Source organism: Phodopus roborovskii, unplaced genomic scaffold (genome assembly GCF_943737965.1).
Source record: "Phodopus roborovskii unplaced genomic scaffold, PHOROB, whole genome shotgun sequence".
In the NCBI taxonomy this organism is placed as follows: domain Eukaryota; kingdom Metazoa; phylum Chordata; class Mammalia; order Rodentia; family Cricetidae; genus Phodopus; species Phodopus roborovskii.
In genome coordinates this window covers 51,921,880-52,066,058 of record NW_026126517.1, presented here as the reverse complement: position 1 = coordinate 52,066,058, position 144,179 = coordinate 51,921,880, and the positions used below count along the sequence as shown (strand labels likewise).

Below are 144,179 nucleotides of genomic sequence, written 5' to 3'. Positions count from 1 at the left end.
GATAAGAACTAAAAGGTCAGTATCAGTAAGGCTAAACTAGAGAGTGTGTGCTATTGAGAACAGGAGCACAAACCATCACATGCAGTGCTCCTCAATGGTGGTGGCTGACACTGAATTAAGATGAAGCAGGTGATATGGCCCATGAGGTAAAGATATCCATCTAGATGACAGCTGATGTCTGACATGCTAGACACTCTGCATTTTTGCTACTGGTGGGTCCAGGGCAATTCTACCTGTGGCCACTACCTAGTGATCATTGCTGCATAGACCACAATCAATGTGCATCCAATACTTCCTCAACTATCCCTTCTAGATATGAAGTCTTAGAGCTTCAGAATTTGTTCATGCTTGGTTACTTTTGCTATAACTGAATAAAGTACTAACAGATCCAAAGGCACTGAAAAGGGAATCCCTGATTGAATAAAGACAGGGCTTTCCTTCTATTTTACTGCTCTAAACTAAGTACAGTGGCATTAGAATATGCTGAGGTGTGACTCCATCTTGACTTATACATAGCACAGCCCTTCTTCTTGCTTGTCATTGCCAGAAGTTTACCATCCAGCTATCAGTATTTTTTACTAATCAAATTAAAATGATTATTTCAGGTTTTTGCAAAAAAAAAAAAGAAAAAAGAAAGAAAGAAAGAAAGAAATAAAAGAAAATATATATCAACAGATTTAGGATGAAATAAAATATATTTTGAAATGAATTCATTTTTCCCCTTTGATGAGATAGATTTCTGGCCTTATTATTCTTAGAAGGACTTATGAGAAAAGTTATAAAATGTTTTATTTACTTCAAATATTAACTTTATTGTAGAGATATGATTTAAGTGAGTGTGCCAATGAGATAGCAGATTATGGTGATCCAAAAGAAATCATCTATAGATTATATCTATGCATCAGTAGATTAAATTTATATGTGAAATAATCATGATAGACACCTAAGCCCTGTGTGCACTAACTTGGACACTGATTTTTGTTTTTCAGTTAATGGAAATAGAAGTGTATTCTCAGGCTTCATGGGTACCACAGGCTGGATCTACAAACAGGAAAAACAGATATTTGAGATGCTAAAGAAAAGAGCACCTTGGCTGGGCATAGGTAGCACACACCTTTAATCTAAGAACTCAGGAGTCGGGTGGATCTCTGTGAGTTCCAGTCCAGCCTAGTCTACAGAGCTAGTTCTGGGACAGGTTCTAAAGCAATACAAAGAAACCCTGGCTGAGAAGTTGAGAGGTGAAATCTTGGGAATAACATAACGTGGAATGTAAGGTGAGAATGATAAATGACCATAGCATATGAGCAAATGAGGAAGACAGACAGTATAGGAGGGCCAGTTATGTTTTTAAACTTATGCAATAAGGAAAATCAAATGCAACACATTAGCAGCACTTTCCTGCCAGCCTGGCCAGTCCCAAATAATACACAGAGATGCTGTATTAGTTATGAAACTGTTGGCCTGTTACTAGCATTTCATATTGGCTAGCTCTGTCTTAAATATTAACTCATTACTATCAATCTAAGTGTTTCTGTGTTTCCACGTGGTCTTATCTTACTGGAGAGAACATCCAGATCTCTTACTCCTCTTCCATCCTACATCTCCCAGAATCCTCCTTGTCTCCTAGTCCCGCCTATCTTGCTTCCCTATAGGCCAACAGTGTTTAACTCATTAACCCATAAGAGAAACATATTTAGAGTATGCCATCTCCCATCACTACACACACAGCTTGAAAAATTTCAAACAACTCTCATAATGAAATGTATCTACCTTCCTCTTACATTTAGGTTAGTTTTTGTGCGAAACTTGTTTTTAAAATTGTCTTCTTTTTGAGAGCATCATTGTTGGGATAAGAACTCACAGAAAATACAGTATCTATTCATAATGCACCCAATTGGAGTATTAGAGCTAGAGAATCTCAGGAAAGTAACATCGGTTAGGTTAAACACTAAATTTTAGATTTTTGCTAAATACTGGAAAGAAGGATCTGAAAGAAATATAACAGAGACAAATACCCTGCTTGTTTTTCAGGGAGATGATTCTCAGTCCTATGCTACAAAACATTTACAGATCTGTATACAGCAAATAAATGGTCAAAATAATATTTGTTTCTCATTGGGTTCTTAAATACTGACCTTCACTGGGCTACACCCTTCAAACTAAGGTCAGCACCCATTAACAATGGCCATAGGCTGAGTAAATAGCTGAAGGCTGGATCTTGATTCTATGGCTCACTTAATTTCTCACTAGTAATTGTCAAATTAATTTCTTAATTTCTGTGTTTTGACCATAATGCTTTTTCTATGTTGTGTGCCGATTATATCTGTGGTGTTAGACCCTGTGCCCCATTTGCAAAGGTCGGTAGCATTCTAACAAAAAATATCATTTATCATCCATAGTACTTATTTTCCCCACTTCTTTCCTACATAACTAATCAATTATATTTTGCCCAGTGGAAATTTTTCTACGTCATTATCTTAATGTCTATAAACACCATTTTTTTTTCTGCTGTTGTCTATTTCTGTTTTTTTAATAATATCCTTTAAAATTGAATTTTCCATTTCAAACATTAAATAGTTGACACTCATCCCTCTTCCTTTCTTTCCACTTCTTCATGAGATTTCTCAAGATGTTCTAAGGCAGAGCATAAGGCAGAGCAGGGACTGATACCAAGAAAACCTGGAAAATCACATAGTTCCCTTATGTACTGCCAAATCACATCATGTTTATTTAGGCTTTTTGAAAATCAAGTTAGTGATACTTACTGGCCCTTTTGTAGTATTTCCTACTTCACTGAGTAAATCTGGCAGAAAGCAAAATATCTTTGAAGAATCCTTTGCATTTTGACATATTTCATTTCTAAAAATGGCTACCCAGCTCATAACCAGGACTAGCTATTTTAATTTCATCAGCTCTTCAGTCCATTCATTCATCATCTTTGTTTTTGCATTTATGTTGCCATCAAACTCCAACTGTAGTCTTGCCTAGACCATTATAATAGCATTATAAACTAATTTTCTTACTCATTTGTTCACTCTAACTCTACTGCCCAGACCACATTCAAAATGATCTTTAAAGCTGCAATGACATTGTATTACAATTTCACTAATCCTTCTATGCTCCTGAATTTTTAAGCAGCCTCATCTTGTGGCATTCTGTCTACCCAACTCTAACTACATCAGCCTCCTTAAGATTTCTTCAAATTATCAAATGTATGTTGTATGAATTGAGTTTTTCCATGTGTACAGAATATCAAATCTGCAGCCCTGTCTCCTCCCTGAGCTCAAGTAGGCTTGCCCTCCTTTTATAGTAGATACCAACAAAGGAGTCAGGTCCTCAAAAAGACTGTGTCTTAACCACCAACACCAATTATATTTGCTTTCCAGAGGTTGTCATGACTGTATTCCAGAGTGATTCTGATGCTATGAAATTATTCTTCATTCATTGTGATTTTTTTTTTAATTTTAGTTACATTCTCTCTCTCTCTCTCTCTCTCTCTCTCTCTCTCTCTCTCTCTCTCTCTCTCTCTGTGTGTGTGTGTGTGTGTGTACATGTCTGTGGGAACTTACACATGTGGAGATCAGAAGACAACTCCCAGGAGTCAGAAATGTCCTCCACATGCAGGTGTTGTGAACTAAGGTCTACAGGCTTAACAGTAAGTACTTTTACCCATTGTCATATCTCACTGGCCCTTGTCTATTGAACTTTTAAATTAATATCTATTTTGACCCTTGAATTTGTAAGCTACATTGAAATTAAGGATCAGTTTGTTTTTCTTTACATTCCATTTTTTACATAACCAAGAGAACAGTGATGGGAGATGTCATTCTGTATATGTTTCTCATACTGGTTAATGAATAAAGCACTGTTGGCCAATAGGAAAGGAAGATAGGAGGGACTAGGAGAAGGAGGAAAGAAGAAGTAGTAAAAGAGTCAAGATGGAGAGACTGGGGAGACGAGATGCTAGCCCCTTTCCCCAGTAAGAAGACCACGTGGAAATATTAGATTAACAGAAATGGGTTACTACTTAAGACAGAGCTAGCCGATAAGAAACAAGTAACTGGCCAGCAGCCTTATATCTATACAGAGTCTGTGTGCATTATTTGGGGCTGGCGTGGTGGCGGGACCAGACCGATGGCAGGCGGATAAAACCATACTCCTTACAGAACAGTGAGCCTTCACCTTATATTTTTTTAAAAAAAAATTTAATTATTTCTTTTACTTTTTCAGCTTAATATTGTTTCATAATTTCCTTCTCCCCCAATGTTCCCACATGTTGCTCATTGCTTTCTTTCAAATTCATGCCCTATTCTCATTAATTGTTGTTAGATGTGTATATGTATATGTAAATATATATGTTCATACACAGACACACACAATACACAGACACACACACACACACACACATATATATATACATATATATATATGTGTATATATATATATATATATATATATATATATATATATATCCAGTACAGTTAATACATGACTTTTATGTTTTTATGTATGTTTTTAGGGCTGACTACTTGGTGTTGGATAACAAATTGGTGTGCTCTTCCCTAAGGAAGACTATTTCTCCCACACTCAGTGTTTATTAGTTGCTTGTAGTTATTTTTACTAAACCAGCACAATCTCTTACTGATGTCTAAATATTTGTCTCTATACCCACAGATAAATGTAGTCCTTAGGAATTTCTCTTAGTAACAGATGTAGACCATTACAGAACACCATGACCAAACAAAAGCACAGTTGTGGAACCAATCCAAGTGGATGCATCTACAAAACAACACTCTCGTTTGATTTTATTGTTTAAAACTACAGTCTGATAAATGATAAAGGTACCTCTGCCAGTTAGATATGGCAATTGTGGTCACAGGCGTGTTCATTAGTTTATGTACTGATTTTAAGTTACTGCTATAAATAAGTGTGATGTATGTACATAGCATATTTGTTAATGAATGAATGGCTAGTTAATATAAGAATCACTAGAACAAGATATTAAGAGATCCAAACTTTCCCTTACAGGAAATTCTAGCATCATACATTCAAAGAAAAAAGAAGTAAGAGACTTCTCATAACCATTCTTGGAAACTGTGCTGAAATACTATTTCTAACTTTTATACTTAGTGACTAAGTGAACTGCTTTCATTATCCTCAATTTTCCTAATATGTTAAAAGGAAAATTTTAATATTTTCCTCAATAATAGTTGTGATAATTAATGACATAATATTCATGAAATAATAGGGCTTGGAATAAAGATTAATTACAAGCAACGATTATTAACCTTATCTTCTATGAACTGACTTGTAAGGAGTAAGGATTTTCCTCTCACTGCTGGTCTTGTCCCACTGCCACACCAGTCCCAATTAACACACCCAGACTCTGTATTTGATATAATGCTGTTGGCCAGGTACTTGTTTCTTATCGGCTAATTCTGTCTTAAGTATTAACCCATTTCTGTTGATCTATGTATTTCCACGTGGTCTCATCTTACCAGGGAATATGGCAGGCATCTCATCTCCCCAGTCTCTCCATATTGACTCCTCCTTACTACTTCCTCTTTCCCCCTTGTCTCCTGGTCCCACCTGTCTTGCTTTCCTATTGACCATCAGTGCTTTATTCATTAACCAGATGAGAAACATATAAACAGAGTGGCATCTTCCATCATCTTGCATCTTATGTTGAGTTCCTAAGGCCTCCCACCTTACATTGTTACTGTAATTTTCATATACAGGTATTAAACAATAATGAAGGGTAACTGAGGTCATATGGAGTAGGCCATAATCTCATATAACCAGTGTTCATATAAGAAGAAGGAATTAATATTTAGAAATTCAAGTGGAGATCATGTGAAGAACATGGGTAGTCAGCTGTATTCATGTTGCTAATCCCATAATACAAACTGGGTCATTTCAAAAGCATTACGTTCACTTCTGACTGTCTTTCTGGGTGGCCTTCTTGGTGACAGAATTCCAAGATGGCACCGGCATTTTCTGATGAGAGACCATTGGTTTTCAGTTAGAGTACTCCATCCTAATGGCTTTCCTTTTTTTCATTTTTGGCAGTACTGAGACTTAAACCTATAGCCTTGTGGATGCTAGACAAGGTGTCTGCCATTGCCTCACACTGATGATTTTATTCAGCCCTAAACACATTATTAAAATCTCTCATCTAACCAAGATAATTGGAACAAATCTCCACTTTTAGTGACTCACAATTTAGATTAAAGCTCAGCACTTTGTTTTTTATTATTCACCTCTATCATGCACTCATGATGATGGGTCTCATTCACAGATATTCAAAGCGATAGTTTCATTGTGACATCCTCATACAAGTGTATCATACACTCAGATTGTATTTACTCCTTCACATCTCCTCCTAATTCCCCATTTGATCCTTGTTTTTCTTCCCAAATAATCTACTCCATCTTTTCAAGTCATGCAATGTTTGTTAGTATGATTTACTTTGCTTAATGTGGTGATCAAATACCACCCATTTTCATGCAAATGCCATAACTCTGTTATCAGTAGCAAAATAGGCTACTGTTATGTATATATACCATTTTCTATACTTACTCATAGGAAACTAGGCTATTTTTGTAACTTAGATGTTGTGGAAACTATTCCACAAAGTGTAGCTGTACAAGTATCTCTATAATATGTTAACACACATAGAGGGGAAACATTGTATAATAACCACGACACCAAATTAAAGAGAGGGCCTCAGAAGAATTCTATATTGCTCATGCCTTGATACTCAACTTTTCAATATCTAAGAATTTTGAGGCAAAAACTAGGTAATCACTATTTATGTCTTTGTTCGGTTCACAACTAAAATCTGATTAATTTATTTTTAAGGTTTTTTGGGTATAAGTGATCTGGTATCTGTGGCAATCAGAAAAGTATATCAAATCACCTGAAACTGGAGTTAAGAATGGTTGTGACCCACCGTCTGGGTTCTGGAAGCTGAAAGAACAAAAGTGCTCTTAACCATTGGGCCACCTATATGAATAATTTAAATATATAATAATAATAATAATTTAAGTATATAAATCATAATACCTTTTTATTATGAAGTTTGAAATCCTGAGCCAATGAAAGTAAATTTATTCAAAAGGGGACTAACCATAATATATCTTATTTTAGTATCTCGGAGTGTATAATCCACATACAGTGAGATAATTGCTACTTCTTTCTACATAATCAGCACCCAATCCTCTATTGTTAGGCCTGTGTCCTATAAGCCAAAACTACATGAGGGAAAATTATTATTATTATATGTATTATTATTATTATTTTAGCTACAGGTGAATAGAGAGAGTAGAATTCTAAGTTGCAGTGACTCAAACTATTTTTTTTTATTTCATGATCAAGAGTTGGATAGTATTTTGAGTTCATTATGATTCAGTCTATATGAATTTAATCTACAAAAAGAATCCAGTAAATGCCTAACATACAAGACATGTCCCATAAATCTTAATGATCTAAATGCCTAGCATGTATGCCACCTAAGTTGAACTTAATATTTCCCCAAATTTGTTCCTTATGATCCTTTACTTGCTTAATAGCATGACAAAAACTCCTAAGTGTCCTTCTTTGCTCTTTCTAAAAAAATGTTCAAAACCCTCTTTTCTTTTTGGAAGCAGTTACAGCCTAAGTTATAAGCTCCACCTGCCCAAAGACACTATAACTTCCTGGAATGCTTAGAGTTGTAGTTCTTGAAAATAATAACAAAGTCTCACGGGAAAGTATGGTGGCCTATGTATTTTGTTCATAAAAAAAAAAATCCCTGATAATGTTTAGTCAAAAGTCCTGACTAAATTCCATATTCTTTAGGCTTTGCCATTTCAACAAAGTTTGCTTAACTTGGCCAAAATGGTGGAACTGGTTTTTCTCAAGTGAATCTCAAGTTTGAGAAAGCAATCTATACAGTAAAATAATTTTAACAACTGTGTACAGGACCCAAATCTTATGTACATACTGAGGCCCATAAAAAATGGGGGTACAGGGAACAATCAATGACAAAAAATGCTGTGATAAAAACATGCCAAAACCTTATGCATTGTAACCAAAGGCAGTTTTATTACTCGGAACCCTGAAGGTCTCTGTGCTACTTCATGAGGACAAGGGAGGGGGAAAATACAAGAAGTATGTCAAGAGTAACATCACACTTTCTACAATGTCAATAAAACATTGCTGAGAGAAGTCTCAGGTGCATGTAAGAGAGAAACAAGTTCAAGAGGGCAAGGCCAGCACAGGCAGGGACAGGAGGACTGTGTGGCCTTTCCCACAGTGCTTTCTGCAGTGTGGTGTTTCCATTTAACAAGGCTCCTCCAAAGAAAAGTAGGGGGCACCATAAGAGTTCCCCCTTTTCTGTAAGCTGCCAGACTGCGATCACTAACACAGAACATAAAGCTGATTGTCTAGTATCGAAAGAACAAAAGCTACTTTGGGTTAGTGTACTGATGCAGACTGCCCATTATTTGTAGATCCAAAGATTGCAGGGAAAACTATTATGCCAGACTAATACAATTTATTTCTATGATGTCATCTGTGGCCTTCAGTGGGACTGACCGCACGCGTTACAGATGAAAATCACTGTAACAAACCAGACTGATATGATCTAGAGCAGTACACTACTAAGAGCTAGAAGAGGATCGATTACTCCTGTCTTGTCGGGTAAATGATCTGCTGCCTGGGGCTGCTCTATATTTTTATTCAGGAAAGCTTAATTTTTCATATGTAAAAACTTGGTTGAATTTTATAGCTTTATAGAGGAAAAACATTTAATTCGTATTGTAAAATATGAAATAATAAATGAATTAAGAAAATAAACGCAAGAAATAAGGGAGAACATATCAGGAATAAAATAAATTTCCCAGATCATTAAAGTCCTCATACAAGAAAGAACATAAATGAATTCAATTCTGGTACTAGTTTAACACATGTATACTTTATGTGATAATAAATAAAGCATATAAAAAGCTTAAAATATTCCTTTGAAGCTGGCATTTCCAATCCACTCAGAACAAATTTGTTTCAATGCCTTATTTTAATAATAATACTGTTGTGGTATGTAATATTTACTAACTCATTTATTTCTTACAATAGCCCTGTAGTGTAGGTATTGTAACACCATTGGTTTATTGACTATTGGTAACAGACAACTGTAATTACTGAGTTTCAGTATACTTTCAAGGTCTACAAGGAAATTGTGTATTTCCCCCCTATAGAGGAAAATATTTTAGAAACAAAATTTCAAAGCAATCTATAATAATGAAAATTATGACTTCGACATCATTAATTACAACAATTGAGTGCTTACTGAGATTTATCAAAATTTTTATAAAGTGTGACTAAAATGTATTTCGATGTCATGCAGAGGGGCATATCAAGCAAATCAGAGATGTCCAGCAGTGACCGAGGAAGAACAATTTTTTGGCTGAACTCATTATTTGAAGAGATAAATTGTAAGAGACTATTTCAAGAAAAAAATATTCTCTGTTCTCTAGAGACCTTTTCCATGCTGACAAGCTGACAGATGGAGGAGACTGCATCACACCGCACTGACCTGGAACTTTAAATAAGTCTCCCAGTCTTATTCTTATTTACAGATGATTGTCATCTTCTGCATAGCATGATCTTCTGGTTGAGTATTCTGTGATGTTGAGTTCTGAAACTGCCTTGTTTTTTCTAATAACATGACTCTTCTGCACTAGATATTGTCTTGCATCATAAATTCTGAAGTAATGGAATGAATGATCATCAATAGCCTTCCCTTAGGGGCTGGGGAGCATTGCCATTTCTAGAAGCCAAGTGTGTTCAAAAGCCTTTTGTTATTTAAAGTGCTCATTTATTTTGTGTGTGTGTGTGTGTGTGTGTGTGTGTGTGTGTGTGTGTGTGTGTGTGTGTGTGTAAGCGTTTGTGTTCTGCAATGTGCACATGAACGTCAGAAGACGGCTTGTGGGAGTTGATTCTCTTCTTCCACTATATGGGTCTCAGACATCATCAGGATTGAGAGTAAGTGCCTTTATCTGCTAAGTCATCTCACCAGCCCTTGCATTTCATTGTCATTGAGGAGACTCCAGGAAATAATATGTGACTAATCATTGTGTGTTTATCCCATTGTCAGGGAAAACAGTGATCTGTTTTCTTTCTTGCTTTGTTTCTGGATATTGAATTCATACTAAGCAGGCTTTGTGCTGTGGAGCTACATTCCCAGTTCCAAGGGTTTTTGTTGTTGTTGTTGTTGTTTGTTTTTATTGTGGTTTAATAAGGATCAGGATAGACAAATAGGCCGAATAGGTGTTTATTCAGGGAGAAATAACTTAGAACCTAGACAGATGAACACCAGCAAGTTCCACTGGATGCTCTCCTCTCGCGCTGGCGGAAAACTTACTCGTAACATATGGCAACTCAATGTGGCTAATAAGAACTTCCATTTAAAATTTAACAGAAGCTTAAAAAAGGGTTTTAGAAACCAAAAAAAAAAAAAAAAAAAAAAAAAAACAGAAAAGCAAGGCTTCTTGATAGCAGCATTTTTCTCGGTTGGACTATGTCTAGATTCAAATTGAGATTTGCACATATCCTTTAAGGGAGTTTTCCTGACTCAGCATACTAGGCAAAAAAAAAAAAAAAAAAAAAAACAAACAAACAACAACAACAAAAAATAACTACAAGTATTTTAAAGAGCTCTGTTAACAATTCATTGGTGAGTGTGAGAGCTGGCAATAGCAGTGACCACATCTCCAAGCCGGCAGCATGCTGCTGGATGGCAGCATAGACCAACACAGTTAGCAAAGGTCTCAGTTCTGGTGGTAAAATTACCTGCCGCCATCTTTGATAGACCACTGCTGAAACAGCTGTGGCTTTCATTTTAGCATTGTTTTTGTTTACCAGATAAAAGACTCATGGCCAGAAAGAGATGGAGATTTGCAGTAAAGACAGATTCACATTAAGAAAAACCACTAAAGGTTTACAGTGTGTTTTAAAATACACATATGCTTGAAAGAGAAAAGGAAACAGGAAAAATGGTTTAAAAAAGAATAAAAAGACAGAGAATAGCTGGGTGTGGTGGCACACGCCTTTAATCCCAGCACTTGGGAATGCAGAGTGAATTCCAGGACAGATAACAGTTACACAGAGAAACCCTGTCTCAAAAAATGAAGAAAAAAAATAGAAGTAAAAGAAACAGAGTAAGAAAAAAAGCCACATAAAGATGGAGAGAATCTGGATACCAGCGTTATATTGTCTTTGTATCTTTTGATTGCTGAGGAAATACCAACAACTGTTAAAAGAAATGCTGCTGAATTAATTCAATTTATATATTTTAAAATTGCTTTGACTCCAAAATTTAAGTCTAAGGACAGGTTATTGGTGAAAAGGATTTCTATTTTAGTTTCCACAGAAAACAAAAAGCTATGGATTGCTTCCAGACTAATGTGGTTTGATCAAACCACACCCCCTGAAACAGAGTACCAGGTGATCCAACATTTAAAACAGTTGGTACAAGCCAGCCTTGAAGACCACTACAGCCAGGATTTCTGTATCTTCTTAGGATCCCCAATGACAGCACCCCTTATCAGCAGAAAGCAGTTTGGAAAGAACAATACCCAAATTCCCAAATATTGTTTATAAATGTTTGTTTTGATTTAAATGGTGTTGGTTATAAATGGTTAATGACCACAACCAATCTCTTTTTAAAGGTAAAATGGGTATTATGGTATAGATATGAATACTATGTTTTGGAATGAATTTTCATTTATTGATCCAAATTTAAGGTCATTTTTGTGATAAGTATATTTCTCCTCTTATTTAGGTATTGTGTTTATATAGTTCATTTAAAAATGTAATGTATCATTTAGTACAGATTTTAGATAGTTACCTATAATAGTCAAAACTTATAGCTAGGTGAGTTAGGTTTTCTAGATATGTAGAGATGTATTTGAGATGAATAAGCATTCTTCAAACCTTTCAAAGACCTACAGAATATGGCATTTAAAATGGTTTAGGGTTTTTCTTAACATTGAGACATAACTGCTCCTGTCAACACCACTTGCATCAGAAAGGAAGATGGGCCTTGAAGAAACATGTTATGGAGTTTGCTTCCAAAATAGCAAGACTAGCCATTTGGACAAGATACTGCTCTTGTCTAGACCGTTTGACTTTATGCTGTATAAACTGCACATGTAGGACCCACAGAAAAGTGACTGCTGATACAAGATGGACATTGCTACAGGGTTCCTGCTTCATGGAAGAATCTGCCAAACATTCTGCAGGACACAGAGAAAAGTGACTGACAAACTGCCAACACAGGTGGACAGTTTAAAGTTTCCTGCTTTGTTGAGGAGTGTCCCAGACACACTATGGCCTATTGACTGAAGATGGAACATTACAAAAGAACTTCAGATGACTGACCAGGCAGTGAGTTGTCTCTATCATTTCTAGAGTTTATAAATTATCCTTCTATGGTCTTTGAAGGAGTTGAAGACAGATAGTTATGGTTATAGTTTTCCTTAGTTAAGATTAAAGATAAGTTACATATAGGACTTTAGACTCACAAAGATAGGATAGATGATGAAATAATTTCTTTAAATATTACTAAATGTTAATGGAATAAATATTGTTAACTGTGATTCTTACTTGATAACTGTTGTGTGATATATTTTGCTATGCTAAGGTTAAAACCCTTCATTTTATTTTAGACAGAAAAGAGGAGATGATGGGAGATGTCATTCTGTAAATATGATTTTCTTATTAGTTAATGAATAAAGCACTGTTGGCTATTGGCTTTTCTATTGAAAAGCAAGATAGGTGGGATTAGGAGACAAGGAGGAAAGAGGAAGTGGTAGGGAGAGGATCCAAGATGGAGGGTGGAGAGAGAAGAACGCCAGCCCCTCTCTCTGGTAAAATAAGTGGAAGTACTTAGATTAATAGAAGTGGGTTAATATTTAAGACAGAGCTAGCCAATAAGAAACAAGAAACTGGCCAACAGCGACTCTGTGTGTTATTTGGGGCTGGCATGGCGGTGGGACAAGACCGGCAGGAAAAACCATACTCCTAACATGTTTTCACTTTTGCTTTTGTTTCTTTTTCTTTTCACTCACTTCTTATAAAAGCAGCTTTCAAACAAACCAAGAAACTAAAACCTGTTCTCTACATTTCGCCTTTATCTTAAGTAGGGGTTCTCTTGCTGTGGCAAACACCATGACCAAATGCAACATAAGGAGGAAAGAGTAAGGGCTTCATAGTCCAACAAGTGGAAAGTTAAGCCAGGCACTGTTGCAGAAACCTTGGAGAAACACTGTTGACTGGCTTGCTCGGCCTGCTATTTAGACACCTCTACCCAGATATGGCACCACTCACTATTGGCTGCGCCCTACCATATCAGTCACTAATTGTGAAAATGCACTATAGACTTGTCCAAAGGCCAATATGGTATGTGTGTGGGAGGGGGGCATGGAATTTTCTCAACTGATATTCCCTTTTCCCAAATGACTCTAGTTTATATTAAGTTGACATAAAACTGGCCAGCACAAGTTTCTTATATAAAAAAGTTAACATAATTAAAGAAGTTTAAACAATTTTGTCAAAGAGAATAAGTAAATGTTGCAAAGTCAAGAAGGGGGTCTATTAGGACTATGTAAGACCTCATGCGATTTTGTCTAAAATAACTAGATAATAATCATTTAAACTGCTATATTGGGAGAGGACAACCTGGCAAGAGACATCAAAGAAGCTTCCGACAAGTCCTCTGGAATCCAGTGCATTCTGGTACTGGATGCACCTCAGAGTACCTAGCTCTTGTTGCAACCTTAAATCTTATAGTGTCAACTTGCATGTTGCTGTAACATGTACCAAGAATTCTTCTACACTCATATTTCCTTTGGAATATTATCACAACTATGTATGTGAATTCATTAAGGTATTTAGGATGGGGAAAAAAGGATGCCAAGCACTTCAGAACAATTACAGATGCTTAAAATTATTTCTGAGTTTAGTTTTAGAAGAAAAAAGAAAAAATGACAGGTATAAACAATGTCTGTACCTACTACAAGCATTAATGCTTCAAATGCCCTATCAGGAGTTACTTTATATTTTAAGTCAGACTAGGGGCCAGGAAGGGCAAGAAAAGAAGAGTTGGAAAGAGGTCACATAATACTTTTTTATAAGGATAAGTCTGTAGAAACTTTCTGCACTTCATACGGATGGGCAGTATGAGAGTCATTATATTGCCAATGGAATAGGCAGTTTCCTTACTCTACAAGTAAAACAAGACATAGAAGACAGCTGAGCAGAGGTAAATGAACAGCCTATGGTAGTGTGAAACTTCTTTAGCTGAACTTCATGTGTGATGTGAAAATAGCTGGAAAGTATTTGGTGCTGGGCAAAGCTAAGAAAAGTTTCCTGTAAGTCAAGGAAACTGCAAAAGGTAGCATTGGATTAGGTGTACAATTCTACTTGGTATATAGCTAAATCCTTCTGAGCCTCAATCATGGCCTGAGCATTTAACACTTTCTTTAAGATATAAAGCCTGGATGATCTCTCCTAGAGGTCCATGCTGCTATATCCATGATTTGTTGTGAAATTCTACTCACTGGATTGATTCTTTTGTCTGTCTTTGTTCTTCTTTCTTTTCAAACTTCTTCCATCCATTTTTATGCAGTACAGGTCTGATCTTCCCACTTACTTGCTTAATAACCATCATATTCTGTTTCTCAGGTCTAGGAAAGCTGTAAAACTCCCTGAAATTTTAGGTCAAATTGGGTGGATTTGTGCTTCTCCTGGGCCTTGGTTTTTTTTTTTTTTTTTTTTTTTTTTTTTTTTAGCTCCACTGAGTTGCATAGTAGAGGAAATTGCATGTGATTTATATCCAGTATTAGTTTTCATCTCTAGACTTACCTGTAGCTAATACCATGAGATGTACACTGGATACACTGTACTGTACATACTTTGCCTGACAGCTTTTCACACTACATTGAGCTCATGACTTGGATATATTCCTAACAATAAGAATTTTGATTTCACTTGATCATAATCTCCCAACTGATTATCATGATTCTGGTTGAGATATTAAAAATTCATTTTGTATTGCCCAACTTTATAGTTATTCAACCTACATACCACAGGCAATACCCTACATAGCACATGCACACATTTTAATACACTGTCATGTATAACCGGAGTGTTCTCAGGAGCCCATATATTAGACTCTGACTTAATGCTAGTGTCAATGTAGCCTAGGCATGTAGGAACACTTACCTGTTGATCATGTTTGGAATGTAGCTCAAAGGTAGATTGCTTGTCTGGCATGTACAAGAGTTATTCCCAGTAGAGCATAGCAAATTACCCAAGTCTTACATTCCATTCCATTGATATATTCATTCATTTTTGTGATGGTGCTGTTATAGTTTCTTTGCTATATCTCTGTAGTGTAATTGGAAATCAGGTATGTGGTGATACTTCTAGTGGTATTCTTTTTTATCAAGATTACTTTAGCTATCTGGTAACTCTTGTGATTCTAGATAGCATTTACAATGCCAAGCAACCATAGCCATCTGACTTTTCACAACAACAAAAAGAAATATACACTAAAAATTCAGGGCTCTATGATGGTGGATAAATTAGTCATCAATCTCATTATCAGGGAAGGGCATTTATAGTAGCCTTTCCACTGTTGCTCAAATTGTTAGTTGGGGTCAGTCTTATAAGTCTCTGGATATTTCTCTAGAGTCAATTTTCTATTCAAATCTATAATGGAGCCCTCTTTTATGACCCCCCCTCTCTCTCTCTCTCGTCTATTCCTCCCCTGACTCAATCTTCCTTGTCCCACATGCTTTCTTCTCCTCCCCTTCTCTTTCTCCTACCTCCCTCTCCACTCACTGCCCCCCTCCCAATATGCTCAGGAGATCTTGTTCCTTTCCCCTTCTGTGAGGGACCTTGCATGAATCTCTTAGATTCCTCCTTGTATCCTAGTTTCTCTGGTGGTGTGAATTATAGGCTGGTGATCCTTTGCTCTATGTCTAAAATCCTTATATGAGTGAGTACATACCATGTTCCTCTATTTGTGACTGGGTTACCTCATTCAGGATGCTTTCTTCAAGTTCCATCCTCTTGCCTGCAAATTTCAAGATCCCATTATTTTTTTTTTCTAGAGAGTAGTGTTATACTGTGTAGATGTGACACACCTTGATTATCTATTCTTCAGTTGAGGGCCATCAAGGTTGCTTCCAGGTTCTTGCTATTACAAATAATGTTGCTATGAACCTATGAACATAGCTGGGGTTTTTTGTTTGTTTTTGTTTTTTTTTGTTTGTTTTTCTTTTTTCTTTTTGGCTTTGATGTGGATCATTTGGGTATATGCCTAAGAGGAGGATTGCTGGGTCCTGTGGTAAACTAATTCCCATTTTCCTAAGGAACCGTCATAGATCTCCAAAATGGCTGCACAAGTTTGTACTCCCACTAGCAGTGGAGGAGTGTTCCCCTTTCTCCACATCCTCTCCAACATAAGTCATCATTGATGTTTCTAATTTTAGCCATTATGGCAGGAGTAAGATGGTATCTCAGAGTTGTTTTGATTTGCACTTCCCTGATAGCTAAGGATGTTGAGCACTTTCTTAAGTGTCTTTCAGTCTTTTTGATTTCCTCTGTTGAGATTTCTCTATTCAGTTCTGCACCCCATTTTTAATATGGTTATTTGGTATTTTGTTGACTAGTTTCTTGAGTTCTTTGTATATTTTAGAGATCAGCCCTCTGTGAGATGTAGGGTTGGTGAAGATCTTTTCCCAGTCTGTGGGCTGCATTTTGGTCTTGTCAACTATGTCCTTTGCCTTACAGAAGCTTCTCAGTTTGAGGAAATCCCATTTATTAATTGTCAAGACTTAGACCTCCTGAACATGGGTCTCAATTAGAAGGCCTGGGCAGTCTAAGGGATCTCTGACAATGGAACCAGTATGCATCCCTGGTGCACAAAAGGACTTTGGGAGCACATTCCCCATGGAGTGATACTCCCTTAACCTAGAGGCAGGAGAGAGGGTGTAGTCCCTACTCTAAATGACTTGACAGATTTTCTTGACCCTTCCTGGAAGACACTATCTTCCCTGTGGAATGGGGGGGGGGGTGAAATGAGAGGGTGGTCATGGGTCATGGGAGGAGGGAGGTAGAGAGAACTGGGATCAATATGTAAAATAAGAAATATGAATAGAAATAAAAGAAGGAATATTTTTAAAAATCACTACCATTAAGAGATGGTACTCAGTAAACTGGAGGTCAACATGAAAAAAAAAAAAATGAAATTAGATAACTATCTTTCATCCTTGCACAAAACTCACCTCAAAATGGATCATGACCCTCAACACAAAACATGATATTCTGAAACTGCTAGAGGAAAATGTAGGCATATACTTTAGCATACAGGCCCAGTCAAAGACTTTCTGAATATGATTCCAGTAGCATAGGAAATAAGATCAAAAACTGGGATCTCCTAAAACTAGAAACTTTCTCTACAAAATGAGTCATGATCACATGGACAGAGAAATTACAGTAGCTGGTTTGTCTACATTTGCTGCCCTGGCCTTTCTGAGAGCTGCCTGTAGGACTCCAGAAAATGGACTCATGCTTGTAAATTGATGGTGCTGTTGCTGAAAACTTAGGAGTCCGCAGATTTGGTGAGACACTTGTGAAGTCTTTAAGGACATAACATTAAAAAGAAAAATCTTTCCCATGTTAAGAATCAGAATTTTCTTATCCAATTCCCTGTGCTCAGCCCAGTGCCTGGTTGTGTATATCTGTCTCTTTCCATCAGTTACTGGACAGAGAATCTCTGATGACAATTAGGGTAGTCACCAATCTGATTACAGTAAATGGCCAATCCAGGCACTCTATTGCTAGGAGTCTTAGCTGGGGTCATCCTTATAGATTCCTTGGGGTTTTCCTGGTGCAAGGTTTCTCCCTAACCCCATAATGGCTCCCTTTATGAAGCTGTCTCTTTCATTGCTCTCCCTTTCTGTCCCTTTCCCAAATTGACCATCCAGCTCTCTGATGTTATCATACCCTTCCCTCTCCCCATGTTTACCTAGGAGATATCATCTATTTCCCCTTCCTAGGATAATCCATGCATGTCCCCCTAAAAGAATACAGTAATCTTAATATCATGATCATGATATTTTAAGTAGAAGAGATGATTGCCAAAACTTAATTTAGAAGCAAAAGGAAATGTATTAGGTAAACATATTCATAAATAATATTTTTACATAATTATTAAGATTACCATATTCTTTTATTTTAATCTTAAGTTTGGAGGTGAAAATTGATAATATGGCACATTTTTAAATAGAAGAGTAGAGAAATTTTAACAATTAAACTGATTATCTCTTTAATACCATTTTACTGTGTACTTCACATCCTCTGTACTCTTGAAATGGTCTCTTTTCTTTGTCTACTTATTTTAAAAGTGTGTGAATCTGAGTCACTGTTGTAGGCTCTGTGGTGTAGGTTAAATACAATACTTGAGAGGGCCAAAAAACGTCTTGCAATAGGAATATTTTTACCATGCCATAAATATTAGCATTCAGGTCACATCTTTGGCTGGCAAAATATCTCCAACTGACTTATACTTGAGTGTCTTGAAGTTACCATGGTTAGGAAATGGAGACATGCAGCTAGACCACTCATTAGTGTGTACTTTAATTCTGCTTTTTGAAAAGGAGCCCGGCTTGAGAACACAGGATACAGAAGAACTACAGCTGAATAGTCTGGTATAAGGAACATGACTAGATAAGACATGGTATCACAGCAAAGGATGTCTGTGGGCAACCATAATGATGTGTTGGGGCTCATATTGGAGAGAAATCATAGAGAAAAAGCCTATGAAGTAGATGGGTTATAATGCTAACTAATCCACTCCCTGTGCCAAGGTTGTATATTTCACCTGTATACAATTCCTCAACTATGATGTATATAGTTCAACTGCAGCAAAGGAAGGGGGCATGAATTAAAGAGAAGTAAGTGTGTGCCAACTTAAGATAGCAAATGTCACTGTGCTTTTAGAATTCTTTTTGCTTCCTTTGATAGCTCAGCTGGTAGAGCGGAGGACTGCTGTATTCCTTTTCAATTCTCCTGATTTTATTGCTTAAAATTCCTATGTGCTAAAACAAAATGACTTACTATATTACAAAATAAAAGTAAAGTATCTCAAACACAAAAGAAGTAGCCAAAGGAGATGCACTCAAGACCAACCAGGTCATAGTGATAAGTGAGCTGCTACCAGTCGGGATGGTAAGACAACCTAAGTCACACCTTGTTAGCTCTGTCACGGTAAGAATGTAGCTTCAATGACTTGATTTGCAGTTCCTTTCTCTGCAAAGAAGTCCAGTAACACACATATCAGAATATCAGAGTGTGTGTGTGTGTGTGTGTGTGTGTATACATACATACATACATACATACATACATACATACATACATATGCAGCTATTACTATGACTGCTGCATTTGGAGAACTTAAAGGAAGCACAAATTTTGTGGATTTCTGGCATCTAAATTAAGTACAGATTTTGTAACCCTTAGGACTAAGGGTGTTTGGATATTAAGGGGATTCCTTAGGTAGAAGGGTTTCTGTGTGTAGATGAAGGTCATATTTTGTGACACAGGATAGCAGGTAAGCATCTGGAAATAACTAATTTTTTAAAGAAAAGTAGGTGAGTGAATGTGTCTGTGTGGGTATGTCTACAGGGGAACATCAGATCTTCTAGACATGCAGCTAAAGGCAGTGTATGCCACCCAGCATAGGTGCTATGAACCACATTTGGGTCCTCTGTGAGATAAAATGTGTGCTCTCAACCTCTGAGAATTCTATCCAGCCCCAGGTCTAAATTTTAAATACAATATTTGAGATTTGTTCTCATAAATTGTCAGACTCCTTCACAGGCTTATAATTGAGATTTCTGTTCTATTCTTCACTAGCAGGCTTATTTGAAATAGGGGCCATGTCCAAAAAAGATGGGACATATAATTACTAATCTAGAAAACCTGTTGAAAGGCAAAAGGAATTGACAAAAAACAGTGCTCAGATACAGTGTTTGACAGGTGATTGAAGATTATTTTTCTTTCTTTATAATTAAACAGCCAACTTGCAAAAATAGCCTTAGGTTGCAATGAAATAGCATTTCAAAATAGGAATTTTTATAATGTTTATTGAACTTGTTCATCTGCATGATCTGAAATGCCTCAATCCTGACTCTCTCTCTCTAAACTCCACCCACTCAGAGGGTCTCAGAACAAAGGAAAAGTGCCCAAAATCCCAGTTACACGTTTGTGGCAGCTAGGGAACCTCCTCCCCTTAAACTGCCAGCTGCCTAAGTCCCCACATAAAGCATTCAACTTTTAATCATGCTTGGGCACAAACTCAGCTTGTGGAGGACATGTCATCATGCCTCACCTACAACATATATAATCGCCTTGCTTTTGTTTGTGGGTGCAGCTTCTTCAGTCTCAATCTCTGGGACTGGAGAACCTGCCTAGGGATTTCTTTGCTCAGATAAACCTGACGTTATACTTTCTTAATTCAGCTTGATATGATTTACTTAGTCAGTGGAGAAAACTATTATTTGGGGGCAGAAAACCTATTTCTATTGTGTAACATAAATATCAAATGGATTTGCTGTTGCTTGCTATACATTATATTTATGCCTCAAATATTTCCTTAAATATAACCCAATTGCATGACATTTTAGCCGACTGACTTGATCCGGTGTATCCTGAGTTTGATCATAAGGAAAAGAGATATCCTGCTTGTCAATATAAAACAAAGCAACAGATTCACCTCATGGAAAATAAGACAGTTTATTCTGAGCCAATTATGAGTGACCATGATCCAAGAACACATTTGTGTCATTCAAAATAACATGTGTAGAAATGGTTTCATTTGTGTCTATAGTTACAGAGACTAAAAAGAAAGAAAAAAATCATAAGGCGCTTACCCCAGTGACTTGGTGGAAATGTGAGGTAAGTAGGTAATTACAACAGAATAACAGAATGAGATGAATGAGATGTGTTGCCTTAGATTTCATGCATTGTCTTATACCATTCTCAACTATGGAGCAGAAAGTTTAACTGGATAGTGATGGTATGGATATTGTGCCAGACACAAGGGAGGCATAAATGATTATTTAAGTAGTTAAAGGTAGAAAGGAGACTTTGCCTTGAACCCATAGCATTCCAGTTCCCCACCATTATGGAGTTCCAAGTAACACTGCAGAATCCTTAGTTCCGGTGTAGTTTGTTTTCTGGTATTGTCAGTTCCCATTGCTTTGCCTTCTGGTGCAAATCATTATGAGTGGTTATGTTTATAGCAACATCATCGGTAAATGTAAGGAATTTATGGAGGTAAATTTTCTGAGCTGTGGAATGTGACAAGCTCCATGTCTGACCTGAGATAGGACAACCTAACAGCCAAACTTCAGGGTGTTTTCCCCTCCCTGTTTTGTTTTGCTTTGCTTTGTTTAATTTTACATGTTTAACTTAAAGAAGAAAATACTCGGTAAGACTATGTTCACTAACATCTAACATAATAAAACGACTGGCATATGGAAAATGGAAACTACTTTTTGTAGTGCCACAAGGTAGAAATAGTTCTATGAGTTAAAGAAAGACAATGGCCAGTTCAAGCTAAGAAAGCAATTTCTAGAATGAGATGAGAATAGCTTATCTTGCTTCATAATGATGGAAGACCATGGTTATAAGGCAAAAAGGAGTAATCAATGAACTACTTCAGTGATTTTTTTCCTATGATTTATATGTTAGCATCACATAGAGCTAGGCTACAACCAGAGTCCACCTCACAATGACTCAGCACCAAGTCTTGCCATAAATTCCACTTACACTGACGTCTCTGTTAGGCAGCATGATTGCAAAAGCAAGTTTAGATATGGCAAGTCTTACTGGTGCTACATCATCTTTGTTATCACTGAAGAGGAGAGAGCCACAAGATCACCCTGATAAGACCATGACATGTTAACAGTGAATAGAGGTACTCAGGTTTCAAGGTGACTCATGCCAGGAAGGATGCTGTGAATCTAGCTGCCAGACAACAGATACTTCTTTGTGATGAAAAAAAATATTTTAAAAAACTTGCAGTATTTTAGAAAATAAAGCAAATGCTCCAACCTCACCTGTAGCCACATATGCCTACCCTAGTCTCAAACTCAACACAACTTAAACACTTCCATTCTATCTATAACCATTTTCTTCAAAATTTCAAATACTATAAAATCTTATAAACTGCATTGTACCTCAATGATTTCAGCCAATGAGATCAATCTCCTAATTTCTTCCCTTTTATAGCTTTACAATCAAGATCTTGCTCAGCCAGCCTTGAGTCTAAAGTTTTTCCTGAATTCCTCAGAAATGTCTTATTATTTTGTCTATTCTTCCTCAATAATGTTTAAACATATCTGAAGAATTAAATTTCTCTAACTTATTCTAATTAACTAAATACATTTATTACTTCTTCAAGAGAAAAAGAGAGTGAGGAGGAAGTTAGAAGACATGATTGTGCACTCAATTAAATATATTGTATAAATGTCCAAAAATCCATTTCTGGAACTTTTGAAAAACCTCAAATCTAGAATCAAGGTTAGAGATCCAGGTTTAACGTTTATATGCATCCAAGAAACAATTAAACATTTACGTTCATTCCATTAGTTTGCTACCAGCCACATGGAAGGACACAGCTCTATACTAGAAGAGAAAAAGAAAATTCCAACTGGATGATTGTGTCTTCTCAGAGTTTTCATTCCAATAAAAATTGAATGAGATGGCAAGAGTAGATTCTCAGAGTCAGAGTGCTATTTTCAAAGCATATGGCCAAACATAGAGACCTTGAGGAAAGCTCAAATAGAAAAGAAGAAGGAAAGGAAAGTAAATAATGATGATGAAAAGAACAAGAAACAAAAATACTATAGCTTGTAAGTAGTTCTTTCAATTTAGATGCTTCAAAGTAGTTATATCTGTGTCATAAAGTTTGATTCTTCTTTTTCCTCTCAATTTAATTATTTAAGATTTTTCAGTTTTCCAAAATATTGTTTTTTTTGCTCCCACTTTTGTTCTGTGATTATCCTTTGTGCACATTTCAACATGCTTTTATAGAGGCTTCTTATTCTGGTACTGCTTCCCAAGCTGCCAACTTTGGATGAAGATTGAAAATGTGCTATTGAATCTGTGTGTGAGCATTTGGAAGTTTGCTTAACCAAATGCTGAAAACATTTTATGCAAAAACTACAGTCTAAACTCACAGTCCCTAGATAGAACACAAGCTACATAATTTGTGGATCTCAACCAAAACAAAAAATGTTTATCTTCTTGTTCAAAAAGAAAGCATTTCAAGAAGTCTACAGAAACGCTTGCAAGTAAGAGGCCTCCATCACTGCCAAGATAATTTGTTCAGAGCAGCAACTATGGTTTCTGTCACAGCACAGCCTGTATGTCCTTAAGTAGATGCTCACCAAAAACTCAACACATCTAGGTGTGGTGGTATGAGACTGTAATTCCAGTACTTGGGAGGCAGAGGCAGGTAGATCTCTGTGAGTTTGAGACCAGTCTGGTCTACAGAACAAGTTCCTGGACAGACATGGCTGTACAGAGAAATCCTGTCTGGAAAAACAAAACAAACTACAACAAAAGAAACAAACAAAAACACTCAACAGAAATTAATAACTAATATTAAAGATTGTCTCAAGGCCAATCAGTCCAGAAGCCAGGTCTTCAACAGTATAATAATCTATATTGAATTTGGTAAACTGGGAACTTAATGCCAATTGAGGTTCAGAGATAAAATAAAGCAAGCCCAGTTAAATTGTTTTAGGTATTTATTATATGGATTTTTGCTTTTGAGGCAATGTCTTCCTATATAAAGATTAGTTTTGAACAATCCACTTGTGTCAGCCTCTATAAGGCTATGATTGTATGTATGTGCTACAGTGACCAAATTACATGAAACATTTGGAACATAACATTTGGAACAAAGTTATAGCAAAACAAAATTTTATCTGAAATTCAAGTTAAACAGGTAGCCTAAATTTTACTAACTACAATTCTAAAATTCAGCTATAAATTTGTATGATTAAAGTTTTTATAAAGCATATTGCTCTATATTACAGTGTCTTGTAAGAGAATGGTCTTATTCAATATGATATGATAATCTTATGATGATGATAATGAAAATATTATTCTCACTACTAAGAAATACTCTCTTATAATCCACACACAAGAAAATTCCCTCAGATCATATTTTACATATGCTTATATCTCACCACTGTTGTAATGAATGAGGCATTGATCTTTCTGATATTAATCTTTGTCTTGGCTTCTTTGATGGAATCATGAAATGCATCTCCTATAAGAATATATATACACACACACATATGTATATATATATATATATTAAAATATTATGTACATATTATAAGAATTATATATATATGGATATAAATATAAAATGAGGGAAAGAGGTAATGGTTATCTAATAAAACACCCTTATTAATGTTTGTACATTTTCTATTATTTCTTATTTACTGCTTTCTGTCTGTGTCTCAACATCCTCATGAATATTTTGTTTGTTTTTTTTTCATTTCACCCAATTACTTTATACATATTTTTCTGAGCAGCCTTTTTAAATGAAGAAAATGACCAAATGTTTGTTTAATAATTATCAAATGGCTTGACAAATTTATACATCATTCATAAGGCAAAATTCCTAACTAGCACTAATGTACCATACGTTTAATAATTTAGATATATTTAGAGTACAAGTAAATAAACAAAAAATACTCTTATTCATCAAATTAAAATTTAAGGAAAGGACTTAGAATGAGAATGCATGTGAATTTTATAAAATCACTAACCAAAATAGGGTTTAAAGAATGACAGAAAGGCAAATACCATCTTTTAAAGAGGATGTTAACATGAAATCTATACACCTGTAAAGCATTTTAAGATAATAAAAATATACCTTTATACACGTATTTATTTACTAAATATTTTTATTTTATTAAAAGAAATATAAGCTGAAAGGCATATAAAATACACTATGTAATTGAAGGAAAGGTGTTCAGCATTGCAATAATTTTGTTGTTGATCATATAGAATTGTCTAAATCTAAGGGCTTTGGCTACGTTGTTATGTAAAATAAAAGTAACTCTTTGAGCCAACTGATTTATTACCTTGTATCCACAAGATTAGTCCAAGTCATTAACTTCTTTTTTTTTTTATTCTTTTTTTTAAATTTTATATAACCAAGTCCATTTAAATGAAAACAAACATTTATAGACAATATTTGGGAACTTGGGCGCCGTTCTTTCCAAACTACTTCCTGCTGGTAAGGGGCGCTGTCATGGGGGATGCTAAGAAGATACAGAAATCCTGGTTGTAGTCTGTAAGGCTGCTTTGTCCAGCTGTTTTAAATGTAGGATCACCTGGTACTCTATTTCAGGTGGTCTGGCTTGATCAAACCACATTAGTCTGGAAGGAATCCACAGCCTTTCATTTTCTATGGAAACAAAAATAGAAATCCTTTTCCCCAGTAACTTGTCCTTCAACTTAAATTTTGGAGTCAAAGCATTTTTTTATTTAATTTATTATTTTACATGTCGATCCCAGTTCCCTCTCCCTCCCTCCTTTCCTCCTTCCCTTGCTTTTTCCCTCTCTGCCCTCTCACATGCACTCTAACCACCCTCCCCTGCCATCCCCCCCACCCCAATTCCATATGTAGGGGAATGCCATCCATTTGGGGTTATGTAGATCTGACAGGTCATGTGAAGTAGTCTTCAAACTTAGAAGCTTCTGTAAGTCATTAACTTCTTAATGTGGTTTTCCTTTCTTTGACTCCCTACAAACTCCAAACATGTTGACCCACTTATAACAAATTCAGTAAATGAGAATGTTCACTCTTCAATCAAATTTTTATAATAATAAATATATTTTGTTAATTTTATTACTAAAGAATTGTTACCAACTGGAAGGATAATATTTAAAATGTTTCAAGTATAAAAATCAATCCTTCAATTCGAATGAGATAATGGATATCTCATTATAAAGTTGTAATACATTGTGAGTGTATGAAATATGTCATTAAATATTGGATTAGCAAAATTTTACCCATTAATATTTATATATTCAAATGTCCTAGAAGCAGAAAGATTTTATAGTGTCAATTCACATAGTCAGACTCTGTAAAATAAAGTTCCCTTTTTAGCCATAGTCAATCCAGGGCGATGCCTACAACACCATTTTCCAATAAACACATCAAATCTCCAGGTTTACAGCTATTCTCCAAGGAAATTTCAGGTCACCTTTGTGAAAGCTTGCTCTGTAAACATGAACTATGTCTAAAAAATGTCCTCAACCCAAAAGTCAGGATGTTTCTGTGCAAAAGTAATGTAATATTGAGACTGTGTTCCAAATAAGACATTTTGACCAACTGTATAGTATCTTTACAGATAATAAGCTAAAGTGTATTAGCAATTTTTATGTAAAATTCAATTTCTACCCATTATTTCTTGAAAAAGTTTGCGTGTGTTTTCTTATTTCTCTCCCATTCTAATGTTGCAAGGACCATATCTATAATTCAAAGTAACTGACAGATTTATATAATGCAGTTAAAATTTGAAAAGAGAGCCTATTTTATGATAGTGTGATGGGTTAGAAGTTTTGCTCTCACTGAGATGAAGGGTTCCTACTTTCACGTCTTACCCTGTGTGGTTCATGCTGTTTGACTGACATTCCTTTGCTACAGGGAATCCTCTTTCCTCACCTTGGAGTAAGCAAGAGTGTTTTGTATATCCAATTAGACCCATATCTGACATGAGAATTTAACACCACTGATTTTGTTCTTTTCTTCATGTATTAAATACATGTGCTGGTTAATTTTTTTTTTTTTTTTTTTTTTTTTTTTTTTTTTTCAACTTGGCACAAACCAGAGTCACCTGGGAAGGGAGAATTTTAATTGAGAAATTGCTTCTGTCAGATTGGCCTGTGGGTATGTCTATGAGGCATTCTTAATATAGCCAGAGGGGTAGAGGACACCAAGACAATAGGGATCTCTAATTCTACATGATCTATGCACAGATCAAATTCACAAGAGACAGGAAAAATGCACAGAGCCTGCATAGTCCTGAGCTAGACGGGATTCTAGATTGAAAAGAGAAGTAGACACAAGGCCCAATTCTTAATCAGAAGCTGTCTCCAATTGCTAACTATTTCTAAATGAAAACTTAGTTTTCTCAAAAGAAGTCTCAATGGGTAAACTACAGCTAAGAGTAGACTGCAAGCCTGGCAGTAGACAGCCAACAGACAATGAACTCAATGGCATCTTTGGAGGTTTCTTTTCTTATAATGTTGTGTTATGGCTTTTCATTTAATTTTTTAAAATTTTTGCCTTAGTTCTCATTTTTACCTTATTGATTTATATATATTTTCTTCTTTTTTATTTTAGATGTCCGTGCATGCGCGTGTGCATGCATGCATGCATGGTGCATGCGTACGTGTGTGCGTGTGTGTGTGTAGTTGTGTGTGAAATGCCTTCCAGTTTAGTGTTTTTATGGTATTCCTGAGTGTGCAAAAGAATGGGTCTCTGCCTCTATATGTTTCTTGTGCCTTTTTAGGCTCTTTTCCATTTCTGAAACTGCTAGAATAAGCTAGAATAAACAGCATTTAGGAAAGGACTTTCAAAACAGGATTCTATTTGCCCAGGAATTAAAACCAACAATTGAAAATGAGACATTTTGAAACTGAAAAGCTGTATAGCTAAAGAAACAAATAAATTAAGTGATGAAGAAACCCACAGAGGAGGAAAGAAGCTTCACTGTCTATGCATGTGACAAAGGATTACTAGCTAGACTATATAAAGAACTAAAGCAGAGTCACAAAACAAGCAATCCAACCAAAACATGGGCTGTGGACCTGAACAGAATGCTCTCAAAAGAAAAAGCAAAAGTTGACAAGGAATTTCCCAACAAGTCTTCATCATCCTTTGTAAATAGGGAAATTCAAATAAAATTGACTGAGATTTCCTCTTACTCCACCAGAATGGCTAAGATCATAAAAAGGAAAAGAGCTGACCACAAATGAAGACGTGAGAGAGACCAACCATTCTTCACTATTGGTGGTATTGCAAACTCATGCATCTCCTGCCAAAATCAGTGGGAATGGTTTCCAGAAAGCTAATAGGAAAACTACCATTTGGCCCAGCTACACCACTCCTTGGCACATGCCCAAAGGACTCACCATCCTACTCCACAAATAATTACTCACCAGTGATTATTGCTGTACTATTCGCAACAGTTAAGAAATAGAAACAACCATTCAACCCTTCTGCCATTACTGGACAATAAAAATGTGATAGAGATATACAATAATACACATACTCGTTCTGTCTTAAAGAAAAATGAGATAATACAATTTTCAAGTACTTGGAAATATAAAATAAATTGACTGGCTGAGGTAACACAGACCCAGAAGACAATGCACTGTAATCACAGACCTCGGGCATGGTACCAATGGACTGTTTATAATTTATAGGTAATTTGTGACTTTTTATAATCTATTTTAATCCCTTTGTCTTTTTTCCTCTGGTAAAATTGATATAATAATATTAACTACTGTTGATAGGACATGCTCTGATGAAAAATGTCACTTGGCATGAAAAATCTTTGACACTTTCTAATTAGATTTTCTGTTTTTCAGGTGTAACCTAGTTTCACTCTTTAGCTAGGTATCTTTACTTCTTTATTAATCTGAAAAAGAAATGATGAGGTTAAATTATGTATTGCAAGTGATAGTGTAAAAAAGGGACAATGCATCCTCTGTTGCCTGATGACTATGAAGTGTGTACAGATTCAGAGAAAGGCAGAGTCCAAGATAGGTTTCTTGGATTAAGATTGACAGATCTCTGTGCACACCTTTGGGAAGACCTCTGGGATAACTCGTGTGTAGGTTTCTGGAAATTTCTCAAATTCTTTGCCTCACAAGTTCCTCTGTCTTCAAATCCAACATAGCAGGGTTAGGCTTTCTCGAGTTGCCATTGGTTTTCTTTCTTTCTTCTTTTTTTGCTTGCTTATCTTTTTCTTTTTGTTTTGTTTTATATTGTTTTTCTTTGTTTGTTTATTTGGTCGGTTTCATTCATGCTAGATTGTGTCCTATCTGAGATAATGAACCTTACAATCCATTCCATCATTTACCATATATGGTGCCAAGAATGCAGATAAGAACACGAAAATCTCTTGGATGCATTATCTTTCTCAACGCAGAAATAACACCCCCACAAAGAAATGGAAAGTATATAAAAAATTCCAGAATTCTAATTTAGGCTAGTATGTATAACAAAGATTTTCTATCTGAAACAATCTTTCTGCATTAATGAAGATAAATAATCTTGACTCGTAATTATTGTAAATCATATAATGAACTAAATTATGTAACTGCATGCTAACAGGAATGGCAAAATACATAGGATTTACAAATCTACTTTGAGTACAAGAATGACAACTAGATGCAGGGCACTCCTTAGTCCATTGTGCAAAGCACAACCACATCACAGTGGTGAGGTACCCTGTACAGAAACTTCAGTGGCAATGTGGAAAGACAGTTTTTGCTCCTTTAGGGCTCTTGTTTCACTTTAGAAATAATCCTCTGACTTAAAGCTGGAGAAAGTTTGTGAAAGACAAAATAAGTTTAAGTATAAAAGCAATTTACATCACAAAATTTTATTTTTTCTTTTTTTTTTTGTTTATGCATATTTTGGATTCATACTCTTCTTATTTATTTATTTATTTATTTATTTACCTTCCATAGTGATCCCAGTTCCCTCTCTGTCCCTCCCTCCCTCTCTTCCACCTTCCCATACACCCCCCCATCACCCTCCTATCCCATTCTCCCACACACACTCCACATGTAGGGTGATACCTTCCTGGAGGGTCATCTAAGTCTGTCAAAGTCATTTGGAATAGGAACTAGGCCCTCCTTCCTGCCTCTAGCTTAAGGGAGTATCCCTCCATGGGGAGCAGGCTCCCAACATCATAACATTTTCAAAATGTTGTTTGAAAGAGTTTTCTAGGGAATTTGATAATGTATACATATTTTAAATATAAGATTTCTCTTTCTTCTTCATTGTTGATGCCCATTACTATGCTAGGTCTTGGCGTCATTGTTTAACTCTTTCATTTTTCTGACTGTATGTCAAATTTTCTTCTTTCAAAATATAAGTATTTATTTGGAGATAGACAGATGACTCAGCAGTAAGAACACTAACTATTCATCCAGAAAACCTGGTTTTGATGGTCAGACCTCTCATGGAATCTAATAATCACCTGTAACTCCAGCTCCAAGGGATCAGATGCTTTCTTTTTACCACTCAGGCACTAGGCATGCATGTGTTGCACAGATATACATTCAGGCAAAACATTCATACATGTAAAATATATTCTTTAAATGATTTAGTTATGTTTATTTTATGTATATTAGTATTTTGGCAGCAAGTATGTATATCCAGCATATATGTGGCTGGTACCTACAGAGGCCAGAAGAGCACAGACAATCCTCTGGAACTGGAGTCACAGATGATTGTGAGATGTTGTTTGTACCGAAAAGCCAGCCCAGGTTCTATGTAAAAGCAGCAAGTGTTGTTAACCTCTGAGCCTTCTCTCTAGCTCTGAAATTATATTTTCACCGTGGCCTACTACTGACCTTCATCAACTTACTACAGGGTTCCTGTGAGAAAACAATATAAGAATCAGCCTACATTGGTTGTCTTATTTTGAAGAAGTACTAGGATTAATTCATAGTTACTGAATATTATGCCATATGTTAAGCAACATTTCAAATATTTACAATTGGATAGTTATCTGGCTGTCATTTTGACCCTATGACTTAGAAACTACTAAAATCTTGAATTATAGAAGTTAAATAATTTCCACAAGATTAGGCAAATGCAAGTAGCAATGCTAGGACTTGCGATCAGGGTTGACTCTGTAAACGTAAGTGTCTATTGTGCTAAGTGGACAAATTAAGGAAGTCAAACACATTTGTATTTTCTGAGGTTTATGAGAATTAGCATATAAATTTCAGTATGTTTTTATGCTAACCCATCCTACAGGGAAGAGGGAAAGGGGAAGAAGAGAGGAGAGGAAAAAGGCAGAAAGGAATGGAGGAAGGGAAGGAGGGAGGGAAAAAGGGAGGAAGAAAGGGAGGGAGGGAGGAAGGGAGAAAAGGAGGAAGGGAGGGAGGGAGGAAGGGAGGGAGGGAGGGAGTAGTCCTTATATGTGGTTCCCATTATCCAGGAAGGAAGGAGATCAATCCTACACCCTAAGATAGAAACAGCAGCCTCCTGTTTTCTTAGCCTGGCTTTGTCATTTCTATCTCAGCCAAGCAACACAAAGCTGCCAGGCTGTTTGTCTAAAGCACTTCTTACATCATCTTTTTCTCCTATCCCAGAACCTAAATCACTTCGTGGTCCTTATATGAGCAAGTCCAAACTACTTAGTCTGGCATGGAAGAACTGTGTGTGTGGTTTTTTTTTTTTTTGGGGGGGGGGTTGTTTGTTTGTTTTGTTTACTCTATTATGTTTACCTGATCGTCAATTCCCTCCAAAAACACATCTCTAAAACCTTGACCTCATCTCAGACTCCCTAATTTTCCTACATCCTGTAATCCATCTCTCAGCAAACCCTAGTCCCTCTGAGATCAGATCATACAAACCCAATCAGTTCTTAACATGTTTAATACCACCCTGGAGCCAATACCTATCAAGGCTTTAAAACACTGATAGAGTTGCTTAACTGGTTCAACTGCTTCAATACCTGCCCTTCTATAGAACCTTCTGTTTGGGAGTTTGAAACCTGCCAGGGCAAAATAGTGAACTGCCATCTACAAAAACAATCAAAGAGAAAGGAGAGACACAGCAACAAATACAGTATGTAAATGTGATCACATCAACTCATCAGATTCTGGCCCATGAGATGGCTCACTGGGTAAAAGAGCTCTCCATGCAAGCTTCACAACTTGAGTGTGAGCCTCAGATCTGGTAACTGCAAGGAGAATATTAATTCCTGAGAACTGTCCTCTGACTTTCATACACACGCCCACAGGTGCATTCTAATCTCACACGCAATTTTATTTTTAGAAAAAAAGCAATCACATTCTTGTAATTGGTCAGCAGATCCAATATTGAAATTTAAGATATTTGATGGAGATGGAAGGCTTGCCCTAAATGAATAAGTAAATACACGATTTTTCAAAAGAAAAATTTTGTTATCATTTTAACTATTTAAATATAAATGCATGAACATTACATACACCCACATGGCTACTATCCAAGTTAGACATTTCATCATCTGGAGCCACTTTTCATCCCTTCATCCTCAGAAAGAAGTACAATATTACTGTGTGTGCGTACTATTATTCTTCAGAATTGAGATAATATAATATTTTTATTTCCGTGTCTAACTTACTTAGTTTTATAAAATATTTTCAAAGTTCACTCATGGTATAATATGTATTAGAATTTCTTTTCTTCTGAATGTCCAATAATACTAAATTTTACATATATACCATGTCTTGCTTGTTTTGTCAACATTTGGCTATTGTAAATGCAGGTACTATGAAAGTATGTGTGAAATGTGTAAGATTCTATCTTTAAGTCTTGTATTGCTACAAGTGGAATTGCTGGATCTCACAGTCTTTCTTTGAGGAACTCTCGTATACGGTTTCCTGTTGTAGGTTTCATATTGAACAATGGTTCCATTTTATGGCTAAATATGTGAGCTCTTGGGTTCCTGTGTTAGTCATGAGGCATGCTGCTCGCTGACATGCTTGCCTTCCAGGGTGGACTCATCCCTCTAGGACTGTAAGGTGAAATAACCTTTTGCTTCTATAAGTTGCTGTGGTCATTGTGTTTTATTACACCAATAGAAATGCAACAGTCAGAAGAAAGTAATTTGAACAACTAGATATTTCTTTGAAAGACAGAAGAATTAAAAGAATTAAATTAAAATGATCTCCAGTAGTAGTTAAGGACAATATCTCTTAATGAGATAGCATCTGGTTAGTGTGCCCAGAAAAGTGTTAAGGTAGACATAGAAACACACGTAAATACACAGGGGAGTGGCATGCGTGTTGATGGTCAATGTATATGTGTGGTGGCAGAGAAACTGATGACAAGGAAAAAGGGAGCTAATCAAAGGTAACACTGAAGATACTGTAATTATGCCTGTTGTAATGATGGCAATGTGCAATCTGGTGTGTATGGGGGGGGGGGGTGGGAAGTGAGGCACATAGAAGACAAGGACTAGGTTGAAGTGGATAGATTCCAGGTCAGCTGTGGAAGTACTAGGTGACAGATTAGTCAGAACAAATAGGAAAGAATGAAAACAGTGATTAAAAAATATAGGTTTAGATTTAATATTATGGAGAGGATTTGATATTGGTGATGATAAATTCAGTTGTGCTATCTGACTCATGTTAGAGGCTAAAATAAATAGATGAAAATAAACTTGGCATTCCCAGGATTCAGGAAGCTGAAGTGTTATGTTTTTGAAATCTGGATTAACCATACAGGCCTAAAATTGGGGGAGGGTGAAAGATAAAAGCACACAGTCTCAATTGACAGCACTGTTTGGGAGGTTTAAAAGATATGGCCTTGTTGAAGAAAGTATATAATTGGAGGTGGGCTTTGAAGTTTCAAAATATTGTGCCGTCTCCAATATGTTTTCTGTGCTTCCTGCTTGTGGTTTAAGATATGAGTCCTGGATTCACCTAGAATTAGATAGTCCTTACAATGAGTTTTCTAAACATGTAGTGGATACAGAAGTTCATAAAATTGCTCTAGCTGCCTCCACAAAGTCATTACAGACTTTAATCCTCTAGAACTATAAATACAAATAAACTTTCTTTCTTATAAGTTCCTGTGGTCAAAGTATTTTATCACAGAAACATAAAAGTAGTACAGAGTGGGTGTAATAAAAATATTGTCTGATATGCATTTAAAAGCCTAGTGGTCAAATTATTGGAAAGTTAATATGTGTAGATACTGCACTGGCCAGGAATTAAGACAGAACCTATGTATTAGAATGAATTAATTAGAAGGAATGACCTATAGGTGATAGAAAGACAGAAATGAAGGAAGGAAGGAAGAAAGAAAGAAAGGAAGAAAGGAAGAAAGAAAGAAAGAGGGAAAGAGGGAGGGAAGGAAGGAAGAAAGAAAATGGGTGCCCAAATTCTGTCTAGCTTCCTTAAAATTGAATTATTTTGTGTTACCAGATGAGAAGTTCAGAAGCAGCCTTTCTGTGGAGAGTAAGAATAATTGTATACAAAGTAGAGAAGTATCCAATTATGTGACAACCTCTGTGTAATAAAATTTTGTTTAAAGTAAAAAGAAGAATTATTTTGTATAACTGAATTAACCTTGAATAATCCTGTGTTTTTAATATTGATTCACTATATCTACATTTTTTTATCAAGTTATAATATCCTAATTAGGAAAGAAAGCTAGGTGAATAAATGTGTCATTTTTTAGATACAAAGGAAGTCAGTTCAATACATGAGACGGACAAGGGGCAAACAGTGTGACACTAAAAATCCTTGACAGAAATTCATGAAAATTAGTAACAGAAATTACCTGGTGATGAATTGGCGAAAATGAAAGTCTTTGGATCATATGAGTTGTTCCTGGATTCACATAAAAATATGTCCACCTTTTACTGATTCTTCTGAACATATCTAATGAATAGAGAGCTCATAAAACTGTTCAAAGGGCACTGGGAGTTTGGTGATACAGTGTTTTCTAATCCTGCTTGTTGACTTACGTTATTATAATTCATGTCATAGGTAAGATTCCTGTGGTTAATATTTTTCTAGGGATTCTGTTTAGATAGTCATGCGGATTCTGCTCTGCTCAGGACAAAGTGGTTCTTTCAGGTTACATCAAGGTGTCTGAGTCACAAACATGCATGTGTCTGAGTCATAAACATACATGTGCTTAAAGTTTCAAGTCATAGCTTCAGCTGGAAAAAATATTAGGAAACCAGGACCTAACACAGAACCTGGAGTATACTTTCTGTTTTCTCTTTGAATTTATTTATAAGATTTACTCTAAGAACTTCAAAGAGATCATATTGTGGTAACACTGGGTGTTTTATTGATGTTTTGAACATCATTGTCCCAGGAGAAAGCCTTAATAAAATAGTACTTGTCAGTCATAATATTTCCTATAACAACAGCCAATATCAAGAAGAAAGTGTGTTAGCATCTAGGTGCTAAGCCTCAGCTTTTAAATTAGAACTATGTACTTACATCTGAGGTTGGAGTGTACAGGAAGAAATGTGAATATTCTTTATAATTGGTCCTCCTTTTAGAATCACGTGGATAGATAGGGATAACTCCATACTGGGGAGAGCACTGATAGAATGTTCTTCCTGCCCATTGCAATATTTAAGCTCCACAGTGCCCAGTGTTTACATGGTGAGTAGTTACTAAAGGTTTCCACTGAACATTGTACTAACTACAATTATGATAAACTTAGTTCCATCCTAGAAGATAACAGATCAGCATCATGTCTAGATGACACATCTGCTCCTAAGTATCCTGTGGCCACATCTGGATATGGTTCTCTGTGATGCATTTATTCTCTCAGATACTGAGAGTCCACCATGGATTTAGGGAAGGGAAAAGGTAGCTATGATCACTCTGCTGTTTGTACAGTGGTAGAGAGGGAGAAAGCCAGAAACACATGTTTTAATCATAGCACATGTCTATAAAAAAGAAATAGTGGGAATCTCCAGCATGGCCATGAAGTAAATTCTAGGCCACATGTCTGCTCCTATTTACTCTAAAAGGAGGATTTTCAGAGTTCATTTTCCTCAGTGGATATGTTTCAAAGGGGCAAATGATAGATTTCTTCTGCAGGGCTATCTAATGTGTTACTTCATCCATTTCTGTTAATGTGGTTTTAATGTACTGGGTGTTGAATTAATAGTTGAGCAGTAACAGACATTTTTCTGACAAGGCAAATATTCATTCCTTTGTTTATCAATTTATTTCTGAGATCTTAACAGTATAATAACCTGCAATGAAACCTAACTGATATTTCTGCCAATAATTGTTCTTTGTACCCTGCTAACCACTTAAACCTCTATTGACTGGCTCCTGCTAAGCCCTCAACTTATGATAGTTAGGTAAATTCATCTCTGATCTGTTCTGTAGCATCCCAGTGGGTAGTCCTTTAAAATGCCTGGACAAAGAATCATCTCTGCTAGTCTAGGAGTAAATATTAAGATATATCTAAATAAACTCTAATGCCTAATCTACATGTACACACCAAATTTTTAATATATTTTTTATTTCAGTTAACATCTAAAATTATTATTTATGGAGTAAAATATGCTATTTTCTAAAAATATGCTAGTTTTAAATGACTATAGAACATGTACTAATCAAATGATACAATTCACATTTCTATTTCATTTATGTTGGAAGTCTTTAAGCTCTTGGGTGATAGTTGCTCTTTCTGTCCATATATATATATATATATATATATATATATATATATATATATATATCTTCCCTCCCACTCTGTGAATCTCTAGTAAGAACTGAACTTTTGATCAACCTTCTTATCTTTTGTAGGTGAGAAATAATAGACAGCACTTGTTTATCTGGGTTTCCACCAGTTATATTGATTTTTCTGTGAATGGCTTGCCTTCTATCAGCAGAGTGTTTTAGAGAGGGTTCATCCAAGGGGCCATGATAAAACTTAACTGTTGAAAAGATATACAGGAGGTAATATCTGTATAACTTTGTGAGGATCATTAAGAGACAAATTTACTTGAGGAAAACTTTTACATGAGTCTTATGTAAATTTAACATGAGGCCGAATGCAATTGTACTACTGGCTGGACCATGTACCAGAATTCTGTAGAAGGCTGATATAACAAATCAGCTAGGGTTTTGTTTGTTTGTTTTGTTTTGTTTTTACATCAGACTCCTGAATAAGGTAAGAGAACCTGATGTAAAAAAAAAAATTAATAAAAAACCCAGAGGCTGATATTGGTATTCAAACTTCAAGCTGACTATAAGAAAAGCAAAGTGGTTGGCCACTAGCTTCTTACCTCTACTTTAGGCTGATCATGCCTTTATGAGCTCTCACCAAGCCTCAGACTGTAACCTCTCCTCAGTGTGGCTGGAGAACAAATGTCTCATACTGAATACTGAAGACCCTGCTTCTATCTTTTATACCCCTCTAGTACTAGGATTAAAGACCTGTGATCTGTTACTTTTTTACAACGATTCCCTCTTCTGTAGATAAGGGTGGCCTTGAACTCAGTGAGGTCCATCTAACTCTTTACTTGAGTCCTAGGATTTAAGGTGTGTACAACTACCTCCTAGTTTCTGGTTGCTAAGATTAAAGATGTATGCCTGGATTCTGTGGTTTGCGGCTCACTTGCTTTCTGAATCCTCAGTCAAGCTTTAATAAATCATAAATAATATATCACTATAACCTGTAAGTTTTGTTAAAACAAAAGTCAGTTAAAGGCAGCATCCAAGCAATGAATCTGAACAGATCACATTTAAGTGATATTTCTTGCTTTCACATATGATTAATATGATTAATTTTGTATATTTGTTTTAACTATTACTACCACCACCTATTGTTTAATGAACAAAATAGAATATCTCAAGTAACACACTATTAATGGTTATAAACGATTTGTTAAGTTAAACATTTTTAAATTGGGACTATCTGTATATACCTATTTTTAATATTTTGAGACTACCTGATAATTTTACTATAGAGGTCTATGTCTTGCTTGCTTACTCTTATTTTATCTAATCTAATGACTTTTTGCTTTTTGTATATGAGTAAACTGTATATTTTTATATATAATTTTCAATTCTCTGATAGCCTTGCTCTCTTCCATCTCAGGATCTTGTATTGTGCTTTAGCAGCACAGTAAGATATTATTTTCTTTCTGTTTTTAGTTAGCTGGCTTCAGCATCTAAGAAAGCCTCTTTCTTGAAGTGTTTTTCTGCAGGATGCTAGAAGTGAGCAATACATTGGCATCAACATCTATTTATATATGGTCCCCAAAGTTATACCTGAAGAAGTCATGGGATCCAAGTTGTAAGATACTGTGAGGAGGAAACAACACATACATATTGTACAGATTATCTGACATCCTCATGCCTATAATGATATTAGGGTCCTGTTACCCAAGGTTTTACTTTACAAGATACCAATTTATACATCAGGTGTTATTAATGCTGTGACAACCAAAAGCAACTTGGAATGGAAAGAGTTATTTCATATACAGTTCCATATAACCAATCATCAAAAGAAGTGAAAGATGAACTCAAACATGCCAGGAACCTGGAGGAAGGAGCTCATGCAGAGGAGATGGAGGATTGCTACTCACTGGCTTGCTCATCATGGCTTGCTCAACCTTTTATCTTATAATCCAGGACCACCAGCACAGGGACAGGACTACCCACAATTGTCTGGGTCCCCACTCATCAATCAATTAAGAAAATGCCCTAAAGCCTGATCTTATGTAGGCATCTTCTCAACTGGGTTCCCTCCTTTCAGATAACCCTGTGTTCCAGCTTGTGTCGAGGTGACATAAATTAACCAGCTCATCATTAAACCTTATTTATTACACCTAAAACTCAAAATCAGTCCCTCTCTCTTCCTCTTCCTCTCTTTTCATCTCTCACCTTCACAGTTTCTTTCTCTTTATAAGTTGACTTCATTTCCTCATCTTTTACATAACATTTTTCCATGCAGTCAGAATAGTTGGAGGAGAGGCACACACTCCAGGTTACATCAACTAATCTGAGCTTAAGGGCAGCTTAAGGACACACACACAAATATTATATATATATATATATATATATATATATATATATATATATCAGGGAATAGAATCATAAAATAATCTTTTATACAGTTTGGGATATATAATAATCAAAATATTTTAATTTTATTTTACTTTATGTGTGTGAGTGTTTTGCCTGTATGTATGTGTGTGTGATCCCCAAAGAGGCCAGAAGGAGTCAATGGATCCCCTTTGATTGAAGTTATAATGGCTATGAGCCACCATAAGCATGCTAGGAATCAATGAATCCAGGACCTCTGGGAAAGTGGCCAGCATGTTTAAACTCAAAACCATCACTCCAGCACAAAATATACTTTTAAAAATTCAACAGAGACAGGAATGATCAGCTGTGGACTGAGAACAACAACCAACCCTGCAAGGACTTCATGTGGTTAATAAAGTTGGTACTGAGTTGGTAGCTGAGTTGATAACACCATCATCTTTAGTTAGAGGCTATGTGGATCCCTGTTACATTATTCCTTACAGTTTAAACATGTCCAAGACATACTTGGAGTAAAGAAAACAAAGCATTCTCAAAACAGATGGGATTTATATGTCATATGTAATCTTTGCTTGTTGTTATTGAATGGTTTAAGCATACTGAATTCCTGAAGTGTCAATCTAATTAATTTTAACAAAAAAAAAAAAAAAAATCCAGGAATCAGATATCAGGGTAAAAACCTGCAGGGTCAGAGAAACAGCAACAGCTGCCAATTTCTCTAGTCCATAGGGGCTAAGATCCTCTCTAAGCCCTGTCTTACCGCTTCCTGTTTCCTTTCTCTGTAGTCCTCCAAACCTCTATGGTAAGCAACTGGATAGCTCTACCCTCTTACCTTAAGGAAGCTTTATTTGTCAGAACACAATGAAAATATCACAAAACAGCTTCCCATGATGATGGGGGAAGTCCTTGTGTATGATGTGAATATATGTTTCTTTTATTGATTAATGAATAAAGTAGTTTCAGCAAATGGACAATCAAGAGATAGCCAGGCAGGAAGTATAGGCAAGGCTACCAGATGAGGAGAATGCTGGGAGACCAGATAGAAGAAGGAGAAAACCACAGCCATATATTACCTCCTTAACATCTCAGCAAACAAGAACTAGTGTTCCTGTTTCTCCCTGCTTATATCCTGTTTCTGCCCAGCTACCTCACTTCCTGCCTGTACAGAACTCTACAACTCTATGGTTAGCCAGTGGCACGTTTCCTTCTCTGACCTATAGACAGATTTTTATTTGTAAAAACAAGATATCACCACACCATTCCTTTTTTCCTAATAAATCATGGAAGGTTGACCCATGGTTGATGCTGTCAGTAATGCAAGAAAATTCTATGATTTCCACCTGCATTGCCTGCAGGAGAGATTGGAAAATGTTGGCAATCTTAAGAAAGGTCTGTTAGATAAAATCAATCAAGGACCTTTGCATTCTGAGTTAGATTTCCCCCCGTGAAAGTTATTCTGCCTCTACTTTATTCTTAATCTGTTGGTGTAAGAATTCTCACTTGCTTGTGTACTGTAGTCACAAATTTAAGGGTTTCCATCACTAAATCAAGGATGATATCTTTATAAAATTGATTTTAATTGTTCCCTTATTCACGGCCATTCAAGGCTAACTCAATGAGAGCTTAAGGGAGATATTTCTATAAGTGTGTGTTTGTATACATGTGGAGGTATAAAGATATTTTACTTCCTTATGATGTGAAAATTTGACTTTTCAGATGATTCAAAAGGCTTCAAGGTTTAATGTTGCTCAGTTTAATGCCATCTTGAGACTCATGATTCATTTGGCTGGGAGTTTTTTCAAAAGACTCTGCTTGTAAAGACTTCCTAATCTCTATTTTTTTTTAACCAGGAAAGCTCCTCTACCTGTGATGATGATCTATTTCCAAAGCTCAATCATTCTATTTTTTTTCTGCTGATTGAACTTGGCCACAGACTGAGGATGGGTAACAATGAAATGGGGAAGGATATTTTACTGTCATGAACAACCCCTCCCCTTCCTCCTGCTAATTGAGTGAAAGAATGTTCTTCACAACGCAGTAAAGAGATTATTTGGGGGATTGTCTTAGTTAAAGTTCTATTGATGTGATGAAGCCCTAGACAAAAGCAACTTGGAGAGGAAAGGGTTTCTTCAGCTTACACTTCCACATCACTGCTCATCATCAAATGAAGTCAGGACAGGAACTAAACAGGTCAGAAACCTGTAGGCAGGTGCTGACGCAGAGATTGTACAGGAGTGTCTCCTACTGGCTTTCTTCCCCCAGCTTCTCAGCCCACTCTTTTATAGAACTCAGGACCACCAGCCCAGGGGTGGTGCTGCCCACAATAGGCTGAGCTGTCATCCATCAATCACTAATTAAGAAAATGCTCTAGAGGTTTGCTTGCAGCCTAATCTTATGGAGACATTTTCTCAGTCTCAGTTCCTCATCTCAGATGACAACAGCTTGTATCAAGTGGACATAAAAGTAACCAGCACAGGGAATAAATATCAGATGGCTGTTTGATTACTGGAGTTAGGGAGAAGGACTGAGTCTGATAGATGTGCAGTATTTGGATTCTCTATTAGGATTCTGTGTCAGTTTCACAGTGCCTGCTGAATCTGCCTATGACAACTCATTTGATTCCTAGTTAATTCTTCTAAATAGACCAGAGATATTTTAAATTAGTGACCTAGGTTTTCTTATGTACTCAAAATTTGAGTTCAGAGCAGGAACCTGGATTACTGTAAAGCATCATGCTCCCAGGACATGCATTCCTACCACGCTTGCTCCTGCCACATATGCAGGTGTTTGGTGCTTTTCTCACTACAATATCAATATTGGTGATCAGTCATCCTAAGTCTCAAAATCCAACAGCAGGTTCATCAAATACTTGTGTGGTGGCAAAGACTATCATTTTCTCCCTCTGGATTTGGTCCTCACCTGGTGTAGCTAGTCTCTCATTCAATGAAGTCCTCTTACTTTCAGCTCATTTATCACCTTATAGTAAAGTAAGTTATAAGTTAATGATTTTGTTTGAATCTGAGGCTTTCCTCCTCTTGAATGACTTTTTCTGAATACATGTGAACAAACATCTAGTTATTCCAGATAGGGCTTCAACAGAAGACAAGAAATGATTTTGAGGCTTCAGGTAGGAGCACATCTGAAGCTTCCTACCCAGCTTGTAGGCAACTCCACCAAAAGATCTCCTCTTGTGTCAGGCACTCTAGTGCAGGCCTCTAATCTCAGCACTCAAGAGGCATAGGCAGGTGGATCTCTGTGAGATTAAGGCCAGCCTGGTCTACATGGTAAGATTCATCCAGACCACCCAAGCCTACATAATGGGACCGTGTCTAAGAAGGGGAGGATCACCTCTTTCTCTCAGTTTGAGATTTCTAAGTTTTATCTTAAACTCACAATTTTCCATTAGCTTTCCAAGCCATAAGAATTTTCTTCCTTGTGTTGTCTATGAATTCCATGTAAAATTTTGATTGACTTATTTTAAATCAGATGCCTTCCCTCAGTTCAAATGTGATATTTTGTGCAAACTTAAACTTAAACTGTGTTTTTGCCTCATGCCATCCTAGAACTTGTCCTTTTTTTTTTTTTTTTTTTTTTTTTTTTTTAGATGTCTGGAGCAATGTTGAATATCTACTGTGATGATACCTATAGTAACATTGAACCTTTTCAGATTTGTAAAGCTCAGTGGAATTTGTGTTTCTGTGCTAAGGAGTCACAGCCAATGCAGGATAAAACCAGAATTTTTATTAAAATAAACTGTCTTGGAATATAAGCCCACACTTAGTAATGGTGCTACATATCAAGTATTACTATATCTGTGATTTGTTTAGAGTCTTTCTCAGTCCTGCCAGCTAGCTCCCATGTCACAGCACAGAGACTTATTATTAATTATGAAAGCTCAGCCTATAGATTAGGCTTGTTTTTAACTAGTTCTTAAACTTAAACTAACCCATTCCTATTAATCTACATTCTGCCATGTGGCCCATTGTTCTTACTCCTCCTGCACATCCTGCTTCCTTGGGCTGTTGGCAACCCCACCTACTTCTTCTCAGAATCCTCTGGAATGGGAGGCCTGGAAATTCTGCCTAGCTATTGCTTGTTCAAGTTTTTAAACCAGTCACAGTGACTTATCTTTATCTAGTATAATAAAATACCTTGTAATGGGAATTATGACTTCTTCCCATCACGTTCATGCTACAAATTGTTGTATTCTAACTATTGTGGGGATAAAGCTCTGAAATAATCCAAGCAGACATAGAGGTTACTCAAAGCAAGATTTATTAATGGGCACCATGGAAGAAACTGATTGGTTAGGGACAACAGTACAAACTCAGGAGTTGACTATGTCTTCGAGCATTCATTTCAGCAAGTACTTATAAACATCTGTGCCAAGTTACAGTTACATTTTCCTACCAATCAGGATTCAGGGATTAGAGTCTTTCCTAAGAACATTGCTGTGTAGAACATTTACCGTGTTCTCATTTGTTGGTTTATTCAAATGTGGAGGGATGGCTTGTCAAGTATTCATGACTCTACTTGACTACCAGGATGTTAGTTACCCAGGGAGGTCTGAGGAGGTCTTAGAACTTGAAATTTATTTGACCCCTATTCAAGATGGAAGTTTCATTCAAAATGGCTTCAGTTTGGTTCCCTCTTACACAACCACCTTTTATGGTAGACTTTTAAATTAAATAAAAATGTGGTTTTGTATAGTAACAAGTAGTTATGCATTCTGATTGTACAAGACAACAATGTCCTTCAGGCTTTTGTAATTCTTTTCCTTTGCCTAACACTGTTCTTAGTTGTATTTTTTTAACTAACAATCATACTGATTATAATTTTTTTCCTACATTTATAAGCAAATTTGGAACTTTGGGAGTTTAGTGGGTTTTTTGTTTCAAATATACTAGGAAAAAGCCTGTTTGTGGGGATGATGAAGGGAAACCTCTAAGTAATGTCACTCCATATAATTCCTTTATGATACATTATACCAATAAATAGTGACAAGATTCTGAAAGTGGTTTATCCATATTATGAAAAATGTATGTTTGGTCTACACCAGTGAAAGAAGCTAATGCTTTAACTATTAAAAAACATATTACCATTGATTTTCTGGTTTTAATTAAGTAATTTATCCTTTACCTCTCCCCTAAATTATTTGTTAATATTACTTAACCTTTTTCAGATGGTTGAAAATAAAAAAAAAATCCCCAATGCTATATGATATATTTGAAGATTGGCTGCAGCCCAAACTAAAATGTGTTTCTTATTTTTCCTAAAGGAATTTAGTGATGGGGGGAAAATTAGAAAAGGAAGAAATCCTTATTCTATGCATCTACTTTATCCTACTTTTGGTTCCACACCTCTTTTCAGAAATATTTTATATCAATTATTGGATTTTAAATGATAAAGTTGATCAGTGTTTGCACAAATATGAACAGATATAAATCAAAGACTGAGACAATGATTAAATCCTAGATGTATCATCTCCTGTTATTTTCACTGCTTTGTTAATCTTTCATCCTTACCCCAACCTGAGCCAGGTATGATGCTTTGCCTCTAGAAAATTCTTAATTCATTTGCTGAATCTATAACATGTAATAATTTATGTAACAACTTAAATGTAAAAGATACATGACATGATTGTGACATTCATTTAAATAATTTTCCCAGAAGTCTCCCATGAAGTGTAGTAACATTGTTAAACTAATGGGTGATTCATTCAGCAGTGGATTTTGCCAACACTGGTAGGAACTTTTCTCATTAATCTCCCCTAATTCCTATTGTTAAACATGACTTCTTTCTATACTAATGGCTGTATTTGTCTGCTGACAAGTCATTGTTAGCACTTTTGTGCAAAGACTGAGCTCTGATAACAAATTAGAATGGCAATTTATCATATGGAAGAAAAATTTTTAAGGGATTTATGTATATTTAATACAAAATAATTAAAGCAGAAAATGTTATTCACAACATAATATTCTTTTTCAAGAAGATTTTGCTTCCCTCTTCTATGTTTTCTCTCTCTTTTATTCTATCTGTGTTTTGTTTGCATGTTTTGCTCCCTGGATTCTTATACATTTATGTATCTACAAATTTCTCAATGAAAGAATAAGCACTTTAAAGACAGAAAAATCTTGAATACTATTTTTCACCCCCCCAGGGTACTTAGCTCAATGTAAGAAATCCATGAAGACTTACTGACTATGATAGTTTCACCGAATTATTAGACTTCAGCCTGACTTGCTTTCATTTGGAGGCCTTATCTTGGAATCCCTTTAACTGGAGCTCAGAGTTCTGAATCAAACTTTGTCATTCTGAATATAACTTGTAAAACTCCATTTTAGTTTTCTTGAATGAAAACTGATTAGAAAAGAAAACAGAGAGAACTCTTTATGTATGGTGTTTTTATGCAAAGTCATCCAAGGTGGGTTGTGTCCAGTGCCTGGTATTTCTTCTGCTTTCTGGTACTTCTTTCTCAGGATATTTTTTCCTGAGTACTTGTAGATTACAGAGGGTCCTGACACCTTGAAAACAGTTTGACACATGACCATACTTCCTTCTCTTTCCATCCCTGGGCTTCTTGTCTCCACTGTGCCCTTCTGGCAGCCTGAAAGCCTCAGCCTCTTTTCCCTGCCCTTTACTCCTATACTGAATCTGGCTCAGTTGTAGCAGTTTTCCACCTCACTGGCTGGCTGGGCATTCATCTTTCCTTCCCCCCTTTACTGCTCTCATGCTTGGCATGCTTTCCCTACTATAGATTAACATAAATTTTCATTTAATTTTTAAAATTTTTTCCGGAAGGATATTGAATGTCAGAATATTTACGTGCCCTTCAGTAGACACTAGTCCATATTTTTCGGCTTGCAATTAGGATCCCTCACAATAGGAATCCAGATACAAGAGTAGTTATGTACTTACCACATGCACGAGGCCAGGATGGGTTGCATATGCCATGCTTAATTCATAATTCTTATCACAGTTATAGGGAACAAATTATATTGTGTGTGTGAGGAAACTGTATTTCTAAACTTACATTTACATGGCCAAATTTAGTAATGGCTTGATGTTTCAGAAGTTGTTCTTTCTTTCCTGTTTTAATCTTAATTTTACCTTTTTAGGACCTGGCCATGTGCCACCTCCATTCTCCAAAGAAGTCTGCTTTCCAGCAACTGCTCAGTTTTAAAAAGTTATGTCAAGGTTTGTCAGTATTCCTTGCCTCCTGTGGTTGCTTGAAAGAGGATGGCCCCCAGAGGCTTATGTATTTGAATGCTCTGCTCGGTTCCCAGTTTGGGAAGGTTTAGGAGTTATGGCCTTGTTGGATGAGGTATATCATTCCCATGCCAGGACTCTTCCCTTTCCCCTTGTCTACTGTCTGAAGAGCTCAGATATGAGCTCTCAGCTACTGATCCACTGCTATACCTGCCTGCCTTGTTTCCATGCCCCCTGGTATGATGGACATGAACTCTAACTCTCTGGAATTTTAAGATCCCAAATTAAATGCTGTCTTTTGAAAGTGACCTTGGTCACATTGTTACATTATGGCAGTAGAAAAGTAACCAAAACAAATCCTTGTAAGTTCTGCAGTAGGTGAGACCAATTTTGTACATACCCTAATCAACTAAGGCTGGATAACACTTAAAATGGAACCATTAATGAATTCTCTCTACTTGTATTTCAGTTTTTTTTTTTCATTTGCTTTCTATAATTGTCACTCTAGCAGATTTCCTTCTGTCTTTGTAATTCTCTTGATCTATTCATGCATGCTTATTTAATAAAACTGGACTCTTCACTGGTTGATTGCTCCCATTTTAATTTTAGTCTGCATATTCTTGTTTTGAAAATAGGCTGCCCTAGTTATGTTTCTTTGCTGTGATAAACAACTTGATGAAATGCATGTGGGGCAGAAATGGCTTATGATTTATAGTCCATCATCAGGGAAAGCCAAGGCAGGAAATCAGGGTAGGAATCTGGGAGCAAGAATGAAAGCAGGGACCACAGAGAACTACTGCTTATTGATTTCCTTCTTATGTGCTAGTTAACCTGTTTTCTCATACAATCCAAGTCTACCTGCCCAGAGATGACATCACCAGAGTGGGGCTGGGCTCTCCTATATCAATCATTAATCAGGAAAATACTCATAGACATGCCTACAGATACCTACAGACAATCTGTTGAAGGCACATTGTCAGTTAAGTTTCCTTTTCCCAGATGAAACTAGCTTATGTTAAGTTGGGAAAACAAACAAAAAACAACCAAGACATGTTATGTGAATCTCTGCTAAAGCGGTTTCAGTATGCTTCTTCCATACACACGTGGCTTCCTCCCCAAACATGTAAAAGAAAATTACATTTTAAGAAGTATCTTGGAGCTGGGCATGGTGGCATAGGCTTGTATAGCCAATCATTCTTATTTTAGAGCAGAGGGGCTTAAATAAGCATGTCAAGGTTAATCTTGGCTACATAGAGAGTTCCATAAAGCTAACTTGAGTGAGCTATGTGAAACCCTGTCTCAAAACAAACAATAAAGACAGAAAATGGGGGAGGAGGAAAAGAAGAAGAGGAAGGAGGAGGAGGAGAAGAAGAACAAGAAAAAGATGAAGGTTATGATTGACATCTTGGAGCTGGGAAATAGCTAAGACCTTGGGGTCACTCCCAATATGAGAATGATAATAAAAATCTCCAGTTATATTTGAAGGCAGTGGGAGCACACTTGTCAGTGAGAACATGGCTTGACTCAAAAGGTGGTGCTATGTCAATAAGGACCAGATTGCAAAAATAATTATGAAAAAAAAAAAAAAACACAAATTGGGAGGATCAGAAGAAAAACTTCAATATGTAACACAAGGTAATTCTCTGCATCCGTTTGAAGAGTGAGATTATAGAGGTCAGATGACACAAATCCAGCCAGGAACTCAGTCTGACTTTTGGCCTAAGTTGTTCACCATTCTAGACTATGTAAGTTTTATCCTCCTGACTAATCCAGTTCATCAGTCCTGGACTAACTCAGTTCCTAACAGTTTAGTATTTTCCATAAGTCACTCAAAGGTTAATTCTATTTTGTGATAATTTAAGTGTCATGCAAGAAAATGAAACTGTGCCTGTCTTGACCCTAAGACATCATGTTCTTGTGTTTGCCTGCATTGGGAAAAAAATTTTCTGTGTATGAGTATTTGCCTGCATGTATGTACATATGTGCACCATATGTGTGCATGGTACCTGAAGAAGCCAGAATAGGGCCCTGGAATCCTGGAGCTACAGATGTTTGTGAGCTGTCCAGTGGGTGCTGGGAATTGAACCTAGGTCTTCGGAAGAGCAGCCAGTGCTCTTATGGACTGAGCCACCTCTCTAGCCCCAATAGGCTGCAATTTTAACACTGCCTGTGATGGCTTCATGACTATACACATTACTCTTAACACTCATGGCATTAAAAGGGAGGCAAGGGAATAAAACTTTACTGTTTCTGCTAAAATCAAATTGTAGTCTGTGCGTCTCCCTTGCCTCCTGGAGTGAGCTGCTTGCATAGCTTACATGATTGTTTTAGAGCCTGGTCCTTTCCTCCCAAGCTACACAATCGAAAATCCACACCCCAAATGATGTTTTTTGCTTCACCTACAGTTTCACCTCTGTCTTTTCCAAACCGGCTGCGGGTTGGGGACTGCGGGTTAGGGGCTGTGGGCTGGGGAAGCCCAAGACCCTGTTCCAAGCCTGGGGTCCCAGGGTGCATTCCGGCGTCCACGAGCCTGGCAGAAAGCACCCTTGTCCTGTTCAAAGGTCCTCCTTCTTCGTAGGTGAGCTTGACTTTTTCCGGGTCCCTGTTCGCAGCACAAAGGTGTCCGGACTTGCTCTAGCGTCCCAGCCCGGCGGGCGAGGAGGAAAAGAAAGGCTGCTGTGTGCAGGGCTGGGATTTTGAGTTCAGACAGGGCGCTCAGCCACGCGGGCTGCGCAGTGTGGAGAATCAGGACCTGTTGCAACTCGCCGCCCCCTGGTGACATGCTCGGCACCGCCCGGGAGGTGCGGCCAGCTCCCGCCCGCGCAGGTGCGCCTCCCTCCGCCCGGCTTCCTGGGCGCCACCTTTGCAGCGGCGGCGGCGGCGGTGGCAGCGGCAGCGGCGGCGGGTGAGTGGAATGCTGGGTCCGGACTTGACCCGCAGAGCTCGGGGTTGCTCTCCTGGCCTCTTCTTTCTTTCTGGACTTGGGGAGAGGGAGTTGGAAAGTTTGGAAAATGAAGTCTCTGACTTTGGAGGTGCGGTCTAGAGGACAAGCGCCGCCCACCGGGACCGCTTGTATTTCCTGCTACAGAGAACCCTTGGAGAAAACTGGGTTGAAGGAGGATCTAGGAAGACCCAGGGAATAGGGTGGAAGTCATAAGGCCAGGGGTATCAGGAAGCCCAGAACTAGATTGCAGAGAGCTCAAGGGCCACGCTGAAGTTGAAGAGAACGAGAGTTTTCTAAGATCCACTTTCTGCTGGATGGTAGACCAGTTCGTTTATGATTCCAGTTGACATGTCTTGGGTCCTCGACCTCACTGAGCTCTCCAAAATGATTTTGATACATTGGAAAACTGCTCCTGTTAAGGTTGTGATCATAAGAGGGAAGTATGACTACAAGAGATGGCTCCTGGGAGGGGTCTTGGAGACTTCAGGCCTATTTTGTCTGATTGGTTTCCTGTGATTGAGGGGGGCAGAGAGAGTGTGCTAGTTGCTCGAATTGTATGTAAAAAGACAATGGTGTTTTTTTTTAGGCCAGAGACTGGAGGTTATGGGAATGCTGGTGGCATGTTGGCTATGCTTAGTGTGATAAGGTTATAGATTATTACAAGGCCTCTGATCTAGAAGAGGTGGAGACTAAGTAAATATATATCAAGAGACCAGAACAATGACAAGAAGACACGCGGGTTGCAAGCAGTTGAAGCGAGACTATAATTTCCCACAGGCCGTTTTTAGACTCAACCTACTAAAATCATTCCAGGTTACTGGCAGGCACCTCCCTTCTTTCCCTTTCTCATCCCAACAAGCCCAAGAGCCCAAGGACATCTGACTGATGCTGAATCAGTGCTGACAAGCAGCAGGGAAAGGAGACAGGTGATGAGAGGTGCTTAGCCGCGAAAGCAGCTTGTAGTTTTCCAAAGCAAAGAATGAGGGTGCTTGCAAGGTGGGGCAGAGATCTGTCTGTCTTCTCCTGGCTTCCACTGTTAGTTCCAAGCATGGTAGCTGTCCTCACACCTTCAGATTGCTAATTCCACCCCTTTGCTTTTGGGGCTAGGACATTAGGGGTGTAGACTTCTATTAAGGGTGCTTGGTGCACCCTGTAGTGCCTGCCTGAGGGGATGGGTGTTTCTCCCTCTTTAAACCTGGCAGGTGGAGACTGCAGCTGCTGAGAATTTACTGTGGGAAGTAGCTCAGTTGAACAGTTCCTGAAAGGGATTGCATAGATGCAGAGACAAACCACACCCCTGGTGCTGACTCAGTGATCTCTTTTGCGATTATGCTCAAGTTTATTTCATAACTTGCAAAATCTTGGGGTGGAATAATTAATTTATATTACTTTCCCCCTTGCCCTTTCCTGCAGTTGCATCCCTTAAGTTTATGGTTAGGCTTGTTTATTGAGAATATTTCTTTTCAAAAATATTTTACATTATTGTGTGTGTGTATGCTCACAAATGCACTACTATTTGTGTAGAGGGGAGAGGACAGCTCTGGGAAGGGAGACCCTGAATGAACTCCAGGTAGCCCAGGCTTGCACCACAAGACTTTTTCTTTTTCTTTCTATATGGCTAAGATATCTTGTCTCATGACCCTTATGAGTATTTTCCCAAGCTGATGCCCTTACCTTGCAGCCCTCCCCTACTTACACACATTTAATTATACTAAATCATAACAAGTATATAGCATGTAACATTATTCTTCATTGACCTACAGAATACTGTGGAGAACCTGTGGCCTCATAAAGCATGGGTCTGGTCATAGGACACCTTTCAAAAAGGGCCCACTTACTTTAATTTGACTAATTATTTGCAAAGTGACAAGTTATCCTTGTCTATCTAGTTAGGTAAGTGCGTTTGTTTGCCCCTTTGCAGCTCATAAAATGTTTGTGTCTGCAAATAATATCTGTTAAATACATCATTGTTAAATGTGAAAGGTATTTCTGGTCAAATACGTTCTGCTTCATGAGTTATGTTTTAGATCTTTGTTGGTGAATTTATCATGTGCAGATCAGAATCTATCCCTCCTCCTCATCAAATAGTTCTAAACAGAAAACAAGGCTTAAGGATACTGTGGATAAAGTTTTGTACAAATATCACTTAAGTCCATTTAAAATCAAAGTCAACATGTTTTTCCTGAGAAAATATATTAGAACCAGCAGAGGCAATGCTCTGCTTTATGAGATTCATGGTCTCTGTCTTGAAGTATTCCAGGCCCCATAAGTAGAGTACAGTTCTCAGGGAGGAGGTCACTGCCAGCCATTGCCAGGCTGACTGCTGGGGCCACTATAGACAGGAGCTGGGAAAATGGACGCTCCAGTAGCAGGAGTCATGTATGGAGGCAGAGTGTAGAGAGAGAGACAAACTGGGAAGGGTTGCATTGAGGAATCAGGAAGACTAACATATGTAGAGGGAGACAAAATGGGGTTGGGAAGGAAAAGGAGTTTTCAGTGGCTGATTCTGTGGAAGGTGAATGGGGGTGAAAAGATCTTGTTTGTGTGTTTGAGCTTGTGTGCCATATTCTTGCCTGTTACATGTCCATGTTCAGGGCAGAGGTAAATGTCATGTTTCTCTCCTCTTGATCTCCAACTCAGTTTTCCAGACAATGTTTCTCATTTAACCTGAACCTCACAAAATGTGCTAGACTGTCTGGACAGAAAGTTCTGAGCATCCCATCCCCCAGCATGGGGTTTTCAAGGGCTTCTCTCTACCTGGTTATTACTTTGGTGCTGGGAATCCTAGGTCCTCACACTTGCTTGGTGGTAGGTACTTGACCATAACCACTGGACAATGTTCCTATCACCAGGTGAAAAGATAATAACAGAAGGGGTATTCATTGGACATGTCTATGCTGGGGAATTTTTTAATTACATGATCATGGGTGATTTGAGAAAAATTTTCCGTTGTGATCATCTAATTATTATGTGATTTTCATTTTGTTATACTGTCCCATTGCCCTAAAAAAAGGGAGCAAGATACTCCTTGGGGCACATGAGTTTTATCATTTGAGCTATATATTCTGTAATTTTTAGACTGCTCATCCCTGGTGAATGTGAAATAGAAATTAATGATCAACTTCCTTTGAATGCTGGCATAGTATCAAATATAGTGTTACAGTGATGATAATTTCAAATGGATAATATTTGCTCTCTTCATACTGTCCATTTTGCTCTCTTCATACTGTCCATTAATTAAAATTATTCACCGTTGTATTCCAAGTAGTTCATTCCTGCTAAGAACAGGAAACAAGACATCATTCTTGGATATCAAGACTCTCAGTTGATAGACCTGAGAGTGATGGTATATATACACAGATGAATGATTCAAGTCCTTATGGATGTTGTGTGGATTCATTAACCACTTGTTAAACTCAACATTAGCAGAGATGGGTTAGTTACAATTTAGTATAAAGTACCTGATTCTACTGACTTTCAAAGTTTTCCAAAGTTGCATAATGTTTGTACCATGGGATCACTGCTTTATTCTACTGTGCTCTGAAATTCTCTGTGACCATTTGTCACAGTGAGAACACTAAAATATTGTGGAAGTCTCCCCAAAGTATCACGAGGAAGCTCATAATTTTCCATTTTCTTGTCATATTTTCATTTCAAAAGGTTTTAGCTCTAATTAATATCAGGTTGATTTGTGGTGGTATAAACATTATTCACTGGGGAAGGGAAAAGAAATTTTGGAGCACCAAAGAGTGACATCTTCCACTCCAGTTGTTGTGATAGAATCGTTCATCATGGCATTCTTGTCTGACTGTCATCAATATGCACACAGAAGTAAGGATGACTTTAAGTTTTAGCAGCACAATGCTCTGCATAATCGCTCCACAGTCTCATTTGATTCATTTGGCAGCTGTTTCTTGATATTTTGAACAAACCATATTTTTTTCCTCAAATAAATAGAATTTCCAATTCTTTTTTTTTTTTTTTTTTTTTTTTTTTTTTTTTTTGCTGGAGAAATATGTAGCATAGCCATGCTGCTGTGTTCCCTGTGGTTTGTTCTCAGTTACTGCCGTCCCCTTCCTCTTTTCTCCTTCTATTTTTCATTTTCTTTAAAAAAAGTTCCTTGTATTTCTCATTCATTTTGTTCCCCTTTGTTCTATCTCCTTTCCCATGCTTTTCCTATTTCTTGCATTTCTTTTTTTCTATTGTATCTGATATTTTCTCCCTTGCTCCATCTGATTGCCTATTTATCTATACATTTCCTTTTTCATTCCTGACTGTCATCTCTACCAGAAGATGATACAGGCTTTCAACAAGACTACAACATTGTGCAGAAGTCAAATGCAAAGCAAATTTTAGAAAGTGATTGAATTTCAGTCCATAGTACTATAGTATATTATATAAGAAAACCCACACTTTGAATTTTAAATAAAAGTATTAAACAATGTATTTCCAGCATTGTACATATTTAAAATGACGATTCCTTTTTTTTCACAATACAAGGTATGCACAATGACTTTCTGATTAGAATTAATGCTGTTCTTCATTTGGTATTGTCAGTCAATTCTTTCTGTATTTAAACTGTATTTAACTTATGAGGTGAACATCCCTAAAATTCAGACTTTGGTTTTTCAGTTTCCACAAAACGTAGAAGATTTCTTGTATTATAATACTCAAATAATTGTGGAGATAAGACAATGAAAGCAAATGATGGTAAAGAAACAACTACACATGCCAAGAGGCAGGTGTGCATTGAGTTGAAATACTTGGCAATTGAATTATATGAAATAAAAAGTATTTGAGTCAGTGTTTATGTGAGAGTCCAGGCTGTTCAAAGGTCATTTACTTAGGAGCTATTAACTGTTGGTGGCTGCTGGGGGAGGGAGATTTATGCTTTTTTTGAATATATGATCAATGGTAGGTTTCCCATGCACCAATGTATAGCTCTGCACCAATGCACTTGTAGACAACACTAATTGGAATTAGTGGATTGTCAAAAGAAGAAAAAGAAACAACAACAAACATAAGTCAAGGAGGCAATTTTGGAGACTATTGGGAAGGGATTGGAGGTTGGAAATGATGGAGAGGGAAGATTAAATCATGTTTCACTGCATTCATTTATGAAATTCTTAAGAATAATGAAAAATTAATGTATGTATATTTTAAAACTCTGACAAAGTGTAGACAAAAATATAAGGGTAATTCATTTGTATCTACTTTTCAGCTTTCTTTTAAAAATATAGCACAGTAGTAAAACAATAATGAAGTAAATCCAAAGTTTTAAAATATATGTTCAGTTGCCTTTCAAGCAAACAGAAGAAAGAGACATCAATCCATCCACTGGCAGTGTCATGAGAAGGGCTCTGGTGGAAAGCTCTGATCTTGCAGCAGTGGGTCAGTTCTTACTCTCTGGGAAATCAGTCACCTTGATTTAAATCCAAAGCCATGACTCAGTCATGCTATTAATATTGGGTCTTCCAACTCTTGACATTCCGTACTTTGTGGAGTAGAGTCACTCCATTTCAGCATGTTAAATCTTGTGTGTCAAAGAGCTGCAATTTGAAATGCAAGAGGAAAAAAAGTGAATGTAACTTTTCCAAGGTTAAGTGCTACAAAATGAAATGCTAAAATGTGTAATGAGAGTCTTTGAGCATCTGAAATAGGTGTGCCACATGCACACGACCTTGTTGTGAAGTCAAAACTAAAGAGTAAACAGAAAAAATAATAAGCAAGATATTTGCATAAAAATGTATGCACCTAGGCACGGTATATAAAGCAAACAGCAAGGGTCCAGAACTAGAGAACTGTATGGCCATGCTGTCCCCACCATAATTGTCACTGTCCTGGGCTATAAGAACAGTTAAGTAGAAGCATCCAGGTATATTTCTAGTATGGATGGTTTAGGTCTGTGATATGAGTCTATGAACACCTGCTTTGTTTCAACATTACTTCATGGTCTCCTGGGGTAGCTCTGCTCCAAGTAACTCACAGGCCTAGACTTCCAAACCCAGTACCAGTTTACATACTTAAAGACAATAGTTTATTGACTAACACCTGTGTGTTGGAGTAGATCACAAACACATCAAAGAAGCCAATAAGGTTATTGAGAAAACAAGACAAGGCTAATTTTCAGATATTTTTTTTTCTTGTTTTGAGAGTCACTGGGGGGGGAAATTAAATGAAAACACCTTTATTTCAGTTATGGCATAGGTTCCTCGGCAAGCTTGATTAAAGGTGAGTTCTGAGATCAGTGACTAGTTGGGAACAGTAGACCCTGGGTGATGCCTCCATTGCATGTTGCGTGTTGCATGCAGGATCATTCTCTCATGTTAAATCTTACTGTGGAAGACTTTTTATTAATATTTATACTCTTCTTGGCTTTTTAGTTGCACAAATTTATCTTCACTACATAATTTCCACAAAATTATACCTGTCTCAAGCTTCTTTTTAAGAGCTGGAGGTTGGGCTACAGAAATGGCTCAGTAGCTAAGGTCACCTGGCTGCTCTTCCGGAGGACCACGACTCAGTTTCCTGCATCCACATGGTGACTCACAGTTGTGTGTAACCAGTTCCAGGAGATCCAGCACCCTCTTCTGGACTCTGCAGGCAACGGACACACACGCTGCACAGACATACATGCATGCAAATTGCTCATACATATTACATGATGCAACTTGTAAAAGAGAGCCTGCAGTTGCTTTGCCTGCCCCTGCACATTTTGACAGGTAATTTGGAGGCTTTCGCCTTTTCATAGATAAGGTGCACTACTTTTGTTAAAGTTATTTGAAACACCATTTTATGAGTTCAGCATATATTTGCTGTACCTCCGTGTATCATTTGTCTGTAAATGTCAACATGTCCCCAAAACAGCTTTTTATTTTAAGTAGATTCAAAAAATGGCACATAAGTGCTTATGACACTTGTCAAATATTTTAACACCAAGAGGTGTCTTTTGCCTGTGGTGTTTTGTCTAAATATGTTGTAAGTTTTATTAAGGTTCTAACATTTGAGGAATTGTGGAGGGTATTGTGAAGTGAGGGAGACAGCCAAGGCAAAACAATATGGGAGTACACTCGTCATTTCTCCTGTATAATTAATTGCACAGTGACTAGATTTGAAAGTTGTTATGTAAGAGAATAGGCCTTATCTAAGACAGCATTTCCAGCTCACCAATAAATTAACACACACCCCTCAGAGGCTCTTGGAGCCAATGCAGGTGACAACTATTCCACACAACAAGTGATACATATTAAATAAATTAAGATGATGAGAGTAGTCATGGGGCAAAGGTGGGCCCCCCTTTAAAATGAGATTAGGAATGGCCACTAAGAAAGCAGTATGAATAAAAACATTCCAGGCAATTGGAACTGATGATGAAGCAAAAAAAAAAGAAAAGAAAAAAGAGTGATTACCTGGGGTAGCAAATAGGAGGAATCTTTGGTGGATGTCCGGGAAAGTGCCCACCACAAGCCAATGGACATGTGGTGGGGAGCTCAGCAGCACAGACAGCAGCAAGATTTGACAGTTGTCCATGGATCTAAGCCTGGGTGAGATTGTTCTGGGGTGAGCAATGAGATGAGGGAAAACAAACATATGCAGAGCTCCTTCATCCAAACATTGGCAACTACAAAACAGGTACCTTTGATGAGCTTTCAGGGAATTCTTACCCTTTTCCAGAACCCAGCATTAGAATATGAGTCAGTGGCTTTCAGAGACCTTTGACACTCTTACTTATCACTATTTTAAAATCATTTCCCCACACCTGCAGTGTCTCAGGGGGAAAACGGTCCTTTGTCCCTTCCTTTCTTTTGCCTGTTTTCATTCTAGAGAGATATACTCCTTTTCAACCCCCCATCTGGTCTCATAACTGGAGGACTGATTTATTTGACAACTCAAAATGTCACTTTGCCATTTCCCTTTTGACAGTTTTGGTGTACTCTGATTATGTTTACTACCCAGGGCCCTCTACCATTGCCCTGTCACCCTGAACAAACTCGGTCATACCTAGTACCCCAGGGGCTACACCACTAGAGACAATGACATTCCCTTCTCCAGTAATCATCAATTGTCACATGTAACTCAGGAAAGGATGGTGCTTCGTGAGCAGCTTCTCTATCAGTAGTAGATTAGTGGGCCCAATCCTGTGCAGATATCCATAGTTGCTATGTGTTCATGGTTGACCCAGCAATGTCATTATCTTGGTGATGGCTTTTCATGTCATTCTACCCCATCCTCTGGCTCTTTAATCCTTCCTACCTTTTGTGGTATTCACTGGGCCTTAGTATGAGGTGGGAAAGGGGTGAGTGTCCATAGACCACTGAGCATTCATCAATCTCCTATTCATAGCATGTTAACCAGATTTGTGTTTCTGCATTGACCATCCTTTGCAGAAAGGGCTTCTTCAGGCTGGTAATTGTACTAGTCTGTGAGTGTAAACATGAATATTTAGAAGCCAGTTTAACAACAAAGCAGTGGTTATCTCTAAAACAATCATACCACTATTGCACCAATGGGCATACTTTCCCCAGTGAGTAGGTATTATAGCACTTGTATGCGACAGCTAGCCAAGATCCTCAATGAGTTTTCTGCCCCACCCTACCCAGTACTCTGCATAAGATCTCTGACACCACAAAAGCTAGTCAGTAGAGACTTTCCATCTCTGTTCCTTCTTCATTTCTCTGTAACCAAAGTGTGTGGTGTCAAAATAGAATCTGAATTCCAATACAGTTTCCTTCAGTTTAAGATACACCATACTACATAACTGTAATTAATTTTAATACTCACTCTGCCTCGTGAAATAAGTTTATATAGAAACAAAACCCGTATAAGAAACAAGAAAAGTCAGCCATGCTGACACATCATTGGAAACCGAATTGAAAACCGAATACAACTTTCATTTAGAACCTTCATTATGATTAACTTAAATGTGCAAAAGCTGTTTGCAGAATGACTTTAATATAATTAAGAAATGAAAATGCAAGACTCCATGAGAATGCCCCCAAATGTGCAAGATCTCTATTATTCTGACAGGGTTCAGTTTTAACTAATACTTGCCTTTTGAGACCACCCTATTGATTGCTTTCAAGTGCTCAGTGCTCTTTTGCTATACTTTTGGAGGCCTTGTATTTTGTATTACCTCAACACCTCCACTTAATAGAAACAGTTGTGTGCTTGAATCTTAAGATGTTCTGCATTGATGGTTCAATTTTTAAATTGCTGCAGGATTTTGTAATGTGTCACACTTGGGTCGCTAAGGTATTATTATCATAATTATTATTGTAGCGTAGCATTTAACAGTTATGTAGTGAGCGTTAAGAGTTTGCTAGACAGACACAATTGTTGCCCTTATAAAGCCTATTGAAGAGGACAGTTGGTATATTGCTAATATGTGAACTGGGTAGGGAGCGCTGTGGCAACTCTGTGCAGGGAGCTTCTTGTTAAGTTCCAATGCAGTGCAACCTATTCTACTCTGTTCCTTCTCTCACTCACCCCTCCCTTCCTCCCTCCCTCCTTCCCTCCCTTCCTCCCCACCTCTCCTTTTCTCTTTCCTTCCTCCTTGTCTTCCCTTCTCCCCTCCCTTCCTTTCATTCCTTGGGGTTGGAAGCTCTGTACTGTTTGCATTGCGGTGTAAGGATTATTAAACAGCATTATATGTAGAGTTCTCAATCACAGATTACGATCAGTTAAATGCCTGGGTTAGTTAAAAAGAACTTCATAGGCACCTCTTTTAAAAGTTTGTTTTCTTAATTGCCTAAATAGTGTATATTCCACCAGGCGCTGGTGGCTCATGCCTTTAACCCCAGCACTCGGGGAGGGAGAGGTAGGTGGAGGTCTATGAGTTTGAGGCCAGCCTGGTCTACAGAGCTAGTTCCAGCCTTACAGATAAGCACCAGGCTCCTTGCCAGAAATATGTCTTTCAGTCTGTGGCAGACTCCCAGGACAAAGGTACTTCAGGGGAGGAATGCTATCTCCCACAGGCCAGGTAGTTTTATCTCCCTATCTCCAGCAGCTGGCCCTTACCATTGATTCTGGGAGGGGATCTGTCCTGCTACAGGGAGAGGTAAACAGGATACCTGAGTTATAAAAGCAAACTCCTAACTCTTGGAGAATAACAGGCACTTAGGAACTTAGAGGCCTCAGATATCAAGGGCTAAGACTCATCCTTGGACTGCCCAGTGAACACACCTAAGATGGCCTTCTTTCAAACGTCCCCCCATGTGATATATTCCTTCCCTGCATGTCAAGACACCCCAACTCCTTCTCCAAATACTGTAATGTATACTCTCTCATTTTTGCAACACAGTCCCAGTAATTCTCCTTCTCCTGACCCATCCTGCCATACTCTCTCAGGTGTTAACTGATCCTTGTTGTCCTAAGGAGCCTTCTGGCTCATTGTCCTCTATCATATGTAAGAAGTTTTACATGCAACCCTTCCGCAAAAAACAAAAATAAAAACAGAAGTCCACCTTCATTTTGAGAATTATTCATTAGATTTTAAGAAAAATTCAATTACAAATTTTTCTTTCTTAAAAAAATATATACACATATACATACATACATACATACATACATACATATATATATATATATTATTCAGCTCACTAGTTGTACTACAATTAGTACCATGGCAAGCATTTCTGAGTGTTACTGAAAGGACTTCACAGAGCTTCTGGCTTCCAGTTTGTTTTTACATTCTGATGTTTAGTTAACATCCACGAAGTATCAATCAAGCCAGAAATAGAGACTTGCACTTCCTCTTTGGGAGTTATTGGCTTGCTAGGGACATACCTGGAATGAGACATGCCACCAGGGCCTGGGAGTTCCCTTTCCCCATTTTCCCTTATCTTGCCCTGTGTATCTCTTCCATTTGGATGTTCCTAAATTGCATTCTTTTCCATAATCCAGTGTGCAAATTTTCAAGTTGATGTTAAAATATTTATGAAAATGTAAAATGCCCAGAACATACTAAACAATCTTGAAGGAGAAAAAAGGTGGAGGACTTATAATACTTGACTTTAATTGATAGCACCCGAAAACTCTGAAACTGACATGTAGATCAGCAAAGACATCCATGGAAGAGAGATATACAAACTCAGAAATAGATGGCCTTTTATGCAGTATGGGATTTTCAATTGGCAGATAAGTATGCTTTGGAGAGTATAATGGGAAACATTTCTTTTCAGTAGTCTTGGGACAAGTGAATCCACATATGAAAAACAAATGCACTCTTACACTATACACATAAGTTAATTCAAGATGAACCCTAGATCTAAAATGTAGACACTAAGGCCACCATCTGCTTAGAGGAAGTGTTCCACCAAGACATAAAACCTCATTCTGTGTATTCCTTCAATTTATTGCTTTTTGGTCCACTTTCCTTGCCCTTGATTCCTTTCAGCTCATAAGGATGTCAGAGTGGCTCATGTTATGGACAATATTTACTACACATGCAATTAATATTTTATTCTTTAAATTGTACTGAAGTGTATAGAATGGGTCTTATAAAAATCAAATGTTTATAAAATTCTGGGGGAATGAAAATGCACAAAATGATCACTTGGACACTCCTGGATGTAAATATTCTGTGTGTTTGTGAACGTTGGAGGAAATGAGGCCTGCTGGGTGAAACATTTAAGGTCTACAAGCAGATGGCCTAGAATCTTATCTGAGGCCATGAGGGTTAGAGGCTGTTGGCCTAGATTACAGGAGTGCTGGGGCCTGAACATTTAGGGCAGAAGAGAAAAGAACAGCTGGAGGAGGTTATAGTCTAGCCGTGGAGCTTCAATGCACAGCACACTCAGACAACTGGAAGGATCCAGCTCCCACCATGAAGCTGGGATTGTGGGAGACCTCTAACTAGTCACTAACAGATCTGAGTTCCCATCCAGTGTGAGTCACTGAGGTACTTTGAATCATCTGTGATACCTGCCAGGTCCCATGGAAAAAGAAAGGCCTTAGTAAGGAAAAATTAAAAAACCAAAAACAAAAACAAAATAAAAGTGGAAGGTGCCCATTAAATTTTTATATAGATTAATTTTATATTTACAAATAGTCACTGTACAAAATGATGAGTCTTATGTCATTTTACTTTCTGTGTGTGTGTGTGTGTCTGTGTGCATGTGTGCATACAAATGTATTTGTATGTGTACATGCATATATCTTTCTTCAGGAAAGGTCCATCACATCACCATTATTACTGTTATTATTAGTATTGTCAAGGTCTCTCATTTGAAGCTCTCCACGAGAGCTAGGATGTCCTCCAATGAGTCCCAATGATCTGCTTGTCTTTGTCTCCTCAGTGCTGAGACCACAAGCTTTGTTGTTTTTTCTTTGCTTGTTTGTATGTTTGTTTGTTTCAGCTTAGTTTTAAAGACTGATCTGTGACCAGCCCTGACATTTAGGTGTTCTTATTACATGAAATTATTTCTGTGGTTATTACCTTACAGCTTTAAGCAGTATTTTGTGGCAGGTAAAAAGGTGAAGAGCTGTATCTTATTTAATCTTTATAGAGGCTCTTTGAGGTTAAAATTGTTAAATTTACCCATTTTCCAAGTGGCACTTTGAGCCTTTAAGCCCTTGTAACACTGACTTATGTCTTAGCAGAAGCCAGAGCTAAGCCATGTTACCCACTGTGCTGTCTCTATTTTCTCATTTGGTTCTTAAAATAATTCTGATTCTTTATTTCATATAACTGAGTGCTTTCTGCGTTGAACAATTTTATTTTTCACTTAGTCCACATTAAATAATGAGCTGTATTTGTGTAACCTTCAGGTGTTAATTCACACCTCTGAATTTACTATAGTTGACATCGGTACTGTTTTATTGGGCAATTAGGGGATTACATAAGTTATGCAAATATTCTATTACTGAATTAAACTCCACTCATGACTGGTAATATTTCTTATTTTGCCATGTTAGCACTTTAAAAAAAATGAGTATTATTATCACATCTAGTTCCAAAGTTGTACCACTGTGTTTGTACTTATCCATCCCAATGTTTGCTATACTTACTAAGGACAGACCAAGAATGGAACACATCAGCATAGTACAATGTATGATGGTATCAGGACAGCCATTCCATTCATAGTATAGCTGGTAGAGTCCTCAAAGGTTAGTAGAGAGAAATTTCAGAATAGTTTGGAAATTGGTAAAAGGTTGGTCTACCTTACTTACACTCTAAAAGTTCTGTAAACCAGGCTCGCCTCAAACTCACAGAGATCTGCCTGCCTCTGTCTCCCCATAGTTCTGGGATTAATAGTATGCATCACCACCACCTGCCTGGCTTATTGTCATCCTCATAAATTACTTTGTTAGAATTTCTTAGTATAGATTTCCAAGTAATGTGTATGATTTAAAATTATCAACATTCACTACAGTCTTCTTTCCCCCTAGTATCTGAAATTGCTATATTAGATCAGGCATGGCAAATGTATTGAGTAACAGCCAATACTAATCAACCCAGAAATTATATGGAATGTGAAAGCAATATTACTACCCCCATCTTCCAATTTAAAAATTTAAGAAAATTAAAAAATAATTAGATATTGAACAGCTAGTATTTGCCTTGGAATTAATAAAGCAAATCTGAGATGTTCTAGTTTAACCTTTCCAGGACCTCAAGAAGATAAGTAATTCTGCTCATCGAGATGTTTGCACCCAGCACTTACGGCAGAGTGGTGTCTGCTATAGTGGTCTCCTGTGTTGACTAATCTGTGCTCTTGAGCCTTTTCATCGTAAGTGTAATTATGAAGCCACTTCAAAATCATAATAACATTGGACATCAGAAGTACATATTAACTTATACTTGATGGCTTATTATAATAAATTTGTAATTTAATTGTAGAATCTTGAATGTCTTATCATTCTAAATTTCTAGTAATCAAATTTGAAAAGAAACACAGTCCTTATAAATACAATTTTAAAGGTATAAGGGATCTAATTCTTTTTATTTTCTGTTTTTAAAGTATTCTTTATTGAATAAAAGAAGATTACTGGTTTTGACCTGACAGAAAAATTGTCCCATATGAATTTTCACTCAATTTTTTGAATGGAATTACATAATGCCATGAATCATATCTTGTCTATTAATATAAACTTTATCTATAATATGAAAATAATATTCGATATCATACTTAGAATATGTTCAGTCTTATAAATTTGAAAAAATACTCAAAATAACTATTGTCATTATGTTGTCAGAGGTATAAATACTACTGATAGATTGTTGGCAGAAGCATGTATCCCTCAAGCAGCTCCAAAGTAACTTATACACAGGCTTAATATCAATTATAAATGTTCAGCTAATAGCCCAGGTTTATTACTAGCTAATTCTTACATTTTCAATTAACCCGTATTTTTATTTATGCTTTGCCATGTGGCTTGGTACCCTTCCCTAGTATGGCATGTCCATCTTGCTTCTCCCTGCATCTGCTCACTACTCCTCTGACTCTATCCTTCTTCCCAGCATTCTGTGTTTGGTTCTCCCCCTAACCTTATCCTGTCCTGCTATTGGCCAGTCAGCTTCTTAATTAAACAAAACATGGTGACACATATTCACACAGTGGAAAGGAATATTCTGCAATAGATTCATATGTATTAATGGCTTTATATATTGATTCTAGATAAACTTTAACATAAATGATTGTAAATAAAGCTAAATTTTCTTCAGTTGGGTTTATGGTTTGAATTTATTCAATAATATGAATGTATAATTTCATCTAACATTTTTAGTTCATACAGATACTTCAGTAATCTAGAACAAACTTGCGGGAGTTGAGATGAACCTTGCCATTAGTTTTAAATCTACTTTTGTACACGAGACAGACAGGTTACTGTGTTCTAGATTACAAAGCACAAGTGTTCATAGCCTTTCCATTTTAGTGACGCATTGCATTCATGAGAGCTGTACAATAAAGGGCAGGTGGAACATACCGGATTCTTTCTACGCTTTCTCATGTTGTCTTCCTTGGTTTTCCTTGGTTAACTATACAATGTTTACCTTAGTACTTCTAACTCTGAGTTCAAACTTTATTGCACTCCCCTAAACTTGCATTTCCATAAGCTGTCTTACTTTTTTGGTTTATAGATCTTCAAATGTATTACTGCATCTCAGAGCTTTAAGGTGGAAGTGCCCACAGGGCTTGCCTTTTCTTGTCTTTTCTTTCTGTCTGCATGTCTCTATAGGGATCCTTACTAGTATGCACCTGTTCATTTAGATGTCTGTGCTTTTCCTTACCCCAGCTTTCTTTATCAGTACTCCCTCCCTGCTTGAAAACCACCTCCAGACTATATACATTTCTTCACTTGGTCTTCATCAAAATGCTCTGTGCACCACAACAAAAGATAAAGCCTTGGGACCTCTAAAACATAAAGTCCAATTTCAACATTCATATTTTTCTGTATTTTTTAATTGAAAATTCATACAATGTATTTGGACCATGGTTTTCCTTCCAACTCAAAGCCTTTTCTCTTTAGGAAACACACACACACACAGTGGGAGGAACAGCATGAAAAGTACAAGAAAAACACACACACATATACAAAACATACAAACACAAAACCAAACATTATAAAATACAAGCCAATGACAAGATTTTTTAGAAATCAAAAAACAAAACAAAAGACCAAATGTCTATAGAAATCACCAAGTTCTTTTTTCATTGGCCTTCCACAATTGGACATGGGGACTACCCTTAGGTGTGGTTTATATACCCAGTAAGATGCCATTGGAAAAAACTAAGCTTTCCCTTTCCAAACAGTTGTCAGTTGGAGATAACATCTTGGTTAGAGATGGATGACCATGGCCATATCCCACCTCTCAGTGCTGGGACCCCGTCTGTCTTGAACATGTGCAGGCCTTGTGTGTACTGTCATAGTCTGTAAGGACTAAGGTATTTTTCCGCCTGCCACTGGTCTTGTCCCACCACCGCGCCAACCCCAATTAACACACCGAGACTCTGTATTTGATATAATGTTGTTGGCCAGATACTAGTTTCTTATCGGCTAGTTCTGTCTTAATTATTAACCCATTTCTATATATTTCCACGTGGTCTTACCAGGGAGAGGTGGCTGGCGGTTCTGCTTTCTCCAGACTCTCCATCTTGACTCCTTCTTCCTCCTTCCTCTTTCCTCCTTGCCTCCTAGTCCCTCCTATCTAGCTTTCCTATTGGCCAACAGTGCTTTATTCATTAACCAATATGAGAAACATATTTACAGAATGACATCTGCCATCAGTAGTCTCTGTGCATTAATGTATATGTCAGTCCTCTTGTCTGGAAGACACTGTTTGTTGGTGACTTCCACCCACTTTGGCTCTTAAAATCTTTCTGCCTCCTGTTCTGTAAAGTTCCCTGAGCCCAGAGGAAAGGGATTAAATGGAGACATGCATCTTTGAACTGGGTGTTCCAAGGTCTCTGCTTCTCTGCACGTAATCTAGCTGTAGGTCTCTGTATTACTTACTTTCCATCTACTGCAGGAGGAAGCATCTATGATGATGGCTGAGTGAGGTTTTCCAGAACAACTGTGGAATCTATTCCTCTGACTTATTATATAGCCTTTGTATTAAAAGAATTTATATGTTGAATTTCTATTTTTTTACTATAAATAACACTTCAAATTTGATATCAATGGTATTTATATTTTTTGATGCATATACTTGAAGGATATGTTTTCCTACACTAGCAGTGAATCCTAGCAATCAGTTCAGCTTTTATACCACATTGAAACTTATTTTTACCAACTCATTATTTCCATGTTAAAAGAAAACATGCTTCCTAGCTGTTTTAATCATGATTAATAAAGTACTCTTTAGTTTTTTCATTTAGAGCCACACCTAATTAATTTTATACTGTAATGAACCTTTCAAAATGTTCAGAAAAACTCTTCAGAATGGATTCCTAAGTCTGTAACTAAACACAGGTGCTCTTTTGTTTCAGTATGCATTTGGGGAAATGATGTTACTTTGTTGTTCTCTGCTAGAATTTGTAGCTGTTGCCTTTGAAATTATTCCTTGTAAACAGCTCTTGTGATAAACCAGTATTGTTAGAGTCCGTCTGGAGTGTAGCTGGTCCCAAAGAAGGATATCAAGCATGTTATTATCCCAAGTCGTGCTTTAATATCCAGACCCATTTCACATGGCTTTTGCACTTGCCCATAGTGGCCTCCCACTTGGCATTCATATTAACTGTTAGATTAACCACCTAGCATTTCATTTTCCAGCTTAGTTCATAGTACAGTTTTGTTCCATTATGACAAGCCTTCAATGTGAAGGCTAAAATTATAGCTTTCCTTTGTGGTCATCACCCTTTTAACCTCTGTGGCTTCCCAGTGTACACATAGTCCAGCAATTAATTTTGAACAATTGTAAAATTTTCATATGCATAATAAAAATAAGAAATGAATGATGCTTTTAAAGGATCTTATGCACTTTGCCTTCCTAAGGGGTAACAGGCATCTAAAAATCATGTGTTATAGAGATTCAAAAGTTAAATTTTAAGAGTTAAGGAAGACTGAACCTAGAATCAGAATTTTTTTTCATGAGCAAGTAATTATCTACCACTTTTTACAATTAAATGATAAATGGGACTTCTCATTCAACCACCAGGTGCTTCTTTTTGCATGGAGAGACCAAATGAAGACTGCAACTCAGTAAACCTTAGGAAATTATAGTTTAAACATGCATTTATTATATCATGGGGAAACAACCTTATTTCTTAGTTAAGTGCTATTTACAAAAAAAAAAAAAAAGAAAGAAAGAAAAGAAAAGAAAAGAAAAAAAATGTTAGTGAATATTGAAAAAAACAAGTTATTAGTGTGTTTTGTTTATTTTATTTATTTTTGTTGCTGTCACAAAATATCTGAACTACAGCAATGCATAAATAAATGTCTTTAGCTCACAATTCTGAAGAACCAAGAGTTTGGTTTCCCATTAGGGTCCTCAAGCCATGTCAGCTCTCAGGAAAAATATGAAAAGGGTTAGGGGATTAGAGGGTGTGATTAGAGTAGGTTGAACTGCTTTATAGCAACCCATTCTTATGGTAAAGAACTGAATTTCACAGAAACTAACTTTACCCCCGACCCTAACCTCTCTCATCATCAACTCAGTCTCTAGAGAAAGTTTACTAATTTTTTTCTTTCTTTAATTTGTTTGGTTTTTCAAGGCAACGTTTCTCTGAGTAATGCTAGCTATCCTGGAACTCACTCTGTGGCCTAGGTTGTCCTTGAACTCAGAGCTCTGACTACCTCTGCCTCCTGAGTGCTGGGTTTAAAGGTGTTTGATGACACTGATACTACCATCACATGAGAAATCTACTCTTGGTAATGTTCCTGTAACCTAGTCAATCAAGACAGGCCCATCTCTTAAAGGTCCTAACACCCTTCATAACTGCCATATTAAAGACCAAGCTTTCAACACTTGAAACTTGGAAGTGGGGGAAAAAACATTCAAAACACAGAGGATGTAAAAAGAGAGTAATGTGGAAACTTTTCAACTTCACACCATTGTGATTGTGTACTGTGTACTTCTTTATTGTGAGTTCATTCTGTGCTTTGCAGCAAGTGGAGAAGGATCCTTGATCTCTCTTCCCACTAGATGCCAGTAGCATCCCTTCCTGCATGTGGTTGTATTTAAAAGCTCTTCTAGATATTGTGCAAGATTTTGTTAAATACTGAACTTGAATGAAATGTGATCAAGAAAAAACTGATACCTACAATAATTGAGAAATGTATTAACATTTGCCATGTGTTCCTTGACCATGGCAACATAGCAAGGCAATTTTAATTAAATTATAAAAGAAACAAATTTTATTTCTCTGATATAGCCCTCATTTTGATAGTTGGGCTGAGATGGTTCCTAGTTATACCCCTTGTAGAAGGACTATCTGTAGTGATCCATCCTAATAGCATCTGAGACAGACTCCCTTCTATAGAGCTTAGATGCTGAATCATAAAGCAAGGGCCCGGGATAGCTCTGGTGGACTAGTGTTGGGTTAAGACATTATTCAAGCCAAAGAATCTCCAGGAAGCAGTGAAAAGCATGCCTTGCTTTATTCCTCACCTCTGTCCTCAAGCTGAGGATTGGACCCTTGCACATATTACTGGGTTGCATCTCCAGCACCTGCTTCTTTGAAATGGTCTAATTATGCCACCTCCTTTGACTTTAGATTCATGATCTTCTTGCCATCACCTGTTGAGCTCTAGAAATGCAGACCTAAATAAGCATGGCTAGTCTGTTGTTTTAATTCATGAGTAATATGGTATGCTTTGTAGCCAGAGTTTCTCTGAACAGTTCTGAGCCCAGGTTTGGGGACAGGTTTGCTCCAGTAAAATGAGGAAGTTAGGCATTCTCTCTCTCTCTCTCTCTCTCTCTCTCTCTCTCTCTCTCTCTCTCTCTCTCTCTCTCTCTCTCTCTCTCTCTCTCCTCACAGTGAAAAGTCTCTGCAGATGATGGATCTTCTGAGCCTTGTTCATCAGCAGACTACAGACTCTATTGCCTGTGCCCTCACAACTCCCCTGTGTGTTTGGCCGTCAGTCTTGAGTGAGTGTTGTGAGGAAGGGTAATGGCTTCCAAGTTTTCCCCTTGCAGATGGAATTTGAATTGGACTGGGAGGAAGACTGAAAAAGACCAGTTAAGTGTAGAATGTTAAAGTAGGTCACAAGCACCGCCAAAGCCTCTTTGGTCAAATCAACTTTGTAGTTGAGGATACAGCTGAGCTGTGAGCCCCACAATGGTATCAGGACTTTAAACAGCTGATAAGCTCCTAATCTGAAGGAGATGAAGGCCAGTGTCTCTTTCCAGGAAGCAGAAAGCCAAGAGTCGGATGTGGGGCATCCAGCTACAGCAGGACTGTTTTACCCTTAGTTTGGCACAGCTGCAGAAGTCTTGATTGCTTCACCTGGCTCAGTCTTTCTTATCTGCTTGGCTCTGTCTCTCACTCCAAGAAGAAACCTGTTTTCCCACATACCAAGTTTTCTTCCCTGAATCCTGAATACCCTCTTCATTTCCTCTTTGTTCTTTTGACTGTGTTTTTGGCCTTGTCTGGAATGACAGTATCTTCTGCTGCAGGAGCAGGTTCCTTTTTGTAGTGCTAGCTTCATCTGTAGTATGCCTCCTGCTCAGGTTTGCCCATAGCTCATTCATTATGTACCGATCTGAACTTGCTTTTATTCTTAAGCCAGTGACTATGATATTATTAATTAATTAGCATGAATACTGACTCATTTTTTTTCCTGCATAAGTCATGGCTTGTGGCTTAGTTTAGAATAATGGCTAATAGTTTTGAATGTATGTGTTTCTATGTACTTCACCTAAATGGTGAATTCCTGGAAGACACATTTTTGTGCTTTTTATATTTCATCAAGCATATTAATATATCTGTATTAATGGCTAGCCAGGCATTAATCATATTCCAATACTATTTTATTATCAAAACAGATGTGGCTTGTAGGAATTCCTGCCTCATCAAAGGCACTCTGCCTTCAGGTTTAAGTTGAGTACATGTTCTGTAACACCAGAAAAGTCAGGTCTATTATGTCACACGAGGCACTCTCATTTGGAATGCCTTGAATTTGTAAGAGATCCATTTAACTGACAGTGATAGATATTGAATTGTGGCTCTATTAACATCATTTTGGACATGAAGTGTGTCATCTTGCTTCAAATGGTACCTAATGTGAATGCTGTCTGTCAAAGTGACTTATGGCATATATCACAAGTATCTGCACGTAGAATTCTAACTGACCTTGATTTTATTTATTTATTTATTTATTTATTTATTTATTTATTTATTTATTTTTATCACACTCTTAGGTACCTCTTGCCTCTGCACAGATGAATATTTGAAAGTACCTTCATCAAACATCTGCAACCATGGAGACCTCATCAATGCTTTCATCACTGAATGATGAGTGCAAATCTGACAACTACATCGAGCCGCACTACAAGGAGTGGTACCGTGTGGCTATTGATGCTCTGATTGAACATGGCTTAGAAGCCTACCAAGAATTCCTTGCTAAGGAGCGAGTGTCTGACTTTCTAGCTGAGGAAGAAATTAATTATATTTTGAAAAATGTCCAGAAGTTTGCACAAAATACAGAGCGTGGTTCTGATAATTCCTGTGATGATGCCTCATCTTCTGGGACTTATTGGCCCATGCAGTCTGACGTGGAAGCTCCAAATCTTGATTTAGGCTGGCCATATGTGATGCCTGGACTCTTAGGGAGTACCCATATAGATCTCCTCTTTCATCCACCAAGAGCACATCTACTTACAATAAAGGAAACTATCCGGAAGATGATGAAAGAGGCAAGAAAGGTAGTAGTATGTCTATTTTTAAATGAAAAAAATATAAAATGTGGAGAAGTGCAATGCTGTAATATGATGGGCACGTGTTAATTTAAAAATCACTGGGTATGGTTAATGCCTGTTATTTTCTCAAATTATACATACATACAATCACACACAGACATATATACATACTACATATATATATATGCATGCATACACACATGCATATATATGTATATATATATACATTCACACACACATATATATGTATATACATATATACATATATATATATATGAAGTTCACACACTTCTCATCTCTTTAAGATTTATTTGTGTGTGTGTGTGTGTGTGTGTGTGTGTGTGTGTGTGTGTGTGTGCGCGCCAATGAATGTAGGTGCTCGTAAAGACCAAGGAAGGTATCATCTACTGAAACTAAAGTGACAGACTGTTGAGGACTTCTCAGAAAGGGTACTAAGAACTGAACTTGGGTCCTCTGAAAGAATAGCAAATGTTTTTAATTATTCAGCCATCTCCCCTGCCCCTATATCCCCCATATGTTATGTGTATCTGAGACAGTAGTAATAGGTCTCCACTAAAGGAGCTATCATGAGAAATTATTTTCTTTCATATTGGACCTAAGAAGCCTTCAGCCCTTGGAAATGAAGGTACATGAACTGAAATAAGATGATTTTTGACATATTCGTATGTTTAAAGCACTTCAAGTCTTCTTACTCTTTAGAATATATATATAAAATAAATGTATATATATGAAATTGTATATGTAATATATGTGCACACACACGTGTGTATGTGTGTGTGTGTATATATATATATATATATATATATATATATATATATATATATAATCTTTGTTTGACATAGGACTAAAAACAAATTCCTGTTCTCAGAATGGTTCATTATATTATTATATAAACTAGAGTTCTACTTAACTATTTTCTGAATTACACATTAATGTATAATGTAAAAATCAATGTTTTTCAAGCAAAGTTCTGAAGCACTTAGCAGTTTGAGACCTTGTACTCTTTGTCGAGTACTTACATTGCCTTGTAAATCTTATAAAACTTATTTTAGAGTTCAAATAAAACTTCAGAAATATCCTTTTAATCAATGAAAATTATTACAAGTTTTTTTGCATCTCTCCTTTGTTTGTTTAAATGTGATGATCACCATGGAAGATATTTTTAAGATTATTATAACATTTCTCAAGTTTGAAAGATTCGGGCCAGTCTGGGCATGGTGGCACGTGTCTGTAATCTTAGTACTCAAGAGAGAGTCAACAATGGCCATCTTTGGGGGCATTCTGATATCTGTAGTGAATTCTGGACCAGACAAATTTAGTTAAACACTGACTCAAGTTTAAAAAAAAAGCAAACAAAAAATGAACAAAAATATGATTTTTATTTATAAAGTATCTATTAGGTCCATCCGTATAATAAAGAAATTTAGGACATTGAAAGGCCTGAGGAAACACACAAACATGTCCTCTTTTTTTTTTTTTTTTTTTTTTTTTTCTATGTTGACATGACACAACAGTGCTTGAAAAAAATAGTTTGATGAAATATAAAAAAATAAGGACCTCAGTTCTCAGTGACATTACAGTTTTCAAGACAGATAACTAATATTCAAAAGTCACACCAGGGAGACTCAGTGTTCTTAAACTAGTTTTGGACATAGGTTTTGTGAAAGTAAGGCAACCCTAACCATTTGAATTCAGATAACCTCACTTCTTAAGGGTGCTGATTCCATTAGCATTACTATGTCTACAAAAAATGCTTACCTGTTTTAATTATTAAACATTAGCTATCATATGAGGACATAATAGTGGACCAAGCCACAATTCAATATCACTGCCAGTCAAACTTTCTGAACTGATATATTTTAAAAACTATCCCTTCTTTGGTGCTGGTCACAAATGATACAATTACATTTTATAAATAAAGTGAGAATTAAAAATCATAATAACAAGTGTCACTTACCAATTGTTGTTTGCTTCTATCAGGGTATATGATTTACCTTGAGTCACATTATTAAAGGTGAACTGGTGACTGCATAGGAGTAGTTGCATACAAACTGATTCCCCTCCCCCAAGCTGTGAAACCATAAACATAATGCAAGTAATAACATACATTTTTTGGCCAGCCCACCCATTGAAGCTGAGCAGTACTCATGACCTGCTCATATATAATTTTTACTAATGTAGCTCTGTGTATTTAATGAGCCTCTGCAATTATATCTTTATCTGGAAACTCCTACTTGAATTGGGACTTCCAGAGGAACTGAAAGCCCATAATATATAAAACAGGGTTATATTCTACTTCTTGTCTGTACAATCAAAATGGCATAAAATTTAAAAAAAAATAAAAGCATTTCATCATATTATAGACATGCTGGATTAAGGAAAATTATTTGATATTATAAATTGAATATATTGCAGTTGAGTATAAATCATGGAAGATAATAATTGTTGGTTCAGGAGATCAAATATTGTCATCTCTGTTCAGATGCAGTGATTATCAGCCTCTAGTTGGCTCCCTGCATAAAGAGTATTGCATCAGAAGTACTTTATCTCAAGGACTTTACACATCCCTTCAGAAACCACTCTATTTGCAGATTTTGAAAGGATACAATACTCAGGAAATTCTGTAGTATCTCTCCACCTTCCCCCCTTTTAACCTCATAACTAATCAAGGTCTTATTAAGAATTTCAATGGAAGATCAATTAATCAGCCAGATACAGGATCGGACACATGGTATCACCCAAATGCCAGATACTGAGGCAGGGGTGTTGTGAGCTAGAAATCAGCTTGGGCTCTATAGTGTGATGTTGTCTCAAATGGCCAGGTTAATTAATAATACAATGAAAAAAAAAGTACTATAAAAGCAGGCACATGGATTTTTAATTATGATCTTCGTGCCTGCCATCTCTTCAACTGGAAATCATGCCCCGTTTTTATCTTGTAGAATTCATGGGAACCTGCTAATCAGTGATAAACTTTGCTTTGGACTTTTTCAGAAGATTAATTTTCCTTATTAGTAACTCAGTATATTGTCATAATATTGCATTGGGGTGACTTTTATCATAATGGTTTCGAATAAGATAGACTTAAAGTGGTAGAAACAAACTTCTTGCTTCAGAGCTTCTAAAGAGAGTCTTCAGCCTTGTCAAAATTTATAGAAATACAATGCTAGATAAATAAGTCTGTGACCAGGGACAGAAGAGACGGATCTGGTCCCAAATTAAGTTAATTCTATGCTTATTATTCCATTTGTAACTAAGCTAAGACACTTTTTTTTTTTTCTTTTAACTCTTTGGGGCCCTGCCACCCGTCTGCCAAATAAATAGAGGGAGACTTAGTCTTACTTATGAATGTTTAGCTCCTTAGCTTGGCTTGTTTCTAGTCAGCTTTTCTAACTTAGATTAAACGATCCTGTTTTCTTCTGCAATTTTGCCTTGGGGATTTTTGGCTGTTTTTATTCTGTATGTCTTTCTTTTTTTTTCTCCATGACTGACTTGTGGTGGTTGCACCCTGGAGTCCTCCTCTTCTTCTCTTCCTCTGGCTCATTCCTCTTCTTTGGAGCCTAGATTTCTCCTCCTATTTATTCTCTGCCTGGCAGCCCCACCAGTCTGTCTCTCTTGCCTCTCTCCTGACTGTTGAGCTCTTTATTAGATCCATCAGATGTTGTAGACAGGCAAAGTAACACAACTTCACAGAGTTAAACAAATGTATCATAAAAGGATGCAACACATGTTTGCATCATTAAACAAATATTCCACAGCGTAAATGAGTGTAACACATCTTAAACTAATATTCCACAAAATAAGTGTCTTGTTATGCAAAAAAAAATCTTATATTAAGGGAAAGTATGTAAATTCTGGCTGCTGCAGTGTCTGGTAGCTGAGATCTTTATTGAACACCAAGCTCACCTTCCCATTCCTGAACAAAGGGATGATACCTCTACTGTGTCTTGTCTGTCTTTACTCAAAACAAGTGTGTGAGTCTGTGTATGTGTATGTAATGTATCTTTATATGCACCTTTTATGTTTACTTTATTTTTTCAGTTGTGTTATGCTTGGGACTGAAGCCAGTGTCTCTCACACACAGAATATACAACATCTGCCATTAAACTACTGATTCCAGCTCTTGAATGGTTTTAAATGTTACTTATTAAACTTTACTTTCTAGCTTGTTATGCATTCCATGAATTACTTTGTTTTTCTGACTATAATATTATTTTATAGCATTTAATTATCTTGGTTTTAAAATTTTATGCCTATTTATTTTTACCAGTTATTGCTTAGAAGTTGTTTTATGACCCCTCCACTTAATTTTATGTATTTGCTTACTTTATTCTCTTCTGAATTTCCAGTTTGGAAAAGCTGACTGAAGCTACTCTCATACATGTTCTCTAGTGTAATATATTTCAACTTCCTGAACTCCTTTCTATGTTTTTTTCTGTGCAGTTGGCATAGTTACATATGTATCAGCTTCATATATTCTAATAGTGTCTAACATGACTTTTCCCAGGCAATAATTAAGATCTCAAGAAGTGTTCCCAAGATTATATATGCATATATGGTAATTATTGTGAGCTCCTCTTATGAAACACTCCTACTGATTACTTTAAGCAGTTGTCTTTCAGTGGCGTACCTTTCCCAGTTATTCTGTGGTTCGCATTCAGGGAGCTCTTACTTTTGATCACACTGGATCTAAGTGTGTTCAGAATGCTGTTTTCTTGTCTGCTCCCTCCTGAGTCCTCATGCTCGCACAAACTTATTTTGCGAGACAGAAATCTTAGTCCAGGGAATATGGAATTGGGAAGACTCATGAGCACAATTGGGTGGAGTCATTCCCGAAGCACCACATCGCTGAGGCATGAGTCTCAGCTCCACCCTGAGTCACTGTTCCTGAGACTGTTTGGCCTTGCTAGCTATTAGTAAGACAGAAGAAAATTGCTCATCCCTGGGCCCCACAAATGCAAAGGTGCAGGTGAGCAGATGATGGCTGCTTTCCTTGGGAATCAGCTGTTTGTATAAAATTAGTGCTAAATTAGGTATTTGCTCACCAGGACTCTGCAATAACTAACTAACTGTGACAATGGACAAGTATTGCACCTATTTAGGATCAGTATCTTCACTTACTTTGAAAAGGATATAAAGCAAGATCTTTTTGGTGCATTTTGGAAGCCCAATATCCCCTTCTAAGCCTCTAACAGTTCTCACCAACTTAAGATTATTATAACATATAATTCTCCTGGCTAAGTTAGAGTAAGATGTGAGTGAGCATCATTGTGTCACAGTGTCACTCCCCTTTGCATCATTTTGCAAACATGTCCTGTCTAGCTAAGAGACACTTAAGTATTTATCAGCACTTTCATTATACCAGGATCATCTCCCTCCCAATGATCTCAGTCTCTGTTAAGAGTTTCCTTTCTGCCTGATCTCTGTTCTGACTCTCATTGTGAATCCTGTCATTGAATTTGGCTCAAAATTAGTTCCTTCCTGTAAGTGTATTTTGCTTCATCAGATTTAATGACATCATTATTCAGTGGCATTGCATTGAGTACCATTTCCTTGAACGAAGTACATTCTGTGGTGGTGTGTATTTATTTTTGAGAATCTATGGGAGAGGGAAAGAGAGAGAGAGAGAGAGAGAGAGAGAGAGAGAGAGAGAGAGAGAGAGAGAGAGAGAGAGAGAAAGGGAAACAAGGGAGATGTGGTTTATTTAGACAGGGTTTCTCTGTATAGGCCCTGGCTGTCCTGGAACTCACTCTATAGAAGGCTGGTCTCAAACTCAGAGATCCGCTTTTCTCTGCCTCTAGAAAGCTGGGAGTAAAGGTGTGTGCTACTATTCCAGGTTGCAACTACATTATATAGCAACATATTTTAGCAGCTTTACAAAGTTATGTGTTTTCATGATGGTGATGATGATGATGATGATAAATAAGGACAAAGTAAGGTGCAAGTGGCATTCCACCAGAAAATGAAAGAACACTGAAAAAGAGATAACAGGTGCTGATTATAGACATTTCCCTTAAAACACTATAGATTTTATAAGCTGAAGACCTTTGTATTCACTGAGGCTTCGTACTAAAGGTTAATTTTCAGGCTGGGTGTGGTAGAACATTTGTGTGATGATAAGTAGAGGCAAAATATTAGCCCTGTCTACATTGTGAATTCCAGACTAGTAAAGGCTGGTCTAACTAATGCCCAAAACCAACAACAACAACAGCAGTAGCAACAAAACAAAATGAACGTCAGAAATAACTAAGTTGGCTCTCTTGACACTACAGGGGCATGGCTTTTCTTTGCCTGCCAGTCTTCCCAATGAGACAGAGTGATGCAAGTGTGAAGGGAGCCTTTATGGGATGATCAATGTGCACCGTGACATTCTGTATTATAGGGCTCTACTATTCAGTTCCATCATTCAGTTTATACTTTCATATCAGTTACTGGGGGTCTTTTAAGTAGTCCTTCCAAATGATCTAGAAACACTTGAGCTTTTACCATCAGGCCTAGAAGTGACTTGCTGTGAAAAATCAAAGTAGAATAGTCATGATACAGCTATGTGTGATACATACATCTTTAATCCTAACACTCAGGAGACTGAGGCAAAAATACTGACAGGAGCTCAGAGATGAGTTCTTGTTGTACATAGTGAGTACCAGGCCATCCAACACTATATAGTATGTGATAAAATGCCATGAAAATAGTGTATGTTTTTAAGATTCATTTTAAAAATACTTATATCCCTTATGAAAATCAGTGAAAATGGTAAATGGAGAAAGGAAAGAAAATTCAGCCAGTTTCCAGGTAAGAAAATTTCTTCCACATTAGCTAAATAAGCAGCTATAAAAGTGTTGATGTCCCTAAGTATGTGCTCACATGTGTGTATGTGTGTTTGTGTGTATGTGTGTGTATTTTAATGCCTTCACAGATCTTTAAAAAGAATATTCATATGTTAAATACTAGATATATACATATCGTAAATAATATAAAACTACCTCTGCCTCTTTTTGTTTCTGATTTTGCTGAAATAAAATAGTAGAACTTCTGCATAGTGAGTGATGCAATAATTTAACAGTATGAAGCACCCTGGGGTTCCCTGCTGTGTGGGAATTTTCAAATTGCTGGTAATAAGGCTGCTTAGAAGGCCTCTGGCTCTTTCTTGGAGTGTAGCGTTGGTAATTGAGAGAACCATCAGTGATAAGGAGGACCTACTTCATCACTGTCCCTCCACCCATCTCTTCCTCATTAGTAACCCTCTCAGTCACAGTTCTGAGATGAGAGTTTCTCTGGCAGGATTCACTTAGGAATGAGGAAAGTCTAACTGTGCCTAAATGTTTGCTCCTAAATCATGACTCTCTCTTTGAATTTTAAACAGCAGAAAATGCGATTCCCTTATCTTCTTTCACAAAGCAGGACGTTCCTTTAAGTCTTACTAATTTCCTACTAGTAATCGTTTTGAGTTTTGCCTCTTGGATTGGAATGCAGGGAATGTCTTAAGCAAGCAAATAAATGTGAAAGGCAGAAGCATTGCCATTTGGCTAAATATCAATCCAATATTCACTCCCGAAAAATCCATAATGGAAAACATCAGTATCACAGGGGTCATATTTCTGCTGGCAGAAACTCGGGAGCAATTGATAGTAAGAGTAAACATGATGCTCCTGTTTTTACAGATAGGCAGAGAGAGGTGGACAAAGTCCAAAAGTCTGAAGTCACCCAGCTAATCATTGACCCTGAGCACTAACAGTAATCACCGTGCTCCCACTCCAGAGCTCGGGCATGGCATGCTCACCCCTTTAGAGATGGGAAAAAAAGGTGGCCTTGGTCACTGAGCCCTTCGAGTAGACTCAGACCTCTGGATCTTTTCACTCTTAAATTTTCTATTATTATTATTAGTTTTGTTCTGTGTGTATGAGTGTTTTGTTTGCATGTACACATGTGTACCGCCCACACACCTATGAGCAACTGTGTGGGTGCTAGGAACTGAACCTAGATACTTTGCAAGAACTCTCTGCATGCCTGTACTCTGGACTTTTAATGGCCATGATATAGACCATTTCAGGATGGTGCCCAAGACACCATCTGATTATGGGAGCTACCAACAGGCTATAGCTTACAAGGTTGCTCCACTAGCTGTTCATATGAAAGTTTTCATATGTATGTATTTCCATCCCATTTTTTTCCCTCTTACCTATTGGCAATTTGGTTCAGTCTTCTCACATACCCAGAAGAATGCAGTACCTTTGGGAATTTAGTATGGAAACCATGAGGGATTTAAAGAGAACTTGACACTTAAAGTTAAGATGGATCACCTTATTTCAGAAAAGTTCTGGGGTTTTATGATGTGGTCATCAGATAGTGAACTACATCCATTTCCCTTATTCTATTTAAAGTTAACCCTCTGGGCTCTCCTTAAAAAGTCTAAATGTTTGCCAGGATCTCCTTTTCCTTAGGAAAAACATGACTGCAACTTTCACCTTCCCAATATGTGTTGACAGTGTTTTAGGTTTCCTTCCTTCACTGTTAAACCTGTTAGATTTCCTTCTTGCTCACCGATCTCACGTGGATTCCCGTTTCTGTGTGGTCAGGACTCTTTAGACTTTTTTACTGTTTGATAAGCTGACATTTTGTTTCTTTTAATCTTCTGAGAATGAAGGACAGCTCTTGCCCATAGTTACTGTTTGGCCTCAATGTCTTGCCCTGTGAACGAGCAAATGAGAGCTATGGGAGGTAAAACAAGGGCACAATCTGTCCTCATCTGGATCTTGGCCCCACAAGTCTTGGATATGACCTTATTTATTTTAAGAGTTGTTTTTCCTTCTGTGAGGGACCTTGTATGAATGTCTTAGGTTCCTACTTGTATCCTAGTTTGTCTGGCAGTGTGAATTATAGGCCTGTGATCCTTTGCTCTAGGTCTAAAATCCATATATGAGTGAGTACATACCATGTTCCTCTTTTTGTGACTGGGTTACCTCATTCAGGATAGTTTCTTCAAGTTCCATTCATTTGTCTGTGAATTTCAAGATTCCATTGTAAGGAGTATGGTTTTTCCGCTTGCCGCCTGCCTGGTCTTGTCCTGCCTTGTCCCGCCGCCGCACCAGCCCCAATTAACACACCAAGACTCTGTATTTGATATTATGCTGTTGGCCAGGTGCTAGTTTCTAATCGGCTAGCTCTGTCTTAATTATTAACCCATTTCTGCTGATCTATGTATTTCTCTTACCGGGGAGCCGGTAAGTCTGCTTTCTCCAGACTCTCCATCTTGACTCCTCCTTACTACTTCCTCTTCCTCCTTGTCTTCTAATCCCTCCTATCTTCCTTTCCTATTGGCCAACAGTGCTTTATTTATTAACCAGTATGAGAAACATATACAGAATGACATCTCCCATCATTCCATTGGGTTTTTTTTTTTTTTTTTTCTACAGACAATTTTAAATGACCCCTCCAGGAAGGCATCACCCTACATGTGGAGTTTTGTGTGGGGTGGGATGGGAGGGTGGTGGTGGTGGGGCATGGGAGGGTAGAAGAGAGGGAGGGAGGAAGGGACAGAGAGGGAACTAGGATCGATATGTAAAATAAGAAAAATAAACAATAAAAAAAGCAAAAAAAAAAAAAAAAACAGAAAAAACAAAGACATATTTAGCCTGTGCTTTTGAATATTACAGAACTATCATTAAAAACAAATATATTTAAAAAAACAACAAAAAAAAGTTTTTTTCTGCCAAGACCAGTTTTTTCTATATGATGGTTGGTCTAATGAAAATCATTGTAGTTTGCACCATATGTGAATTTAATAAAAATGCTTCTATCTTAGGTGTTATTAAAGGGATTTAAAATACAAAACTAAAGTTTATTCACCAGAAAATTTTCTAAATTTATGTAATTATTAAAATTGCTCATTGGGGGAATCTTGAAGCTTGTATTTCTTTACTCTTATGTTGAGTAATTTCAACATCTGTATAGCTGATATCATTCTGCCTTCTATTTTTCCTTCTTCTGCCTTCTGTTTTTTGTTTTTTCCTGTAAGACAGGGTCTTGCTATATAACCCTGGCTGTCCTGGAATTTGCTCTGTAGACTAGGCTGACCTTGAACTTACAGAGATCTGCCAGCTGAGTGCTGGGATTAAAGGTGTGTGCCACTACCACCTGGTTTGCATGTACTTTTCTATTTTTTTTTTTAATTAGGACATATCAGGAAACATTATTTTCATTGTTGTCTTAATGAAACTCTGCGAACCAAAACTACATATTACTATGTTCTATGGTTAAGATGACCCTGCTGAAATGGGCTATTTGGATTTCTAGTCCTCGATTTTAGAAAGCCCACCATGGCTTTGTTTGAAACACACTGCAAAAGTTTAACTCTGAGGAACTTAACAGAGTCTGTGCACTTCTGAATCTAAAGATTTATTTATTAAGTTTGGCATGTATAAGTATGTGTGTGGATGGATGCATAAGCATGTGTCACAAATATGTGCAGAAGACAGTGGAGGCCAGATGAGCGTTAGATCCCACGGAACTGGAGTTACAGGTGTTTGCTAGCAGCCATATGGGTGGTCGGAACCAAAGAAACCAAACCAGGAGCAGTAAGCTCATTTAACCACTGAGCCATCTCTCCAGCCCAATGTTTCTGTATCCAAAGGCTAAAGCTTGGTTAGCTTGTTTTCATGTAACACTATAAAATTAAATGACCATGTGAAACTTAGTAGTGCATAAATTTCACATTTAATTTATTTATCTTAAATATGATTGTTAAAAACTATACACCCCCACTTTTAAAAATTGGGAATATCAAAATTTGTAGCCATACTTGAAACAAAATACAAGAGTCTTATAATATTTCATTAATTATAGTTATTTTACAAAAAATATTTTACTTATGTAAAATATATTTGAGAACGTGCCATGTTAACTTTTTTGGACTATATATGGATTATTTTTTCCATTCACTTATCACATTGAAATTAAAGATTGTCTATTAGAAGCCAATAACAATTCCTTCTTTCTAGCCACATTTTTAATATGTATTTCAACTGCTAACAACCCGATTTTAAAAATACTGCAGCTGATTCCCAGAATTAAATATTACTTTGTCTGCTGCCTTTCCATAGTTTTGTAAAACATAGACTGATTTTGATTCAGTCAGAAGGGTTTTAGGATTTATAGGATTTATTTACAAACCTTCAGAGACATAGTCCCTGGATCTCAAGCTACAGGTTTCTCCTGGTTTAGTTTCACAATAATGCATAGATCTACAGAATTTTATATTTTTTTTAGAGTGATATGAAGAATTTGAAGATACTAACAATTTAACATTGCAAGAAATGGGACCCCAGGAAGGCATTCACCAGCAATCTTTAAAAAGTGGAGCCTCCTCTTCCCCTTTTGCATGGGTTGGTCTTGGTGGTTTCTTTCCAGTAAGTAGAGCAGGGCACAGATGAGGCAAAGTTGGGGCATAAGGCAGTCTGATGTACTTCTCTCTTGCATTGCACTCTGGAGGAGTCCCGCAGCTACCTCATAAGGTCACCTAGCAGTTTACATAGTGTTCATTGGAATGAGGAGCTGAGGTCATCTACAGACTGCCATATGAATGAACCTTCTTGGAAACAAAGTTTCCTTCTCACCAACTGCAGACAGCTCCAGCTTGGAGCTGAAAGAGCTTCTTAGTGAACACCTACAGGCTTTGCCTTCGAGTCCCCATCCTCTTTAGCTATTAGATACAGATGTCACTGTTTAAGTGTTGAGAATAACCTGTTGTGCAGTAACAGATAGCAAGTACAGTATTACTTTCTAAGAAGTCTGGTCTTTCCTGCTGAGAAAATATAACTCATGAAAATGATTAGTTTTAGTCATTGATTTTTCATATAATAATGGTCTGCTCATAATGTAGTTATTTGTCAATATACTTCAGAATATGCTATATTAATACAACAATTTTACAACGGTAAACTATCTAATAAATCACGCAAATACATAAAATTTTAAAAGAGTAGCAAAATTTTAGTTACCAGCTTGGTATTTTAGTGCTTTATATAAAGTTTTACCATCACATTACACCTGAATTTCATAGTTCTTGTTCTGATATATTTTCAGCATATACGAATATATTGAAGTGTTCAGTCTTTCATTATAAGTTCTGTGCAGAACCAGTTTCTAAATTAAACTTAACGTCACAGAAAGTGCATACCTTCACTAGTATTCCACAGTACTATGTTCTGTCTTACTTTGTCATTAACATTCATTGCTGAAAGGTAATTTTTGGATAGGGAAAATTCTTCCAGGACTTCATTTTAATGATATGTTTGGTGCTTCTGTCCTGTATTAACTGGGGTCCTGTAAATGCTGCACACGGCATGGTCTCCACAGACTTAACGTGGCTTTCCCAACTGTTCAGTATCTGATATATGAATAGATGTGTCATGATTTTGTAGGCTTGGCCCCTACCTCTACTGTGATCATCTGTTGATTTTATGTAGAATGACAATCTCAAAGGTAAATTAGGGAAAGAAAATCAACTTTGTGTAATTTTAACATATGTGCATGGTGTCTGCCAAAAACTATACCTACACACATGCCATGAATGATCTAAAACTACAGTCTAGTCTGTTCAGGTGTCACATTTGAGAGGATTCACTTGAAGTGATTTTAATTAAGAACTAAGAAATAGAACTCTATAGGGGTTTGTGCTCAGCCATCTGCTGTTTAGCTTAATATTTTGTGGGTTATTTTTCTGGAGTACAATATGAAGCCCATTCCTTGGATTTTTTTTTTTTTTTTTATAAATGGCTCAGGAAAGAGTAGGAAGTCCCTAGAAATCAGGATTAAAATAAAAAAGTTGATTTGTTTGGTCAAAAGTATTAGCAATGAGCAGGTGCAAACTCATTAATATAGCTTTAGAAAGAACTTTTGGCTCATACACAGGCATGAAACCTAGATTCTGGGTAAGTTTACATGAATTTGTGTCTTAGCTCCACCCCTTGGTTTTATTATGTATGGGAGGTGAAACTAATCCTCAAAGAATATTTAAATTGCTGTTAAAATATTGTGGTGCCTGAGAATGGAAAGTAAATATCCAATTCCAAAGGTTAGGTTTTAATTCAGCTATGATTAGTGCCTTAAAAAACACAGTTCATTGTGTGGAGTGTGACAGAGAAGGAAAGTGACAGAGCACTAACATCTGTCTGGATGGTTTTATGTCGATTTAACACAAGTTATAGTTATCTAAGGAGAGAACCACAATTAACAAAAGCCTCCATAAAACCAGCCTGTGGGCAAGCCTGTAGGACATTTTCTTAATTAGTGATTGATTGGGAGAGGGCCCAGCCATAGTGGGTGGGGCCATCCCTTGGCTTATGGTCCTGGGTTTTATAAAAAAAAAAAAAAAAAAAAGCAAGACCAAGGAACAAGCCAGTAAGCAGCAACCCCCCCCCCCCATGCCATGATCTCTACATTAGCTCCTGCTATCAGCTTCCTGCCTTGTTTGAGTTTCTGTCCTGACTTCCTTCAGTAAGGAACAGTGATGTGAAAGGTTCAGCCAAATAATGCCCCCCCCCAAGTTGCTTTGGTCATGGTGTTTCATCACAGCAATAGAAACCCTAGCTAAGATAACATCCTTAAGCCTAGTAAATAAGAAGGGACTTTATAAAGAGGTAGTGAAGGAATGATTGCTTTTCAGCCTAGACATAATGAGGCTGATTAAGCTGGAACCGTTGTGAGCTGAGGACCACAGAGGGATACTCCAGTGATATCTCAAGGTCCCTTTGCTCTTAGGAAAGTTACATTATTCTCCCCGTGAGTCCTTGAAACTTGTACATTTATGTTTATAGATGAGTTTTTATACCCTTGGGTAGCTGGGCCAGTTTGGCTCTTCCTGGGTTCTACTTTAATCATTTTAAATAATGTGTGCTCAAACAAACACACTAGTTCCTGTGTGAAGTCTGAACAGCTACTCATTCTGAAAATAATCACCTGATGTTCATATTTTTCCCTTCTGTTTAGTGTGTGTGTGTGTGTGTGTGTGTGTGTGTGTGTGTTGTGTACAATGGCTGTTTCTCTAAGAAAGGCCCTAGAAAAATGCTTCTCAACCTGTGGATTATAACCTCTTTGGCAAACCTCTATCTCCAAAAATATTTGCATTATAATTCATTAACAGTAGCAAAATTACAGTTATGAATTAGCAACAAAAATAATTTTACAGTTGTGTGTCACCACATGAGGAACTGTATTAAGGGTCGCAGTATTAGGTTGATTGAGATTCACTACCTTAGAATATACTGACTGTCAGTGCTGATAGCCTTACAATTCTTGATTTATTCTGGTACATTTAAATGTCTTCTGTGTAGTAGTTTCTGGAAGTTGTGGAAGAATAGCACACATTACAGGCATTTTACATTAAAATTGGCAGAATAAAAATGGCAAAATATTTTGATACTTGAATTCTCACTTTGATTATTGTCAGGGAAATGCACTAGGTTTGAGATTATACTTGTCAGAGTACTTGGAACTTGTCTAATAAAAATTAATTTGCTGATTAAACATAACTGAGAATCATGCATTTCTAGGTTTGCAAAGTCATAGTGAAATAATAGGGTTTCAAACCAAACACATTTGACACAATTCTGACCGTATTCACCTGGAAGCCACTCTACTATTCTTCACTGGGATCCTTTGTGTCAGAGCTGTTGACACTGCCACATCCTCCCAAGGTCTTTTGTCTGAGGCCCTCTAGACAAGTCACTCTTTTCAGTAGAGATGGGATACTTTCCCAGCTAATCTTCTATTATACTGGTATTGCCATAGCCAATGAGCTAACTAAATAGGGGGAATACAGACATATTATGTGTACCCACACTCATACTAACTAGATAGTGTTGAATTCACAAGTGGAACATAACCTTGGGTACCATGAAGTCACAGTAGATATAATCTCCTTGCTGACAGTGAGCATAGTTATTTCTGTGATTGTATATTCTGGGCACTTGAAATGTTACAAGCAGGGAAGCCCAGGACAGTTATCATATGACTGCCTCTGTGTGATGCAACGTACCAGTGGTTGTTTCTTATGTTTCAGGGGCATAAGAGATGGCAATGACTGTACTTTGTAGTCATTTATCAGGTGTTAGGAATTAGGACAATGGCCAGAAAGAATGAAGTAATGTTCATGATCTGTGTTCATGTCAAGCATCTTCTATACACTTTCATTGGAGTGTTCCAAAGACCCTAAACTTAATACATCCTCAAGTGAACTGCTTACCTCTACTTCCTAACTAAAGCTTTAATTTGTTTTCTCAGTAGGATGATGTTAGCACTATCTAACCACACATTCAAATTACTAACCTAGAAGTCATTTGTTTAATGTCTTTTTCTCCCCTTTATCTTTCTATAATCTCATGTGAAATTTTCTCAGGATTAATTAATTATCTCACTCACATAGTCTATTTGATTCTGTATTCACTGCCCTTGTCTCTTGAGTTATTAGGGTCTGATCCTGGACCCTGGTACCCTTAAAAATTAGACTCAGCTCACTGTCCTCAGTATGTTGATTGAAGAGACACATTACAGTGAAAATCAGATAAAGGGGATTTATTCAAAGTACCCACACTGGGGACAGGAATAAATATAGATGCTACTCTTTATCCGTGGAAATTGAGCTCCTTGCTAGTTTGATTTCTCCCACAGCCTGAAAAAAATCTCAGGTGTTTTTGATAAGACCTGGTACCAGGGAGTGCTTAAGGTGTCTTCCCTTTGAGCCTCATGTCATCCAAGCACAAAGTGTGAGGACCATGTCACTAGTTATCCAGTGTGTACCCCATCCAGCACCAAAAGGAGCAGCCAGGGATCCTGAGATTTGTGCCTTGAACTACCCCACACCTTCAGAATGTACATCACAGGGGTAGATCACCAAGGCTGACACTTAGGGACCCAAATCACAAATTTCTGAGAATCTGATAGCTGTTACTTCAAAGTATTGTCCCCAACCAGCAGAGCTGACACCACTCAGGAACAGTGGTCTTGACCTCCTGATTCCCATGCTTCTACTTGAGTACTGTGATGTGACCTGCTGGGCAGTGTTTTAACAGGAGTGTTTTTTTGATCAGATGAAATTCGGGAACAGCTGTGGGTCCCATCACAACTGCACAGCAGGATTACCCCAGGAGCTTCTGAAATTACTAATGCCTAGCCTCACAGCCATGAGCCAGATTTCAAGGAGCCTCTTACGAAGTTCTCAAGAGAATTTGTTGTGGAGTTCAGGCTGGGAACAAGGGATCTCATGCTTCTGAACTCAGTAAGAAAGTGTTCAAAGGAAGGGGTGACTGAAAGCCAGTATACAGGAAATTCCAACTGTACCCCTACTGCCCTGGAGACAAGAGTTCTTTGGGGTGAACAATAAAGATGCTCCACAGCAAGCAGCAGGATTGGACAAGAATAGGAGATGCACTGTCATGTTTCCATGTGTCAGATGTAATGCTGGGCACGGCTTGTTGCTAGCCATCTTCTTACTGTGTCCCCTTGTAGTAGTAGGAGCCAATGAACTGCCTGGTGCCAAAAATTCAAATTAGATATGTACAAAGTAATGGCATTTATAATTTTAAAAAACACAGTTGCAACTGCAAAGGGAATAAAAGACTTTTAATTCTGAAGCCTAATATGAAAGGTCACAGTCTGGGAAAGCTGATTGATTCAGGCTGCCCCATATAAAATGTTCAACATGGTAACAGTTTTGTCAACTTTGTATAATAATAGAACAAAGAAACTCATAAATCAAAGTATTTAAAAAATACATTAATTAATGAGAAGACCAGATAAGCAGGCTATATCAAAACAGAAATGCTCCCATATAGGCCTCAGATATTATTTGATGATATTCTTAGCTTTTGGATGGTGGAAGCTAGGGATCTGTTTGTACATTCCAGAAAGGACTTTACCCAATAATAATGAGAATGTTAGGGCCAACACAAGAGGGAGACAACAAATGGGTATTTGGTGAGCTGAATATGGCACAACACAATATTTGTGAGTACAGTGCCTTTGTGTGTGTGCATCAATTGCTATTGCTTGCCTTAGGAAGACACATATTCTCAACAGACTCCACAGCTCACAGCTCAATATGAGATATTTTAAACATTCCCTTACACAGGAAAGTGAGTGATGCCAGAACTGATGGATATGATAGGCATTCCCTGTCTCCCAATCCTGTACTATTAGTAAGAAAGTGTTGGTGCTGAACTACAAGATCCATAGCCACATGTGCAGCCAGTAAATGGGTATGTGTATTTCAATGCATGTCTATGCACCATGCTCCTGTAGTACCTGCTAAGATCAGAAGATGGCATCAGATTCCCCCAGGACTGGAGTTCCACATGGTTGTGTGCTGCCATGTGGGTGCTGGCAATCAACCCTGCATCCTCTGAAGCCAGTGCTCTTAATTGCTGAGCCTTCTCTCCAGCCCCTGTAACTTTTTTTTTTTTTTTTTTTTTTTTAATAAGGGATCATAGTTAAGAGATTTCCTTCGGTCTCAGAGGAGACTTTACACCAGTTAAACTTCCTACTCCTGTGACCATTTAATATAGTTCCTCATGTTGTGTTGACCCCAAACCATAAAATTACTTTTGTTATTACTTCATACCTGTAATTTTACTACGGTTATGAATCATAATTTAAATATATGTATTTTTTTAACTCCCCACATATGTGCTGGAGATCCAAACTCAATAACCTCTTTTTAGTGTGTGAAGTACTTATCAACTAAGCCATCCTGCCAGATCTCTAAATAGGGCTTTAAATAAGTACTATTAACTTTTCATGTCTTCGAAGTAATAACCCATAAAATAAAAATAAATAACATATCAAAAAAAAGAAAAAGAGAAAAGTTACATAGTTCCAATATACAGTGATTCAGACCAAAACAAAACAAAAGCAATATGCCCATTTCCCCATGGCAAAAAAAGAAAAGAATAGGAGAATAGCTGGGAAAGCAGAATGAAGCAACAACAAATTCCAGAAGGGCAAACACCAAACTCATTCAGCTTCATATCCACCAACTGGAGATCAAAATGTTATCATCTGGACTCCAGGAGGCTTGGATAGTTCTCAGCCACTACCTCTAATTCCACACACAGCCTCTCTCTTGAGTCACTGCCAGTCCGTTTTTGTAGCTTTTCTTGGAAGACATCCCATAGTTCTGACATCTCTAACATCCAGAAGACTCAACTATAACCCAGGTTTCACCATCACAGCTTTGTGCAGTATCTTCTTAGGGTGAAGATTTTAATAGGGATCCCCTTAGATCCATACTTTTTATGGCCTGGGAGGCTTTCTGGAACCATGGCTTGATGTCTGTCTCCCCAGTCCCACAATACTGCATCTTTCATGCCTAATAAACCCAACAGCACGAGGGTGATGCTGTAAAATTCTCTTGATATCTTTGGACAGAGCCTGTCCACTTTGAGCCATAGCTGTAGTGACTCAATATGTTTGTGGGCTGAGTCAGAAAAATCAATTTCCTATATGGTTGTTTTTGATTTGATCGTGGATCTTGCCATCAGGTAACACTTCCTACTTTCCCATTGCAAATCAGATGTCTTGATAGTTGGCTAGTCTCTAAGCAATTTCAGCCTTGTTTTTAGCACCTTCTGTGTCTGCAACATCAACCTTTCTGTGCTCTTTTCCTTATCAAACTGAAACTGAACTTTTTTGTTTAAATTTTCTGACCCTCCAGTGACTCTTCTAAAATAAGTGGTAGACGTGGAGAAAAGTAGTGAGTAGTAGCCATGCTGCAACCTGAATGAGATGATCCTCCCTGTGTAGTTTTCTCACCATTTGTCTTTGAAAATCCTACTATAATAGCCCCTAAGTCTGCTTTCAGAGTTTGAGGCCTATTCTAGTCAATAGTTCCAAACTTTTGCACATTCCTCCCACAAGTCAGTTCCAGATGTTTATTAGCCTTGAGGTCAGGTTTATCACAACTGTCCTATTTCTGGTTCCAATATTCTGTCTTAGTTCCTTTTCACGCTGCCTTTGCTAAAATCTTGATAAAAAGTAGAGTAAGAGAGGAACAGTTTCTTTTGGTTCACATTTTAAAAGATACAGTGCACCATGGTAGGGAAGACATTGGGGCTGGAGTGCAGGAAGATGCTCATCGCATCCACAGCTGTGAAGTACAGCAAACAGAATGGAGCAAAACGATAAGACTCAAGGCTTCCCTCAGTGACCTACCTCCTCCATCCCTTAAAAAGGTTCCACAACCTTTCCAAATAGGGCCACTAGCTGGGGAATAATTGTCCAACTATAGGAGTTTGGTGGGGAAGTGTTTATATTCAAAGCACAACAGTGTTAATCCAAGAAGAAAAGCATTCAGATTGTAGCAGATTCCAAATGACACTGTAAGAATTCACATATTACACTGTGTTTTACTTCAAATATTTGATACATAGGTGAGAAACTGGAGATCTATGATCCAGGTAGGCAAACACTGTGTGTTTTCTCTCTAATGAAGGTAGAGAGATGACTTTGTGGTTCAGACCACTTGCAAATCTTGAAAAGGCTGAGTTTAGCTCCCAGCCTCAATCAGACCATTCATAATCTTATATAAGTCTAGTACCAGGGGATCTGACACATACAGGCAGGCACACAGACAGACAGATGAATGGACAGAAACACAAACACACAAACACAATGAAAACACAATTTTGTAAATGGAAGAAGGTCTATGTACCACGAGGACAGCAGTGGGCGCATGAAGAACAGAAAAGGCTGAAGAAGCTTTCTCCCTAATCCCAAGTAGCTATAAGGACCCCCACCTACCAGGATCATAGATGGTTGAACCTTAACCGAGCCATTTTCCCCAACATAGAATATGCATACTTCTGTCGCTGGTGATACCATTTGGTTACTCATTCCAGAAATCTGAAAGTTGTCTGGTAGTACATTCACCTCTGAACCCTTGCTGTCCCATTGACTGTCAGGATTTTATTTTACCATTATGTCCCTAAATATCACTGTTGCCTACTATGTGCTCACAATCCCTGGGGATCTTTCTCTACTCCCATCCCCAGCTTCATGGTGAGATCTATTTCCTGTCTACCATTCTCTGCCCTTCTTTGAAATTTTGAAGTCCAAACATCACTTTCCCTGGTGCTTGCCTTCCAGCTGTGATGTGACCCAGTGGGAAGTATCAGGCAGACAGGTAATCCTTTATTTCTTTGTCTTTGTTGTCTTCCTGATCAAGCACTAGAGTTCTCTCTTGCTGGCTTCCTTAATGTCTGAATTATGAAAGCTGCTAGGGAAATTTGAATTCCTTCCAGAACTCTGAATGGCAGAATTTCCTGAACCAATTAGGCTTTAATGTTCCATCCTGCATATTTGCAACAGATTTTGACTCATCTTCACCTGAGTCTTCAAATTACTTTGGGGTAATGTCTTTTCCACATGTGATCTTTCCAACAAATTTTAATGAGAAGAAAATACCCTATAATGACAAATACATATTATATAGTATTATATAAAATCATTTTTAACCATATACAATAAATGAAATACCAAAATGAAAGGAAAAATATATCAATATTTGAGAAATTAGAATTTTGTTTCTTTTTCTATATATTTTGTAATCTACATGCTCAGAAGAGGAAGGGAGGGGAAAGAACAGACTATATAGTGAATATTAGACATATTTTTAATAACATTTGTCGTGTCTTAAAAATGCCCCTAAGCACTTTCTTCCTAGAGTTGAAAGAAATGCCCAATATTTTACACAAGTAGCTTGCAGTTGATGTTAAAATTAAATAAGAGGTAATCTGACATAGCATTAGGTCTGTAACAGCAGCAAGATTCTCTCTGAGCTTTATAGTCACTTTATGAATGGTGGTGGAATCTCTTTTACCTGCTCATTAATTGTAATTTAGTTTAAAACTAAATTATTAAAAATGATACAGCCCATAAGGTGTTTAATTCACCAGAGTTTTCCAGCTCAGTAATCCAAGTTAAAGGGTAGATTTCTTACTGGAATGCTTCACATCTTAATAATTTGAATAATTTTTCTCTTCCCTGGCTTCTTAATGCTGTCAAGAATATCTGTATATTTTTGTTAAACCCTTTGATTTATTTGCCAACAAAGTCTCAAATAACCTCCAAAATTGCCTCAAAGATATTCTGCTTGACCCAATCAAGATTGCAGTTTGAATTTTGCTAGCTAGAATAGATACAGCTCTTAAAGTGTCATTTGTGCATATGTATGAAAATTGAAATTATTCACCCTTTGGAAATTCACTTAGAGGTTAAGTAAGTTTTAAAATCATATTTTATATTGCTAAAGCAACCAAATTTGATAATTTCTGCAAGGTGATTTTTATATAAAATTTCTTCCCCATTATGTCCTCATAATTTTCTCTCTTCTTCAGTAATCTGCCTGCACTACACTTGTGGCTTAACTCTGGGCCTTTGGTCATTGATATGGATCATTTGTTTGCAAATACCATGAATGTAGTATACCAATGAAAGTCAATGAATATAGGCATACGTTTTCTCTAATTGTTTTTAATAAAAAAAAAATTTGATCTAATTGAATGAGATCATTTGGAATGTGTGTTCTTATTTCAGTTTTTGTTAGTGCAGTTTCTAAATGAAGAACAAACAAAAAAGCATTTTTAACCAAAGACATACTTTATGAACTAATTGAAGGAAAGTTGTTATGTACAGTTTACAATTTTCTCGGTGTGGAAAAAAAAAACAATTTTAAGAATTGGACAGTGAGATTTTAATTATAATCTTGATGATCCAAGAGTAGATGATGTAGCAGAATACAAATCTGCAACTTTCAGCCCAAAGCATTGCTGTGTTCTGTGCCTGTGCATTGCTCACCTGTAAAGAGAGGCTGCCATTAGATATTCAACATGCTTAAGGAACTGCAAGTGGAGGTTGTGTATTAACATTCTAAGTAGCATGGATAAACTTGTTAGTTTGACGATCCCCTGAAAAGTATTCCCCATACTTCTAAATGTTGAAGATAACCTTCCTGGACCACCAGAGCCACACACTACAAATTCCAGCTACACATAATTTCAGAAAGCTGATGCTGTGAAAAAATAGTGCAAGGGATAATAAAGGAGTCGAGCAAACTACACAGAAAATTAAGTACATATAAATAGTAGTTTGATGGTAATTTTATTATAAAAATGGCATGTTCCTTTATAGTTCCATGAATTAATCCCTCACATAACAATCCAGTTTTGTAAATGAGCTATATTATTTAATCCAATATAAAGATTTACACAGTTTTATGAATTTTTAAACTTTATGCTTTTAAATGTTTTTATAAAAACCTATTCCCATATTGAAATTAATTCTAATTGTTTCTCATATTAGTGCCATGTTTATGTACATGATTAATGAAATTTTAAAAGTTTGTTATATTTTCCCCTCATTCATCACAATTTTAATAGGTTTTTCTGGTTCAAATTAATGATTTAAAGTGATATTCATTACAATATATTCATTTTCTACATAATAAGTTTCCTTCTAAAATATCATTGGTGCAATTAACAAACAAGTAAAGAAGTGTTTATTAATTTTAATGAATGGTGTAGTCTCTAAAAAAAATGGTCTATTTTAGCACATTACCTTATTATAGAGCTACTACTCTATGCCTTCTCTTCAGGCCTCATTGAAGAATTTAGTTTATAACCATGTTTATCTATTTTTATTGTAAATTTTGATCCCAGGTCATGCTATTTATCATATTATAAAATACCGGTAATAGATTATAGATTTGTTCTTTCAGTTTTTCTGTAGGTTTGACAAACTTAATAATAAAACAAAAAGCAAAGTTTACAAAGTGATATATAAATATGATATGATATTGGGGTTCTTTTTGTTAGTTTATTTCTTGGTTTTTCAAAACAAGGTTTCTCTGTGGTGTAGCTTTAAAGCCTGTCCTGGAACTTGCTCTGTAGACCAGGCTACTCTTGAACTCACGGAGATTCACTTGCCTCTGCCTCCCAAGTGCTAGGTACCACCACTACCTGCCAATTCTAGAATTCTAGAATTCTTGAACTATGTGGTTGGGTGTTGCTACAGAATGTCTATTACCTCTGCCATCCGAATACCTTGAGATGTTAAAATGCAGTAATGCGCACTGGCTTTGAAGAACCATGAGTGTGTCATGATTTCCTGTTGACACTGGTGATTTCTTTGGATTGTACAAGCAAACTCAGCTTTCCCCTTATGTCTTATGTGTTTCTAGCATTTGACTAAATGTGGCTCACATTCTTTAGCACAGCCACTGAAAAGTCAGGCTTAGCTCTGTAGTTATTTTGCAACAATCCTTACATTTTATTTCTTAAAATTATTCTTTTTAACTGGCATAGATAGACAAAAACTTGTGCATCTTAATGGAGTACTCTGTCATGTATACATTGCAATATCAAATTCAGTTTACTTAGCATTTATTACTTCATTAGTATGAAAGTATTAAAAGTCCCTTCCTCTTGAAAATGTAAAGCACATAATGATATCTTTAGTCACCCTACCATGCAATAGCATGTCAGCAATCCACACTCCATTCTAAACACAGCTTAGTACCCTCTGCTATCTTTCCCTATCCTTTTTTCCCTGTGAATTCCCTCAATGTTGGCACCTCCATAACCATCCATTTCTGTGATGCTAAACATTTTAGAGTCTGTATATATTAGCTGCTTTTTCTCTTGCTGTGATAAACTACCATGACCCAAGCAAAGTATTGAAGAGTTTATCTGTCTTACTGCTTCCAAAGCAAAGTCTCTAACGACATTACACATACAAGAAGCAGAGAGCCATACATACATGGATCAAGGATCTGAATTTCCAAGATGAGTCGCTAGTGACATACTTTCTCTAGCAAAGCTACCTATCCCCATAACCTTTCCCAGACAGTACAACCAACTATTAAAACCCTTCAGTATTTGTTATTCTGTGCAGGATTTCCAGTCCTACTTCACATATTGATCTTCATTTCGCCCATGTTTTATAAGTAGTAGGATTTCATCATCTTTGTGGCTGAATAGTATTCCAGCATATGCATGTACCACATTTTCTTTCTCCATTTATCAGTTAGGAAACAATTAATTTGTTCCCATTTCTTGGCTTTTGTAAATAATGCTGCAATAAACATGAGAGTATAGATGCCCAAGAAATTGATTTAATATCCTGTGACTATATACATGGTAGAGGGATTGTTAGGTAATGTGGTAGTTCTTTTTGATGCAATTTTATTAATTTATTATTTAACAACTTTCTACACATTCTAGTCACACTCACTCCTTTAACCTCTCTTATTCTTTTCCTACTCACCCCAATCCTCAAGTCTTCAGCACATCTTTCTGTATTTTTAAAAGGATTTATTATTATAACCTTGGGTGAGGGAGACTTTGGTGGATTCCATGGTAGGAAAGGGACAAATATGCCAGGCAGACAGAGATTGTGAGAATTTTATTAGAAAGGGAGGGAATAAGGGGAAGGAAAAGAGAGGGGGAGAACTGGGGAGAGAGTGATGGGGGGGAGGAAGGCAGGAAAAGTCCAGTCTTCTCCTTCAAAGGAACATCCAGAATGAGAGCAGAAGTGGGTGGAGTTTTTTTCTTTTAAAGGGTCCTTTGCACCTGTGTGCAGACTACATAGTGATGTAGCAGCCATGGAACACTGGACTGACCAGGGTACTGCCTGAGTGCATTCTGTCCGGTGACAGGGGGCAGACCAGCATAAAACCTGAATCCTTACATTTATTACATTTATTTGCATGTATATATGTATATGTGTGTTTGTGTGTATGCATGTGTATGTATGTATGGTGTGTTTGTGTTTGTGTGTGTGTGTGTGTGTGTGTGTGTGTGTGTATGCATGCATGTAGCCACGTATGTTCTACGGTGCATGTGTGGAGATGACAGCTGCTTTTGGGAATTTTTTTATTTTTTTATTTTTTTTTTTTTTTGTGAGTTCTGGGGAATGGACTCAGGCCATTGGGCTTGGTGGCAAGCACTTTTACCCAAAGAGCCAGCTCACAAGCTCTACTTCCATGTCTTTCATTCTTGTTGTAGTTTTGCTTTGTGACTCACTGAATCCCATCAGTTGATGAAGTGGAATCTTCTGGGAAGAATATCCATGAATTTTTTAACCTGGATGACCATGTCTTTGGGAAATATTCTACCATTTCATTGAAAATCTCATGCATTTGACATGCAATTCTTCAGTTCCCATAATTCAAAGACTTGATCCTTTCACATGGATCTAGTCTAACTCCCCTGCATTCCATTCATATATTTTAAATTTTTCCCATTGGCTGAATAACTCAGTTCCTCTTTCTTCTCTTCAAACCTGCTATTTTGTTCTCCGCTTGATATGTTCTGTTGGTCAGGCCTTTCAGGGAGATTTTCCTTTCCCATATCATATCAGCATGGCTTTTCTCCCCAGTTCTCTGTATTGAAATCTACTTTCACATATGGGACTGACCTCCTTATTTTATTCAGCTGTTAGTTTTTGTGCTATTGGAGTACTTCATGGTGTCTTTGTGTTGATTGAACACATTTGTTATTGTTCTTCTATACTCTTTTGAGGTTTCTTTAAATCACTGTCATTTGAGTCCACTCATGTGAGATTGTTGCATTTTGGAAGGTAGGTGTTGTCTTGCTTTTTGTGTTGTCTTTGTTTCTGCACTGGAACTTTCATGTCTGGAGTTAGTTTCAGCTGAGTCTTTTTTTTTTTTTTCCTTCTCTTTCTTTCTTACTTCCATCTTCTTTTAATTCTAGTTGCCAGTTTTATTCTTTATATAGGGGCTTGCAGTGTTCAGGAGAGATGTAAGATATGTTGGCCCGAAATATTGATTTCCTCTGTGGAACTGGTATTGAGGCTTTAAAGTCCATCATTAATCTCCTCCCAGGAGTCAGCTAGTATCTGCAGTAACTGTGAGTCATGGCCATGGATCAGCACACCTCTGTCTGATCCTTGCTTTTGTCATCTTGGCTCTCCATACCTGAATACCCTACCCTAAGTCCATTCCAACCCTTTCTCCATTTCCATTGCCCCTATTTAATATAGTGGTTCCTATGTACCTGAGTGCATCACCCTTGCATAGATACAGTTTTCTCTCTGTTTCCTCAGCTTCTGTCACTTGTGGGTTCCTGTCCAGTTGGACAATCCAGCCTGTACTCATTCACTCTTGGTTTCCACATCTTTTACGAAGTTTTCTAGGTCCCCACTCACCCGGAGTCCTTGGTAATTCTATAATTTAGTTCTTTTTAATAAGTAACTCTGCACTATTTTTCATAACAACTATTTTGATTTACCTTCTCATCAAAAGTATGCAGTATGCCAGGGTTTCCTTTCCTCCCTATTCTTTTTTTTTAAATAAATATTTATTTAAATCTAAACAATCTTATTTTACATACCAATCCCAATTCCCTCTCTCTCCTGTCCTCCCATGCCCCCCACCAACCCCTATTCCACCTCCATCCACTCCTAGGTGTGGAAGACCTCCCATGAAGGACCATCAAAGTCTGACACATTATTTGGGGCAGGACCCAGGCCTGCCCCTGGTTACCCATGTAACCAGGCAGAGAAAGTAACCCTCCATATCCATACTATCACTTGATATAGTTTATATTTTGATAATACTGATTTTTACTGGTATGAGGAAATATCTCATTATGATTTTAATACATATTTCTTTGACCAGTAGTAATGTTGAACAGTTTTACTACCTATTAACTATTTTGTACCTATTAAATATTTGTATTAAAATCTGGTAAATGTTGTTTTATTCTGTTGCCTATTTTCATATCAGGCTTTTATCTTTCTGCTTTTATATTTTGGAGTTTCTTACATGTCTAGATGACATCCCCTTCTTAGACATGTAGATAGCAAATATATTTTCCTTCATTTTGATTAATTCTCCAGTTTGATTTCCTTTGTTTACAAATGTTTTATGGAGATTTTTATTTTTTATGTTGTTTTAGTAATATGGTGTCCTTTGTCTATATTTGAAGAGCTTCATATTCACACATTGAAATAGGAGAACCAAGTCATATTTGGCACTTTTAAAAAGTTATTATTCAAAGTTGATTTATAGTTTAGGCTGTTGTCCAAAATCTTTTGCTCATCCCATGGTTCTGACTTATTTCTGGCATGCTTTCTTCCGCAAGTATTATATTTTGTGGCCTTGTGTTTAATAAGGCTTCTATCCCATTAGACTTGGATTTTGTGACTGGTAAGAAGACTCTATTTCTAGAACATTCCTTTGATGTTCCTAGAACTGGTGTGTACCCAGTTGGAAGCATTTTAATTGATTGAGTTTTGGTAGGACAGAATCTGCTTTGGTGCTTCCTCCTCTCCCTTTCTGCTCCTCTAGCCTTTGCTTTTCCACAGAGTCCCCTGTGAGGTTTTCTAAGGCAAAGTATGTGATAACATAGCTAGATTATCTTGGTAGAAAGTAGAGGTAGAGGTCTTGAGGTCAGTTTTTCCCCCTCCACTGCCTTCTTTGTCAAAGACCTCTGACACAATTGGTTTGAGAGCCCATGCCAAGTATACTTCCCAGTCCAAGTTTCAGAAAAAGTCAATTTGGGAGAAGTATGAAGAAATTAGAGCATGCAAAATGATTGAATTTTCTAAATCAGAGGAAGGACTATGGGTTCTTTCCAGTTTCATTTATGCCTTCTCTCTTTCCTCATGATTCATTTTCAAGTCCCCATTAAAGTTATTTTCAAAAAGTAAAGACGCTTACTTGTACAGAGATGATATAAAAATATGCTCAAGTAAAATAAAGCTAAAAGCAAAAATCTTGTATTTATTTACATTAAGCACTTTGGATCCTATATTATGCAAATAATGTGGGAAATCCTTCTCAGATTATCTCTTGAGTTGCCATATATATGTATCTGTTTTGTATTGCCATAGTGCTTCCTTTTCCTTCAGTTAGCTTTTATTACATATTCTACATCTACATTTTTCTCACTTTTGTCAATTAGTTATAGTTTAGACTTCTGTAAACAATGTACATTATATCTTCTTAGTTTTTAAAGAAAAATGAAATAATGTTTCTTTACGTACTTTAGATCATTTGAACTGTAGACATGAGGCTTGGTTTGCATTATGTAAATTAATTTTGAATCAATTCTGAAATCTCTAGGATAATTTAATTCTTACAGATGTGAGAATGGAGCTATCATATTTCAGGATAGAAGTTCTGTTTACATTAATTTAATTATCATTATCAAGAGTAGAAAAGAGTTGCTGTAACAAAGAATTTTAGAATTTAATGCACATAAGATCTCTAGTTTAGTTGATTTATTATAGAATCATTTCAGTGACTTTTCCATTTAATTTATGACAAATCTGAGTAGATGATATACAGTTACAAGCTATTACTTCTTACTTTAGCTGTTGGCCAGGGACATTTGTTCCCCATATCAGCTCTGTTTTTTTTTTTTTCTTTCTTTTTTTTTTAAACCCATTAGCTCATAATTTTTGGCAGGTTTTTACAGACTTAGAAATATATATCCCTTAGGTCATCATTTTCCTTGATTACTATTACACAATTCTTAAAAGTTTTCACTTGTGTTCAACTTTATTCTACTTTTTATAAAATATCATTAATCCTTTTATCTTTACAAATTATTCTGTTTCTTCTGCCAGAAAAAAAAATCCTCCTGCTTCACTTCAGGTGATTACCAGTAACTCAGAATACCTATAATGAGGCATTTTGAAATGGTGGTGGCAATTAAGTGACTGAAGAACATTAACCCAGGCTACAGCTGTGTGTTAGTAAGTAAATAGGCCCTAGGAAAGCATATTGCTAGCAGGCTGCACAGAAGAAACAAAATGAGACTCAAAAGAAAATCCTGGCAATCGAGAACCTAGAAACATTTTTCTGAAAAAAATTAGGAATTTGTCTTCAGCATCATAGTGGACAATTTTTTTTTTAAACAGACATTAAAAAAAAAAACTGTATCACTGATTTGCACTATGCATGTGTTAGTTTGAATTTAAAAAAAAAGTCTCCATGTTTGTTATGTTTGAATACCCCACTTAGTGAAACTATTGAAAAAGGATTGGAAGGTGGAACCTTGGCCTTGTAGGAGTAGGTGTATCCTCATTGGAGGAGGTGAATCACTGAGAGTGGGCTGAATCTTCAAAGGCCCACGGCAGGCCCAGTCTGGTTTTTCCTATGCTTGGTGCCTATGGATCCAGATGTAAAACCCCCAGCTATTGCTCCAGTGCTCTGTCTGTCTGCTTCCTACCATGATACTCCTGGAGTAACATTCTAAAGCAATAAGCATGCTGCCAATTAAATGCTTTCTTTCATAGGAGTTGCCTTGTTCACAATGTCTCTGAGTAACTGAGTAATAGAACAGTAACTGAGACAGCAAGCTTACTCTTAATATACTTATAAAGATGAACATCATGACATTATCCATAAAGGAGGTTTTACAACCCTCCTTGCACATAAATCTGTAGAATAGCCATTCTCATTATACATACCTCTATAAGACACATTTTTTTTTCCTGCTAGGCTGTAATGACTGATATTCTCTTTTCTGAATTTGTATTGTATTTCATATCAAATCTAGATGTAATATTTCTATACTTCTTTGATTAAATGTAGTCATTGTGGTCATTTTCTAAAGTACAGTGAGCATGCAATGTATTCAGGTCAAGTTGAGCATACATCACTTCTGGTCAATGTTCCATACCAAGCCTAATCCCCACACAGCACAGTTCATGTTATGTAGCCTTCTGCAGCCCAGTTAAAGCTTTGTAGAGCTCACATAACTTCCAAACACTGAGTAAGGGGACAGAAAACAGATGTCTGGGAAGCTGCCAAACTTGGCTGGACACAGATAAGCTTATTGAAGATATATAATCTACTATCTAGGTCTTGAGTTAGTCTCTTATCATCACATAAGAAAGACAGGCATTTGTTCTACTTTTGGTGTGATTGAATCATTCACTGGCTGAGGGATTTCAATTACTTTTGCAAACAAAATCCTGTGAAATGTGCTTTTGATCATTTTCAAAATCTAAAATAACTTGTTACATGAGAATTGCTGGTAAATTAAAATGGCTTCATATATACTGGTTAAAAATATTTTGTATAGTAATGTTTCCTTTTTTAAACTGTTTTCTAGCTTAAAAGTACTGTCAGACTATGTCAGAAATACATTTTAGAATTTGTTTTATAAAACATGAATTTTTAAATACTTTCTAGCATTCATATTCATCAAATAACTTATTAAAGTATAGTAAATGAATTAACACCCATGAATGTCATTTTTCCACATCATATACTTGAGATCATGAAGAATATCCTCAAGATAACAAGTGAGATGGTTTTTCCTTGCTCTCCTATTCCTCTGGACCCTCACAACCGTTGATATACAGGAAAGAAATGGTGGGGACCTAGAGCAAGAGAATCTGCATCCCTCAAGCCTGCCTGCGATGTATTTTACAGGCAATCTCAATAAAGTCACCATCTCATATAATTTCAGGATGGTCCAGTGTTCTGCCTAAATGTTATATAGGGGTAAAAAAACCAATTTTGTTCTTCCACACTTCTTCCTCAAGTTAGCAACATGGATAGCCATACTTCATTTAAAGCAAACTCTGTCTCTGGGACTCCTATGCTGAGTCTGTCACACCTCTCCTTGGTGCCAGGAAACCCTGATCTCTTATACCTGCTGCTCTATGACCCTCAGAAATGTCTTTCTCCATGTTAGTGCAAGATTTACAAGGTTGGAGATTTTGTCTTACTACCTATCACATTATAAGTTGTCACCAAGTATGTTTGGCACTGTAAATGCTAAGTCCAATTAGGCCATTTTCTTTTACTTCAAACATTTCACTCTCTGTACTTCTGGCATCTCACCTCCCTCAGCAAGGAGCCCAGATGCACTCCAATTTAGAGGCTTGGTTTTTAAGGCCATGTCTTTCTTTGTCATATGGACCTTTGACTGTTTGGTTTAGTGTTGTTGATTTTTGTTGTTTGATTTAATTTTTGCTAGTTTTGTCTATTCAGCTAATTTCAGGTGCATGGATATAATGCTCTGTTCTTCACACTCCTTTGTCTTCTTTATTTCTGTTTCCTATTCATTCATAGATAATCTTCACTTCCAGTCTTTCAACACTGTCATTCTTCAAATAGTTTCTATAATTCCACCTTTGCCTGGATACCTTCCAAGAAAAACTTAAAAACTTCCTTGCTATCTTTTTTTTATGAACAGATATGGAGACCATGTTGGGATTTGCAGATGTGACTGAGATGTAGGTTTCCATTATCCTAGACTGATACGAAGATTGCCAAGTTATAGAATTATACATGTTTTATTTTTGTTTATATTCATTGTCATGTACTTTAGAAATGACACTCACACACACATTTATGCATTTCTATGTCATGTGTTTAATTGTTTTCTATTTTATTTTATTTCTACTGAAACTAAGAATTTTTATAATATTTATTACGTTTCTAAAACTGTCTCATAATTTGTCTTTAACAGGTCATTGCTATAGTGATGGATATATTTACTGATGTGGATATTTTCAAAGAAATAGTAGAGGCATCAACACGAGGAATATCTGTATATATTTTACTTGATGAGTCAAATTTTAATCATTTTCTAACTATGACTGAGAAACAGGGTTGTCAAATTCAACGTCTCAGGGTAAGAATTCAACTTTTTTTTTTCCTCAAGGACTTTTCTTGACCATTTTCATTCCATTCAAATTTGAATTGATAAGTTAAACCAAAATTTAAAAGAAGACAAAACAATGAAGACAGAGTAATGATTGGAAGATTGGAGAACTGCTCCTTCTGGAATGTAATTCTTTATAGAGAATTCTTGGGCACTCTTTGCCAGAATTAGTTGCCACCAGGAATAATTTAGTGATTCTGTTTCACATACAGAACTCTGAAACCTCTGACAAGCGATCCTATAATTTGATGTATTGCAATGTCAAAGTAATTGAATTAGTGTTTCAGTTACATTTAACTTGCGAAAAAGTTCTCATGCTATTGTACTCAATATTTCTCACAGTGAGATCTAGTGTCATGTATGTAACTATTCTGTTTAAACAGAAAATGTGTCCATTTAAGCTGTGTAAAATATATTGTGAAATAGTTCTTTTTCCTTGAGTATTTATTTAATCAGGGAAATTTTTGCGATTTTCTGTAATGAATTTTCCTGTGTTTTAAAATTTTGTTTCAAATAAGTGTTTTTGGGCCTGGCAGTGATGATGCATACCTTTAATTGTAGCACTTGGGAGGCAGAAGCAGGTGAATCTCTGTGAGTTCAAGGCCATCCTGGTCTACAAAGTGAATTCCAAAACAGTCAGAACTGTTACACAGAGAAACCCTGCCTCAAAAATAAACAAATGTTTTTTATATGTTTTACATTGTTCTTTATTTACTTTTGAAAATGTCTCACTTATAGATATAATTTTACGTTATGTTTACATTGTAGAACATTCGAGTACGGACAGTAAAAGGCCAAGATTATCTTTCAAGAACAGGGGCAAAATTCCATGGGAAAATGGAGCAAAAATTTTTGTTAGTTGACTGCCAAAAAGTGATGTACGGTTCTTACAGGTAAGAATATTGCATATACTTTAAGCATTTCCATCAATTCAAATAAGTTATTACTTTGAGATTTTAGCATAATCTACTTAGCTGTATCTTAAAACTAAGGAAAAAAAAAGAGGCTGGGGGATGTTCAGCAGTTGTTACTCTTACAGAGGACCTGAGTTGGTTTTAAGCACCCATCTTGTAAAGCTCACAACCACTATTAACTCCAACCCTGGGGTGATCTAAGCCCTCTTCTGGCCTTTTCTAAAACTTCACTCAAATTTATAAACCCACATATATACACATAAATATACATTTTTAAAAATCCTTTTTAAAATATGAAAAATTATTCATAATCTAGAGTTTGGAGATTTGGAGACTTAGGCTTTGTTTAACATCTTCCTTATCCTTAAACTGCTCACGTGACTATGGCCAATTCTGTAACTTGGCTTCGGGTTCTTCATCAAAACAGTGAGCAGCTCACAAGTGGCATCCACATGCACACTGTGACATACATGAACACACACACATACTCACATCACACATACACATGCTCACACATACACATGCACAAAATAAAGAATCAATGAATAAAATATCAGACATCTATAGAAACAAAACAGCATTAAAAAGTATTGCTCAAAAAACAACAGGAGTTTTTTAGCACTTTGAAGAGTAGGCCTGGAAATGTTCCTGAAGGATTGTTCAATATCTGAGAAAACCAGAACTGTAACCCTATCTTGGCCAGGCTGATCTGGAGTATAGACATTGCCTAGTAATTGCTCAATAATGTCCAGTAAGGCATTATTCCTAAATGTGACACATAGTGTATTTATATAAACAAATAAAAACTGCAACAAATGCTTCTAAAGTCCAGGTCACTAAGTTGTTGTAGACCTATCTATCATAGAGACATTGGCGTGACTCCAAAAAGCTGCGGAAGTGAACAGGCTGGAACAGCAGAGCCTTTGCCCTTTGATAAATATCCATAAAGAAATAACACCTTGAACTCTTGAGCAAATGGCTCAATTTATACTTTCCTTTATTCATATAAAATCAGCATGAACTTGAAACACACTACATTGCATATAAATCATCTCCCAAACAATAATGTTAACTATTATTTTTGGACTGTCTTTTATTGTTTTTCTGCTTGAGGGATCTGCTCTCCTTTAAAGCTGTTTGGGGTTCCAAATGAAAACTTGTAAAGACCAGAAATTACAACTAGTGCTTGAAATTAATGAGTCATTTAAAAGTCTCATTATATTTGTATATATTTGCTCAGACACACTTAGTTTTAGAGGGTTTTTAATTGAGTTCTTAATTAAGATAGAGTTTACTTATACATGTTGTTTCATGTTCAAGTACATCACAATTGTTTTTTTCCATTTCTATTCTTTGGCTTGATGTTTAACAATATTTTCAAAACTGAATTTACCTCTTTGCTGCTGCCAACAAGAATTAGTAATTAAATGTTGTGATGACTGGAGCTGAGCTACTTAGGTTGATATGAGTAAATAAATGAATAAATAAATAAATTCACTTTAATTTAAAAAAAAAAAGAATAACCAAAATCAAGCTAAACCAAATCTAGAAAGCCATTGTAACCCAGCCGGTGGGGAGGAGTGGAGGAGAATATGGAGTTTCTAAGAGCAGGAAATATCATGATTCATCTAAATCTCTTCCTAGTAACTCCATTCTCTATATATTATTTCAAGATCATTTTAAGTAAATTTCTTTTAAAAATCATTAGTTGTAAGTCATTGTCACTTCTGTTTTCTATTTTCCCTGTATCATTTGTTGTACAACAGAGAACTGCTATATAGTACGCTCAAGTATATGTTGTACATGGAATGTTTCTTGTCTATACCCTCACCCTCCATTAAATCAATCTTCACCTTCCTGTTTGTTTCCTTAATTTTTTTAATTTCTTTTCATTTTTGAGATTGTAGCAAAATCACATCATCCCCTCCCCTTTCTTCCCTACACACACACACACGTATGTATTCCTAGCTACATAAAAACAACCTGCTCAGTCTATGTAATATTACTTGTATGTGTGTTTCCAGAGCTGAAACTGAGTGAACAAAGGGTGTGCTCTTCCCCAGGGAAGGCTGTTCTGCTCTCAGCATTCCTTAGTTACCTGTAATTTTTGTGTAGGTCTGAAACCTCATTGGCTTTCCCTCATCCATGTTGTTGATCTTGTTCACCTCCTGCTGAACCATGCTCAGGTCCCCTAGGTGAGCAGTAAGGGTGTTTAACTGCTAAGCCCTCTCTCCTGTACATCTTGGCTGTTTCACATCTTTAAAAACAATACTTCCGTTATAATAGTTATGAACCACTTTGGTCAAAACTTATTTCCTTCTAGTTAATGGAGCTTGAGTTCCTTATACTACAGTATATCATCTTACCATCTTCCTTGCGGGTAACCTTGTATTTATTTTTCTTGTTTTCTCCTTATCTTATTCCATTTCCTCTTTTCCTCCCTCCTTTTCTTTATTTGGTTCTTTTTATTTACTTTTTTTTATAGAAAAAGTATTACTTTATTGCCCAGGTTGCCTGTGAACTAGCTATATAGTCTCGCTTGCCCTTAAATTCCCAATTTTCTAGATTTTGCCTGGCCAATATTGAGATTCCAGGTGCATACCACCACACTCAACTGAAGATGTCGTTGTTAATTGATAACCCTCTCCCCACCGTGGAATCATTTAGGCAGAAATGCCAAGAGTCTGCAGTCATCAAGGCCACATGTGTGCAACAGCTCACATAATGGTAGCTTCACAGGAAAACACAATCATTTAATATATAAAACACATATCTTATAGAAAATGAGTATAAATAATATTTTGAATTTGGTATCCCCACCTAAAATTGTAAGGGATATTTTGAAGATATTTATAAGGTATTTTAAATAAATTAAACTCAGAAAGAGTTTTTTTGTTTCTTATAAACAGGGCTTCCAACTTATGTTCCTCCTGACTTTGTTCTGCTGACTGCAGTGGTTACAGATGTGAGCCTCTAAGCCCCATTGAAATTATTATAAGCTCCTACCTTTGAAATAGTATGATCACTGTAAAATTTACAAGAGTTTCACTAAAGTTGGTTTCTCCAAGGTGCCATTTTTAATCAGGCATGAAGCTGGTCACATCTGAGATTCATGCTACGACCAATATACTCTTCCTACTTGAATCCCATTACCTTTAGTTTTTAACCCCTTGCCAGGAGCCCAGCTTCTTAAGTCACTTTTGGTATGTGAATCAATAACTACATTCATCAGTTCATGACTGATGTACGATGTCCTGTTAGGAGGTCAGAAAGTATTTTTTAACCCAAGTAAATATAGTTGTGTTTTTAATATATAAATAATATTAAAGATATATCAAAATATCTCAAATATATCAAATATATTTGATCAAATATATCAATAGCCCTTGATCTTGGCCTCTATACTCAATTTCCTTTACTTTGTCTTTTGATAATGACTCAAATCTCTTAAATAATCTCATTAGACTGACTTTTCCAATTCCTGAATTTTTGTTACTATCTCTTCCTGTTTCATGGTACTGAAGTATAGGTCCTACCCGCCTGTGTCCACTTCCCTTCTTTGTCTCCATTCTTCCAGTATTATCACAAATTTCTAGTACATGAGAAGTCCAGGTTCACATTATTGAAACTGGGTCAAAACTGAGTTGGTGAAGTATTTCATTTTCCATCACAAATTAATAGCCATTTTATTTTTGTTTCATTTGTGTGCACATGTGTTAGCAAGTTAGGTGCAGTTACATTTGTAAGCCCAGGGACTTGGATGCCTTTCCCAGGACCATCCCTTTTAGTGGTTTTATTTTTATTTGTCTGTGTGTGTGCGCGTGCGTGTGTGCGTGTGTGCGTGCGTATGTGTGTGTGTGTGTGTGTGTGTGTGTGTGTGTGTGTTAAGCATATCTCATTGGCCCAGGAATCACCTGACTCTCACTCCCAAAGGCTTGGATTGGATTTTCTGATTGTTTGGTTGGTTGGTGGTTTTTTGTTTTGTTTTGTTTCTGTTTTTGCTTGTTTGGTTTTGCTTGCTTGCTTGTTTTCCCCATTCATCAACTTCTCTTCTATGAATTGCTCTTGTTTTACAGTTGATTGCACAGTTTTAATCACATGAATGATTTCCCCAAATGCTCAGTTACGTTACGACAATGAGTTATGCGCAACCCAGGCTATCAGGGCCTATGACAGGGGCACAAACTCAATTCCCAGCATAGTCCATGTTTCTTGTGCTTTGATGCATATTTGCCTAAATCCCATTTTCCCTTGTTTTTCTTTCTCTGTCTCTTTCTGAGTTGCTTATTTATAGCTCAGCATGAGATAGAAATTTTCTAATTTTCCGTCTACTGTTGATTTCCCTCTACTAGAATCAGAATAGATATTTTGATGATTCAAATCTTCATTTCCTTGTTAAGATCTACTTTTGGTTTAAAGATAGCCTGTCCCAGAGACATTTTTATAGACTCACAAGAATGTATATTGTACATTACTAGATGTTCTAAATGTTTCTGTTACAATCCTGTTATTCTGTAGTGTTTTTAACTGTCATTTATATCCCATTATTGAAAGTAGCTACTATGTATTATATTTTGATCGTTCTCTTTCAATTCTGTCAGAATTCGATTAATGTAGTTCTAACTCCATGATATCTTGGTAAATGTAGATGCAAAATATACAACCAACTTTTCTTTTGGCTTTCAGAAAATAGTATAAAATATATTTGAATGGACAATATCAGAGTCAAATTTTTCTGTTACTTAAGAAGATATATATGTATTTATTAGTAGTATATAATGATAAAAGTACTATCAATTATGCTAACCAAGAAAAACAAGAACAGGAATTCTTTTTTTATTTATTTGATTTAAATTAGAAACAGTCTTATTTTATATATCAATCCCAGTTACCTCTCCCTCCCATACCCCCTAACATTAATCTTTCACCAAAATTAAATTTGTTGTTTTTCTTTCGTTTTCAGCTACATGTGGTCATTTGAAAAGGCTCATCTCAGCATGGTTCAGATAATCACAGGACACCTTGTAGAGTTATTTGATGAAGAATTCCGCACACTTTATGCCAGGTCCTGTGTCCCAAGTTCTTTTGCTCAGGAAGAATCTGCAAGGGTGAAGCCAGGCAAAGCTCTGTGGGAGAATGGCATTTACCAGCGATCCATTTCTTCATTGGCTTCAGTGTCCAGCCAAAGAAACCTTTTTGGTAGACAAGACCAAATTCATAACATAGATTCTAGTTTCTTCAAAGGCAGAGGGATATATACCCTGAATGAGTATGACAAACACAGCATGAGAAATCATGGATACAAGCCTCATTTTGTTCCAAACTTCAATGGTCCAAATGCAATCCGTCACTTCCAACCCAATCAGATCAATGAAAACTGGAAAAGGCATAGTTATGCTGGGGAACAACCAGAAACAACGCCATACCTGCTGCTCAACAGAGCCCTGAATCGGACTAATAACCCTCCTGGGCACTGGAGAAGGCCTTCAGACACTCTCAGTGTGGCATCCTCATTACGCGGAGGCCAGGCAAGCCAGACAGACATACCTGCACAGAGCTTTGCTGATCGGCTTGCCCAGAGAAAAACAACAAACCTTGCAGAAAGGAACTCAAATGTGCGGAGGTCATTTAATGGGACAGATAATCATATCCGTTCTCTACAGCAACGGATGCCAACTCTGGAGAATACCACAAAGTCTTTCCTGCGAAGCTGGAGAATTGACTCCTACTTAAATGATAATTCAGAAGTCCCACCTGATTCAAATGGCTCCACTCTGGGTGACAGATTTGAAGGCTACGACAATCCCGAGAGCGTGAAAGCCAATGCGCTCTATACTCATTCGAGACTTCGTTCCTCATTTGTGTTTAAACCAACTTTACCTGAACAAAAAGAAGTCAACAGCTGTACAACCGGATCCTCAAATTCCACCATCATAGGTTCTCAAGGAAGTGCTGTGCATAGTGAGGTCCAAGAGAGCTCCACCGGTGCACCGCCCTTGACAGAAAAACCCTTGCCTGAATCAATTCCCAAGCTTCCAACACAGTCAGAGGAACCAAAAATGCAGAGCTTGCAGGTTCCCGAAAGGCAACCAGCAATCTTAAACCAAACAACAAATGGCCGAGCAGAATTAAACAACTGTATATACACAAACCTGTGTGTAAATAAGCAGAAGGAGAACACAAAAAATCAGCCAAGCGAGAACCTGCTCAAAAGGCGAAGTTTCCCGTCCTTTGACCACTCAAAAGTCAATTTAGACCATGGGAATAGCAAGAATTATGTGTATAGTACCCTTACCAGAAATCGGGTTAGACAACCGGAAAAACCCAAGGAGGACGTGCTGAAGACTTCTAAAAGTATGCACAATGTGACCCACAGCACGGATGAGGAGGAAGAGGAGGCTATCAAGAGAAACCCCCCAAGTAGCTCGGCCACCAAATCTATTTCCATTGCTGCTTTGCTTGAAATGAACAAAGAGGACCCTCATAAAGAACTTACTTCTAAGAAGGACGTTAAAGGCTCCCCAAGCTTTTTGAAAAAGGGATCTCAGAAATTAAGATCCTTACTTAGTCTCACTCCAGAAAAGAGAGAAACCCTATCTAAGAACAAGGCACCTGCGTTTTACAGGATGTGTAGTAGTTCTGACACGCTGGTTTCTGAGGGTGAAGAGAATCAGAAGCCCAAAAAATCCGAGCCCCGAATTGATTCATCTCCTAGAAGAAAGCGCTCCTCCTCATCAAACTCTCAAGGCAGCATCCACAAGAGCAAGGAGGACATAGCCGTTAGCTCATCTCCAGGGATAAATTCCCAAGCAGAGGAAAGTAGGAGAACAGCACATTCTCCAACCGTCCAAAGGAGGCTTTCAGAGAGAGCAGGAGATGCCTCTGCCCCAAGATTTAACACAGAACAGATCCAATACCGTGATTCCAAGGAGACCAATGCAGTCATTGCCCCTCAAAGACGGCCAACCTCTTCTCTAGTGCCAAAGTCTAGTGAGCTTCTAAGATCTCATTCAACAAACCAGCGAGTTTACAGTCGATTTGAGCCATTTTGTAAGATTGAGAGCTCTATCCAGACAGCAGGCAGCGTAACAAACGCACATGTCAACCGCCCAGAAGTCAAACCCACAGCTATGGGTAGCAATTACGGCAGGTCGAGCCCAATGCTGAATTACAAGACTGGTGCTTATCATTCATACTCCCCCAATGAAAACAAGTTCCGAGGATTTATGCAAAAGTTTGGAAACTTCATCCACAAAAACAAGTGAAATATTTTCATTTCAAATCACAATTGAAATATGAAATGAATGTGGCTATACATATTTACCCAAACAGCACTGCACAAATTTTTGTGCCATGCCAAGAGTGTTCTGTATTAGAAGTGGGAGAATGTGTAGTAGTATACAAAAAAGTTAATGTTTTGTGGTAAAATTAGTTGTACTTGGTTAGCCTAGAAAAGACTATCTCAGTAAATACATTAAAGTGTTGCTTTTAAATGGCAATAGCTTTTCTTTCTTTTTTTTTTTTTTTTAAAGATGGGGTTCATTGTCTTCTATCTACTAAAAATCTTAAGTGTTGCATTACAAGAAACTCCAGAGAAGAGAAACTCCAGAGAAGAGACTATATCTAGATTTTTGATTATTCTTTCTGAAGTCTTCTTTAAAAACACTTCAGATTACTTACCTCTGGTGCTTTGTGATATAACTTACAATTTATTATTTTTTTGTTTTAGTATTTTCAGAAATACAAGAAAATGGAACAAAGCCTTTTTATTGATAAATTCTATAGAATAACGAGATATTTTATTATTTTATTATCTTTCCTATGCAGCATTGCACAAAAAAGAGTATCATTTGAATTACATAGGCCAGTGAGTTTTCATGAACCTAGAGTATATTTGCACTTACAGACATCAGCCTTAAGCATTAGCCTTGCATACTACACACACACACACACACACACACACACACACACACACACACACACACACACAGTGCTTTCCACTTTTTCATCTGCTGCCCATTTTTTTGTAGTCATGCATTAATTAAAATGTAAAGGAATCCTCCCCTTCTGTCTATCAAGCCTTTGAAAACTGTAAGAGTCTGCTGAATCTTGTGTTAGGTTGGCATGCCAAATGCAGAAATGTTTTGTCTGAAAATTGTTCACTTTTTTTTAAGGTAGTTTGAATGTGGTTTGAGACATCTTCTTTCATGAGGGCTGGACAGTGGCAGTGAGAACCAGGCCTAGTCTCTCATTATCATATAGCCAGGCTGGATGGAAACATTTCCATACCTTAACTTGATAGTTATATTTAGGTCATAAAATGCCATTTGTCTTTTTTTTTTTTTAAGGAATAAAAGCTTCCTGTTTATTGAAAAAACTTTAACATGGATTTGTTTTATGTATAACATGTAGAATCCAAGAAACAAAAAGAAAGTGTGGGAAGAATATTTTGATATTTTGAGACAATGTTTCTCTGTATAATAATCCTGGCTGTCCTAAAACTTGCTTTGTAGAACATGTTGGCCTTGAACTCACAGAGTCTGCCTGCCTTTGCCTCCCAGGTGCTGGGATTGAAGGCATGTGCCACCAATGCCTTGCTTCAAATGTCTTATTTAATATTTCCAAGATTGCTAAGCAGAATACTATATTATTGTTTTTAAAATTAAATATTCAGTTGATACTATCAAACATCAATATCTGTGCTTTTGAAATTTTTCTTAGAAGAATCCTGATAGGGGAGACTATGGAATGGAATACCTAGCATTGCTTGAGCACATGACTATAACCAGATCATGCCTTACAAACATATTCCATCACGTGTTTATGATAGCATTGCCACTGTTATTTATAAATTATTGAGTTTTCAGTTGAGATAGACTTAGAGATAATGTTCCTAGCCACATAACTAATAAACGATGGCTCTAAATTATAATATTTCTGTATGACATTAGCTTTCTGTCTCAATTGGTTCAATACCTGCCCTATTAGACTTGAAGAAAAGTTTTACTCCCTAACTAGCAATCAACCAGGAAAAGTTTAATTGAATTTTGCCAGACAATGGAGAAATCTGGGATTAAATAATTATAGTAGATAAAGTTAGAAGAAGAGGAGAATCAGTTCTGATGGACTTCAGCAGGGCCAGTTTTAATTGCTTTGTGCCATTTTAGTCTCCTGGTTGGCCTGTGATAATGAAAGCAAAAGAAAGGAACCAGGGTGAGTACCATTTGGGCATTGAGGAAGAAAAAGCTGTGGAAGAGGAGGTAGGTGGGGAAAGGATCCCAATATTATATATTTAAAATAATTTTACAAAGAGCATCCATTTAGATAAGACTACAATTCACAGAAATTCAAGATGGCACTGGATGCTGTAGGCTGGATTTTACCACAGAGCCCGTGGTTTAGTCCAGCATTCTGTGCCTGGTCACTTCCTATCTGGATTGGAAGTGTTAATAATTGCCTTACCCTTTTGTTCATTCTCTCATTCTAAAATGCAGAAATATGCTGGTACCTACAGAGGAATAGTAGTTTATTAATAAGAATGCAGAATAGATACTCAATTTCAGATCATTAAAAAAGTAGCTTTAAACCTTCTACCACATTGTAATTGAAGAAATTGCCAGTTTTGTGATATTTGTCTCATTATGTCATAAATATAAGCCTGATGACCTTGAGACCAACCACACTAGTAATAATATAAAAATAGAATGCTGAGAACAACCTTTTTCCTCTTCATAGAAACTGTGACTAATATATATATATATATATATATATATATATATATATATATTTCCTTATAATCAGACCAGAAGTTCATCTACAAAATTTACTGGCACTTAATTCAACAACTTCCATTATCTCTGAAAATATGGTTAGCTTGTAAAAAATATCCTTGTAAATTGTCACTGGGCTCTTTTGGGGGAGTGGGGAGTGGAGGATACTTTATTCCATGTACCTGATGGGTAATTTAGCCTTTTGCAAGGCAGATTCATTCTCCTCAGCCTCTTTTCTTTGATTATCTCCCTTCTAATGTCTTCCTCTGGAAACACCCTTATGTCTGAATATGTATATAGTTTTCCAAAATATCCCCACTGAGAAACTTCATACTATTAAGACTGATAAAACATACAATATTTCAAAAAATATATCCATTAGCTTTCACTAAATATTGCCCAGGTTTGGTGGATATAATTTCAGACATTATATATTTCTCTTTTACTTCCCTTTCTAATTTTGGTAGAAAGATTTTACTTAGAACTATTTCAATACTAAACTTTGGCAATACACTTCTCCCTCTACATAGGGCTTTAGTTTCTAAACAGAAACACAAGGAAGTGAACGAGATTCCTAAGTGGCCCTTGGCAGGTGGCATAATAGCACAGAAGATCTTTATCCTGATATGTGTATATCCTTCCACTCTAATGGCATAGCAAGACTACCGTTCAGTGGTGTGTTAAAGTTTGGATATACATCAGTCTTTGCTTGTGAATTAATACAGACAAGGGCTGAACTTTGGGTGCATTCAGTTTCACTTTACTCAATAACTGTCTTTGTGTCACTATTGCTCCATGGATATTTTGTTTTATGAATATCTGTTGTTCCTTAATGTGCCTTTAGCTAAGGGGTTTAAAGCAGAATCATTGTTTTACATTAACTAAACTCATGATTATTGTGGGATTATGTTTAAAAAATTACAGTCTCAGTTTGGATCTAGAATATTTTTAAAATGTGATGAAATTATAACCAAATCAACTTATTAGCTTTTATATACATAGAATGTTACAAAAATCATATACCAAATTAACTTTTTGATTAACAAATGAATATTAAATAATTTTTTACAAATAGTATATTGTTGAGTTTTTTATCATCATACTCTAGATTTCTTCATTCATGTACACTCTTCTCTTTAGAACTTATAGTCACATTTTAAATTTAAAATGTTCTGCCGTCACTGTTCACATGCTATTCCTTTATCCAGGAGATGCCCTTGAACAAAGCTATACAGGACACACTGTTATACAGAAGCAAGTTCAAGTCCCTAAATCTTGATGATTGCTCAAAACATCACTAAGGATAAAAAGCAACTTCATGTCACTACCATATGTAAAACTTGTTGCTTTACATGTTAGTGCTTATATGCTTCGGCACAGCATAAATTATTTTTCTGATATTATACTTAGTATTGAAAAGCTTTTCTCATTTAATAAATCTTTAAAATAAACTATACATCACTCATCCTCTAACCATAAACCCAATAGCATCCTGCTTCATATATTGAGGTACTGCTTTTCTTCAGTTTGCTCCCAGCACATCAGTAATACCTGTTCTATGTCCACTACATTACTAGATATCAATACTACAGCAATAGATATCAATGATTTACAGAGGATATATAGAATGAAAATATTTCAAAGGATGTATTCCCGTAATGTCTGGCACCAGAATTTCTTTTATGGTAGAAGTACTTTGTTAAAAACTATCTTGGTAGGTTATTTGAGGGGCTGAAAATGTGATGATGAGTCCAAGCTGAAATAAGAAAAGTGATAGTTTCTACTGTTCACAGCACCGATAACCCTTTTAAAGTTTTGCAGAAATTAGCAACTTAATTATTATAGCTATTCTTGAGCAGTTAATTTTTTTTCTCCTTCATGTTTTAGATAATGAAACTGAGGTAGACAAAGTGATTTATACCAAGTTCTTGTCCCTGTTATTGGCAAAGGTGAGGTTTGAACCTGTACCTCCTCTCCTAGCTTCAAATAACACATAATGTTGACTATGAAAATAAGAAACCAAAAATAGTTTGTAAAAAAAAAAAAAAAAAAAGAACATATAATGAGGGATTTAGATGATAATTTTTTACAAATATTTCTCAGGGGCCAAAGTGATGGATCAGTGGATAAGCACTTAATGCATAAAAAATGTGAGGGCAGGGTTTGAATCCCTGCCACTCACATGAAAGCCAGAAGGGTGTAGTGCAGGAGGAAAAGATAATCTGGGAGGAAACCATGGATAAGGTGGATAGCTTAGTGGATGAGCTCTAGACCCAACGAAAGGCTCCACCACAGAAAATGAAGCAGAGAGTGATGTAGGAGACACAAAGTCAAATTCTGGCTTCCATGTGCACAAGCATACATCATCCCATGAGCACGTGTGCACATCTACAAGCATGAACTATACATGCAAAAGTTTCTCCTGACTTTAAAACCTCTAAAATGCATTTGGTAAACACATCTCTCATATAACGTTTTATCCATAATTGATACATCCTACTTTTCACTTTGCATCTTCATTTGGTCAAGTATGTGCCACGTGCATCAAGTCATGTATATGAATATCTATTGCACCACTCTGAATCTATAGTTTGTCTCCATTGAAAACTTAGCAGAATGAGAGGTTTTATTTTCACTTTCTTTGCTTTGTTCAGTTAATTTAGGTTTGAGGTTCCCATTAAATTGAAAGTAAATGAAAGTAAGAGTGTGATGCTCCACATTGTCATCAGTCTGAGCATCAAAAGAACTATTGTTCGCAGTTGACACCATCCCAGAAAGGCCTAATTTGTACCATAGAAAGTAAATTAGTTGTTGGCAAATATAACTATTTAGAAGTACAAAATATGATTCAATTAAAAATCAGGAAAATAGGATGACTACAAAATAAGCACAATTACAAAAGAATGTACCTAGAACAAAGGATAGGAATAATGTACATTCTAGACTCATTTATTTAAATAATACATCTTATTTATTTGAGCCACATTGTTTTTTTAATAATGTTCTGTTCAAGTATATAACTTGAAAATATATAATGTTATATATAATCTTTCTTGAGTCATACATTGTTCTTTGTCTCTTTAGACCAATTTCAGAAAACTCATCTCAGCTTGCTTTATGACGGGGGCCATATAGAAACATTCAAGCAGCATCAAGGTGACTTAAAAATCTAGGAGCATGTGAGATGGTTAGCATTTAATACAGGTTATAGGTAATTCATACTGTAGGCATTTACAGGTCAGAAACTAATATATGAATTATCCCGTTGTATAGGATAATGTTTGGGGGAAAACCTGAAACAATGTAAAATTTCATCATTAACAGGCTTTTGCAAAATTAAACAGAAAGAGAGAATGGAATGGAAAATTCCAAGCCCTCACAAATTAACCACCAATTGATGAGGCCGTCTTGCTGGGGTTTCTTTTTTACTCTAATATTTTGTGTTACTTGGGAAAATTTTCTGGGTAACATTTGTTTTTATTATGTGACTCTAAACTCAAAGGGCTTTATCCCAATGAATATAAAATATTATTATATCTTTGTGTCATCAAAATAAAAGATCTTTAATTTATTAATGATCACTATCCACAATGTGCTTAAAAGAGATGTTCTTGAAATTACATGTGGGAATTGACTTGAATTTAGCAATGAGAAATTTCTAAATAGTTTTTGAGAGACGTATAGAATAGCAGTATGGTCAGCTTTGAAATTAGAATCAATTTTTTTCTTCCCACAGCAAGCAAGTACATGGAAATAAATGTATCTTCCAAATGTCTTTAAATGTCATTTATTTACTTTTTTATAGGGGTGCTCTCCCTGCATATATGCTTGTAAATCACATACATGAAAGTATGGATCTCCTGGGACTGAATTAGAGATGGCTGTGAGCTTCTGTGTATGCTGGGAATTTAACATTTAACCTAGGTCTTCGGGAAGAGCAGCCAGTGCTCTTAATCACTGAGCCACCTTTACAGCCCACTTCCAGATCTTTAGGTCTTTGCACAACTGTGTATCTTCAATGCATTGCTGTTCACAGATTTCATATTTCTCACCTTTCCTCTAGCATCTTGATGATGATTTCCAGCTATAATTCTTCCACACATTGTATAGAATTTATTTGTTTGTTCACTGACATTAAATGTATATTATTGGTTAGACACATAAAGTATACTCAGTTCCTTCCCTCCAGAAGTCAGACAATTAGTATTCCTTGTGAAGTCACATTGAAGGGACAGTTTACAGGAAATGATACTAATGACAGATGGGAAGGATTTGCAGAGATTTAGGACCTACTAGGAAGCTATTGTGATATTGCAGTATACCAAGGCCTTTTTAATGGGTAATGAAATAAAGCATTTGTATTGTAAGATGACTATGAATGAAAGTTATAACTATTGCAGAATCAGAATAAAATTGGTATCTATATTTGTCTATTATTTTAATAGCATTGGCACATAAATGTGAATATTTATTGTGATGTTTTAATATTTTCCAATATTGCATAATGACCATGGAGAATAGGTTGATGACAGCAATAATCATGTATATTATCTTGTTGAAAAGGAGATTGATTTCAGCTAATTCAAAGACTATTAGCTTTGGAAACTGCATAATGCTTTCAATTGATGTAGAACACACCAAGTGAGGTTAGGTGTATCCCTTTGAAGGTGGCAATGGTGTCAATATATCTTGGAAGTTCAGAGACATTTCAGTTCAGTAGTTGTTAATGATATGGACTTGGAGCTTGGGTGAAAAGTAAGACAGGTGTGGAAGTTATCTCTACTGAAGCACATAAATGAAGTGGATAATAACACTGACTGTGTGTCCATGGAGAAATAGAAAAGAAAAGAATTAAAAAGCTGAGAACAGAGATAAAAGCAAATGACAGATTTTCCAGCCTTGTGTTTTCCACTTGCATGCATGTGATGTACGAATCTTCTCTGGTTGCCTTGCATGATGGGAGCTTATACTCAAAGGTGCAATTGCTTTAAAGAAGGGCTTCCTTACTTGTATTATTTTCTGATGATATTATGTATTTCACAACAGAGTCAGATTTTCAAAAAGTATCTGCAGCAGAATTAGGTAGAATGATTTAGAATGTAGAGCTAGAACTAGTAACTTCTGAAGTATTCTGGGTGTAGTAGAGTTACTCAGCTTGAGATAATAAGAAGACAGAATTTAAGGCATTGGCAATATATAGGAAGTCATAAGAAATGATCTAAATCAGAATTCAACATTTGAAAGTTTTAACAAAGAGTCCTGAATACTAGCAAGTGATTCCATGTGACCTGCTGCATTTACTCAGAACAGTGAGCCCAGAACAGGAACCTTGGAACAGAAACAGGAACCACTCTGTGAAGCATAGCTGCCTCCTGTGACCCCCTCATTAGAACACTTATGACATACTGGAACCCAGTTGCCTGCTCCGCTCAAATCTAGGATGGAAAGTACTGGTAAACTAAGAAGCAGAAGTAAGTGCTATGTACTTCCATCCTGCCCTTCTCTGCTTCACTCTCCTCTCCACTCTAGCCCTTAAAAACATCTGGTGTTCATAGCCTAGCCAGTTACTCAGCCCCTGACTTCACTAACTAGCTTAGAAGTTATCCCACTCTGTAAACAGTAGGAAGTAACCATAGGCAAATGCTTGAGTGGGCATTTGATCCCTTGTGGAAATCAAAGAAATATGAGAAAAAAAATCTTATTCTTTTCCAGGAACAAACTCATTCTCCTAACTTGATAGAGTGTATAAAACCCAGAGTAGGTGTGATCTGCAATGTGGGACATAATATTAAGACTTATGGTGTGAGATTACCTTGAGTGTATCTGGCTATGATTAAGATCACTTTCAGACACCAAAATAAGACTCAAGTAGAATCTACTGAAGCACAAAAGTAGGACAGACATGATACTGTGTAACTTACTCTCCAATTTAGTTGAAGGAAGAAAAAAATAACACAGAGAACATATCATAATTTTCCATATCTCAGCTCCCAAGGGTGAGATGTCCATTCTCAGTCAGTAGGTCTACACTGGAGTTCAAGAAACTGTGTTCTGGTAAAGTTCCTGGATGGTGCTCTCAGGTAGCATTGCCACTTCAATTTGAGAACTACAAACCACTAAATAAAATATAGGTATGATTCTGAGCACTATTTAGTGATGCTGAGAAAAGTAGCCTTAATAATCCCAGGAAAGGATGCATTACTTTAGTATCATAACATTTAACTAATACAGAATTCACAAAAGTAAAATAAAAAATGTGCCTCTTTGAAATAATGTGTTTCCTTTTCAATATCCTATAATGTCTGTACTCGCACACACCTACATACATATGCCATGAGCTTTCTTGACTTAATAAGAGGTGATATTCTCAGTGACCTCTCTCTGACCCTTCTCTTCCTGCCTTCCTTTCTCACTTCTAACACCGCCATATTAAGTAGTCCATTCTCCCACAAAAATACTTTTAAATATTGAATTATCTTGCACTGGATCAGTTGACTGTGGTTCTAAACATGACCATTACTGTCTTAACCACCAGCTCTTTCTAGGCCAGATTTATCATTATAAATTAGAGTGGAGAATCCTATTTACCCATCTACATCACCAAAATTAATTTGATGTACTTAAGATATAAAATATAGGCATGACTCCCAGCACAATGTCCTATATATGATAAGTATTTAATAAATACTAGAGATGGAGAAAAAGAATAGTGTGCTTATACACTTCAAATGCATCTGGACAGTTGAGTTCAGACAGGGCATCCCACATGTTACTTTGTTCTGATGACCACATGTTCTTCATAGACCTATCCATTCTATTCACTGAAGTTCCCTTTTCCTTATATATTTTCCTAAAGTCAACATGCAAGTGATTAAAAAAGATTTTCTTCCTAATTCATATTTATCATCTTTTTGTTTTCATGGAGAATAGATGCAAATCAGAGACTAAAAGTGAAAGGTTGTTTTAGCTCAGTACTCATGCAAACACAAATTCAGTTTTTCTGTCAAAGAAAAATCTTCATTGTCCTTTGCATTATATATTTCTACCATTAGATGCTTTATTAGATTCAAATAAATCCATTTTCATTTATCACATGTAAGTGAATGAAGTTTATTTGTTATGATTCAATGCCTGCCTTAAAATGTTTAGAGATGCATAGATATATATATAATTAATATCATAAAAGGAGCTTATGCTGTAAAATACAAAGAACACTAAACAATGAGAAGACAGATGGATAAGAATCCTATTTTAATTACCTTTAAGGATTACTCAGTTTTGAAGTGAGTTTTGTGCAGAGGTAACAAGTTGAAAATACTCCAAAGCAAAAAAGCAAAAAGAAAAAAAAAAGAAAGAAAGAAAGAAAACCTGCTTAGACCTTATAAACAAACTGGAGGCGAGTATTAAATTAAGCAATGTTCTCAACCAAGGTGAGTTATTTACCCACACTACCATGCCACAAAAATAGAAATTTTGTGCTAGTGTAATAATAATTGAAGATGAATACTTTGAAGTGGACAGCAGTGAAACAACGGAAGATGATCCATTTCTTTTCAGCCTCGTGATTTTAACATCAATGATGATTTATTGCATGTATTAATAAGTTATGAATTTTCTAACTCATAATTCCACACACAATCACAATACTAGTTAGTAGAGTTAGTAGTTTGCTCCTATGCTCTAGTCTATGCATCTGTTCAGAAAAAGACACCTGTGCCTTAGCCTTTTGTGGCCAGGTACTTTAACATACTGTAAAAGCATATCCTGGGACAACAGCACTCTCACACTTTGGGATGGGGGTGACTATATAGCTGTGCAGTTGTTTTAAACTATTATATTTGAATTTAAAAGTCAGCACAGGGAAATCTAAATCACATTATATAGCCATTTGGTACTAAACATGAAAATGAGTATCAGGTATAACATCTGAAAGCATGATTCTGACAATATAATAATTTCAATCATCTAATGGAATACATTTTTCTGCTGCAATTTCTGGCTGTGAAAACCAGGAATAAATTATTTTCTTACTGACGATTAACTGTATGTGTAATTTTGAATAATCATTTGTAATTGTTTCTTGGACATAGTCCCTATACCTTTCATCCAATTTTAGCATATGGTCTGTGCTTTTGAAGTTAGATTAGAAGTGGACATGTTTATAATATGGAACTTGGCAACCGTTCCACTTGGAACAGGACCAGAATTCTCATGTGTCACACAGATGTCTGATGGGAGATGTCATTCTGTAAGTTTCTCATACTGGTTAATAATAAAGCACTGTTGGCCAATAGGAAAGGAAGATAGGAGGGACTAGGAGACAAGGAGGAAATAGGAAGTAGTAAGGAGGAGTCAAGATGGAGAGTCTGGAGAGAGCAGTATGCCGCCGGCTCCCTGGTAAGAGAAAAACATAGATCAGCAGAAATGGGTTAATAATTAAGACAGAGCTAGCCGATAAGAAACTAGTAACTGGCCAACAGCATAATATCTAATACAGAGTCTCTGTGTGTTATTTGGGGCTGGCTTGGTGGCGGGACAAGACCGGGCAGCAGGCGGAAAAAACTGTACTCGTTACAAATGGCGCCCAACGTGGCTAAGAACTTATACTTAAAATTTAACAAAAGCTTAAAAAAAAGGATTTTAGAAACAAAAGAACAGAGACAAGTAAGGTTTCTTGGTATCAGCATTTTTCTCTGTTGGACTCTGCTTTGCAAGAGACAAGCAGATATTTGTGCGGCTCCTTTAAGGGAAGGTTCCTGACTCAGCATAGGGGAAGAAAACCTCAAGGCTTTTAAAAAGCACAGCTAACAATTTATTGGTGTGTATCAGAGTTGGCAATGGCAGTGACCACATCTCCAAGCTGGCAGCATGCTTGCTAGATGGCAGCACAGACAAAGGCAGTGAGCGCAGCTCTCAGTGCTGGCGGTAAAATAGCCGCCTCCAACTTTTATAAACCGCGGCAGAAACAACAAAGACTTTCATTTTAACAATGTTGTTTAACAGATAAAGACTCATGGCCAGACGAAGATAAAGATTTACAGTAAAGACAGATTCATATTAAGAAAAACCTCTAAAGGTTTACAGTGTGTTTTAAAATATATGTAGGCTTGGGAGAAGAAAAAAAAAATGGTTTTAAAAAGACAGGGGAGCTGGGTGTGGTGGCACACGCCTTTAATCCCAGCACTCGAGAGACAGAGGCAAGCAGATCTCTGTGATTTCAAAGTAAACCTGGTATGCAGAGTGAATTCCAGGACAGATAAGAGTTACACAGAGAAACCCTGTCTCAAAAAATAAAAAGTAAAAGAAACAGAGTAATAATAAAGCCACGTAAAGATGAAAAGCTCAGAGAGAATCTGGTTACTGTATGCTATTGTATTGTCTCTGCATTCTTTGACTACTGAGAAAATAACAACAATTGATAAAGGAAATGTTGCTGGATTAATTCAACTTATATATTTTAAAAATGCTTTGACTCCAACATTTAAGTTCAAGGACAAGTTACTGGGGAAAAGGATTTCTATTTTTGTTTCCACAGAAAATGAAAAGCTGTGGATTCCTTCCAGACAAAGGTGGTTTGATCAAGCCAGGCCCCCTGAAACAGAGTCGCTGGTGATCCAACATTCAAAACAGCTTGGACAAAGCAGCCTCACAGACTACAACCAGGATTTCTTAGGATTCCCCCATGACAGCGCCCCCTGTCAGCAGGAAGTAGTTTGGAAAGAACGACGCCCAAATTCCCAAATATTGTTTATAAATGTTTGTTTTCATTTAAATGGACTTGGTTATAAATGGTTAATGATCACAACCAATATTCTTTTTAAAGGTAAAAAGGGAATTATGGTATAGATATGGATACTTTGTATTGGAATGGATTTTCATTTATTGATAGAATTTAATGTCAATTTTGTGATATGTATATTTCTCCTCTTGTTTAGGTATCGTGTTTATTGAGCTCAGTTAGAAATGTAATGTACAATGTAGTACTATTATAGATAATTACCTATGATAGTCAAAGCTTAGAGATTAGTTAGGTTTTTCAAAATACACAGAGATGTATTTGAGATGGATAGGCATTCTTCAAACCTTTCAAAGACCTACAGAATATGGCATTTAAAATGGTTTAGGGTTTTACTTGACAATGAGACATAAATGCTCCTGGTAACACCACCTGCGTCAAAAAGGAAGATGGACATTAAAGAAACACGTTATGGAGTTTACTTCCATTATGGCAAGACTAGCCATTTGGACAAGATACTCCTCTTGTCTGGACTGTTTGACTTTGTGATGTATAATCTGGACATGCAGGACTCACAGGAAAGTGACTTCTGATACAAGATGGACATTGCTACAGAGTTCCTGCTTCATGGAAGAATCTGCCAGACAGTCTGCAGGACACAGAGAAAAGTGACTGACAAACTGCCAATACAAGACGACAGTTTAAAGTTTCCTGCTTTGCTGAAGAGTCTGCCAGACACACTATGGCCTATGGGCTGAAGATGGAAGATTACAAAAGAACTTCGGGTGACAAGGCAGTGAGTTGTTTCTGTCATTTCTAGAGTTTATATACTATCCTTCTGTGGTCTTTGATGGAGTTGAAGACAGATAGTTATGGTTATAGTTTTCATTAGTTAGGATTAAAGATAAGTTACTTAGACTTTAGACACACAAAGATAGAATAGATGATGAAATATTTTCTTCAAATCTTGCTAAATGTTAATGGACTAAATATTGTTAACTGTGATTCTTACTTGATAACTGTTGTATAATATATTTTGCTATGTTAAGGTTAAAACCCTTCTTTTTATTTAGACAGAAAAGAGGAGATGATGGGAGATGTCATTCTGTAAGTTTCTCATACTGGTTAATAATAAAGCACTGTTGGCCAATAGGAAAGGAAGATAGGAGGGACTAGGAGACAAGGAGGAAATAGGAAGTAGTAAGGAGGAGTCAAGATGGAGAGTCTGGAGAGAGCAGTATGCCGCCGGCTCCCTGGTAAGAGAAAAACATAGATCAGCAGAAATGGGTTAATAATTAAGACAGAGCTAGCCGATAAGAAACTAGTAACTGGCCAACAGCATAATATCTAATACAGAGTCTCTGTGTGTTATTTGGGGCTAGTGGCGTGGTAGCAGGACAAGACCGGGCAGCAGGCGAAAAACCGTATTCGTTACAGATGTCAACTAAAGAAAACATTGTTCTAAAGTCAACAGTACACCATTCTACAGAAGTGTGAGGCATCACCTTTCTCCTGTCTTTCTACAGTAGTGAAAACAGAAACTATGACTTGTAAATGAAATCATTTACTTTCCATTGTTATCTTCATAGATTTCATAAACAAAACTGTGAAAACAATGAATGTTTGTTGAAATACAGTCATGATACATGATAATCTGACTTGGATTTTATAGTTTACCAACTATTTGGGTGTAGCCGTGGGTAGGTTCATGAAATACCTGGGCTATGGCATCATCTATAATGAAAATCTACAATGTCTTCCGATTAGAAGTCTTTTCGTGTTGCAGTTTAAAGTCTGAAGCAACTACTCTAGTTTCAAAGGAAACAATCAATCATCAATAATATATGAACAAATTTGGCTACATCAATTAACTTTTTAACTGAAGAAATAAAACTTAATCCTTTGTGGCTTGTGAAAAGGGGAAAAGCACACACACACACACACACACACACACACACACTCAAGCACACATGCACACACACCTTCAAGATGTTTTCTTCATTTCTACCCTTACCTCCTTCCTGATATTTCTCTTTACATCTCTCCTGATGTCTTCCTTCTAACTATCTTTATTTTATTTTTTTATAATGTTTTTATTTAAATTTGAAGCAAGTTTGTTTTACATGTCAATCCCAGTTCCCATACCCTCCTGTCCTCCCCTGCTCCCACTACTAAACAACCCCCATCCCCTTTCTGGAAGGTAAGGCCTTCCATTGGGGATTCTTCAAAGTCTGTCATATCATTCGGAGCATGGCCTAGGCCGTCCCCCATGTGTCTAGGCTGAGAGTGTATCCCTCTATGTGGAATGGGCTCCCAAAGTCCATTCATATACTAAGGATCCACCACCAGAGGTCCCATAGACTGCCTTGTCCTCCCAAATAACACCACATTCAGGGAGTCTGGGTCAGTTCCATGCTGGTTTCCTAGCTATCAGACTGGAGTCCATGAGTTCCCTCTTGTTCAGGTCAGCTGTTTCTGTGAGTTTCTCCAGCCTGGTCTTGACCCCTTTGCTCATCACTCCTCCCTGTCTGCAACTGGATTCCTGTAAGGAGTTAGGTTTTTCCTCCAGCACTGGTCTGGTCGCGCCACCATGCCAGCCCCAAATAACACACTGAGACTCTGTATTTGATATAATGCTGTTAACCAGGTACTAGTTTCTTATCGGCTAGCTCTGTCTTAAGTATTAACCCATTTCTGCTAATCTATGTATTTCCATGTGGTCTCCTCTTACCCTCGGAGAGCCGGCTGGCGTCCAGCTCTCTCCAGACTCTCCATCTTGACTCCTCCTTACTACTTCCTCTTTCCTCCTTGTCCCCCTAGTCCCACCTATCTTGCTTTCCTATTGGCCAACAATGCCTTATTCATTAACCAGTATGAAAAACATATTTACAGAATGACATCTCCCATCAGATTCCAATATTTCAGTTTAGTGTTTAGCTGTGGGTGTCTGTTTCTGCTTCCATCAGCTACTGGATGAAAGCTCTAGGATGGCATATAAGGTAATTATCAATCTCATTATCAGGGAAGGGCATTTAAGGTAACCTCTCCAGTATTGCTTAGATTGTTATTTGGGGTCATCCTTGTACATCTCTGTAAATTTCCCTAGTACCAGATATCTCCTTAAACCTATAATGGCTTCCTCTATTATTGTATCTCTTTTATTGCCCTCCTCTATTCTTTCCCTTACTCAATCTTCCTACTTCCTCATGCCCACCTCTCCCATACTCTTCCTCCTAACTCCTTCTCCCCTCTCCCCTCCACCATGTTCTCATTTTGCTTGGGAGATTTTGTCCTTTTCCCCATATCCAGGGGACCACAAATGTCTCTCTTAGAGTCCTCCCTGTTTTCTAGTTTTTCTGGCAGTATGGATTGTAGGTAGGTAACCCTTTATTTTTTATCTTACAGATTATATACTCCAGCTAAATCTTTCTAGGAAAATAAAAATTACAATGTGTTTACATGCATACCATTTTTCAAGTGAATTATTACAATGAATACAAGTAAAAAACAGCAAGTTTCTTATTTCCCCTACATAATTAGACATTTTACATATTACAGGTGAAAAACAAATTATTCTCAAAGATTCAGATACATTCAACCTATGCAACACATTATACATTAACAAAGTATAAGCAAGAAGGTACTTTTCTAGCCAGTACCTTTACTGGAAGGGTGTATTTTGCAGTTACAAAGAAAGGATCAGTCATTTTATTATTTATCTCAAAAGATAATTGTCTTGAAAGATAATCTTTAAAAAAAATCTTAAAAGAATCACAAATCTGGTCTCTTTCCTGTTGTTCCTGTGAAGGGGCAAATAGGACTTTTCCTGTCTGCTTTTCTCTTTCTCTCTCTGTCCCCTCCCTCTCCCTTCTCTCCATCTACTCCCTTACCTTTCTCCCAATAAAACTTCCCAGGTTAAAAAAAATAAGAATAACAAATCTGAACTTTTATTATAAAAATCATTTCTAATTTAAATCATCAGGATACATACTTTCTCATCAACAGTTCTTTTTTTTTTTTTTTTTACTCAAATGATTTCAGTAGGCAAAGACCAGAAATGGGTACAAGCAATTAGTCATTGCCTTTGGTCATTAACGTGTCCTAACAAGAAAGGTACATAGGCCAGCAACAGCTAAGCTGTCATTACTTTTGTTCCCTGACCTCAATGAATCCCTCCTTCAGCTTAAAGCATGCCTTTCCAAACTTTAAATTATTCCTCGAGATTTTCTACGTCAAAGTCTTTAACAAAAACATCTTAACCTAACTTTACTAACATGTCTGAATTTTTTCATTAATCAGTTACAGCAGCAATGTTTGAAAAAAGTCAATCACTATTAGTGTAAGTACCAATAACACTGCCCAGGGAGTGACTGGAAGCCCCCTTAGAGTTTTCATACAACTCATAGATAATGAGGGACATAGTGACTGTGAGGGCAGGAAACAGAATTATAGTCCTGAACAGCATGACTATAGTTATGAACAGAATGAGGTTCTAAGGACACCCAGTACTTGGGTCTCTGCCTCTCCAAAGCTCACTTGGGGGATGGTTTTGCTGACCACCCAAGCCAAGTCTTCTGAGTTCTAATAGTGCCTGTTGGTCCCCTTGCATGGCTCTGGATAGCAATCCCCCTTCATACATCAAGTACTGAATAGAGGCCCAGAGTCAACATCCAAGGGTCATGTAGCAAGCTTTTAAACTTCAACCGTATTTCTCTGCAGGATTTAGTATTTGAGTCACACTATTTATGTCTCTTAAATAAAGCTCCAATGTAGAAAAAAAGTAATGTTGACTTCAAATTAAAAAGGTAGCATGTGTTTTCTAATGGCCCTAATTGTATGGAGCATTTTTTTATTTGCTAAAGGGGGGAGAAATTACAACCCCCATGTATTAGTGTGTATTTCAGAGTTAAATAGTCCTTAACCATTTTCTCCTAAATTCATAGCTTTCTGATTGACATGACTCTCTATTTCTTTACTTGTCCTCCTTGCCTCTCCACATTGACAACAGGCTTAGAATTGCTGGGATCACTGTGGAAAGCATTCCTACTAAGTCAATTCAGAGATTCAGGAGAGCACCAGCCCTCCCCAGGCAGAGATCTCTGCCTGCCCGACTGATGAACCTCTCCGCTGACACCTCAGGCTGAGATAAGAAAGAATATAAGTCTGAAACATCCTGGGCATTCAGACATCTCCCATAATAATGTTTTTCAAATATTGTAAATCAACCACTAGCTATTAAGTGATTGTTAATTAAAGTTACAAGGTTGAATGAATTACCTCGGTGAGGAAGAAGTGAAGAGAATAGAGAAGAGGCTTGCTTCCCGTAGATAGAGAAGTAGGTACTAACTAGCAAGCAGCCTTAAAGAAAATAGCAGACATTCCGAATGGACAGAGCTGAAGTCCTCTGTGCATGTTAGCCTATTTTGTAAGCCATGTTTGAAGTACATCCCCTTCTGCCAGTGGCATATAGTTAGATTGATTTCTCAGTGTGTCAGTGACTATGTGACATAGCTTGTAGAACATCAAAGTCAATGGAATTCTGATATATTATCTAATTGTGTTATTTAGTTTTCTCTGTGTCTTTCTTTATAGAGGGAGAAAAGACCAAAATGTAACAACAAAGGGAGAAATGATGAGACCAATGTGAGGCTTCTCCCTCTAATATGTATTGAAACAGATGTGCCAGGAAGATTTACAATAGAAACTGCTTCTTTGAATGAAGAAAAAGAAATTTACTCATATCTTATTCTTGACATATAAAAAGGTGCTTTTGCCAAGTCTATGTGTTGTTACTATTTTAGTTTTTTGTTTGTTATTTTGTTTAGTTTTTATTACAGCACTACTTCTTTTGAAGATTTGTTGGTTTTCATTATAGCCAAGTTGACTGGATTCCCAAAAATGTTATTTTAGAATAAATACAAGGATAAATAAAACATGGTACCCAAGCAAGGCTTAATTGTATACAGTTCCATTAAATGTGTTAGTATAATATTAATCCATTAACCCTAGTTTAGCAGATGCTGTATAAAACTGTTACAGTCCAAGCATTCAGTCTCTTCAGAGGTTTACTGAAGGGCCAGAGAGTGCACCCTCGCTGGATTTCCCACAGTTTTGTTCAGGTAACTCATCTTGTCATTTTGTATTACTCTGACAGCTGTAACTTAAAGGAGGAAACACTTATGACTCGGGGTTTTAAAGATTTTGGTTCAAAGTCAATTCATTCCATCTCTGTGCACCTATAGCAAAGTAGAAGACCAAAGCCACTCACCTCTTGGTGGATAAGAGGCAAAGAGCAAAAGAAAGGGGACTAAGGAAAAGATATCTAGGGCTTTCCCTAGTGGCTTACTGTCACCTAGGCCCACCTTGTACAGTCATACCACCTCCAAGTAGTCCACTCCCTAATGAACTCATCAATGGATTACTACATTAAAAATGTGCCCTTGTATCTAATCACCACTTAACACCATTTGCTGACAAATAGCTTGCGACACATCCACCTGTGGGGGTCACATTGTATCTAAAACAAAGCCAATATGTGATTTTCAATCATTTTTGTGGTTCAGAATGGTTCTGTGCTCCCTTTGGGGAAACAGCTTGAGTCTGCATTAAACCCTCCTCCTTGCTGTGAATGAGGAAAGTCCATCCAAAGCAAAGCATTAAGAAGAGATGACTTACCTTTACAGCCAGTCCCTTGGTGTCTCAGGATTTGGGTTTCAGAATGCCAGTGATCACACTGAAAGAAATCCAATTTAGTGTGTTGTACAAAGTGGCAAGGGTTATTCACATATAGACACTCAAGTCCAAAAATCATTCAAGCTTCTTTGTGACAAATGCATTCAGAATTAGTTTTGAGCAGAAACTTTTGCAAGGATTCAATCTACTGGGTATCAAATATGCTCTACTGGGGATCAAATATGCTAACCTTGAAAATGGAGTATCAAACATAAAGAATTGAAATTGACTTTGGCTGGGACTTGGCATAGATTTGGATTCACAGTGTTTAGCAGGGCATCCTGCTTGCCAGATTTATAACAGCAACTCTGAACTGGTGAAAAATACAGGTCTTGAGTAGTTCAAGAGAAGAGTTCTGTGTTCCATGATCCTGACATGTCATACACTGTGAAAAGGGCTTCCAGCCATTCCAGTCATGCTCTCTTAGACCTTCACAGAGCAGTCTCTTGTGATAACATATTTCATAGTTACTGTGAATGAGGAGATGATAACATCTACAGACAACAATAATAGAATGTCCCTAGCCAGATAAATAGCTTCATAGAAATTATGAAAGTCTAGGTGAATCTGAATACTAGCACTGTTTTTTGCCTTCAGAACCTGGATTCCTCCACTGAGTCCTATTGGCTAACCTTCTCCCAGCTTACCAAAACAATGTCAACACAAAGAAGCAAAAATGTTCTGTCATATCTTATGAAAAAGAATGAAATTTGACTCCAAATAGACTATATTTGATTCTAAAACTTGGTATTTTTATGAAATTGGAATGTAACATACTATGCACTATTGAGTATGTTATGAAATACAATATTTGTTAAAGACAGGACAGTGCTCAGCCTACATGGTTTACCTCTACCACATCTCCTGGGACGATAGTCCAAGAGGAAATGGTCAAGCTGGGCTGGTGATAAACAGTGGAGTTCTCGCATATACATCAAAATATCAGGAAATTGATGTTCTGATTGGCATATTTGGTTGTTGATCAATGAAAATCATGTTATTTTTCTGTAGTCTTTTATTATTTTGAACTTTTTAAAAAACTTGATCAGATTTTATTATTTTCTTATGTATAATTTTTATTAATATTTTCATTATATTTCCTTATAGAGTAGATGCTCAAATCAAACTAACCTAAGGCTGCTGTTTTAGGCCCTCTCTGGGCATATGCTGTTCTCCTGCCTCACTCCCAGGAATTATGAAGAACATGTCTTCTAATATTGACATCCCTTTATTTGTCATGCTTTCCTTATGCTCTGTATTGCTAGAGGCAGGTCTGCACCACTTACCCATGAATTCTCTGCCTGTACAGAAATGACTTGGAACTGAGCAAAGCCAAAACCGTGTGTGGAGAACATTTTAATAGATATGATCAGATATGAAATCTCTTGATGGCTCACCTAATATTTTATATGGATAATAATAATTCCCATTTTGTATATTTGCACTGATCATTAAAACAAATGCAAATAAAATGACTTGGAATAGTTTCTGGCTTAAACGAAAAGATCAATAAAATGTATATAATATTTCAGCTGAATTTCATTTTGTCCAACAACCTATGAAAGCAGGAGCTGGTTCCTTATTCTTTGAATATTGACAATGCTGACAAAATTTTCATTATAAGATTATACATATCAAATAACAGAGGAAAGAGAAACAATCAAATTAACATTGTGTGGGATGAGAGGGGACTACATTCAGTGACAAACAGTCTCAAGGTAACTCCACCATTATCAAAGACAGCTCCAACTGAACTTTGCACAGTGGGACTTCATGAGGTGATGTCCTTTCTAGTTGGTGCATTAACAAAGCTCTGCAGATACCAACCCACACTCGGATGTCTATGATTCACTGTGTCAATAAATTACTCAGAACTGTAACTCTCACCACTCTACTCCCTTGATGAGAAGGAAGAAGGGGGTGGATTCATTCAGGCACGGACATCTTATGTGTAGAACATAATAAGGCCTGGAAACCTCACAAGCATCTTGTAAGAAGAAAAGAATGTAATTTTGTGTTCCTGGGACAAAAACTACTTTATAAATTCAAGGCAGCCTTGTATCATACTTCCTTCACGGTTCTTTGTTAAAACTGAAATTGAAATATGAAAGAACAAAGAGTTCCCTGTCTTGCACTCCATTTAGAGGGAGTTATAGTTAATCATTTACATTTTGTTGAAAATTGTATGTCTGAATGTGTAGTTAATGATAAAAGCAAAACGAATTGTTTTGTCATTATTGCATGAAATACGCATAGTAGCCCCACTAAAGAAAAAGCAAATACCTTATACTGAAGATGATGTCTTATTTGTTTGAATGCTTGCTTAACCAGCAATTAAAAATGCATGTTATTATAACAATTATTGAAGCTATACTTTTAACAGGTATGAGTCTTCTAACAAATATAAAATTGCTACCTATTTTCTCTAGTAAATTAAAAACCATAGAAAGACACTGTTTTTATATATTAATATCACAAATGTACAGTCAGCAAGCAGCACATTATTCTATTGGAGAAGTACACTTGAAACATTTTACTCACTAGGCATTTTTCCATTCCAAAAAGCAATTCAATTTCCAAAGACAGATAATTGTTTCCTTAGAATACAGAATAATTTTAAATTATCTTCTACTATTAATTTTTTGTAGTTTCTTCCTGTACATAGTTTGCATTTGACTGTTGTAACCAAGCACCTAAAATAACCAAGCACCTAAAAATTAGTCAGGGAAACTATTCTCTCTCTCTCTCTCTCTCTCTCTCTCTCTCTCTCTCTCTCTCTCTCTCTCTCTCTCTCGTCTGTTTTGGTGTTTTTGAGACAGGGTTTCTCTGTATTGCTTTGGAGGTTGTCCTGGAACTTGCTTTGTAGACCAGGCTGGCCTCAAACTCACAGAGATCTGCTTGCCTCTGCCTCCCAAGCACTGGGATTAAGTTGTGAGCCACCAACGTCCACCAAGTATAGATGCTCAAACTGTGGCATGGCAGACAGACAAACAGGGCAAGTGCTTCTCCTACAAGAGTTCCAGAGAAGCTATCTTAACCATCCACTGCCTAGTGTGACCTTTTAGCAAGCATGATTTTCCCTTTCCTTTTGTATTTTATTTGACATAATTTTGTAATTTATTTGACATAATATTGAAATATTACCTGCATAGAATTTAAGCTGCATCATTTTATGAAGTTGCTCAAAAGTTGAGATAGAATTAATGTCAACAGTAACAGTGAAGTAAATACCCAGCTTGTTCACAGACACAGAAACTATGGCTTGCAGTTGCTAAATCGGATCCCTTCGGCAATGGAACATCTACAGTTCAGGCTCTTGTCCTTTTATTCTTAGGAATCACCCCCTAAACTAGGGACAGCAGACCATTTGATGATAAAGTTGGTCATTTCTTTAAGTCATTTCTTACTGAGATCCATGCAAACTTCACTAGATCCACCGCAGTTAAGCACGTGTCTCATTCCTCACCCAGGGATTGTTACAATAATCTTGTCAAGTACCTGGCTTTTATGTCCTTACTTTTTCTGTGGGAACTATGAAAAAGACACAAACTGATCTGAAACCTATTGTTAAAGCTGGCATCACTTTATACCTCCCCCTCCCCGCCCCTTAACTGCTATAGCAAAGGAGGACGGGCAGATCAGACAACTGAAGGGGAAAAAAAAAACTTTAAATCCCTAAAACCTATTTTCCACACGAAGAGACTTTTATCCAGAGGGCTCTTTAAAGAGCATTTAGACACCTCTGATAAAGCACCTAGACACAGCATGGGGATTAGAGAAGATGGAAGGGGCAGGACCAGACTCTTAATGAAAGTGATATAGCTTACTTAAGACAAGTCCAGGGTTAAAAGACCTGGTACAACACAACAGCAATCCTCTTTGTGGGAAAATTAAAGGTGAGAACATTCTTATAGCTAGAGCATAAGGCATGGGGGAGCATGCCAGAAGATTAGAAATATAGACCTGCCAAAGGCATGTATTGTCTTTAATTCTATGGTTCTAAGAAAGATCAAACTCTCACTGGTGCTGCCTCCACTTTTGGCCTGCTCCAGGATGTGTCTAGTTTGTATCCCCTCTGGGAGGAGGGATCCTGGTACTCTCATAGTAATTTAAGTGAAACAGAAATCTTTGTAGCTGTTTTATTACTAAGGCTGGTTTGTGGGAAAAGTAAATACTTTTCAAAGTATAGATGCTTCCTGACTTCTCCATTGTCTTCATTTTCCATAACCTGCATTTTCCTACTGACTTTCCTCCCTCCCTCCCTCCCTCCCCTATCTCCTTTCTCTCTTTCCTTCCCTTTCTTCCTTCATCTCTTCCTTTGTCTTTCTTCTCTCTCTTCCTCTCTATTTGTTTCTATTTTTCAATACTGGAATTGAACTTAGGCCATGGCACATGTTGGGCAAGTACTTAGCCACTAATCTGTATCCCCAACTCAGACAACTGCTGGCTTTCAATTATGGGATCCTACAGTTTACATCTGATAAATGGAATTGACTTTATGATGCTCATAAATACATAATACAATCAGCAAACATATACTGTTTAAAAATGAGAGATTAGAACAGTAGAAGTGTAGACTTAACCAACATCCTTTGTTTAAAATGCTACACAGGGTTTGAATAGGGTACAAACAGACTAGTTCTTCACTGATAAACACAAATCAGGTTTTGTTAACTTTCCATCCTATGACAAGAGAAGATAATAGCACATCAAGGGACTTGGGTCCATTGAGATAGTATGAGAAAGCCCCATAACAAATTCCTTTCCTCAAAGCTCACAGCATTTTAGGTCTCTGCTGTGCTTACTTCACATTTTTTTTTAAATCTTATTAACATCATTTAAGCAGAGTCCCTATCAGTGACAGAGTAGCTTGTGATGAAGTTTAGAATGTCAAGAGTTCAGGGGCCAGAAAGGAAGCAGGCTTCAGTTTACATGTGAGTGGAGAGCAATGAAGTCAGGAAGAGAGTCTCATCACACCAAGGCCCTAGGACCTCCCTCTTGCCACCTTTCCAGCATTCAAGATGGAAAAGTATTAGAATCTTCTCCTGATTGACGTGTTGGTCCCTTATCTGTTTACTAATAGTAAATCGTCTATTTCCCTGCGTTTTGGAAATAACGTTGGCACGGCTGTCTTTCTGTTCAGTTGTATTTGCATGCATGTGTGTATCACAAAAAACCCACAGGTGTTTTCTACATAAGCATCATTCCAATTAATGATGCTATTGTAATGGTCTGGCAGAAATGAAGGTATTTCAAACAAATACTTTTTTATTGTTTCTTTTTTATAATTATTTATTTTTTTTATTTTACATATCAATCCCAGTTCCCCCTCCCTCCCTCTTTCCCTCTCTCTCCCCTCACATGAACCCTGACTACCCTCCCCTCCCATCCCCCCCACTCGACATGTAAGGTTATGCCATCCAGGAGGGGTCATGTAAATCTTTTTATCTTTCAATCAGACTATCAGACTATTCAAATAATGTGCCCCAAAGAAATGAGAATTACTCCAAGAGTCTCAGGCTGGGAGAAGGAAATCGCACCAGTCAGATGGGGCACTTGTCTCCTGGAAAGAAATTGCAAGCCAATCTAACAACTTTTCAGACCACATTGTAAGATGAGACTGAAACCTAGATAATATTGGGTGGTAGGTGGGGACCACAGTATGACAAGAACCACTTAGATGAGCAAACCTGGGCCCACTATTTAAGTTTTGATCTCACTTTAGGACCCTAAAATAGACTTCAGGGACTTGTTGGGTCATTTTGTCTCTCTTCACAGTGTGAACACATAGCAATTTTTTTCTACTTTCCACTGTTAATTTGGCTTATTTAGGAGAGTGGACTGACCCATCTTAAGGCATAGATTCTGACCCACATATTCAGTAAAACTCTCATAAATATAAAGATGTAAATGATAGAGTTCTAGTTCTTAGGGTGGCAATAACCTGTTTAAACAACAACAAAAAATAATATAACAATACAAAAATTATCTATAAAACTACAGTGTAAAGTATTACTATTAAACTCATAACCTGTATGCTGTATTTAGTCACAGGAAAACAGCATTTACTTTCTTACATTTATTTCAAATGACAAGCATGTCAAGAAATGCTTTATGCCTAAGTTTAGACTTGGTTAGTATGCAGTTCATTTGTATATCTGTAGTTTCTAACCCCACTCCTACAGCACACCCACCTCTGTTCCATACTCTGAGCTGTCAGGACACATACATAGAGCAAGCATCTGGCTTACAGTGACTGCAACTAGACCACTTTACTGTGAGCATGGGATGGCTTCACAACACCTAGACTGTTTCTTGAGGGAGTCCTGTTCTCATGATAAGAGGCATGTCCAGTCTATTCTAAAGGTGAAACTTCTCATGTTTGCAGTAAATTTATCTTTTTGTCTTTCTTTTTTATCACTAGGCAAATTCTTGGATGAACCTTGTACAAAAAGTGAGGCATGCATTGATAGTCCATCATCACACAATACCAGAACTTAAACAAATGTCCAATTAAGACCAAAATCCACCATTTCTTTTATGATCCATTCGCTTAAAACTTGGATGACAGGGTCTAGCAAGTACTCCTTTAGGACTCAATGTCTTTGCTATATATGAAAGAAACTACCAGGAGCATTTAAAGAACATTTATTTCAAATTATTACAAAATTATCCATTCTTATTTATGCTAATAGCAATGAAGTACTGAGATATTATAGGTGTACTTTTCTTTCATACCTGACAGTTCCCAAATAACCAGCATATAGAGATTTAATATAATGGCTTTACCTGTCGTCCAGCATGTCTTGCTCCCCCCTCTCAAACTCCACTCTTCGTCTTCGCAGTGTCCTTAGTCTGATTTCCCAGCCTAATCTTATCCTGTCCAGCTATTGGCCAGTTAGATTCTTTATTAAACCAATCATAACATAATTTACAGAGTGTACTGAAGAATTATTCCACAGCACGAAATAGGAAAGAAAAATGAGAAAATAGGTAAGGCAGGGTACAGCTGACGAGAAAATCTTGAAGGATGTTTTGAATATAAATCAGAAAATGCCTAGCTGCTTTGTTAAGAAGAAATTTAGACATTGCAAGAAACCTATATTGTTGGAACCTTGCAGCATTTCTCTGAATTCAGTATCATGAAGATGAAGGGAAACAATGAATGGGCAAAAAAAAAAAAAAAAAAAAAAAAAAAAAAAAATAGAAAAGAAAAGAAACAAACAGTATCTTGTAAAAGAACTAAGAACTGCATCATTCATGATAGTTCTAATTACATTCTGTTCCTGTGATAAAACACTGGCCAAAACAACATACAAAAGGAGAGGATTTATTTGCCTTACAGGTTGAGGTCACAATCTATCATTGAGGGATGTCAAGGTAAAAATCAACGCAAGAATCTTAGAGACAAGAACCATGGAGAATGTTGCTTGCTTATCGACTCACTGGCTTGCTCAAGCTCCTACTTAACTATTGTGGTTAAATAAGGATCAGGATAAACAAATAGGCCAAATAGATGTTTATTCAGGGAGAAATAACTTACAACCTAGACAGATGAACACCAGCAAGTTCCACCGGATGCTCTCCTGTCCGAGTCCCGCCATCTGTTTAATCTTCTTTTCCTTAGTGCCTATCTGTGTCTACCATATTATCATTAGTGGTTTGTTGTTTTATTTTTCTGCCAGGGTATTCCTATGAAGCCTATACTGGCCTTGAACTTCTGATCCTCCTGTCTTAGTTTCCTAAAAGCTCACTTACAGAAATGCTACCTTACCTATCATTTCTTTCTCCCACATTGGTGTGTAAACCAGGAGGACTGAGCTTTTTTTCTGATTTGTTCATTGCTGTATCCCCAGTGCTCAGGACACTTGACACATTGACGAGGGTAATTGAAAAGCAGCTCAGAGAGGACTATAATTCTAGCACTAGGGAACCAACATGCCAGCCTGAGCTCAGAAAGCCAACCAAATAATCAAAACAAAACATTAAGTATTTAAGAACTACCAGGAACTGGGAGGGCAGTGGTGGCACATGACTTTAATTCTAGCACCCGGAAAGGCAGAGGCAGGCAGTTCCAGGACTGATGGGAGATGTCATTCTGTATATGTTTCTCAAACTGGTTAATAAAGCACTGTTGGCCAATAAAAAAGAAAGATAGGAGGGACTAGGACACAAGGAGGAAAGAAAAAGTAGGAAGGAGAGTCAAGATGGAGAGTATGGAGAAAGCAAATTGCCAGCCGGCTCCCCAGGAAGAAAAGACCACGTAAAAATACATAGATCAACAAAAATGGGTTAATATTTAAGACAGAGCTAGCAGATAAGAAACTAGTACCAGGACAACAGAATTATATCAAATACAGAGTCTCTGTGAGTTATTTGGGGCTGGCGCAGTGGCGGGATAAGACCAACAGCGGGAGGAAAAACCTTACTCCTTACACTTGACTAGCTTTCTTATATAACATAGGACCACCTGACCAGGAAATGGTGCTACTCACAGTTGGCTGGGTCCTTATACTTCAACTATGAAAAGACAGTATCTCTTGGACAAGTCAAAAGCCCACACTGATAAAGACAGATATTCAATTAACATTAAAAATAAAACAAAAGGAAATGGTGATTGTGTGCTTGTCATGTTCACAGCTGATACTGTATAGGACAATGATTTCATAGAAGTCTGATAATTATTTTAACTATGAATTTCAAATACCTTTGGAGATATCAATTGTATGTGAGTTGTATTTAGATGAAGGAATTTTTTCAATAATAAATATTTCAGTGAGAATAAAATAACATCAAAAGTCTAATACAGTAATAATATATTTTTTTGAGACAGGGTTTCTCTGTGGCTTTGGAGGCTGTCCTGGAGCTAGCTCTTGTAGACCAGGGTGGTCTTGAACTCATAGATATCTGCCTGCCTCTGCTTCTGGAGTGCTGGGATTAAAGGTATGCACCACCACCACCCAGCAATACTTAATTTCTTTTTAGTGGGAAATTTTACTCATAGACCTTCCATTTAGAAGAGTAGTCATGATTATTAATGCAAGACACAACTCTGTGATTTGGAATTGGCTTGAATAAAGTTCATAATGTCATAGTGGTTCATTCTGCTGCAAGCTTAGAGCACATAGCCAGAAAAAAAGTGCTTTTCCTAAAGAAAACAGAATTTTCTATCAGCAGAGTGCCTCAGAGTCATTCTGGGGAGGAAGTTCAGCCTGATTGCTTAGGAGGACAAATTTTGGAACTAGTTCCTACTAGTGGACCCACAGAGGATGTCAATCAGTTTCTACATACTGAATACATGATCAAACTAGAGTATGCTATTATGCAATTTAACAACAAAAGTATAACTAAATGACATTTGTGACCCATAGCAGAATGCCATTTTTATAAGGGTATCTTGGGGACATGTAGTTATTTATTGCACCTATGTTTTTCATTTCCTGATTTTTAAAAAAATAAAGAAACCACAATGAAGATTAAATCCATAACTTAATGAAGTATTGGTTGACATCTCTAACTGCTTAGTTCATCTTACCCATTTCCAAGAATTACTATGAAATTTTACTCCTTATATACTAAAGGAAAACTTTGGAAAGAAAACAAGGAAGCTGACTCTGCCTCCATGCTACTCTTTCATGCTTTGCAAGTGCTACCTGTTACTAGCAGTTTTCCCACCAGCCTGGTCCCAGAGCTGTGTCAGCCCCAAATAACACACAAAGACACTGTATTAGATATAAAACTGTTGGTCTGTTACTAGCATTTCTTATTGGCTAGCTCTGTCTTAAATATTAACCCATTTCTGTTAATCTAAGTGTTTCCACATGGGCTTATCTTACTGGAGACAGGGTCTGGACCTCTTCTCTTAAATCCCTACATCTTGATCCCTCTCTCGTACAACTCCAAGAATCCTCCTTGTGTTTGCCTTCCTATTTGCCAATAGTGCTTTATTCATTAACCAATAAGAGATACATATTTACAGAATGACATCTCCTATCAGCTACCATTGCTTCCAAGAAGGTTATCTGAGATAACTATCACAAAAATTAGAGAGGGAAAGAATCACTAGGCATAGGATCCGACCTTGTGCTTCTGCAGCTTCTCCAGGATCCTAAATCTGTCCTTAGTTGCCTCCAGTGTATCAGAATTTCAGTTTTGCTCCATCTGTATTAAATTAAATGACATAGTTTGTTACTTGTCTGTGATAGGATTAATGGGGGTGTTGAAAATATCTTCCAGACTGCCACTACTGTTCATATTCAAGATATTACTGTGCATAAATTAACTCTACCCTGGAACATTTTTTTTTTCAGTAAAGGAATTTTCATTGAGTTGAGAACATATTTCTAAGCAATGATATATAAATGCCATGCATTTTGACAACTGACAGAATTTTAAAAAGAGGTTTGAAATTCTCAATATCTTTGAAGACTATATATATATATATATATATATATATATATATATTCTCAAATTTGGTAATCAAGAATATTTTAAAATTTAGCCTTTCAAGAACATATGGTAAAAACCCTAGTTCCAAGTCACTTAATGGTGATCTTATTAAAATTGAGCTTTTCAAGAAACATTTTCTTGACACAAAAAAAAAACAACAATAATAAAATAAGTGAAGGAGGGCTGAGTGTGGAACACAATAGTAGAGCATTTATGTAGTATATGTAAGTACTTATGTTAAATCCCAATGCCACAAAATAAGTTAAACTTATTTGTAATACTATCTAAGATGGATACAATATGCATATTAATATTGTAACATGCATAAGTTGCATAATATTCAAACAATATTTAAAGTATTTTCTTCTCTTGCCATTTCTTCATTATGGACTCTTTTAGGACACTTTATTCTCTTCTTGTTCTCTTCTATTTTTATTTCTTCTTCTGTTTTATAATATATGGCACACTACTGTCTTCTGTAGTTACCATGCTGTATTATAACACACAAACACATCTTATTCCAATGTAACCGTAATATAAAACATTACATCAGCATTTGATCATCCCCTTTCCTTGTCCTAGCTGTGGTAATAAGGTTGTTACAAATTCCTAGGATAGGAAGTGGCAAAACTACTTTCACTGCATTGGTTTTGAGTTCTAGGCATTTTGCTGCATAACAGCATTTCTTCTAAACTCCTGGGCACAAATGATTTTTTCCCTTAGTCTCTAACACCTAGACTAGCAAACATACACCATCATACCTAACCTTAATTTATGAGAATTTTACTGTAAAAACCCACATCCTCTTTCTCCACACCCTCTTCAGTACTTACCTGTATTCTCTTGGACAACACTACTTCTCATGGAGAATTTAATGTATCATGATGGCCCTTATTTACATTTAGCTGATGATTAGTGATATTGAACATTTTGTCTTATACCATTTGGTCATTTGAATGTCCTCTTTGAAAAATATCTGTCTTAGTATTTTATATATTTTTAAATCAGATATTTAGAAATATTGTTCATTGTTGAGCTTTCACAATGCACTATATTATGCAGCTTGTATGCTTTATATGTATCATAAAGAATTATGGGTAATAGCTCTCTTTCATATATGTAGTTCATAAGTATTTTCCCCATTTATAGGTTATCTCTGAACTCTGTTAATTGTATGCTTTGATATTCAAAAATTTTTTAGATTGATGTAATTCTATTTGTTTTTGTTTTTGTTTTTTTGGTTTTTTTGCATTTGTTTCTTGTACTGTAGACCTGTATCCAACTATTATTGCATATTCCAGGATAACACAGCATTGATGTTATGTTTTGTTGTAATCATTTCTGAGTTTCAGGGCTCATGTGTGTATCTTTAACATATTTGAGTGGACATTTTTAAAAATGAGACTCTAGTTTGACTCTACACGGGCCCAATTTCCTTATCACATTCCAAGAAGAGATATTTCTAAGCTTCTGAGGTTCACAGTGAGTCAGACTCATGACCACTTTTCTCCGCTGGCAGGATGCATAGCAACTTCCAGTGCTCAGAAAGCTAGCCAGCGGTGATGAAGATTCCAGAAAGCACCAACTTGATTTTCCATGTTCTGTGACTCAGTTTCTTAGTAACTGTTCTATCTCTGTGAAGAGACATCATGAGCAAGGCAATTGTTGTGAAACAATACATTTAATTGGTTGTTTGTTTACAATTTTAGAAGATTATTCCATGATCATTATGGAAGGAAACAGATAGGTGTGGTGCTGGAATAGTAGCTGAGAGCTTTACATCCTGATCTGTAGATAGCAAGCAGGGAAAGAAACACTGGGCCTGTCATGGGATTGTGAAAACTCAAAGCCTTTCCCAGTGACACACCTCCTCAATAATGCTACCCCTCCTAACTCTTCCCAAACAGCTACACCAACTGAAAACAAACATTCAAACATATGGGCCTATGAGTGTATGTAGTATTTTCAGAAGTTATCTCTTATCTTGCATTCTACAGAGTAACTATAAGAACAGGCAATGTTTCAGGGTTTACAAGATTTACTGACCAAAAACTCCAAAAGCTCATTTCTGTCACTGAGCTTTGATTTGTTAGCCTGTGGTGTTTAGTAGGGATATTATTGTCCCATTATAGGGTACTCTGTATTTATAGAAAATCATATCATTGTAGATATATAGATTTTATTTAAGTCTATTTCTTCTTAACCTATCCATATATATATATATATATATATATATATATACACATACATATATATATATTTAAACTTTGTAGAATATGTTGAAGTTATGTAAAACAGAGGCTCCTATTTCATTCTTTTTTTCTCAAAATCCATGGAAAACAGCAACATGTAGGCACATATAAATTTTAGGATTGTCTTTCTGGTTTCCAGAGGCTTATTTATATATGAAGTATTTAATATGTCAACTTCTTTGCATAATGTATATATTTTAATTAATCTGATTCTTAAAATTCATGAACATTGCATGTTTTTCCATTGTATCCTCTTCAATTTATTTCATAAATCTCTAGTCATTTGGTTATATTTGTTTCTAATGTTATTTTAATTTTTATATTTTATAAATGAAACTGATTTCCTCATTTGGAGTTGCAATAGGAGTACAGTAACATTACTAGGTTTTACATGTGTACTTGGTACCCTACTATGCTATTGGCTAGTTGTGAATTGCTTTTATTTATTATAAATTAAATTCTACTTTTAGTTAAATTGTTAAACATTTTTATCATTGAGCAATGTTGACCACTATCTAATTCTTTTCTTACTGGTACTTAGATGATCATGTGGGGCTTTGATTTTTAATCTGTTTATGTGGGGTAATATATTTATTAATTTTGCATATTGAACTATCTTTGCATTGTTGGAATGATTCTTTGAAATGTGCTGTTGCATTTGGCTTATTAGTATTTTACTGTAGATTTTTGCAGTTAACTTCGTTGAGGATATTAGCTTGTAATGTCTTTGTCTAGTTTGGGTATAAGTGTAATGCATCACGGAAAGTATATATTGATTTTCCTGTTAGTTTTTAATTTACTTGTAGAGGTTGATATTAGTTTTTCCTTTGATGTTTAGCAGAACTTATCAGTGAAACAATATAGTCTTCAGATTTTTTATTTTTGAGATGGGAGACGCTCATTACTGATTCAATCTCATTAGTCATTATTGGCCAGCTCATCATTATGGATCTTTTCAGGTGTTTTCATCTTCTTCTTATCTTAGCTCAGGCTCCATAATTTGTATGTGTCTAGAAAATTGTCTTTTTTCTGCTACCAAATTTATTTATTGGTACACAATTGTTCATAAGTTTCAGTGATAATTCTCATTTTTGTGTGGCCAGTTGTGATGTATTTCTTCTGATATAGATTTTCTCAGTTAATCTAGTTAACATTTTTTCTGCTTTTAAAATTGTTTTTATTTTATATGTATTAGTGTTTTTTTCCCTAGATGTATGTCTATAGACCACATGTATTCCTTGTGCCTATGAGGCCCAAAGACGGCACTGGATTTCTTGGAGTTGGGTTTAACCAATGATTGTGAGCCATTTGTATGAGTGCTGAGAATTGATTACCAGTCTAAGGAAGTGTAGCCAGTGCTGTAACTGACCAACCATCTTCCCAGACCACATCTGTCTATTTTCGTGTTCTTTCAGATTTAATCTCTATCATTTATTTCATTTATATGATCTGATCCTTATTATTTACTTCTGTAAATTCATTTTGAAATTTGTTTTTAATTTTCTGGTTTCTTGAAATGTGGTTCTGTTTGCTATTTGAGATTGAGCCACTTTTTGATGTAGATACTGATTCTCTCTCTTTTTTTTTTAACTTGCCAGTCTCAGTTTCTCCTCTCTCCTCTCATCCCAGCTCTAACCCCCACAACACACCTCTGTTCCCACCCTCAATCCACGTTTCCCATGGACATCAACAAAACATGGCATATCAAGTTGCAGTAAGGCTAAGCACCTCCTCATGAACTAAGGCTGTGCAAGGTGACCCAGTATGAGAAGAAGGGTCCCAAAAGCCAGCAGAAGAGTCAGAGACAGCCCCTGTTCCCATTGTTAGGCGTTCCACAGAAAGAACAAGCTACATAACTATAACATATATGCAGAGTAGCTAAGTCAGTCCCATGCTGGCTCTCCACTTGTCAATTCAGTCTCTGTGAGCCCTAATGAGTCCAGGTTAGTTAATTCTGTGGGTTTTCTTGTGGTACCCTTGACCCCTCTGGTTCCTATAATCCTTTCTCTCCTCTCTTCAGCAGGATTCCTTGAGCTTACTCAGCCTAATGTTTGTTTGTGGGTCTGCATCTGTTTCCATCATTTGCTGGATGAAGTCTTTCTGATGACAGATAGGGGCAGGGGAAAGGAGAGAAGGGAAACAAGAGTAGATGAAAGGCCAGATAAATAAAATGGTTGATTATTAGGGAGAGCAGCTGTGGGATGGGCAGCCCAGTCTCTGGGCTGGAGAATTCAG

General features: G+C 36.9%; 1 protein-coding gene across 1 annotated transcript; it reads left to right on the top strand.

Moving 5' to 3' along the window:
• Positions 1-69,879: 69,879 nt before the first annotated feature.
• On the top strand, positions 69,880-110,425 carry Fam83b (family with sequence similarity 83 member B). Its single transcript, XM_051197970.1, has 4 exons — positions 69,880-70,379; positions 101,897-102,061; positions 102,860-102,984; positions 107,969-110,425. Exons 1-4 carry the CDS (start codon positions 69,936-69,938, stop codon positions 110,268-110,270), a joined length of 3,036 nt encoding a protein of 1,011 aa, XP_051053927.1. The 5' UTR covers positions 69,880-69,935; the 3' UTR covers positions 110,271-110,425.
• Positions 110,426-144,179: the final 33,754 nt, after the last annotated feature.

Coding starts and splice junctions, on each gene's coding strand:
- Fam83b (XM_051197970.1), top strand. CDS start 69,936: ATGGAGACCTCATCAATGCTTTCATCACTGAATGATGAGTGCAAATCT. Junction 70,380..101,896: donor TGATGAAAGAGGCAAGAAAG/GTAGTAGTATGT, acceptor TGTCTTTAACAG/GTCATTGCTATAGTGATGGA. Junction 102,062..102,859: donor GTCAAATTCAACGTCTCAGG/GTAAGAATTCAA, acceptor TTTACATTGTAG/AACATTCGAGTACGGACAGT.